General features: G+C 43.9%; 6 protein-coding genes, 1 non-coding gene and 1 pseudogene across 9 annotated transcripts; 3 read left to right on the top strand and 5 right to left on the bottom strand.

The window, feature by feature from the left end:
• Nucleotides 1-835: 835 nt before the first annotated feature.
• On the bottom strand, nucleotides 836-94,318 carry LOC132367176 (olfactory receptor 13C7-like). Of its 3 annotated transcripts, none has more exons than XM_059925064.1 (3): nucleotides 94,228-94,318; nucleotides 65,552-65,714; nucleotides 836-2,204 (listed from the first exon to the last, which is right to left on the bottom strand). In XM_059925064.1, exon 3 carries the CDS (start codon nucleotides 2,110-2,112, stop codon nucleotides 1,141-1,143), a length of 972 nt encoding a protein of 323 aa, XP_059781047.1. In that variant the 5' UTR covers nucleotides 2,113-2,204; nucleotides 65,552-65,714; nucleotides 94,228-94,318; the 3' UTR covers nucleotides 836-1,140. The 3 variants fall into 3 exon arrangements, with proteins under 3 accessions (XP_059781047.1, XP_059781048.1, XP_059781049.1); XM_059925065.1 differs by lacking the exon at nucleotides 94,228-94,318 and adding an exon at nucleotides 71,920-71,988; XM_059925066.1 differs by lacking the exons at nucleotides 65,552-65,714; nucleotides 94,228-94,318 and adding an exon at nucleotides 3,848-3,903.
• Nucleotides 7,553-7,709, bottom strand: LOC132368280 (small nucleolar RNA SNORA69). Its single transcript, XR_009504020.1, has one exon. It is a non-coding gene; the product is annotated as a small nucleolar RNA SNORA69 (small nucleolar RNA).
• Nucleotides 22,937-23,896, bottom strand: LOC132367884 (olfactory receptor 13C7-like). Its single transcript, XM_059926488.1, has one exon. It carries the CDS (start codon nucleotides 23,894-23,896, stop codon nucleotides 22,937-22,939), a length of 960 nt encoding a protein of 319 aa, XP_059782471.1.
• Nucleotides 34,253-35,270, top strand: LOC132368089 (olfactory receptor 13C7-like). The gene is given in 3 exon segments (XM_059926675.1): nucleotides 34,253-34,588; nucleotides 34,591-34,894; nucleotides 34,897-35,270. Coding segments are annotated over 3 exon segments (1,014 nt in total).
• Nucleotides 44,596-45,605, top strand: LOC132368088 (olfactory receptor 13C7-like; annotated as a pseudogene).
• LOC132367883 (olfactory receptor 2S2-like) lies at nucleotides 58,353-60,017 on the top strand. Its single transcript, XM_059926487.1, is given in 3 exon segments — nucleotides 58,353-58,377; nucleotides 58,380-59,295; nucleotides 59,999-60,017. Coding segments are annotated over 3 exon segments (960 nt in total).
• On the bottom strand, nucleotides 92,237-94,316 carry SPAAR (small regulatory polypeptide of amino acid response). The gene is made up of 2 exons (XM_059925068.1): nucleotides 94,228-94,316; nucleotides 92,237-93,724 (listed from the first exon to the last, which is right to left on the bottom strand). Exon 2 carries the CDS (start codon nucleotides 93,384-93,386, stop codon nucleotides 93,159-93,161), a length of 228 nt encoding a protein of 75 aa, XP_059781051.1. The 5' UTR covers nucleotides 93,387-93,724; nucleotides 94,228-94,316; the 3' UTR covers nucleotides 92,237-93,158.
• A 3,220-nt stretch (nucleotides 94,319-97,538) lies between the features above and the next one.
• HRCT1 (histidine rich carboxyl terminus 1) lies at nucleotides 97,539-98,557 on the bottom strand. The gene has a single exon (XM_059926485.1). It carries the CDS (start codon nucleotides 98,335-98,337, stop codon nucleotides 98,011-98,013), a length of 327 nt encoding a protein of 108 aa, XP_059782468.1. The 5' UTR covers nucleotides 98,338-98,557; the 3' UTR covers nucleotides 97,539-98,010.
• Between the last annotated feature and the right edge of the window lie 23,339 nt (nucleotides 98,558-121,896).

Below are 121,896 nucleotides of genomic sequence, written 5' to 3'. Positions count from 1 at the left end.
AGGCCGGTTTCTGGCTGCCTGGCCTGGGCTGAGAGCACCTCTAGATGGACAGGGCAGGATGGTTCAGCCCCAGTCTATGCTGACCTGGGTGGCCTGCTTATCCCCTTCCCTGTCCTCTCTCACCCAGCTGCTCTTTGAACAGCTATCTTGTTTTCTCTGGGAGTACTAGAAGCAGCTGTTGTAATAATACAATAATTTGGAATGTTAATGGGCTTTTCCCAATACTTAGGGTTCTGGACTTAACCCCCAGGGGAACAAAGCATCAGATTTAATTGGGAACAAACAGGACAAGCCATGGTCCCCAGACAGTCCCCCTGGGAATCTTGATGGTCCCTGAGTCTATGGCCAGGACCAGCTATGAGCCACTGACTCTTCAATGAACTTTCATCCCAATCTATTTAGTTTTGTTTTTTCAGTTATAAGAACAAAGAGTCAGCTTCTGGTTGCAGAGGATCTTAGATTTCATTGGCATAAAGTAGCTATGATGTGACATCACCATGGTTATGCACAAAGCCAACAACTAGCCAGCATTTCTAGAAATGTGAAGCTCTTTCCTTCTAGATTCTTAGAAGATTCCATTGCCTATGTAACAAGGGGAGGAGGGCCAGTTTACTTTTTAGTCTTACTCACATGGTCCACAACATGAATCTTGGGAGACTCCCTTCTCTACACTGGGCTCCCACTTCCCCAGGAGGACACTGAGGAGTTTGGAGATCATGTGTTCTGGCAGTGTGGAATTCCATGACAGTCACTCAGATAGGTGTTCCTTTTTTTTTTTTTTAATTTAAATTTCTTTTTTAAAAAATTAACTTTTATTGGAGTATAGTTGCTTTACACTGTTATGTTAGTTTCTACTGTACGGCAAAGTGAATCAGCTATATACATATACATATAGCCACTCTTTTTTGGGTTTCTTTCCCATTTAGGTCACCACAGAGCACTGAATAGAGTTCCCTGAGCTATACAGTAGGTTCTCATTAGTTATCTATTTTATACATGGTATCAATAGTGTATATATGTCAATCCCAATCGCCCAATTCATCCCACCTTCCCCCCTTTCCCCCTTGGTATCCATACGTTTGTTCTGTACATCTGTGTCTCTATTTCTGCTTTGCAAATAAGATCATCTATACTATTTTTCTAGATACACAATGCAACATTACTCAGGTGTTTCTGACACACAAAGTCCTTCACAGCAGCCTTTACATCTTTGTTCCTTAGGCTGTAGATGATGGGGTTGAGCATGGGAGTCACCACCCCATAGAAGAGGGAGATGAGCTTGCCTGAAAGGTCCTGTTTATCTGTCCCCAGTGGGTCCTTAGACTTGGGCTTGGCATACATAAAGACAATGGTCCCATAGAATATGACCACAACTGTGAGGTGGGCAGAGCAGGTGGAGAAGGCCTTTTCCCTCCCCTCAGCTGAGGGGATCCTCAGGATGGTAGCAATGACGAACACATAGGAGAAAAAGATGAACAGAACTGGGATGCCCAGGAAGATAATAATTGTTGTCCTCAGACTGGTCACACTGATGGAGATGTCAGCACAGGCCAACTTCAGGACAGCCAGGATCTCACAGGTGAAGTGGTTGATGATGTTGTCCCCACAGAGGGGCAGTCGTATTGCAAGGGATGTTTGGACCACAGTGTTGATGATACCAGCTGCCCAGGAGCTGGCCATGGGCAAATAGGCAGCCTTGCTCATGACCACAGAGTACCTCAGGGGGTTGCAGATGGCCACGGAGCGATCAAACGCCATCATGCTCAGGAGCACATACTCCGTGGTTCCCATGGCAAAGGAGAGGAACATCTGCCCAAAACAAGCTGAGAAGGAGATGGTTTTCCTGGGGGTCAGGAAGCTATCCAGGATGAGGGGGACTGAGGAGGCTGTGTAGCAGATGTCCAGGAAGGAGAGGTTCCTCAGGAAGAAGTACATGGGCTTGTGTAGGCGGGAGTCAAGGATGGTCACCAGGATGAGGACCCCGCTGCCCAGCAGGATCACCAGGTACATGGGCAGGATGAGCACAAAGAACATTTTCTCCAGCCTTGGGTGGGCTGAGAGGCCCAGGAGAATGAACCTCACCAGGAGGAAGGTCCAATTGGACCTGGCCATGGTGCATCTGCTCTGTCACCTGCAGGAACTCAGGTCAACCTCAGCATCCTCTGACTCTGCAGTTGCTGGCTTGCTAGTGAGGAACGCCCTCTCTGCTGAGCAAAAGGAAAACAGCTTTAACAATGGATGGTCTCTCCGTGATTCTCAGTAAAATTCAGGGGACTAGAAAAGAACCTACTTTGACATCTTAAGCCACTCTCTGTGCGAGAGACATTTGAGATGCCCCTGTGGTGATTTAATTTACCTGATCAAACATATTCATTTCTACTGGTATATGCTGGATGATGGACTTATCTTGTTAAATCTTGTTATCTTGTTAAATCTTGGTCAGAAAAGTGAGATGAGATTCACTTCATGTTTTTCTCCCTTGGTGCCCAGGGCTGGTGAAATGATCAGCCCTGAATCTACAGCTCTTGGCAGGCTTTCTTCTCTTCATGTTACCCTCACAGAAACATCTTCTGACCTTCCCCTTATCCTCCTGTAATAGACAGCCCAGGCCCCAGGCCATCTTCTCATCTGTCCGTTTACGCCATCCTGTCTTCCTCTCTCCATTCATCAGCCAACGTGACTCACTCACACATGACAGAAAATCCACAGCCTTTCAGGGAAGGATGCATTGGCTCCAGAATAGACTACAGTTCCATGGAGGGGGCACTGATAGGTCACTTTAGAAGGGCAGGATGGACAGGAAGGCCACCTGGGGAAGGTGACATCCAATCGGGTCCTTGAAGGAGGCTGAGGGCTGGGCTTGGGCAGCTGTGTTGTGGAGTATGGTTGCATTCTAAGGCGCTTATCATCCCCCTGGCTGTAGTGCTGTCCTGGCCAGTCTGCACCGATGCCCTGGGAAGCCAGGCTGCATTAACAGCCACCATCTCAGCCTCTAGAGAGCTCCAGTTCCCTGGGTAGCTTCTCATACCACTGCCACTGAAGTCAGGCTAATGCCGCATCCCTGACTTTAAAGACTTCAGCCTTGGAAAAGGGACCTCCAAACATCTAGTCTCCCTGAATTTTCCTTTTTACATCCAAGCTGCTACTATCCAGTGTTTGCTTGATCCCATCCACCAATGAAGATCTCATCACCTTTTTAGGAAGCCAATTCTAGTTTTATACATCTTTTATCATCTGAAAAATTTGTCTCTTGGGTCAAGTCTCTTTATATTTTCCTAGTTTTAGTCCTAGTCCTGCTCTCTGGGGACACACAGAGCATGTCACCCCTTTCTGCCCCATAACAGCTCATCAGAGATCTAAAGATAATGGTTCCCTTAATTCTCCTCTTTTCCTAGGTTACACGCTGGGCCAAGTAAATCCAAATGTCTGTGATGGAATCCAGGCATCAGGACTTTTTAAAGCTCCCCAGATGGTTTCAATGTCCAGCCAAGGCTGACAACACTATCCTAACTTTGTATTCCCAGGTATTCCATTCTGCTGTCACGACCTTTTGAAAACAGACAATGAACAGACAAACAAATGAAAAGCATTCTTTAGAGACTTGCGCGATTTCTTCCTGGACATTTGCCTGATCAAAAGACTTCCCCAGAATAAGCAATGTCCACTGACAGGTTTTGAGGACAAGCCATCCTCACCCTCCTTGGGTTTTTCTGAGGCCCTATTACCAGCCGTGTTACCCCCTCTGCCCCTAAATGCAAAGGTCAGGCTAGATGACTGAATGCCCATCACTCCTGACCTCTTCCCCACACAGGTGGTGTCTGCAGGAACTCTGTATGGGGCCCCATACCTCCGAGGTCAGAGTCCCTCTCCGATCCAGGGGTTGGATGTCATGAATCCCCTTGAGCAGCTCCTCTTCCACTGGAGGAAGGAAACCATTTGGTTTATTCATGACTGGAATCATGGTTCCAACCTCCCCCTCCCTAAGAATAAAGAATGCTTCCCTTTGGCATCACTTAAGCCCAATTAATTGATTTGGAAGTAATTCATGTTTGGAAAGATTTTCCAAAATATTTTCTTTCAGCAGACATGCAAAAATAGTCATAGAAACAGTCATGGGGTGGATGCCACCTGCTTATGCAGGGCTTCCTAAAACACACCTTCTTGGCCATCCTTCAGTTCTGGCTTTCATTATGCTGACAGACAACTGTAGATCCAGGCGTGGGAGAGGCCTGAGGGTCGACCCAGGCCAACCACTGCACCCCCACCCCCAAAGCATGCAGGCCCACTACTTCCTTGACCATGGTCCTCTGGCCTCAGCTGGAATACCTGAGTAAAACAGGCTCTCTGGTTGCTGAGGAGGTTTATTACATTTTAAAGTATCAATCCTATAGATAGGAAATCTGCCTCCCTGCAATTTCCACCTGGCTCTGCCTTCTGCAGTCCTCAAGCAAAGTTAGTTCTTCCCCCATGCCCTCCAGATATTCAGAAATCAGTTGGTTTTGGCAATAAGATGATAGAGAATCAACGTTGCTATTCTTATAGCATCCAAAAAAAATGTCATGTAGTTGAGAGGAACTGTGCATAATTCCTGAATAATTTTTAGATGTCTTTCAGGATATTATGTCCCACCATGAGGGGCTGTGCTGCATTCAGCACTTGCCATACCACTGAAATCACCTCTTTTCCCCCATTTTGAGCCCTATTCCACTGAACAATCAGATCTATTCTTAGAAATGAGCTTGTGCTAATGAAAATCTCAGAGTCCTTTTACCAAAACCTTCACTTGCCTTTATCAGAAACATGATGTGAAAGAGTGATCACTCTTCTAAGGGTTGGGAACAGGTCACGTATCAGAAATAGCCACACTGGGTCTAAAGCAGGAAGAGGGGGGAGATGCTCAGTCCCTGTGATGGATGAAGGTCCAGGTCTCCCCACTCCACTTGCCTTGGTGCTCCAGGAATGATCTCCAAAGAACTTGCCATTGCCTATAGAAGGTAATTTGAGTCTCAGTTTCCTTTTGGGGACCAGTTTTGTCCCTAAAGTCATTAAAGTTTGGAAAGTGAGTTGTACTCAGTTTAGAAACTGTGTATTGGGACTTCCCTGGTGGTGCAGTGGTTAAGAATCTGCCTGCCAATGCAAGGGACACAGGTTTGAGCCCTGGTCCGAGAAGATCCCACATGTCACGGAGCAACCAAGCCCATGCACCACAACTACTGAGCCTGTGCTCTAGAGCCCACGAGCCACAACTACTGAGCCGCGTGCCACAACTACTAAAGCCCGCGCACCTAGAGCCTGTGCTCCGCAAGAAGAGAAGCTACCGCAATGAGAAGCCTGCACACCGCAACAAAGAGTAGCCCCAGCTCACCACAACTAGAGAAAGTCTGTGCGCAGCAACAAAGACCCAACACAGCCAAAAATAAATAAATCAAATAAATAAATTTATTAAAAAAAAAACAACTGTGTATTGTTCTGGGATAATATCCCCAAATCCATTGATACTGAAGGCCCCGGAGGAGGTTTTCTTCTTGCTGCCTCCCTCCCTCCTTTCCATGTCCTCCTCTCCTTTCTTCAGTCAACGTATTCCTATGAAGACATCACCCAGAGCCCAGAGCCTGCTGGTCAGTCATCCTGTAGCTCACTCAGCCCCCAGGTCCTTTTCCCTCAGCTGCAGCAGCAGCTCCATCATCCCCAGGCTGGACTTTGCAGTGGTTTTGGGAGGAGAGTTAGAGTTTGATTTCAGGATGGCTACTCATCTGCAGAGTGGTTAGGCTCCTTGAAGCAACATGCTGTGTTCCTTCTGGATCCTCACTCCGCCTCTAGTAAGTTACTGTCCTTTCAGCTTCCTGTCCTCTGTGCATGCTCAATTCCTCATCTGAGTCACTGACAGGAGCACAACACAGGACAGGAATGGATACAGAGCCCTGAGGCACTCCATGAGAGACTGTCTCTGTGGACATTACTTTTTCAGGATGGAGTGGGAGGCATCCACACGTAGAGGAGTAGCACACTGGCTCAGTCTTTAGGGCACTCACCCTCTGTATTGAGAAAGGTGAGTTAAAAGTCAAGTATCGCTCTTCTTAAGTTGGAACATCAACCTCTTTACTCAGACACCACAGCTCCTTGTCCTCGGGCCTTCAGACTCTGACTGAATTATACCTTGGCTTTCCTGGTTCTCTAGCATGCAGATAGCAGACTGTGGGACTTCTCGGCCTCCGTAACTTTTATCAATACAGTACTTCCACCCAAAAGTAGCAAAATATACATTCTTTTCAGGTATACCTGGAACTTTCTCCAGAACAGATCACATCTTAGGTCACAAAACAAGTCTTAACAAATTTAAGAAGAATGAAATTATGCCAAGCATCCTTTCTGACTACAATCAAATGAAACTAGAAATCAATAGCAGAAATAAAACTGGAAAATTCAAATATGTGGAAATAAAACAACACACTCGTGAACAACCATTGGGTCAAAAAAGAAATAAAAAAGGAACTTAGAAAATACCTCAAGACAAACAAAAACAAAACACAATATACCAAAACTTATGGAATGTAGCAAAAGCAGTACTAAAAGATGTGTGGGAGGATATTGGTTGTATTGGGCAATAACTGATCTCCAACAACACTAGAAACCAAGTATTTTGGTTAACTCAAGAATAGTATAAAGGGGCTTCCCTGGTGGCGCAGTGGTTGAGAATCTGCCTGCCAATGCAGGGGACACGGGTTCGAGCCCTGGTCTGGGAGGATCCCACATGCAACGGAGCAACTGGGCCCGTGAGCCACAGCTACTGAGCCTGCGCGACTGGAGCCTGTGCTCCGCAACAAGAGAGGCCGCGATAGTGAGAGGCCCATGCACCGCGATGAAGAGTGGCCCCTGCTTGCCACAACTAGAGAAAGCCCTTGCACAGAAATGAAGACCCAACACAGCCAAAACTAAATAAATAAATAAATAAAAATTAAAAAAAAAAAGAATAGCATAAGGAACTTGGATGCTCTTCCCAGCACGTACTTCTAAAACTTCATGGTGTAAGTGATAAATTCAGACAAAGTATTAGTACGAGAGCTTACTGAATGGGAAAGACCAAAGGAAAAGATGAATGAACCTATGACTGTGATGTGAACTATGTGGATTCTGCATTGAATGTGGAACCCAGGAACAGGGATCACACCCATCGACTGTGAAGTAGAGCTGAAGAAAAGGTAGAGCTGGGACTGTGAGTGCAAACAAGACGGATGATGAATCTAGAATGATGGATGGAATATGACGGTTGGCCTTTATATAACAATGTTTATGTAACTGGAAGAAGGGGGCTGGAGTTGGCTGGGCGAAGAAAAACAGGTGACAACAATGGCTTCTCATCAGAGACATCTTATTCTGACAGCTAAAACTGATGTGCTCATGATAGTGGTCTTGTATTCTTCAACTAATCAGAGCTGGATTAAAATATCCTCAGATTACTTAGCCAAGGGTTGTACAAATGTACTGTTTCTTTTTTAAAGGGCAATATACTGAATTGTAGACTGTCTCAGGTAGTATGGGTGTTTTTTCTCAGATTTTTTAATGTCAATCTGTCATGAGTTTACCCCCATAAAGGCAAAATCAAAAACGATCAACACAGATTTTCTTTCAGCGGGATAATGTCAGTAGTATGGTTATTTTAACAATATTAATTCTTCTAATCCATGAACACAGTATATCTTTCCATCTGTTTGTGTCATCTTCAATTTCTTTCATCAGTGTCTTATAGTTTTCTGAATACAGGTCTTTTACTTCCTTAGGTAAGTTTATTCCTAGGTATTTTATTCTTTTTGATGTGATCATAAGTGGAACTGTTTCCTTAATTTCTCTTTCTGATAGTTCATTGTTAGTGTATAGAAATGCAACAGATTTCTGTACATTAATTTTATATCATGCAACTTTACTGAATTCACTGATGAGCTCTAGTAGTTTTTTGGTAGTGTCTTTAGAATTTTTTATGTATAGTATCATTCTTCCCAGTTTTATTCTTCCCTTCCAATTTGGACTCCTTTTATTTCTTTTTTTTATCTGGTTGCTGTGGCTAGGACTTCCAACACTATGTTGAATAAAAGTGGCAAGAGTGAGCATCCTTGTCTTGTTCCTGATATTACAGGAAATATTTTGAATTGAATCTACAAATTCAGTGCAATCCCTATCAAAATACCAATGGCATTCTTCACAGAACTAGAACAAATAATTTTAAAATTTGCATGGAAACACAAAAGACCCTGAATAGACAAAACAATCTTGAGAAAGAACAGAGCTGGAAGTATCACACTCCCTGACTTCAGACTATACAACAAAGCTACAGTAATTAAAACAGTACAGTACTGGAACAAAAACAGACGCAGAGATTAATGGAACAGAATTCAGAGCCTAGAAATAAACTCATGCATTTATGGTCAATTAATCTATGACAAAGGAGGCAAGAATATACAATGGAGAGAAGATAGTGTCTTCAATAGTGGTGCTGGGAAAACTGCACAGCTACATTAAAATAATGAAATTAGAACATTTTCTCACACTATATACAAAAATAAACTCAAAATGGATTAAAAACCTAAATGTAAGACTGGAAACCATAAAACTCCTAGAACAAAACACAAGCAGAACACCCTTTGACATAAATTGTAGCAATATATATTTGGATCTGTCTCCTAAGGCAAAGGAAACAAAAGCAAAACTAAACAAATGGGACCTAGTTAAACTTAAAAGCTTTTGCACAGCAAAGGAAACCACTGACAGAATGAAAAGACAACCTACTGAATGGGAGAAAATATTTGCAAATAATATGATTGATAAGGGATTAATATCCAAAAAATATAAGCAGTTCATACAACCCAACATCAAAAAAAAAAACCCCAAACAAACCAAGATTAAAAAATGAGCAGAAGACCTGAATAGTCGTTTTTCCAAAGAAGACTTTAAAATGGCCAACAGGCACATGAAAAGATGCTCAACATCACTAATCACTGGAGAATTGCAAATCAAAACCACAATGAGATATCACTTCACACTTGTCAGAATGGCTATCATCAAAAAGATCACAAATCACAAATGTCGGTGAGAATGTGAAGAAAAGGGACCCTTGTACACTGCTGGTAGGGACATAAATTGGTGCAGCCACTGTGGAAAATAGTACGGAGGTTCCCTAAAAAATTAAAAACAGAACTATCATATAATCCAGCAATTCCACTCCTGGGTATACATCTGAAGAAAATGAAAACACTAATTCGAAAAGATATATACACACCAATGTTCATAGCAGCATTATTTACAATAGCCAAGATATGGAAGCAACGTAAGTGTCCATCAACAGATGAATGTTGCTGTACAGCAGAGACTGGCACAACACTGTAAATCAACTATACTTCAAAAAACAAACAAACAAACAAATGAATGGATAAAGAAGATGTGGTATATATATACAATAGAATACTACTCAGCCATAAAAAAGAATGAAATTTTGCCATCTGCAACAACATGGATGGACTTGGAGGGTATTATGCTCAGTGAAATAAGTCAGACAGAGGAAGATAAATACTGTATGTTATATGCAGAATTTAAAAAATAAAACAAACTAGTAAATAGAGCAAAAAAGAAACAGACTCACAGATACAGAGAACAAACTAGTGGTTACCAGTGGGGAGAGTGAAGGGGAGGAGCAAGATAGAGGTAGGGGACTAAGAGGTACAACTACTATGTATAAAATAAGCTATGAAGATATATTGTACAGTACAGGGAACATGGCCAATATTTTATAATAACTATAAATGGAGTATAACCTTTAAAAATTGTGAATTACTATGTTTTACACCTGAAAATTATATAATATTATAAATCAACTGTACCTCAATTTAAAAATTCATTAAAAAATCTTTTTTAAAAAGGGCAATTTAAAATCTTTTCCTCAGTTATAATAGTGATTAATATGCATTGTGATGCCATGGGCTGTTTTTGTAGAAAGAAAATATTTGAAAGCATTTTTTCACACTGTTTCATCAGATGTGGTTGTTAAAGATTTTGTTTTGTTCATGTATTCTTTTTACAGTAGGAAGTCAAAAAACGTGGGAAATGACTGATTGGAATAAAGGTCTGTGTGAAGGAAATAACTGAGTTATGTTAGTAAACTATGGGAGAAAGCTTAAATGAGGCAGCCATAAATCAAGGCATTGTTATTAATCTTTTTCCATTCCAGTTATGTAATAAAACTTCACACAGAGACATATACATGCACACACATACATACATCATTCTTAAAAGAGATACCATTTTCAATAAGATAATTTTTTCAGATATTGTAGATAGTACAATTACATTAGTAGGTAACATGGATTCCAAACTTCTATATTTTTTTCAACTCAAATAAGTTCCAAATATGTAGACTTTATATAGTTTTCATTTCTACTATCCCTCTTTTGAAAATTAGTGTGTATGGGAAAGCAAAGTTGATTTTTCACAGAATTTAATAACAGCTGGATTCCAAAGTGCTGAAAATAAAAGATTTATTTTGTTTATTTTTTTTATACAGCAGGTTCTTATTAGCTATCCATTTTATACATATTAGTGTATATATGTCAATTTCAACCTCCCAATTCAACACACCACCACCACCCCCGCCACTTTCCCCCCTTGGTGTCCATACGTTTGTTCTCTACATCTGTATCTCTATTTCTGCCCTGCAAACCGGTTCATCTGTACCATTTTTCTAGATTCCACATATATGCGTTAGTATACGGTATTTGTTTTTCTCTTTCTGACTTACTTCACTCTGTATGACAGTCTCTAGGGCCATCCACCTCACTACAAATAACTCAATTTCGTTTCTTTTTATGGCTGAGTAATATTCCATTGTATATATGTGCCACATCTTCTTTATCCATTCATCTGTCGATGGACACTTAGGTTGCTTCCATGACCTGGCTATTGTAAATAGTGCTGCAATGAACATTGGGGTGCATGTGTCTTTTTGAACTATGGTTTTCTCTGGGTATATGACCAGTAGTGGGATTGCTGGGTCATACGGTAATTCTATTTTTAGTTTTTTAAGGAACCTCCATACTGTTCTCCATAGTGGCTGTATCAATTTACATTCCCACCAACAGTGCAAGAGGGTTCCCTTTTCTCCACACCCTCTCCAGCATTTACTGTTTGTAGATTTTCTCATGATGCCCATTCTAACTGGTGTGAGGTGATACCTCATTGTACTTTTAATTTGCATTTCTCTAATGATTAGTGATGCTGAGCAGCTTTTCATGTGCTTCTTGGCCATCTGTATTTCTTCTTTGGAGAAATGTTTATTTAGGTCTTCTGCCCATTTTTTGATTGGGTTGTTTGTTTTTTTAATATTGAGCTGCATGAGTTGTTTATATATTTTGGAGATTAATCCATTGTCTGTTGATTCATTTGCGAATATTTTCTCCCATTCTGAGGGTTGTCTTTTTGTCTTGTTTATGGTTTCCTTTGCTGTGCAAAAGCTTTTAAGTTTCATTAGGTCCCATTTATTTTTGTTTTTATTTCCATTACTCTAGGAAGTGGATCAAAAAAGATCTTCTGGTGATTTATGTGAAAGAGTGTTCTTCCTATGTTTTCCTCTAAGAGTTTTATAGTGTCCAGTCTTACATTTAGGTCTGTAATCCATTTTGAGTTTATTTTTGTGTATGGTGTTAGGGAGTATTCTAATTTCATTCTTTTACATGTAGCTGTCCAGTTTTCTCAGCACCACTTATTGAAGAGACTGTCTTCTCTCCATTGTATATCCTTGCATCCTTTGTCATAGATTAGTTGCCCATAGGTGCGTGGGTTTATCTCTGGGCTTTCTATACTGTTCCATTGATCTATATTTCTGTTTTTGTGCCAGTACCATATTGGCTTGATTACTGTAGCTTTGTAGTATAGTCTGAAGTCAGGGGGTCTGATTCCTCCAGATCCGTTTTTTTCCCTCAAGACTGCTTTAGCTACTCGGGGTCTTTTGTGTCTCCATACGAATTTTAAGATTTTTTATTCTAGCTCTGTAAAAAATGCCATTGGTAATTTGATAGGGATTGCATTGGATCTGTAGATTGCTTTGGGTAGTATAGTCATTTTCACAATATTGATTCTTCCAATCCAAGAACATGGTATATCTCTCCATCTGTTGGTATCATCTTTAATTTTTTTCATCAGTGTCTTATAGTTTTCTGCATACAGGTCTTTTGTCTCCCTAGGTAGGTTTATTCCTAGGTATTTTATTCTTTTTGTTGCAATGGTAAATGCGAGTGTTTCCTTAATTTCTCTTTCAGATTTTTCATCATTAGTGTATAGGAATGCAAGAGATTTCTGTGCATTAATTTTGGGGTTTTTTTGAATTTTTGAATTTTATTTTTTTATATATCAGGTTCTTATTAGTTATGTGCATTAATTTTGTATCCTGAAACTTTACCAAATTCATTGATTAGCTCTAGTAGTTTTCTGGTGGCATCTTTAGGATTGTCTATGTATAGTACCATGTCATCTGCAAACAGTGACAGTTTTACTTCTTCTTTTCCAATTTGTATTCCTTTTATTTCTTTTTCTTCTCTGATTGCCAAAGCTAGGACTTCCAAAACTATGTTTAGTAATAGTGGCAAGGGTGGACATCCTTGTCTTGTTCCTGATCTTAGAGGAAATGTTTTCAGTTTTTCACCATTGAGAATGATGTTTGCTGTGGGTTTGTCATATATGGCCTTTATTATGCTGAGGTAGGTTCCCTCTATGCCCACTTTCTGGAGAGTTTTTATCATAAATGGGTGTGGAATTTTGTCAAAAGCTTTTTTCTGAATCTATTGAGATGATCATACGGTTTTTATTCTTCAATTTGTTAATATGGTGTATCACATTGATTGATTTGCGTATATTGAAGAATCCTTGCGTCCCTGGGATAAATCCCACTTGATCATGGTATATGATCCTTTTAATGTGTTGTTGGATTTTGTTTGCTAGTATTTTGTTGAGGATTTTTGCATCTATATTCATCAGTGATATTGGTCTGTAATTTTCTTTTTTTGTAGTATCTTTGTCTGGTTTTGGTATCAGGGTGATGGTGGCCTCATAGAATGAGTTTGGGAGTGTTCCTTCCTCTGCAATTTTTTGGAAGAGTTTGAGAAGGATGGGTGTTAGCTCTTCTCTAAATGTTTGATAGAATTCACCTGTGAAGCCATCTGGTCCTGGACTTTTGTTTGTTGGAAGATTTTTAAGCACAGTTTCAATTTCATTACTTGTGATTTGTCTGTTCACATTTTCTAGTTCTTCCTGGTTCAGTCTTGGAACGTTACACCTTTCTAAGAATTTGTCCATTTCTTCCCAGTTGTCCATTTTATTGGCATAAAGTTGCTTGTAGTAATCTCTTAGAATACTTTGTATTTCTGCAGTGTCTGTTGTAACTTCTTTTTCATTTCTAATTTTATTGATTTGAGTCCTCTCCCTCTTTTTCTTGATGAGTCTGGCTAATGGTTTATCAATTTTGTTTATCTTCTCAAAGAACCAGCTTTTAATTTCATTGATCTTTGCTACTGTTTTGTTTCTATTTCATTTATTTCTGCTCTGATCTTTATGATTTCTTTCCTTCTACTAACTTTGGGTTTTGTTTGTTCTTCTTTCTCTAGTTCCTTTAGGTGTAAGGTTAGATTGTTTATTTGAGATTTTTCTTGTTTCTTGAGGTAGTCTTGTATTGCTATAAACTTCCCACTTAGAACTGCTTTTGCTGCATCCCATAGGTTTTGGATCGTCGTGTTTTCACTGTCATTTGTCTCTATGAATTTTTTTATTTCCTCTTTGATTTCTTCAGTGAGCTCTTGGTTATTTAGTAATGAATTGTTTAGCCTCCATGTGTTTGTGTTTTTTACGTTTTTTTCCCTGTAATTGATTTCTAATCTCATAGCATTGTGCTCAGAAAAGATGCTTGATATGATTTCAATTTTCTTAAATTTACTGAGGCTTGATTTGTGACCCAAGATGTGATCTATCCTGGAGAATGTTCCGTGCACACTTGAGAAGAAAGTGTAATCTACTGTTTTTGGATGGAATGTCCTATAAATATCAATTAAATCTATCTGGTCTATTGTGTCATTTAAAGCTTGTGTTTCCTTATTAATTTTCTGTTTGGATGGTCTGTCCATTGGTGTAAGTGAGGTGTTAAAGTCCCCCACTATTATTGTGTTACTGTCAATTTCCTCTTTTATAGCTGTTAGCAGTTGCCTTATGTATTGAGGTGCTCCTATGGTGCACCATATATATTTATAATATTATATATATTTATAATTGTTATATCTTCTTCTTGGATTGATCCCTTGATCATTATGTAGTGTCCTTCCTTGTCTCTTGTAACATTCTTTATTTTAAAGTCTATTTTATCTGATATGAGTATTGCTACTCCAGCTTACTTTTGATTTCCATTTGCATGGAGTATCTTTTTCCATCCCCTCACTTTCAGTCTATATGTGTCCCTAGGTCTGAAGTGGGTCTCTTGTAGACAGCATATAGATGGGTCTTGTTTTTGTATCCATTCAGCAAGCCTGTGTCTTTTGGTTGGAGCATTTTATCCATTCACGTTTAAGGTAATTATCGATATGTATGTTCGTATGACCATTTTCTTAATTGTTATGGGTTTGTTTTTGTAGGTCCTTTTCTTCTCTTGTGTTTCCCACTCACAGAAGCTCCTTTAGCATTTGTTGTAGAGCTGGTTTGGCGGTGCCGAATTCTCTTAGCTTTTGATTTCTCCATCGAATCTGAATGAGATCCTTGCCAGGTAGAGTAATCTTGGTTGTATGTTCTTCCCTTTCATCTCTTTAAATATATCATGCCACTCCCTTCTGGCTTGTAGAGTTTCTGCTGAGAAATCAGCTGTTAACCTTATGGGAGTTCCCTTGTATGTTATTTGTTGTTTTTCCCTTGTTGCTTTCAATAATTTTTGTCTTTAATTTTTGTCAATTTGATTACTATGTGTCTTGGCATGTTTCTCCTTGGGTTTATCCTGCCTGGAACTCTCTGTGTTTCCTGGACTTGGGTGGCTATTTCCTTTCCCATGTTAGGGAAGTTTTTGACTATAATCCCTTCAAATATTTTCTTGGGTCCTTTCTCTCTCTCTTCTCCTCCTGGGACCCCTATAATGCGAATGTTGTTGCATTTAATGTTGTCCCAGATGTCTCTTAGGCTGTCTTCATTTCTTTTCATTCTTTTTTCTGTTCCGCAGCAGTGAATTCCACCATTCTGTCTTCCAGGTCACTTATCCATTCTTCTGCTTCAGTTATTCTGCTATTGATTATTTCTAGTGTATTTTTCATTTCAGTTATTGTATTGTTCATCTCTGTTTGTTTGTTCTTCAATTCTTCTAGGTCTTTGTTAAACATTTCTTGCATCTTCTCGATCTTTGCCTCCATTCTTTTTCCGAGATCCTGGGTCATCTTCACTATCATTATTCTGAATTCTTTTTCTGGAAGGTTGCCTATCTCCACTTCATTTAGTTGTTTTTCTGGGGTTTTATCTTGTTCCTTCATCTGGTGTATAGCCCTCTGCCTTTTCATCTTGTCTATCTTTCTGTGAATGTGGTTTTTGTTCCACAGGCTGCAGGGCTGTAGTTCTTCTTGCTTCTGCTCTAAAAGATTTAAAAGGTACCTGCAAACATTTTTTGGTCAACTTCTATGGCTTTTCTTCCTGTTTCATCTGATAATCATATACTCATTTCTCTTAGGACATAAAAACAATGCTAACTATTTCTATTTATCTAAGATTGTAGTATATTTCTTATCTGTATTGAAATAGCTGTCATAGCATTAATAATAGTAAAATGTGACATTTTGGTTAGGCTCAATTTTATTTGGTGTACTTAAAAAAATACTTGTATATATTCAGAGAACCAAAAACTGAGTTTTTCTATTTTCTTGCTCTTTACTAACATTAAGTAATATAATCCATGTGATTTACTGTTTTATAATCAGTTAAAATATTGTTTTGAGTGTACCATGTATTATAAGTGAGACAGAGGGTAATAAAATAAGGCAGGCATCATGCAAACAGATTGTGTATGGGGGCGCCTCATCCTTTGACCTGATGGGTCACGCTGGGGGTTCTCACCATCCCAGGCTTACACAAGTGGACACAGAACAAGGTGCTTAATGACCCATAGACTGCTTTTGGCAGTGATTGATCTGAGGCCTTCTCATTGTCCCAGAGCCGATGAAACATCAGATGCTGATCACCCAGAGTGAGGTGGATGTTTATGAAGCACTTGCTGTGGTTCTTCGCATCCTTCAAAGTCCAGTTCAAATACTCTTTTTTTCTTTTTTAAACTTGAACAACATAAATTTATTTTCTTTCTGTTTTGGAGGCTGGAATTTTGAGATCAGGGTGCCAACATGTTCAGGTTTTGGTAAGAGCTCTCTTCTTGGCTTGCAGACATCTTCTTGCCATGTCCTCACATGGCAGAAAGAAAGAGAGCTCTCTGTTGCCTCTTCTAAGGACACTAATCTCATGCCAGCTCAAACACTCTTTCTTCCTTGAAGCCTTCCTGAGGATCAGTTTCTAGTTGCATTTTTCTCTGGTTGTACTCATGTATGTCTAAGAGGAGTTAACTTCTTTTTTGCTGCATTCTTTTTTCACTCTGCCACTTACAAGGACATCTGACAGGCTGCCTGCCGTGTGCTGGTTATTTGGGGATGTGCTTGTGTGTCTGTCCCTCTTTCCAGCCCTTTGAGGGCAGGAACTGAGATGGATTCTTCCCAGCTTTCTTTCAGCACCCTGCACTAACAGGAGCTCTACAGAAGTGGGATAGACTTGTTTAGAGTTTATTTGTGACTGGGCCATCCAAACCATTAGATCTCCAGAAGTAAACATCTTCGGGGTGAGGAGAGCCATAGAACCTCCATTTTTCTATTTACACATCCCCTGTTCCTATCCTGACCCATGTCAACCGCTCCCAAGGTTGCTCCCTCCATTTATATCATCAGCTGCCTTTATTCCCTTCTGCCTTCAAACATGCCCAGGCCTTTCTGATCTAGACTGGTTGTATAAAAGGTGCCCGTTTGTTTTTGCACAAACAGCATTGGACATTGTTTCTTTCTGAACATGCTTGAAACTAGAGTTTATGTTTTCTAGTATCAGAGTCACGGCAATATCTCCCAGTTTATAGATAAAACAAGTGAAGCCCAGATAGGAAAAGGAGCTTGCCAAGGTCATTGCACTAGTATACAGTGCTAGAGGCAGAACTAAAAGGCAGTGGTACTCTTGGCTGTGTAGTCTGGGATGGGACTTCCTCTACTGGAACAAAGAAGGGCAAATGAATCAACCTAGTCTATGGTGGCCTCTGTGGTCTGTGGTCACACAGAGGCCAAACCTGTCTCATATCTACCTTCTTTGAACAGCCACCTGCCATACTGAGAGTGTGACAGAAGAAGCTGTTGTAGTAATTTACTTGGGATGGTTAATGGACCCCCCCATTCTCTCCTCCTCCTCCTCGTAATACCTAGGATCTCCTCCTTATAATATTCAGGGTCCTCAGGGAATTCCCTGGCAGTCCAGTGATTAAGACACCATGCTTCCACTGCAGGGGGCATGGGTTCGATCCCTGGTTGGGGAACTAAGATCCTGCATGCTGCGTGGCATGGCCAAAATATAGGGGAAAAAAGTTAACTCTAAATTAACTCTCAAGGGCACACTGAACCAGCATTAATTGGGACCAAACAGGTCAGCCCTGGTTTCCCCACTGGGGTTCCCCAAGAAGCCTGCTGGTTTCTAAACTAGGGCCAGGACTGGTTGTGAGCAACTGGCTCTCAATAACTCTCATCCTGATCTAGCTTAGTTTTGCTCTTTTGGTTATAAGAAACCAAGACCCGCTCAGGCTAGCTCAGGGAAATTTTCATTGCTGCAGTGGTTCTAAATAAAGATGCATTTGGGGCAATTATGGAATCATATAAATCAAAGAAAAAGATTCTTAACAGGGAAAAGTGAAAGGATTGTAGAGATGGAGAGTATTCTTGATAGCAGGCAGCTCCAGGAAACCCAGAAACAGAATTCACAGGTTCACCTTCTGAATCTCCTCTATTAATGAGACAGACGCTTTCTTTTTTTTTAATTAATTAATTTGGCTGCGTTGGGTCTTAGTTGCAGCATGTGGGATCTTTAGTTGCATGTGAGACCTCACTCCCTGACCAGGGATCGAACCCAGGCCCCCTGCATTGGGAGCGCAGAGTCTCAACCAATGGACCACCAGGGAAGTCCTGACACTTTCTACATATGTTTCTTTTTTTCCTCTTTTCTAATGGGCTTCATCTGCTAACTCAGAGCTTTTTCTTCCCACCTCACTGCTATAACATCAACCTTACCTCATTGAATCTTTGGTGGGTCCTTTCTGATTTGAGTCTCACTAAACTGATGTAGTCTCCCTGTTTCCCAATTCCAAGTTCCCCAAAGATCAATCTAATTAGCCCAGTTTGTCCTTTTGCTTCAGATATATTACCCTCAAATTTATAGGTTACCTCCTCTTGGATCAGTTGCTCTGGTCCAGTGAACTGCAGCTGCAGGATAACTGGTAGTGTCACGGGGCTGAAGCTGGAACAGATCCCTTTAGAGGAAATGTGGACAGGGCAGGCTCTATGACATCTCTAAGATGTGACATGAGCTTGGCTCTACAGATCTATCCATAATTAGCAAATGCTACGGTATCTCACTTCCCAATCTCTCAGTCCACCTATGATTTCAGGTGGACAGTTTGTGCATGTTAGACTCACCTTGAGCTAACAGGATCCCACCTCAAACACCATCCATCTTTCTGCTTCTCTGCCCCAGGCCTTCTCCAATGCTATGGAAGCCACCTGTGTGTAGTCCAGAAGAACAGGGGTTACAACTGTGGTAGGCAGGATTCTAAGCTGCCCCCAAGTTTTCTCTCCCCCTGGTGTATACACCCTGCATAATCCCCAGGACTGTAAAAATGACGGCTTTTACTCCCATGATTGGGTTATACTACATGACATAGTTGGCCTTAACATAGGGCGATTATCCAGGTGGTCCTGACCTAATCATGAATCCTTTAAAAGCAGAGAGTTTTTCTCTAGCTAGTGACAGAAATGGAAGTCAGAGATTCAAAGCACTGAAAGGATTTGATGCACCATTACTGACATGAAGATGGAAGGAGCCACGTAGCAAGGAAATGGGGACCTCAGTACTGTAGCTGCAAAAAACTGAATTTTGCAACATAAATGAGCTTGAAAGTGGACTTTTCCTCAGAGCCTCCAGATGAGAACTTACTCCAGCTGACACTTTGATTTCAGCCATTTGATACCCTAAGAACCGAGTCATGCCATGCTGGATTTCCGACATACAGAACTGTGAGCTAATAAATGGGCATTGATTTAAGCTGCTAAATTGTGGTGATTTGCTACACATCAATAGAAAACTGACACAACCTTGGAGGAACTATCAACCAGTAGGGGAAGGTAGCTGGGGATAAAGTCACCAGCCTCCCATCCTTCACGTAGACAATTCTGAGAGGCATTGTTCATGCTCTTTGGGTCCCTCCAGCAGAACTGATCCCCTATTGCGCACAGCAGCCACCTTAATCATGCGCCCCTGTATTGGCTTTTCCTCCTTTCACATCTCACTCCTCCTGTTCCCTCATGCCAGCTTCCTGAGATCACCTCCAAAATAAACTGCCTGCTCCCAAGTCCTTGCCTCAGGCTCTGCTTTGGGGGGAACACAACTGCTACCAGGAGTAGCCCTAGAAAACATGCCCTCACCACTCAGACGGCAACAAGGACCCCATTTCTGTTGGTAAGTGAAGTGGCGATAACCCCTGGCCTGTTGTAGCATCATACTCATTAAGACATTCACCTGCAGGGGGCTGAAGTGTTTTACAGGTTGAAGGGGACGCATGAGTTATTCAGTAGCTCTAGTACTTTGATAATATGAGGTATTTTTAACGGTGGTAAAATTGACCCTCTTTTGTTAACTACCTTATAAGACTTAAAGAAAGAAAAATAGGCTCAGGTAAGCTAAGTGTAAACACAGAACGTGCTATGAAAGCCAGAAGGCATCCATGGCAATTTTTAAAGAGATTCTCATCTCCTGCACCCACAAGGCAGATTGTGCTACAAGGCAGGGCCAGGACTTGACTGTAAAAATGGCAGAGCTACAAAGGAGATTGTGCAGCCTTGCCAGGTTTCCAATGCTAAAGTTGGGGCCTTGACAGGGAAAGAGTGGGACCCTGCATCCTGGGATCAGGGTATCTGGGTGGATGCTCCTGAGAATCTAGAGCCCTCAGATTCCTCTGAACCCTCCAGACCCACAGAATCAGCCCCTGAGTCCCCTCCCTGGTGCTGCCACAGAGCAGCCTCTGCTTGCCTGGAGATCGTGCAGGGATCTCATCTGAGGCAGATACTCTTCTCAAGATAAAGCCTGGACTCCCCTCAGTACAGTTCCTGCTCTGAGAGGAAACAGCGACTCCGCAAAAGGATGCTAGGACCTGCGGAATCTGTGTGGGAGTGGACCTGGAGGGTGCTGGAGTGGAGAGCAGGGTGTGGGCACACTGGCTACATGGGGACAGTGTCTTGATGTGGACATGCTCTCCTTGACTCAGGACTGAAGACTCAGCAAGAATGCCGGAGCTGTCCTAACGTGCAGGACGATGGGTTCATGAAGCTGGGATGTGACAGTGGTCCATATTAAATGAGGTGAGGAGGCTGGCACCGCCTTGGCAGCGTGTGGAGGAAGAAATGAGAAGGTTCAGGGAGTGTGAATGTTAGAAAGGGCTTCTGAGGGGAGATCAAAGAACCCACCACCCTGGAAAAATCCAGAGGCCACCCCCCACTAAGGCAGTAAGGCAGGCACTGGTGAGGGGAGACCGACATCTTCGAAAAGCTTGGCGTTGGCTGTCCTCCGTGCGAGCATTAAGCAGCCACTCTCTCCGAGACCCCAGGACACTGCCTTAGTGTAGGGATGAGTCCCACCCAGAGTAGGATCTGCCAACCTCCACACCTCCACACCTCCCCGCCTCTAGGAATCTCTCCTCCTTCATCTCACAGATGATCTTTCCCTTCCGCTTCAGGACATCTAAATGAGTTTCTTTAATGGGCTTAGGCTTTTAAGAAAGTGAAGGGAACCGATGAATGCCAGCTCTGGCATTCTGTTTTAGTTCTCTGGACCATCCCCCATATGGTTCCACTGTACTTCCACCTACAAAAACATATCTGAGACAAGGACCTGGATCTGGTTTAAGGGACAGGAGGGAAGAGGGAGGAAAGAAAGAGAGGAAACAACGTGTTACATACTCACAAAAGTCAAAGGACCAAAATTTGGCAATCGCTGACTTTTAAAAATGTAAAGTGGATTAAAAATCGTCACTATAATACAGTAAATCTCACTTCTATTTCAATATGTTCCTTGAGCTTGGGAGAAAATCATGGACATAGAGCTCTGGGAGCAGCACTGGCCTCACAGCCCATCTTGCCTGTGCCACAGAAGGTAAGGGGTGACCATCACTGCTGCTCTCATTAGCTGTAGGGTTGAGAACATTTCTGCATTTGCTTTCCCACAGTCTTTCTGGGGTTTCATCTCAGTGTGGGCATACTCATGGAGCGTGTGCTGGGTGTAACTGGCATCCATGAGCCATGTGGGTTGCGTGGACACTAGTGTAGGAGCTGTAGGCCACCTGTCCTGCGGCACTCTACTTCTGCTGCGGCGGAGTGGCACACTTGCCTCTGACTTCCCTGCAGTGACAACAAAGAGGAGAACATGGTACATGCCAATATTCTTAGTGTCCATCAGATCAAAACAAAGCGGCAGCTCAAGATAAGCCTCACTATGTCTAGTGCTAACATACGAGAGGAATGCCTGCCATGGTGCTAATAAGCACTATTGTACATTGAGGCAGTTGTCATTTTCCAATTTATCAGATGAAGCCAAGGTCTCTGGGATGAGACCAAAGCAGAATAGGGGAAGCAACAGTTCTGAAACGGAGCAGGACCCTATGGTCCTTCCCCCATGTCCTCCACCTGCCTTTTGTCTATTAAAAAAATCTTTAGTCAAAAAATAAATTTAATCAGAGAAATGAAAAAATGCAGAAGCAAAGGACAAAATAGTAGTTTAGTCACTAAAGTCAAGGGCCTCTAGTTCCTCCTCAAGAGCTATAGATAATATTCTGAGCCATGTCCTGGGAGCTGTCTTGTAGATACTAAAACCTCCACCAGGTGGAAGAAGTTAACTACATGATGACCAGACTGTAGCCATGACATAAGCTGCCACAATTCCCTGAACTGGCCTCAAAAGAAATGGCAACAAACTGACCCTGGAACTGAAGACTAACTGCACTTAAAACAATCAAGATGACACTGATCAGACCACCGCATGACCAATTTCAAGACTACTGTCAGAGCTGACTGTGCTGTTTCAGCATGTAGCCCTTCCCTCTGCCTATAAAAGCTCTTGCCCACTGATTGTCAGTGGAGGGGGAATCGGCCTTCGAACAGGAGTCTGCCACCCACCCCCAACCCCAGTTGCCGGCCTCCAAAATAAAGCAATCTTTCCTTTCCACTAACTTTGCCTCTTTATTGGCTTTTGAGCAGCAAGTAGCTGGACCCCACTTTTGGTAACAGTTCTACACAGAGAAAAACAAAATACTCCAAAGTCTCAGTACCACCAAAATTTCTGTTTGTCTCTTTTGACTATATTTATAACTTTTTTATGGGTATTCATCAAATTCTGGTATCAGAGGATTTCAGCTTTAGGCAGCAAAATAAGCTATGATATGATACAGTATCGTTCTGGGTGAAGCCAACAAACTAATCAGCAGCACCAGAAATGAAAAGGCTCTTACCACCGACAACCTAAGGACCTCCCTGGGTTACCGTTCCCCCACGAGGATAATGAGGAGTTTGGAGTCCTTGCACTCTGGCAGTCTGAGAATCTGTGACAGTCACTCAGTTAGGCGTTTCTCATGAACCAGGTCCCTCACAGAGGCCTTCACATCCTTGTTCCTCAGGTTGTAGATGATGGGGTTGAGCATGGGGGTCACCACTCCATAGAAGAGGGAGGTGAGCTTGTCTGCAAGGTCCTGTTTGTCTGCCCCCAGGGAGTCCTTGGATTTGGGCTTCCCATACATGAAGAGGATGGTCCCATAGGAGAAAAGCACAACTGTGAGATGGGCAGAGCAGGTGGAGAAGGCCTTTTCCCTCCCCTCTGCTGAGGGGATCCTCAGGATGGTAGCAATTATGAACACATAGGAGAAAAAGATGAACAGAACTGGGACCCCCAGGAAGATCACATTGGCCACCACCATACTGATTATATTGATGGAGATGTCAGCACAGGTCAACTTCAGGATAGCCAGGATCTCACAGGTGAAGTGGTTGATGACATTGTCCCCACAGAAGGGCAGCCTCACAGCCTGGGATGTCTGAACTACAGAGTTGGTGATACCAGCTGCCCAGGAGCCAGCAGCCATGGGCACGTAGGCAGCCTTGCTCATGACCATGGGGTACCTCAGGGGGTTGCAGATGGCCACATGGCGATCAAACGCCATCATGCCCAGAAGCACACACTCTGTGGCTCCCATGGCAAAGGAGAGAAACATTTGCCCAAAACATGCTGAGTAAGAGACGGTTTTCCTGGGGGTCAGGAAGCTGTCAAGGATGAGGGGGACGGAGGAGGCTGTGTAGCAGATGTCCAGGAAGGAGAGGTTCCTCAGGAAGAAGTACATGGGCTTGTGTAGGCGGGAGTCAAGGGTGGTCACCAGGATGAGGACCCCGTTGCCCAGCAGTGTCACCAGGTACATGGACAGGATGAACACAAAGAATGTTTTCTCCAGCCTTGGGTGGGCTGAGAGGCCCAGGAGAACGAACCCCACCAGGGGGGAGGTCTGATTGGACCTGTCCATGGTGCCTCTGATCTGTCACCTGAAGGAAGTCTCTGAGGTCAATCTCAGCACTCTCTGACTCCAAAAGTACCTGGGAAGCAGGGCAAAAATCTTCACCCTGCTGAGCAACTGGAGAATAGCTCTGACAATTCTGTCATGTCTAAGGGGTTCTAGAAAAAATATAGTAGAGATCAGTATTTAACTTGTTTTCAGTAAGAATGAAGAGTTAATTTGGATTAACTCATCTGCAGGTGACAATTTTAAAAACTGGGCAAATGATTTTTTTAAATAAATAAATTAATTTATTTTTATTTATTTTTGGCTGCCTTGGGTCTTCGTTGCTGCACACAGGCTTCCTCTGGTTGCAGCGAGTGGGGGTTACTCTTTGTGGCGGTGAGTGGGCTTCTCATTGCAGTGGCTTCTCTTGTTGCAAAGCATGGGCTCTAGGTGCGCGGGCTTCAGTAGTTGTGGCACATGGGCTCAGTAGTTGTGGCTCGCAGGCTCTAGAGCACAGAAAACTGGGCAAATGATTTAAAACATCTGTGTAAAGCACTGGTGAGGTAAGTAAGACAACAAAGAATCATAGGGTCATAACTCTGGGGGAAAAAAGGAATTCAGAGAAGTAAATCTAGCATTTGAGGCTATGTTTCAACTAGGGCATTTGCAGCTTCTGGAGGTGGCCACTGAGAGGCCAAGAGGCACTACGCATAGCCTCCTGGAGGTGGGAACAGGTTTTGAAGTGCAAGGCCCACTGTGAAGGGCTCCTAACTAAACCGCCTCCCTTTGGTAGGGAACCCAAAGGGCAGCACCATAGGAATGAGTGAATCAGAAAGAAACAGGCATTTACAGGTGCTGTAGCTCAGCTTCAAATCAAGCCCTGAAATTGGATTGAGGTGGTCCCAAATTTTTGATGCTCCCAAATACCTAACAGAAGCAAACATAAATCTACCTTGAAGGAAGGCAGTACCACCCCGTCTCTAAATCATGTCTACAAGTAATTTTACAAATACAACATCCAGCACACATTGAAAAAGAATAAGGCACACAGGAGACAAGACAACATAAATGAAAACCAACAGGAAAAAAAAGAAAATCAAGCCTCTTCTCTTAGGGGGAGGTGGGAGCCTGTAGTTCCTCTGCCCTGGTGTTGCCTGTTGAGAGAATTAACCCAGACACAGTGCCAAGGTCTTAACCTCCAGTTGATCCTTTTGTACATTTGGGGTACAAGTGAGCCTCTTGTGCACTGTGGCCAAGTTGAAGGAGAGTTTGACTGAATGTCCCTCTTTTCTTCATTCTCCATCTGCCTCACCAGAGGCACTGACTTCTTCCTAAGACGGTTCACAGAGCCCTGAGTCCTGCTCAGTCAGGCCTTCTTTCTGGGAAGCTTGAATCTCTCCTCAGACTTCTAAGAGCTCCCCAAACTAGGATTTATTCTGGACCAGTGAAAAACTGTAGGTGACATTGAGGATGTTGGGCATTTGGTTTTATTTGCTCCGTATCGAAAATATTCATGAACTTCCCAGATCTCCATCTCTTCAAGTGCTCTCAGTCATCCAGCCCCTGCCTCAATTATATGGGGGCACTTCCTGCCTGGGGAGCTCTGAGACACTCCTCTGGCGGTGCTCAGCATTGTAGTTGTGACCAAGTCAGTGCCACAATAATTCAATTCAGGTTGACATATTTATTGAGCATCTGTGCTAAGCAAGGCATAATTCTAGGTGCTGGGATCACAGCAAAGACAGTCACAGCCCATAACCTCAAAGAGCTCAAAATCTAGTAGTGGAAATAGTCATGCAAATAGTCACACACACAAGTGATTATATCATCCTCATCCTTATCAACCCAAACGATCGCTCTGATGCTACTGACAACAGGCCTTGGGATCTGTTTCGCAATCTGCTCCCTTTCCAATGTGGAAAGCCCCTTGCTGCGTTCCTCACAGTCCTCTGGCCTGCATTTGGCTCCTTGAATGATGTGGGGTGCTGTACTTCCTGGCAAGGCTCACTGCACTTTGAAGTAGTTCCCCTTTGATACTGAGCCAAAATCTGCTCCTTTGCAACATTAATCCCTCTTCCACAGACAGTCCTCCAAGTGTCTAGAAATAGCTTGGCTTCAGCATGAAGATAAACAAGAGTCCATCTCCCTTTTCCTCCCAGGGCCTTAAAACAGATATATCTCTCACACGGGCAAATGTACCAGCCAGGAACTGACTACAAAGGTTGGTCAGCACTGAGAACAGCCCCCAGCTTGAGGATGGCTCACGTGCCACACTGCTAGGTGGATGTGTGTTCTGGGGTAGTAGATCAGTCCCAGGCTGGGGTTTCACTCTACGTCAGCCAGCTCTCCAACCTCTCTCCAAAACCTGGATCCTGTGAAGAAGATATTCACTCCATGTCATCATCACGAGATCCAGAATCGTGGCTCATTATTATCGCTGGACTTTGGATTCTCAACTACAAAAGAAGAAACAGCACCACCCCACACACCAGTCTCAATCAAGAAGAGACAACTGTGTGAGAAGGTTAGGACTGCGGGGTCCCAGGCAAGACCTTTCCCGTCGGCACAAAGTGGGGTGAGGGCAGAGGACCTCAGAGACATTTGCAGTTTGATGGGTCTATTTGACTCTGTGAGAATAACATCATATCAATGAAAGGGCTTCCCACCTCCCCTTTTCAACTCCATTCCATTACAATCAAGTCTGACGGCCGAAATGCAGCCGCACTAACGAAACTTTTGGTGTGATCAAATCCTGTGCTTACCTTTATCAGAGACATGGTGAGCAAGAAGGATCTGCTTCCTAAGAGTTGGGAAGAGGTCACATATCAGAAAGAGCAATACCAGCTGGGAAACATCAGGGTGAGGGTTCGGAATGTGTGACAGGTGAAGGGTCCAGCCAGTCCTCTGCCCTCCACCTGTCTCCTGTGTTCAGGGCGCAATCTCCAAAGGACTGGCCATCACCCTTAGAAGATCATTTAAATTCCAGTCTGTTCTTCGGGACCATTTTAGTCCCTGAAGTCATTTAAAGTTTGGAAAGTGAGTTGACTCAGTTTAGAAACTTTGTATCTTTCTGGGATTACATCTCCAAGATCCAATTATGTTGAAGGTACTGGAGGAAGTTTACTGCCTGCTTCCTTTCTCCCTCCCTCCTTCTTTCCCTCCCTCCCTTCCTTCTCTCTGAACATCATAATCCCATTAACAGAGTCCAGCAGCCTGCTGGTCAGAACATGACTCACTCAGACGCCAAGTCTTTTCTCCTGTGCTGTTGTTAAGCCTCATTACCCCAAGTATGTGCTTATGCAGTGGTTTTTAGGGGTCTGAGTGAATATTTTATATTCTCCTCTGGATTTTCAACTTGTTGGATTAGGGCCCTTGAAGTAACCTGCCATGTTCTTCCTGAATCCTCACTTGGCATCCATCTAAGTCACTGTCCTTTCAGTGACCTATCATCTGCATGCGTGCTCCTAGACCTTACGGTAGTCACGGACAGAATGTGACCCAGAACAGGGATGGGTCCAGAAAATGGGTACCCTCCTTTATCCAGCAAACGATTATTAAGTGTGTACTACATAGAAGGCAGAAATGTGCCGAGAACCATGGTCTAGAGACAGGAATGTGAAAAGAAAACTACCAAACAAGGAAGGAAGTGCAGGCCAGGGAGAATGCCCACGCTGATGTGGCAGCCCAGAGGAGGCAGGGGCCAGACCTCCTGGAGGAGGTGACCCAAGGTCCGTGGTGTGCTGGCGCTGGCTCGCAATTGTGCACGTCTCTTCCCAACTCCGATTCAGTGACTTTGTTGGTAGCTTGAAATGGGCCATCCTGGGAGTGTTTATATCACAGAAATCATCAAATGCTCCAGATCAGGGCTTTTTTTTGACTTGGAGATGGCAGTCGTTAAATATTCACCAGCACACCACTGGAATGGAGGAATGTCAATCTGCCCAATGAAGGGGAGTGGGTAATTATCCCAGGCAGAGGGGGCTGCATAACCAAAGACACAGAAATGAGAAAGAGCCCCAGGAGTGAGGAGTGACCAGCAGTGCAGTGTTGCTGGAGCACAAAGGGGCTGCTGATGGGGAGGAAGGCAGGGCTGGACCCAAGCTGATCTTTTGGGACATCCTAAGGAGTTAGGACTTTCTGCTGTAAGGGATGAGAAGGCACTTAGAAATTTTAAGTAAATGTCCGACATGATGAAATTTGCATCTTAGGTTGATCCTTCTGGGCACAATGTCGAGGCGAGACTGGGGGCAGGAGGACAAGGTCTAAAGAGACAGGGAAACACTTCAGGCAAACAAAGATAAGAACATTGACTGGGGAGTGATTGAGGGGTGAAGATGGGGAGATTCAAGAAAGGTTTGGTAAGTACAAAATACAATAGTAGATTTTGGTTGGATATAGCAGGTGGGAAAGAGGATAGAATCAATATTTCTAGCTGAAATGATGGGTGGATGATGGTGACACCACCAGAGTAGAGAATATCAACCGAGTTGTTGGTTTTTGGGGAGAAGATGAATTCATTTTGGAGTACAGTGTGTTTGAGGAACTTCCAGCTAGAGATGGGGGAGATGTCTGAGCTGGAGACTCATCAACTTATCCAGCACTTAGGGAGAGTGGCTGGAACCCTGGAGATGCTAGCACTGCTCTGCTGTCTGTAGATACAAGTCTAACTGTACTGCCATGCAAGATTGTTGGGGGCCCCCTGAAATGCAATTCATAATATCTACATGGTTTCCTTGACCTCTGGGCCACGAGGGACCCACCCACTCTGTCGTGAGAACCCTCTGAGCAAGTGGATTCTGAGGATAGGAACGAGGTTCGCTGCTGGTAGAGGAGAGGGTAAGGCCCCAGAGACCAGTGATCCAGAGGAGGTCAGCAGGGGTGTGGACAGTCAAGGGTCAGAAGTCAGGAGTTAGGGACAAGCAAGGACTGGAAAAGCAGTTGTCTCCAGAGCAGAGGAATTACAGGCAGCTGTTCTGATCCTGCATAAGAAACACCCTCCTTCCTCTTGGATTCCTTAAAAGGAATAACTGGGACCCCAATCCTAGGAAAAGTCTAGATAGACCAGTGCTTCTCAGACAGTAGCATGCATCAGAATCACCTAGAGGAATTGTTAAAACACAGACTGGAAACACATAGGCACACACGCACACACATATAGGTGCATGCACAGGTTGCTGGGCCCCACCCACAGAGATTGATTTAGTAGGTCCTGGGAAAGGCCCAGGAATCTGCATTAACAAGTTCCCAGGTGATGCCGACACTGCCCTCTGTTTGTCACACTGAGTAGCCCAGGGTTAGGCTTCTTACTCAGTGTGTAGGGTCTCGGGGCACTGAAGTTTGAGGTATTGCAGAAAATGCTTCTCCTCATTATTCCTCATTGTCTAGGGAAGACTTGGACAGACCAGCCAAGGGGATACTGGGTTTTAATCGGCCAAGACAAAGCTTTGTGTGTCAGAAATCTCCTTTCTACAGTGCGTTTGTGTGTATGTGTGTAAATGTGAGTTTGCCATAGATAATTGGACCAAAGGGGTAGTCTGAACTCCACCAACCCCCTCATTTCCTGGGAGGCATCTGTTGATTGTGGCTTTCTAAGGACAAATGTGGACGTGACACCCCGCAAAGTTCATAAGGTCTGTAACCAGATCCCTGCTCAAAACACTTTGAGATGCTGTTGGGAGTCATGAGTAACAGCACATTCTCTGTAAAGGTGGAAAAGAACCACCACCATTTTGAGATAATACCAGGGCTGGAATCAGGTGCTATAAAGGTCAGAGAGACAGAACTTCCCTGAAGAGAGAGAAGGGAAGAGGTGGAAGGGAGAGGGGCCAAAGCACTGCGCCTTCATGGAGGGGAGCCCACTCATGCAGCAAGCACTCAGGGGGGAAGTAAGTGTATAATTTCTCATGTCTGAACGCTGGATCGTCTAAACAATATTTGCCCGATTCGCTGCTTCATTCCAGGAAGAATCACAGTCTCCTGAGGAGGAGACTGCTCCTCAGTTTCCATTGTTTCCATGCTCTGTACCACGAGGCGCCCTGGCCACAGGACTCACCTGACTGACCAGTGGACCCCTGTCCCAGGGGCAGTCAGCATATGGGCTGTCTGGTGGCCGATACTGGATGATGACTAACCAAACCCCTTAGTTCTGTCTCTCAGGAGCTTGAACTCAAAACACCAGGACAGAGTCAGCAGCTGGTGTAAGGAAGGAAGGACAGGAAGGAGAAACCAGAGTAACACAAAGAAAGCGGGTAGTGAGGAGAGGCCTGGCCTGTGGGAGCTGAAGCTGAGTCACAGGGAGAAGGGTAGGGGGTAATTAGCCCCAGCTGGAGGAGGAGGAGCAAGGCCAGGGTGGCTGAGTCTCTAACATGGTGGACCCTGGGCAGTCGCCCCTGGAGGTGGGGGACAGAGAGTTCTGCCACAGAGGGACCAGCAGGAGCCACTCAGATCCTGACTGACAGTCCAATGCCTGTTCAACCATGAGGCCTGACTGTGCCACCGTCCCCCATGAACCCCAAGACATCCCCTAACCCTTGAGGAAGCCCAAGCGTGAAGGAGGGGGAGGCTCCTGGCATTTAGAGAGCAGAGGTCAAAGATGCTAGACATCCCGAATACGAGTCACTACAGCCCAGCGAAGGAGGGTCCTTCCACCCGCTCACATCCAAGTATCCCTCGTACCTCCTTCATGGGGCTTGGGGAGCATTAGATAAGATTAAGAAAACAGTTGTAAATTAATGGCAACCCATATTAATATTAATACCTCACCATTATCTCAAATACAACAAATCAAACTGGCCATAAACTCCCTCAATCACAGAAACTATCTCTCAGTCATATCTCTATTTCTAGTAACCAGCCTGGAGCTGGGCACAAAGATGTAGAGAAACTGTACACAGAAATGTCAGAGACAACCCTGTAGCCACCCTACCTCCACCAGCCCAGACAGGCTCTCCTTCTACCTTCCTCCAGGTCTTCCTTCCCGTTCACAAGATCTGGGAATTTAGCCATTGTTCATTTTCCTGTCTCCTGCATGTCCCACCCCAGATCTATCTCTAAATTCTATCATTTCTTCCTCCTAAACGTCTCCCAGGGTCACTCTCTCCTCCATCCCTGTTATTGTCACCCTGGGCTAGTGCTGCCCGCTCCTCCCGTGACCAGCCCCCTGGACAGCTTTGTGACATTCTCAGCCTTGCCTCAGTCTCTGGATGTTCCCACTCTGCTGGACATTTCTCTGAAGGCAAAGACTCACTTCTGCCATCGTGTCCCCCACTCACCCCTACCCTTTGGTACCTGGCACAAGGCCTAGCACACATGACATGTTTGTAGCACAGAGATTGTTCAGAGTGGAGGGCAGGCTGGTGGGGGAGAGAGAGGGTGAGGGAGGCAGGGGGAAGAGAGAGAGAGAGAGAGAGAGAGAGAGCACACACCCTGGGTCACCCAGTGGAGGGGAGGAGATGCCTACGTGGCCAGGAACCCTGCTGGTTCCACAATGCTATGAACACAGAGTGTTCCTAAATAATTTTTATCTCCCCAACTGCTATTTTCAAGAAGTTTAAGCATTTTGAAGTTCGTAGAAGTTCAAGCAGCAAATGGAAATGCTTCCCCTGATATCCTTCAGTGGCCTAAGAGTGGAAAGTTACAGCAGGAACAAAGGAAGGAGAAAAGGAAGTTTTCCTGGAGTGCTTTCAGCATAATTGGATCTTGGGAACATTGTCCCAGAAGTATAAAAATCTTCCTGACTTTGTATGATTCCATTTCCAAACCTTTAATCACTTCAGGGAACACAATAGTCCCAACTGCAGTACTGATTTCAAATTGCCTTCTACATGGACTGGTTGTTCCTTTAGAGATTTTGCCTAAAACACAGAACTAAGAGTGGGAGGAACTGGCTTTCACCCCTTCTTCAAATCAGAGGCAGACAACTCAGCCTGGGCCTGTCAAGCTAGTGTTGATATTTCTGGCCCATGTACTGTTCCCAGGCCATAGGGACCCTTTCTCAGTAGGTTCCTGAAAAAGGTAAGTGAGAGTTCTTATAAGAGTAATCCTCAACCTTTTATTGGCCCAGGGACATTTCCAGCTTCTGACTTGATTTTTCAAAGGGGTTGGCGCTTGAGAAGGGAGAAAATGAAACAATTTCAAAGATTGAGGGCCATGCAAAACCCCTTGTTCAGAAAAACCTAGATGGCAAGAAGCCTGTGAAACTTTGTCTTATTTCATGGATTCCTCTAACTTCAAAGACACCCCCAGGATGAGATGATCCCACAGTTTCAGAGCCTCTTCTTGTACAACTCCAGGGAGCAACATTCACATTGTAGCCATGGAAATGGCTGGAGTTGTACTGTTGTTATGTTACAGAGGTGCCATTTACATTGACTACAATGAAAAGAGAGTCTCCGGGAGCTGCGTATCCCTGTGGTCTGGCCTCTGGGGGGCCTCATGGGCTGAGCAGCCCAGACTTTCTGAGCCCTCCTTGACCACTTCAGCAACAGCAGCTCTGCTTTATCCTTGGGGGGCTGGGGGGAGTCTGAATTTAAGAAAACAAGAGTTCTCTTTCTTAAAGAGTTTGAATATCATTGATCTCTTCCAACCCCAACATAGAATAGGGTAACCTGAGGGTCTAAGAGAGGGAAGCAGTACTGAAGTCTACACAGCAGGTTAGAATGCGGCCCAAATCTCTGTGGTTACAGACCTGGTGTATTTGCACAAATTCAATGCAATTCTTGAAGGAAGCTGACCACCATCATATGAACAAGAAAAACTTAGAAAACTGCCTGCTGGGCTCAATACGAAAAAGAATTTTCTAATACTCTAGAGCTCTGCAAATATGGAGTAGGTTGTTTGGGAATGTAGTGGGCTCTTCATCATTAGAGGAAATCAAGCGGAAACTGAAAAGCCATGCATCACTGTGGTGTAGAAAAAGATCTACAATGGCAGACAGAGTTGGACTAGATTATTTGGGGAAGCATAATCACGATATAAGTCTGTGTAACATACCTAGAAGCTTAGCCAAAAGGTTCAAGGACTATTAATGTCCACTGATTCCTGTGCGGACATTCACCAGGAGGGAATGATAACAAAAAAATAAAATAACATAACATAAAATAGACGTTGTTTAAGGGTACAAACTTGCGACAAGTAGTAAATAACCCAGTGATCTAATCCACAGTTCAATGAATATAGACAGCAATATTGTACCATAATTATGTAATATAATAAATATCACAATAGCAATCATATTACAATATGTAAATGTATCAAAGTAACACATTGTACACCTTAAATTTACATGTTTTATGTCAAATATATTCAAGACTGAAAAAAAAAGAAAAAAGCACTGCTTTTAGTTATCTGAGAGAACTAGATTTCCAGAAGCTGTGACCCACTGTGGATTTATGGAGACAGTCCTCTGTCTATCTTCATAAAACATCAGATTCAAACTATTAGGAACATACCAGCATTTCCAGATCACAAAATTACCTTGGAGACCTCCCCAAGGTATCCCTCCATGTCCAGTGTCCTTTTGTCCTTAAAAGCCCAGCTAGATTCTACATCACTTAAGAAGCATTTCGTGACCCCTGTTCTATCAACACAGTGCATGTCATTTTGGATGTTCTGGCCTCTCCTGAATCCTTCTGCTTCCCCTCCCTGACAGGTTGTGTGCCCATTTAAGCCTGGGCCACAGGTCACCCTTGTTCCTCATAGGAATTCTCACACCCATATACTGGGTGATCAACAAGTGTTTTGATGGACGGATGGATGGATATTCAGACACAGACAAATAGATTGATGGAGGGATGGATGGATGGAGGGATGGAGGGATGGAGGGATGGAGGGATGGAGGGATGGACAAACGGACAAGACAGGTGGCTGGACAGACAGATGAATGGAAAGCCCTGGAGCTAGCATTGCTCATGAGAAAAGAGATCTTGGGAACAACAGGAGTATGTTTTCTGTGAAAATGATCTGGAGAAACAGAGTGAGTATTCACAACTAATGATTTCCCTAGTACCTAGCACAAAGTGGGAGAACACAGAGCAAACTTAAAGTCACTTTTCTGGCCAAGTTTAATGAGATGAACTGCCATATAGGACATAGAACCACTAAAATGAATATGTTATGTATCTTGTCTCTGATCGAATGCATTAAATAATCAGAATCATCACTTTAAACATTGTAAATTTGATATTCTATGACCCCAAAGTAATTTCTAATTTTATTTCTCCTTTTTCTTGGAAACAAATAGAGACTGTGGACTTTCCCAACGGTTTTTCAATCACTCAGCCAGACTGGAACTCCAGACCAGATGCCCTGGACCTACATGAGACAAAGGATGTTGAGTTTGGATCAATGAATATTTTATTCAGTTGAAAGACGAGACAGACCATGGAAAGTGCCAACCAGACAGCCTCTGTGACAGAGTTCATTCTCCTGGGCCTCTCAGCCCACCCAAAGCTGGAGAAAACATTCTTTGTGCTCATCCTGCTCATGTACCTGGTGATCCTGCTGGGCAACGGGGTCCTCATCCTGGTGACCACCCTGGACTCCCGCCTACACAAGCCCATGTACTTTTTCCTGGGGAACCTCTCCTTCCTGGACATCTGCTACACAGCCTCCTCAGTCCCCCTCATTCTTGAAAGCTTCCTGACCCCCAGGAAAACCATCCCCTTCTCAGCCTGTGCTGTGCAGATGTTCCTCTCCTTTGCCATGGGGGCCACGGAGCGTGTGTGCTTCTGGGCATGATGGCGTTTGATCGCTATATGGCCATCTGCAACCCCCTGAGGTACCCTGTGGTCATGAGCAAGGCTGTCTATGTGCCCATGGCTGCCAGCTCCTGGGCCGCTGGAAGTGCTGCCTCCATGGTTCAAACATCCCTTGCAATGAGGCTGCCCTTCTGTGGGGACAATGTCATCAACCACTTCACCTGTGAGATCCTGGCTATCCTGAAGTTGGCCTGTGCTGACATCTCCAATGATGTGATCAGTATGGGGGTGACCAATGTGATCTTCCTGGGGGTCCCAGTTCTGTTCATTTTGTCTCCTACATCTTCATCCTCACCACCATCCTGAGGATCCCCTCAGCTGAGGGGAAGAAAAAGGCCTTCTCCACCTGCTCTGCCCACCTCACAGTTGTGGTCATCTTCTATGGGACCATCCTCTTCATGTATGGGAAGCCCAAATCCAAGGACCCACTGGGGGCAGACAAACAGGACCTTGCAGACAAGCTCACTTCCCTCTTCTATGGGGTGGTGACCCCCATGTTCAACCCCATCATCTACAGCCTGAGGAACAAGGATGTGAAGGCCACCATGAGGAACCTGGTAAGTCGGCAACACTTCACCCGGTGGTGTTTGGAGGACAGATGCCCCTGGAGTTCTGTGTCTCTTGGCTGCTTTCACCCATGAATCTCAGAAGACTGTGCCTCCCAAAGAAGATACATGTAGAGTGATTACCAGAAAACTGAATTACACATATAATGGAAAATTTTAGCTGTTACTGGACTTAATTTTTAAAAACAATGAAACCTAAAACCTGATGGGAGTGTGACGTGAGGGGATGGAAGTGGAATGCTGCTGAGAGAACAATTAGTGATTTTCCCGCTTCTCTATTGGGCAAGTCTGAATTCACCTTTGTGAGCAGGTTGCTCATTCACTTTGAGAAAAACAGCTTAGTTTGCCTTGGTGCCGCAGAAAGATTCAAAATCCTGCTCTCAAAGGAGGCACTGTGGAGACAGTGTGGGGCAAAACTTCATGACACAGCAGTATAAAAGATAGTCTTCCTTGTAGATGAAATGGCACGTCTTTTTATTTTTCTTGGAAGCAAGGCTGAGGCTGGAGATAAGAATGAAGTCAGTCTTCTTCCTTTCCCTGAGACTCAGAGGAGTTGGGATTGTGTAGATTCTAGGTAGGGCATTTCCTCTGAGGGCAAGTAAGGTGGATCCTGTAACATGTGTGTGGAGGGTCTTAGCCTGGAATGTGGTTTTAAGCTTTCTTTTCCTGCCCTCGGTAAGTCTTTTTTTCTTTTTTCTTAATTAATTAATTTATTTATTGGCTGTGTTGGGTCTTCGTTGCTGTGTGCGGGCTTTCTCTAGTTGCGGCGAGTGGGGGCTACTCTTCGTTGTGGTGCACGGGCTTCTCATTGCGGTGGCTTCTCCTGTTGCAGAGCACGGGCTCTAGAGTGCAGGCTCAGTAGTTGTGGCGCATAGGCTTAGTTGCTCCGCGGCATGTGGGATCTTCCCGGACCAGGGCTCAAACCTGTGTCCCTTGCGTTGGTAGGCAGATTCTTAACCACTGCGCCACCAGGGAAGCCCCCTCGGTAAGTCTTAAGTACACAGTCTGGTCCTGTAGTTTGGAGAGTTAAAGGATGGATCTATGGGGAGAGCAGGGCAGGGGCACCACAGTGATCTGAGGGAAGCTGGAGTCAGGACGGTGAAACGTGACCGCAGAAGATGGAGCAAGGTGGCTGTGCTGTGGAGAACTGGGGTGATAAAATTGAAAGGCAGAGCCAGTTCACGTGTACCTGACAAGAGGTCCAGAGGTAAAATGTGTGAGGATCTCAGTCAGCAGTGACACAAAAGGGGGCAAAGATATCGTAAGGGAGAGAAACTGCCTCTTTTTTCTCAAGGCAGTCAGATATCCCGTTTTCCCTGAGAATCAAAACTTTCTAGTGAAAACAAATGCTCTCAGCCTGCCTTGCTTGGGTGCCCTGGGTTCCTCCTGCCTGAGACATGTCCAGCCACTCTCTTGGTCCCCACAGCGCTCTCCTGCCCATTCCTGGCAGAAACTCAGGCATGGTCACTGCCCACGTGGCTTCTTCAACAGTCTCTGGGGCTGTGCAAGAGCAGGACATGTTCCTGTCCCACCCTTTCATCCCCAGTATTATCTGTCCCACCCTGGGGGTGGATTTGCCTTTCCCTATTGAGCACAGAGCCCACTTACGCCCTTCTCAGCTCACCACAGGGAGGAGGACATCAACTCGGGATTAATTCTGACCTTTATAAATCAAGAGTTGACTTAAAAATGAAACGTACTTGTAGAGCAAAGTTCCTTTTCAACATACTTTATTTCACTAGTTTTGGCTTAGAGAACTGTGCCTAGTTCCTACCCAACTCTTTCTAAAGGACCAAAGGAGGTGTTCCCCAGTTGCTGAAAGAGCGGCTGGCAGACAGGCTTCAGCTGTCAGTCATCTTTGGGAATTAGATAAGGGGGCTCTTAGCTGAAGGGAGCTGACTCACCCAAGGTCATGCTCCTTTCCCCAAGGCAGCCCATACCCAATGACTGATTGGCGAAGGGATATAAATGCCTTGCCCCGACTAGGGACAACTCTGAAGGGCCATCCCAGTACCAGAGTCCCCCATGGGGTTGGCTGAGGCCTTTGTTGAGACTGCATCACAGCCCAACTTCCCCCTCTGCCCAATCCTCCGTCCTCATCCTCCCTTCCACCAGTACTGATCCCAAGAGTACTCCTTAATAAACCTCTTGCACTCCAATCTCTGTCTCAGAGTTTGCTTCCTGGCAAAACCAAACTGCGACACCATGCAAAGTCCAATGCTCAAGTAACACGTGCCCTCTTTTCAGAATCTTGGACATTGGTGATACTTAGCAAAAATCATGTAGAATAGTTGTGTTAGCATCAGAAGCTCTGGAACCAGACCTTGGTTAGATTCCAGCTCCTCTCTTTATCATGGTTATAACCTTGAAGTTTGTTTTATACTGTATATAACTTCTCTGACATCTTCCTACCACCACACCCTGCCTACCTCTCTAGTTCAGTGTTTTGCTATCTTTTTCTTGCTATGAAACACACAGAAAATAATGGAATTTGTATGCATCCTGGGTTAAGTGGATGAGTCTACTCATGGCTGAAGGCAATTCACCTGGGGACTTAGGTCACTACATGTTCTGCTTAGTGACACCCTGGGGACACTGAGCTTGGCATATCTGGAGCCTGTGGCATCCTAGCTAGAAAGCCCTGTTGGCAGTGAAATGTCTCCTCCTTTAGCACCTGATGAGAGGACAGTCATGCCCCTCTGGCCACAGATGACTGGACTCTTGACCAAAACTGGGCTAATAATATTTTTTCTCCAAGGAATTTGGAATTTGGATATAGAGACCCCTGTTAGTTGGCATAGGGCTCTTGACCACATAAATCCAGGTCTGATGTGGACATGTCCCTTGCAAGAAAGAGAAAGCTGATCTGCAGAGAGAGATGACAAATCAAAGACACAAACAGAACCATGAAAACAGAAATAGAGGCTGCAATACATTAGCTAAGACTTGGAGAAGTCTTTTTTTCTTTCATTTTGTGGGAAAATCTAAACCTATAGAAAAATAAAGAGAATAATAAAATGGCTAACTAACAATGATCTGTTCGTGGTCAATCTTGTTCATCCATACCCCCATGGATTATTTCTCCCTCTCCTGGATTATTTTGAAACAAATCCTAGGTGATCATAGCATTTCATCCTTTAATATTTCAGTATTTATCTGTAAAAATTAGTACTCTTGTAAAATATAAATAAATTATACTGAAACCAAGCAGGACCCTGCAAGGCCCTCCTGGGTACAAAAAAGTTTTTCCGTGTCCCCAGTTTCCTGTTTGTATAAAAAGGCTTTAGGGACTTCCCTAGTGGCGCAGTGGTTAAGAATCCACCTGCCAATGCAGGGGACACGGGTTCGATCCCTGGTCTGGGAAGACCCCACACGCCACAGAGCAACTAAGTCCGTGCACCACAACTACTGAGCCTGCGCTCTAGAGCCCGCGAGCCACAGCTACTGAGCCCGCGTGCCATAACTACTGAAGCCCACACGCCTAGAGCCCATGCTCCGCAACAAGAGAAGCCACCGCAATAAGCCCACGCACCACAACAAAGAGCAGCCCTCGCTTGTCACAACTAGAGAAAGCCCGCGGGCAGCAATGAAGACCCAACGCAGCCAAATAATAAATTAAAAAAATAAATTTTAAAAGACCTTAGCCTCATAGACCTTCCCTGAGTTCCGAAGAGCAGATTCAAACAGTTACTAACTAGGGACGTGAGGGAAGGCAGAAACAAGGAAAAGCAAGCCCAACATAATCTTTTCCATGATTGTTAGCTTAACCTTATGCCTTGATTTATGACCCCAAACTGTTGAGATAATGTCCTGTGGCTGCAACCAGCTGGCCCCAAGCGGACTTAACATTGATGACACCAGGAGGGTCAATCAAGAACTGAAACTTCTGAACCATCATGAAGGCTCTAAGTAAATAATAAAATGCCTCAACCACTGTTTTTGCTCTCTCCTAGAAAGAAGTGATCACAAGACCATGATTTACTAGTTTGCTTTGCAGGAACACATAGATCAATCACAATCACCAGTGACACACTGAGTGATGAGATGGTGCCAGGAAGTCTGCAACCTTGAACCCTGGCCAGCCAGCAAGATGGAGTTGAGACAATCTAGGTCTCCCATCTTCCAGGTTGGCATCTCCTCAACTAATATACCTTTCTCTGCTCCAAACTCCGACAGTTCAGTTTGTTTGGCCTCACTGTGTGTCAGGCACACGAACTTAGATTCGACAACACTATTATTATACCGAAAACTCAAAAGTGATTCATCGATATCATCAATTATCCAGCATTTATATTTCCCCAAATGTCTTATATATGCTTGATCTCAGTTTATTTGAACTAGAATATAAATAAGACTATATATTATAATTAGTCTTTTTTTTCCCCCCTCCTTTTTAAGTTACATTTTTGGGGAAGGAATAGTTTCCCACTAGGGAAACTGTAGAGTTTACCTAAGAGTTCTGGTACCAATTTCAATGTGTGAGTGTAGACTGGGGATTCCCCACATCCCACCAAGCAATGCCCAGACACCAGCTGAGTGTCCTACAATTTAACTCAATTCTGACACTATCTACCAGGAGATAGCATCAGATTCCACAGGTTAAGGGCTCAGTCCTGCAAGACTGCTCTCTCCCCTCACCCCTCCCCTACTCAGACATTAGTTACAAGTCCAGGCTGTCACTTGTGCTTCTGACTGACCAGCTGTAGATTAGAGATTCCAACGACCCCCAACCTGGGTTTGATTAATTTACTAGATAGGTTCACAGACCTCAGAGAAACCTTTTACTTACTAAATCACTGGTTTATTATAAGAGGATATAATTCAGGGACAGACAGATGGAGAGTGCCCAGAGCAAGGGATGGGTAAAGGGCGCGGAGCTTCCATGCCCTCCCAGAACACACCACTCCTCCACGTCTCCACATGTTCACCAACCCAGAAGCTCTCCAAACCATGTCCTTTAGGGTTTTTATGGAGACAGCGTTACAAAGGCATAATTGATTAAATCACTGGCCACCAGTGATTAATTCGACCTCCAGCCCTTCTCCCCTTCCTGGAAATCAGGGGGTGAGACTGAAAGTTCCAACTCTCTATTCAGGGTTGGTTCCCCTGGCAACTGACTCCAATCTTAGGTGCTTTCTAAAACTCACCTAGTTAACATAAACCTGGTTGTGGCTGAAATGGGCTTGTTATGAATAACAAGACACCCACTTCACCTTATGGCTCTAAAGTGTTTTTCAGGAACTGAGGATAAAAGACCAAATACTATGACGAAAGTTGCTCCCACTGCTCTTATCACTCAGGAAATTCCAAGGACTTTAAGAGCTGTGACAGGTTTGGCAGCTGTGAGCCAGGAACTGTGGACGAAGACCAAATATACATGATAAAAATATTTTGGTCATCTGAATGAACAAATATGTATTTCTTATAAATCACAGTACCATGTTACCATAGTCTGCATTTTGCTGATTACAGTCCTGTAGTATCTGTCCCTGTGTTTCCTATAAATTGGTGATTACATCTAGATACTTGAGAGGTTTTTGTTTCAGTGTAGTGATGAACTCACGGCTCCTGAGACCTTTTGACAGGATCCTAGTATCTTTGATGGCTTCTTTGCTTTCTGGTTCTATCTAGATGTTCCAGGCTCAACATGTACAGTTCCTCTCCAGACCTGGAAACAACCATTTTCTCTAAGGAGCTTTTGTTTCCTTTTGGTATTTAAAAACCACAATCTGGGTGCTATGGGTGCTATTGAGTTTGTCATAGTTTCCAGGCCTTTTCCGTGCAAAGAAAATACATATGTACAATTCAAATTAAGATCCACAGAATTTTTACTTAACCTCATTGATTTCTTCCCCCACGTACTATCTCCTCATAGTACTTTCTCCTCATAGAAAAGTAGGGAGAGGCCTTAAAGTTATGTCAAGAGCTAACATGGGCACAGCTCTTGTAAAGAGCAGAAGTGAGTCAAGTCGTCCCTGTGATATGTATCCTGATTCCCATGTTCCTGGCAGTAACTGGGGCCAGTTATAACAGCTGAGGCAACGATGTGGGCCCTTCTCTTCCATTTACCCCTGAGCTTTCCACAGGAGACCCGAACTCATGAGTAGAGTACCTGGGGGTGGGAGGCGACGGGCTGGGGAAGAGTTCAGGGAGAAACCCAAAGGAGGAAAGAAAGACTCCAAACCAGACCCTTAAGGCATCTTACAGCTCAGGGGTGACTTTCCAGAATCTTGGTGAGGGCAGTCACCTGCCCCGTTCACCACGGGTGGCGTCTGGCAAAAAAAGGCATTTGGTGCAGACAAGAAGGAAGCTGGCAGATCTCCTCTGAATGAGGCCAAAAGCCCTAAATTCTGCAGTGCTGCTCTGTTCAAGATAGAGGTTTCCAGTGTTTAACAGAGGTTTGCTGACTATTTAAAAGGATGTAGCCGCAGCCAGAAGCTAGGTACCTAGGGTCAATGGTCTCCTAGGTTTTAAAGTCATGTTTTCTTACAATTTACACTGTATGTTTGTTTATTCATTTATAAAGGTATAGATGTTATGTACAAATATGTTATGTACATTATAAAATGCTTATAAAAATAGAAATTAAAGGGCTTCCCTGGTAGTGCAGTGGTTAAGAATCTGCCTGCCAACACAGGGGACACGGGTTCAAACCCTGCTCCGGGAAGATATCACTTGCCGTGGAGCAACTAAGCCCGTGTGCCACAACTACTGAGCCTCTGCACTAGAGCTCACGAGCCACAACTACTGAGCCCATGTGCCGCATCTACTGAAGCCCGCACTCTATAGAGCCCGTGCTCCTCAACAAGAGAAGCCCGCGCACCACAATGAAGAGTAGCCCCGCTCGCCGCAACTAGAGAAAGCCTGCAGCAATGAAGACCCAACACAGCCAAAAATAATAAATAAATAAAAATAAATAAATTTATTAAAAAATAGAAATTAAAAAGATGGGATAGAGATAAAATAAAATATAAAAAAGAAGAGCTAACATGGGGCAAAGGAGAAAACAAGGGTAGGTCACAAATTTATTTATTAATTCATTCAGCAACTATTCATTGAGTGCCTACTGTGAGCCAGGTACAGTTTTTATACATAGGATACATCTGCGAACAATGCAGGAAAAAAAAAACAAAACCTCTGTCTCTGTGAAACTTATTTACATTCTATCAGGAGAGAAACAGACAAGAAACAATGACTAATATAAATAAGAAAATAATAGAGGGTGTTAGAAACTGTATGGGATCAGGACTGAGGCATAAAGGAGGACTGAACACATGCATCTGATTTTGCTCCTTCCTGAAACCCACAAAAACTACAGTAATATGATTTTGTTTTGTTTAATTTTTGTTTTTAATGACAAAATCAACAAGGTTAAGGAGAAGAAGGGAGACATCACAGTGATAACATTTTGAAGGCTGGAAAGTGAATGGACTAGTGGCCGTTTCCACAGCAGATCTGATAGAGTCAAATCCTAAGCCAGAAACTAGGAGAGCTGAGACACAACCAGACCTACAGCACAGAGGACTCGCTGTACCAGGTCCCTCTGGGACCAGGGATGAAGGGGGGTGCTGCTAAAATAAGGAGGATTAGGCAAAAAAACATATAAGAAACAGAGTTCCTATACCCCCTCCCTCATTCCATGACATTGGTCGACTGTCCCTTACCTACCCCAACAAAAAGTTTATTCTCTGGAGAGGATAAAAGACATGCACTTAAGAAAGACTTCAAGCAAAAGGACATCACTTCTGCGATCACCTGACCTTTTTTACAACTGACCTTTTACAGCAGCCCACAGCTGCGGTACCTGTGAAACTCTCATGGCAGGAGCCAGGACCAGATTCATTTATGACTCTCCCAATACCCTGTGAAAGCCTGGCTTATGGTAGGCACTCAGAATCTATTTAGTGGGACACAGACAAGAGGGAAACTTCTAGGTCACTTGCTTCTTTCCAGTCCTGAGATCCTGAATTTGAAATGCCAGGGGTGCTACAAGGATTTGTCCTGTGCAGTGGGTTTCACATTCTCCCAGATCTATTGTGGGCTCTGCTGAGAGTTCTAATTGATTGGGGGTTCATGTTAATTCTGGCACGACCAGAATGACCCTTCTTCTCTAACGCCTTCCAGTAGCTAAGCAGGATGGATACAAAGGGAGGGAGGGGGAAGAAAGTATTTCTGGAGGGACTTCAGAATAATTGGATCTTGGGGACATAATCTCAGATGTATAAAGTTTCTAAATTTTGTCACTTCAATTTCTAAACTTTAAATCACTTCAGGGACTAGAGTAATCCCAATAGCAGGGTGGGATTTAAATGGCTTCATATATGCAATGTATGGTCCTTTGTGCACTTTTCTGAAACACAGAACAAAGACAGGAAAACTTAGCTTTCATCGATTTCAGGCGCTAACTCCTCTGGCTGCTACTTTCAGACCAGATTGGCTATTTTAGGCCTCTGGACTATTCCCAGACCGAAGAAAAGTGATTTTTTTTATCGATCTATTTACAAAAAAGGTAAGAGAACACTTAAAAAAAAAAATATATATATATATATATACACACACACATATATATATGTGTGTATATATATATATAAACTTTTGAGGGCCCAGCCCCATTCCTGGCTTCATTCCTTGTGATTAAGTGGCATGTGGGGAACTTGAAGGAAAAGGACATCTTAGTGGTGTGACAGAAAGTCCAAGAACAAGAAATCTGTGAGATCACTTAGTTCCTGGGATGGAAAACCTTTAAAAATAATCCATTCCAGAGTGAGTATTAGGGAGCCAGATGTCCAAAGAGGAAAAGGGATTTAATGATTCCCAGGCATTGAGTAGTTGGCAAAGGCCAGCTCTTTGGGAAAATTCTTCCACAGAGTTTGGCAGGTGAGTGAAGGAATAAAGGAATGAATATCCCAGGGGCCTGGGGATTGTAAGAGAGAGAACTATGAAAGATGAGGAAGGTAATATCGAAAAGTGCTTGGAGAGGAATGGTCAGGAATTGAGGATGAAGAAGATCAGTTATTTCTACCAGTCCTATACCCCAAAGCGGGGGAAATCACACAAAGGGAATGTTAATACTTCTCACAAAATTGATTAAAATGATTGGCCACACATGGTATAACTTGAAGTAAATGTGTGATATCAATCTTGATTATGATTAGAAAAATTCAATCCAATCTGGTGACATGTCAAACACCTCTATGGGCAGCCAAATATCACAAAGTAGATTTTGATCAATTTCTCTCTGTTTTACTTGGAACAACACAAAGAACCCCCCAGATTGCTAGAGCTGTTGTCTAGCTGCTCAGCAGGACAAGTTTCCTCACTGATTTTCTGGCTACTTTAGGCATCAGAGAATCATGAAGTTGGCTTTTTGAGTTCCTACAGGTGACAGAGCAGAGGCATCATGGACAGGTCTAACTGGACCTCCCCCTCCCAGTGGGGTTCATTCTCCTGGGCCTCTCAGCCCACCCAAGGCTGGAGAAAACATTCTTTGTGCTCATCCTGCCCAGGTACCTGGTGATCCTGCTGGGCAATGGGGTCCTCATCCTGGTGACCACCCTGGACTCCCGCCTACACAAGCCCATGTACTTCTTCCTGAGGAACCTCTCCTTCCTGGACATCTGCTACACAGCCTCCTCAGTCCCCCTCATTCTTGACAGCTTCCTGATCCCCAGGAAAACCATCCCCTTCTCAGCCTGTGCTGTGCAGATGTTCCTCTCCTTTGCCATGGGGGCCACGGAGCGTGTGCTTCTGGGCATGATGGCGTTTGATCGCTATATGGCCACTTGAAATCCCCTGAGGTACCCTGAGGTCATGAGCAAGGCTGCCTATGTGCCCATGGCTGCCAGCTCCTGGGCAGCTGGAAGCACCACTGTCATGATGCAGACATCCCTAGCAATGCAACTACCTTTCTGCGGGGACAATGTCATCAACCACTTCACCTGTGAGATCCTGGCTATCCTGAAGTTGGCCTGTGCTGACATCTCCATCAATATAATCAGTATGGGGGTGACCAATGTGATCTTCCTGGGGGTCCCAGTTCTGTTCATCTTTGTCTCCTACATCTTCATCCTCACCACCATCCTGAGGATCCCCTCAGCTGAGGGGAAGAAAAAGGCCTTCTCCACCTGCTCTGCCCACCTCACAGTTGTGCTTATCTTCTATAGGACCATCCTCTTCATGTATGGGAAGCCTAAATCCAAGCACCCCCTGGGGGCAGACAAACAGGACCTTGCACACAAGCTCACCTCCCTCTTCTATGGAGTGGTGACCCCCATGCTCAACCCCATCATCTACAGCCTGAGGAACAAGGATGTGAAGGCCGCTGTGAGGAACCTGGTAACTCGGAAACGCTTCACCCAGCGATGCTGGAGGGGTCCTGATGGTTCCTGTTCCCTGGTTTCTCTCACCTGAGGGTCTCAGAGGATAAGATGAAGGGCTAACGTCATGCAAGTTTACGTAGGTAAGTCTAATTACACGGAATCTCATTACACCCAAGAGCTCTGTGTGAACAGAAAGCATTTAATGTGAATTTTCCCCTCATTCTATAGGCGATTCTACAAAAGTATATTCCTGTTGATCAAGCCTTACAGTTCTCTATATCTGTGATGCATACTAAACAAATTGATGTCAAGGAAAAGTAACTCTTCAAGATATATTGTTTAACTCATGAAAAGCTCTAGTCTGTAGGACCATAATTCAATTACTCCTTGGCTCGCCCTTTGAACATATTTGAAAGGGTTCTTATTTTTATGTCACCTATCAACTCTTCCTACTCCATTATTAAATAACAGTAATTTTTTTATCCTTATTCTCATTGCCTCTTTCTCCTTATTGTCATTTAAATTCTTAAAACTGTTTCTTGAATCATTATCTTCCTGTGTCTTCAAAATTAACCTCTTTCTCTTGTCCTTAACCAAGTCCCCCACCAGAAACTCATTTACATCTTTGGAGCAGAGAGGAGAGTAAGGTGTGGCGAAACTGACACAAAGGTCAAAGGTTCAGGCCTATTTTCTTTTCCCTTTTTTGAAAATGTTATTCATCCTTGGGTTCTTTCCCTAGATATCTTTGTCCTCCAAGGGTCATCAGAGTAATGTCGAAACTGAGAGGTATGGAGGAGAATCAAATGAATTCTATTAACCACCTGACCTGGCTTGACCGAGTGTGCAGCCAAGGGGTGACCATCACTTGCTTTCCTACCTAAGAAACCCCAAAGCCACACGGTAGTCAGAGGGAGAGGAGGTGGTGCTCAGAGGGAGGAGGAGACACCTAAGAATCACCTACATGACTGGTGAGGAATTCCAAGGCAGCTCCGTAGAGTAATTACTCTAGAAGTCTAGTTAAAGAATGAGCAGAATAGAAAACCTCTGACAGTTGATATCAATTTTTAATCCAATAGAGAGGAAACTAACAATCGAAACAATCAGCCTTTGCTGAAAAAGAGTTATTGCAGGAAGATGGTGAAAGCATTAAAGAAAATTCTCAGTGGTTTTCTCAGCAGAATTCAAGAGGGTAGTGAGTCAATAAAACAAGAGGTCTATAAAAAAAGAAGCTAGGACAAAAGATAACTGGGAAATAAGAACTTTTTCTTAGGGGAAAGATTCCACTTACTGGATCAAATAAAATTCAGTAGAAAGTATTTAAAAGTAGATAGCACAATTTTTTTAAATGAACTTTAAAATTAAAAATAACTTAAATTCCTCTCCTAGACTTCAGAGAGAAAAACAAAGAGATTTAAGTTATTTGAGAAAAGATGAGAGGCATGGGAGATAGACCAGGGGGATCCATCATGGAAATCATGAAGAGAAAACAGAGCAGACGAAAGACAAATAATAACTAAAGAGAAAAAAACACATTTCACTGAATAGAAGTTTTAGATATTTTGTTCATAAAATGTTCATCAATCACCAGGTAAGAATTGTAGCAAAAGACACACCTACCTAGGATAACTATTCAAGGATAAGTTTTGATTCCTATATATACCAAAATAGTTCTATAGACTTTTACACAGAAGAAAAGCATATTTCCTAAGAAGGAATGAGAATCTGATTGCCATTGGCCAGCTGTTCTGCAGCCCTAAATGTAGACATCAGTGGAACAAGGTTTACTAAGTTCTGAGGGAAATGGGCTGTGAGTCCCGAGTTCTACATACCCCTCATCATTGCACAGATACGAGGGTTAAAAAGACACTTGCTGTCATGTGTAAACACAGAAAGCACATACCCTTGCAATCCCTTCCTGAAAAAAAAATTGTTTAGAACATTCTCCCAACAAACAGTTAAAAATAAATAAATGAAAGGATGTGATGGATATGCCATAGAAGAGACAGTGGAGAATGATGAAATGCATAAGACCAATGAAGTCTAGTCAATTCTTACACCAAATTTGCAAAGACGAATATATGAAGGAATTATTAGCAATCATGTCGAGGTTAACAGTGACAACAAAGCAATGATGGAGCTCCAGTTACAATTCTAGATGACTTCATCAAGCTGGGAAATGGAGAAAGAGAAGCAAAGGCCACTGAAGGCCTCATTTTACAAAGGATATGGTGGGAAGGGGTTCTTATAAATACAACCCACTGCATTGATACTGAAATGCAACAAAAGTCTTAACATGCTTGTTGAAAATTTACGAGTAAATACCAGTAGACAAGTATTAGAATTCTTTCTTTGAAAGAATCAGAGGATTATGAAAGAACAAAGAAAGTTCATCAAATGAAAAAACTCATTTATTGAACCTGAGTAGATTTAAATCATTGTACAGTAAACAAATAATACACATTACCCAGTGGGTTTTTTTTTAGGAATTTCAAGGTTTCTAACATTAGGAACATTAGGAGATCAATTACTACAACCATTTTGTTAACAGATTAAAGAAGAAAAAGTAATCCCATCCACAAATGTTGAGAAGTCATTTGGTAAAATCTAGCATCTATTTCTGACTTTTTAAAGTAGTGGACTTGAATAGAAGAAACCATCCTTGGCAAGAAAGGAAAGTATCAGAACAACAGCAAACAGCATACTTGATGGCAGAATACCAGTGACATGCCTACAATGCATGTCTGGATTAGGACCTCTGCTCTCCATGTCTGCATCATTCTAGCTAATTAAATCAGATCAGAAAAATAAATAAGGAACAAAATATAGAAAAGAAGAAAACTATTCAGTAAGTAAACAGATGTTGTTTACTGAGGAAAAAGGTTTAATCAAGTGCAAAACTACTACAACTAGTAAGAAAGTACAGTAGGGGGGTTGTATATAATTCACACCAGTCACAACTTTAAAATACCTAGGGAAAGTACATAAAGAAGTTTGAGTACATCATATATTTACAATGGTCATGCATTAACAGAAGATATTTTAAAAAGATGTTTTCATTTTGGAGGGAGGAAAAGCCCTGAATGTAAACTTCAGGGCAGTCTAGAGTATCCTCCAAGTGCCCTCATTCGAAGCCTTTTTCCCCCTTTCTAACAGATTGGGATGACCCATGCTCCATCCATTCTCCCATCCCTACAGCAGGTCCATCCTATTTGTTGGGAAAAGGTCCAAGCCCCGGGCTTGGAGGCAAACACAAAGGCTCACTCATCAAAGGTTCTCAGAAGCAAAGAAAACCAGTCTTTACTCCAGCCCTTGGTTTTGAAGATAACCAGAGTTTAAACCAGACCACTGACAAATGGAGTCTTTCAGAGCTCTGCGTACGTGCAAATTAATTTCTACCTGATTACTTCTGGTGACCGTTTCTCTCAATTTAGGATGATCCCTAAAATCTTCAAGAGAGTATAGTATCTAATGAAGGTTATCACAAAATATGACCTAATCAAACATCACAGATGATCACAGACAATGTGTCTAGAATGTAATCACCCAAACTGCATTTAAGGAATCAGAGCATTTAAGGAATCAGAGCATTTCAGATGCCGGACAGGGAACGTGTCCCCTGTGGACACAACCAGGTGGGAAAGGACCAGGACCAGGTCCTGGTGAAAGGACCAGGTGGGAAAGCAGGAGCTAACTGCCTCTCCCTCCTCAGGTCCAGCCAGCTGCTGCCAGGCAGGAATGCAGGAAGGGGGCGGGGAGGGAATGCAAAGAGCTGCTCCCTCTGCTGCAGGCGCCACATTTACCTCTGGTGTTTGCAGAGTTGAGTGCTTCCCATAATTCTTCAACAGTATAAGTATTATGAGGACCAAACAAAATTTGTTCCTCAGCCATTTTTGGCTATGGGTTGCAATTTACGACCTCTGCTAGAAGCACATGTAAGTCACAGTATTGTTGGAGTTCCTAAGGATGCCGTCACAGAGGTCACTTACATCTTCACTGTGCATCTATTGTTTGGGGAGGAAACTGCCCTCTCACTCTTATCATGTGATTCTAGTGGGGCTGCCAATTGTACTACACCAACGCTTGGCCACAGCAGTCAGTCTAAGGGAAAGCATGTGACCTAGGTCAAACTAATCAGAACCATTCCCCAGCATATTTCAACTGGAGCAAGAAGAAAGGGGTCCTGTATTAGCTTTCTATGCTGCATAGCAGATCACCACTTAGTGGCTTCAGGCAATACACATTTATAATCCTGCCATTTCTGTGAGTTAGGAATTCAAGCAAGTCCTCTGCAAGGCTGCAGTCTAAGGTGTTGGCCAAGGCTCAGTTCTTATCTGGAGACTCAAATAGAAAAATGTGGATTAGGCTGCTGACAGCTCTCTTCCCTAGCACGTGAGAAAGTCTGCTTAAAATGAAGCCAGGAAAAGACAAGTAGAGATAAGAACCAGATGAAGGGACAGAGAGTCCTAATGACATTGGTGAGTCCCTAATTCCAGCTGTGCCTGAGACTGAATCCATCCTTAAACTTCTCAGTTGTATGAGCATTAAAGTTTGTATTGGGATTATGCTGGTTGGAGTAAGTTTTCTATCTAGAAACTTACAAAGTCCTGACAATTACAAAGCCCAAAGTAAAAGCATCTTTACAAAGTCACCCTCTCTTGCTGACCACTGCATACTCCAGCTGCAATCCTATATTTATATTACATGGTAGATAATTCCCAATTGAGATACAAAAAACTGCAAACTAGTCTTGATCAAATTCCAGGCTCTTTTTCAAATAAAACAGAAGGAATAAACTCTTTTCAGGCCTGCACTCTCCCTGAACATTGATGCCAAAATGCTAAATTACAATAAAACAAATATAGTAATACACTTAGAAGATAATACACTGTGAGCAAGTTGCATTCATCCCAAAAAAGCACGGATAGGGTGAATATTAAAAATTTACCACATTAATAAATTAAAGAAGAAAAACCAAATGATCATCTCAATAGATGTAGAAAGTGTTTGATAAAACTCAATGTCCTGGGACTTCCCTGGTGGCTCAGTGGTTAAGAATCCGCCTGCCAATGCAGGGGACATGGGTTCGAGCCCTGGTCCGGGAAGATCCCACATGCCTCAGAGCAACTAAGCCCATGCACCATAACTACTGAGCCCATGCACCACAACTACTGAAGCCCTCGTGCCTAGAACCTGTGCACCGCAACGAAGAGTAGCCCCCACTTGCCGCTCGCCACAACTAGAGAAAGCCCACACGCAGCAACAAAGACCTAACACAGCCAAAAATAAATAAATTAATTAATTTTTAAAAATTCAATGTCTTGACAATAACCACTCTACTCCAGCCAGACAGCTCAGGAAAAAAAAAAAAAAAAAACAGCACCCTCACCCCACCAGCAAAGGCTGAGCAGACAGCCTAGACTTCCATTCTAACCAGGCTATGACAAGGCAACCCAACCACTACCCTGTCAATGTGGTATCAGAGGAGGCTGGATAGGGAGGTGGGATGTTTATATCTGCTGGGCAGTAACAAGTCCCCACGCCAACCCACAGTGTCAGTGGAGACCACGTGGGAAGCTCCTCTCCTTCTCACTTGGGTGGTATCAGAGGGGGCCTAAAGGAGGGTCAGGACTTGTGCCTGTGCTAATGAGGCCACCCCTTCCCACAGTGTCAGTGGAGGCCGTGGGAGTAGTACTAGGCACTCCTGCCTCTGCCAGGCAGAAGGGAATCAGCAGAGCCCTAGTAGGGAGCTGAAATTCCCACTCCCCACCCAGCAGTAAGGAGAATCCCCTCCTCCCAGGAATACAAGGCTGGTTCAATATTCAAAGATCAGTCAATGCATCTACCATATTGACAGGCTAAATAGGAAAAAAATCACATGATTATATCAAGTGAAACAGAAGAAGCTTTTGAAAAAACAACACTCATTCATGATAAAAACTTTCAGCACTGAACTGGAAGCCCCAGCCAGTGAGGCAGGCCAAGAAAAAAAGACTACAAATCTAACATTTTTGAAGGAAGAAAAAGAAACTGTCATCATTCACAGATATTATTATTACCTACTACATAGGAAATCTAAAATAATTTAGAGATATAAGTATTTAAAAGAGAGTTGAGCAAGATTCCTAGACAAAATCAATGTTTTAAAAAACCCAATTGCATTTCTATATTCCAGCAGCAGATTATGAAATATTTTTAAAGATATTGAGAAATATAAATATAGATATTTATATATTAAGATATAAATACCACCATACAGGGGTAAACCTAGTAAAACAGCTCCAAGACTTTTATGCATACAATTATAAATTATAAAATGTTTTGAATGATATTAAAGAGAGAAATACTTCTCATTCATGGGTAGGAAAATTCAGTATTATAGAGATGTTAATTCTCCCAAAATTGATCTCTATATATTCAGTGTAATCCCAAATTTTTAATCCCCAGAGTTTAAGAAGCTGGTTCAATAATTTATATGAAAGAACAAAAGACCAAGAACAGGCATGACGTATTAGAAGTACTGGAGGGGGGGAATAAAGGGGTTTACCCTACAAGAAATCAAAACACACAATAAAGCAGTATTTATTAGGGCAGTATAGCATTGACACAGGAATAGATGAACCAATGGAAAAGAATAGAGATCCCAGAAGCAGATCCATTTATGTTGGGAGACTTGATATATGACAGAGATGGTACTGCAGACTGGTGGAGAAAGGATGGGCTATAAACACAACTAGGACAATTGGGAAGACATGTGTGTACCAGGAGAAAAGTATAAAATATTTATAGCAGCATTCAGTTGGGAAGCAACCCAATTATCCATCAAAATAGAACGTATAAATAAGCTGTGCTACGGTCATATAATGGAATATAGCAATACAAACTAATGAGTTTAGCTACACTTATAAATATGAATGAATCTCGCAAACATAATATTGAATGAAGAAACAAGTCAAAAAGAACACCTACAAGTGATTTGATTTTTAGAGTTCAGAAAGCGGAAAACCTAAACTACATTGTTTAAAGATGCATCCATAGGTGATAAAATTCAAGAAAAGCAAGGAAATGATTATAACAAAAGTAGGGAGTGTGATTATCTCTGGGAGGAGAGAGAGAGAGAGCTGGGAGTGGGAAGGAATACCCAGGAAGATTTCAAGGTGCTGACAATGTGGCAATGTTCTACTCCTTAAATTAGGTGGCAATTGCTTTATTATTCTTTAAATTAAAAATATATGTTTTATATACTTTCATATGCATTTACATATACGTGCTATATTTCACATTTTTAATCATTTTAAATACCAAAAGTTTTAAATACTGCAATGAGATGTCACTTCTCAACTATCAGTTTGGCAAAGACCAAAAAGTCTCAAGACCAACATAGTATGTTGACAGAGTATGTGAAAACAGACATTCTCATATACTGATAAGACCTTGTAAATTTGGCAATATCCATAAAAATTACAAATGTACATAAAACATATATTTTTACCACATGTGCTAAATTATAAATATGCAAGGATGTTTGTTGTAGCACTGATTGTAATAGCATAAGATTGGAAAGGACTGAAAAATCTAAATGTCCTTCAATATCAGACTGGTTAATTAAATGATTATCTATATTTACAATGGAATATATGCAGACATTTAAAAGAATGAAGCAGTACTACATATGTTTTCTTCAAGGTATAGATCTCCAAGGTATATTGCTAAGTGAGGAAAAGCAAGACAGTAAGATAGTGTGTATCTGTGCTAACTTTATTTTGGAGACAAATTTAGCACAAATACACAATGTCTTACTATCTTGCCTTTCTTACTTAACTATGCATAGAACACCACTGGAGAAAAAGCATACAAGAAATTGCTAATATTGTTTGCCTCGAGGGAGAAGAACTGGGTGACTGGAGACAGAGGCTTAATTTTATTATACCTTCTATACCTTATAAATTTTGTTCCAAGTACAAGTAATACCTACTAAATAACAGTGATGATAATCACGATGATTATGATGATGATGATGATGGTGATATCAATAATGACAAAGAGAATTAGATGTATTGAGATTGAAATCCCAGCTCTGCTGTTTACAAGATGTGGTCTTTGGTAAATCACTTAACTTTTTAAAGTCTGTTCCCTCAAATAAAAAAATAGGGGGATAATAAATACAACCTCCCAGGGAAGACTGGAAGTAGATACTTAACATACATGCATTGCTGGATTTTACTGAACTTACATAATGTGTGTAAAGTGTTTGTCACAGTGACGGGAACATGGGGGAGCTCAATGAATGTAGTTAATTCTGCAGCAGCTGCTGCTGTTAGATATCTGTCTGCCTCCCCATTCTGGGTGTCTAGGCCTTCACCTTGGGGACAAGGTGCTTGGCCCCTAAAGCGAGCACTGGCTTCTCTGAGACCCTGGGGAAGGCTCAGGAGGAAGGCAGCATCTGCTCTGCCCACCTCTCCATCTCCAGTTGGCCATGTCCCAGTCACTGCCTCTAACTGCAACGGACGGCGGGGATGTGGAGCCCCCAAGTATGCTAAGCCCCAGCACTCTGTGCACAATCGACATTCCAAAGTTTAAATTGCTTCTGGGACTAGCAGGGTCCCTGTAGGAGTCCACGGCTGCAGCTTCAGGACTCCCTTCACTGCTGGGGAAAATGGACCCTTGGGATTCCTCAGCCTCAGACAAGGATGACAGGTCCTGTACAGGAAGAGTCTGTAACTGAGATACCCAGGGCTCAGCCAACACAGCTGGGAGGAAGGACGTGAGAGAAACAACCACCAGAGCCTAAAGTTCCCATAAGGATTCAGGGGGAAAAAGAAGAAAGAGGGTCTCAGAGGTAAAGGAAGTCAGGCAGGGGAGTGTCTGGGTCTTTCCCTGGCATCTAGGGTCTGGTCCTGGGGTGCAGTGAGGAGTTGAGAATTGTGTCTGGGATCAGGAGACTCAGAGAGGCGGTCACAAGCAGGCCACAGGTGGGGAGAGCTGGGCTGTGACGCGGACAGAGGTAGTTGGCCATGCCTTCTGCAGAGCATTTCCCAAAGATGTACTTTCCCCTCCCCTGCCTCTGCTCTGAGAAACCTTCCCGCAGCTGATGCTGGAGCAGGGAGGAGCAGCTGAGAGGAAGCGCTAGGCAGTCCATCACGCTCTCCAGGGCTCACCACTTTCCAAGCCCCTGCCCTGCCCTTGCTGCTCCCTCCTCACAGGAACCCAGGGAGGGAGGCAGATGGGATTCCTGTCATCCCCCTCCTGCAGAGATTTCTCAGAAGAATGGTCTTCCTCAGGGTCAGAGGGTCAGCAGACCCGAGCCTGGTCCATCTGGTTTCCAGTCTATGGCTAGTTCTTTCTGTTTTTCTCACTTTCCTTTCATAATTACTAAGATTTTTTCCCTCTGAATACCAAGTAACTTGTGCCCATTGTATTAATAGAAAATGGGGTAATACTGAAGAGGTACAAAGAGGAATCCCTCCCTTACTGATTTTGCTATAATTTCCTTCCGGTAACTTTAATCCACACATATCGTTTACCTAATTGAGATCATAACAGTGTGTAAAATTTTGTATTCTCCCTTTTCGTTTACCATTATAGTGGAATAATATTATGGTGTAAAAAATCACAAATATAACTTTAATTATATATTAAATATATAGATATAATTTATGTTCCATTATAGGAAGTGGCATAATTTACTTAGGCATTTCTTGGTGGACAGTTATTTTGTTTCCTATTTTCACTTGCTAGTATTGCTATGTAAAAGCCTTTACTGTGAGACACTGGCCCTCTACTCTCATTGATTCTGTAGAATTATTTCCCAGAGGTGGAATTGCTAAGGTGATGGGTATGCAGGTTTTTCAGGTTTTTACTTTTTCTAGGCAAAGAGCTCCTCAGAAAGGCTGTATGAACATGTAAGGGGCTTTTTGACTACCCTGAGCTGCCTCCACTCCTCAGCTACCTGCTGGCTCCAGAGACAGGTAGTGGTGGAACCACTAGCCAGGCCAGGTCCTCGGGACAAGCCAAGGAGCCACACCTGCACGTACAGCCCCACAAAGGTGAAAGCTTCCGTTCCTCTCCCTGCTCTCCCGGCTGGCCTCCTCTCCCTCCTCTCACTGGGCTGTATGAGTCAGAGCTCTTTGTTTTCTTCCATCCTGAGTCCCCTCCAAAGCCTGACACAGCCCTACTTTATCTCCCCTACACACACACACACACACACACACACACACACGCATACGCACACGCATACGCACCCGCGCGCGCGCGCGCACACACACACACACGCATACGCACACATGCACACACACCACACCCGAAGGAGTGGGCAGCCACCTTTATCAAAGACTGCTCCCAGCACGGGATAGTCCACAACAGAGCTGGGATGCCCAGGGAAGCACCTGATTCAGCCTTCTCAGGATGCACGTGGGGAAACTGAGACCTCAGGAGGAGAAGGGACTCGCTCAAGCCACAGAGCAGACCCATGTCATGGGCAGGGGCGGGTCCCACAGCTCCGGTCTCGGTGTGCAAGGTCTTCCTAGCTGTTCAGTTCATCCTGATCGAACCAACTTTTATTCAGCATCTCCCACGTGACAGGCACTAAGATTTCCATGGATGCAGCTCTCACGGAGGTCAAATCCTGTGTATCACTCACGCCCACACCGTATTGTTCATGGGCAGGACTTTCTGTGTGCACAGATTTTGTCTGCTGGGAGTGGACACGACGGCTTCTCTAACAGAAGCCACTTTCCTTGGCTTCTGCCAGCACAGCATGTCCTTGTCACTATCAAATTTTGTTTGTGACACTGACCATAATGTTTACTTTTCATTTCCTGGAAGAGCTGGGAGAGACACTGGGAGGAATGTGAGATAAGTTGGGGCAGAAGTTCATGGCGGGGCACACAGCGTGGACCTGCCTCGAGAAAACAGAAACATCCTCATGTGCTGAGGGACTGGGGGGAGGGTAATAGGCTTGCACAGGAAATACAATGAAACCCGTGATTGCATAATGGGGGAGCCGTCTCCTGGGTTAGGTCAATGGCTCTCTGCTGGGTGCAACTCTGCACACCCCTCTCCTCCCAGAAACATTTAGCAATGTCTGGAGACATTTTTAGCTTTTACAACTCAGGGAGTAGGTGCTACTAGCAACTGGTGGGTGGAGGCCAGGGATGTTGCTGCTAAACATCCTACAATGCACAGGACAGCCCCTCACAACAAAGAATTATCCAGCCCCAAATGCCAATAGTGCTGAGGTTGAGAAACACTGGATTCAATTCAGGGCAGGAGCTGAACTGCCTGACAACACATCTGACATAAACTCTTCCACCATGAGTGAAGCAAAGGCATGCTGAACAAAGAGATGGATCAGAGAATATATAGAGCTGGTATTGGAGAGACAGGAGCTTTCAAAAATCTGTGCACCAAGACATCAAGGCAACTATTTGGTGGAAAGAACTCAGAATTGGAGCCTGCAATCCAACCCCAGAGAGAAAATCATTCAACCCCAATCTGTCATTCAACCCCAGAGAGAAAATCTTCCACTCCTCCGAGCTTTGGTTACTTCATCTATAAACCTTGAATGACAGTATCTTCTTCTTGGGGCGTTTCAAAGAATGTGGCACAGAGTAGATGCTCCTTAATATTTACCACTCATCTTCCACCATGCCCCCACTCCTACACACACACCCATTGCAATTAAGAAGGAGCTAGAGAAATATTATCAATGAGGATTCTGAATTTAGAGTCTGAGCAATTGCAGCTAAGAGACTAGAAATCCTCTACACAAAGGCATATAGGTCTCCCTATAAGCTAGTTGCTTGTACGGAACCCAAGGATGGGGTCAGAAAGCCAGAATATTACACAAGGATAAAATATAGCATAAAAGGACAAAGGAAAAACATTTCTTAGTTACCTCTGGCTAAGAAGTTCACCAATATTCCAGGGAGATGAGGTTAGAAGTTAATGCTGTACAGCCTACTATCTGGTATGTGTAGTTCATATGGTTATTGATCACTGAGTTAACTGGTTAGTAAGCTGCACAGTTGTCAGCCCATAGTGTGTGTTCAATCACTCCAATCAATCCTGTGTTGACTTCATAAAGTTCCTCCCCATATAGGAAGCTCCCCATATATTGCTATCAATCTGTATTAAAACAGGCAGATTCCAATGCTGACAACATCAAGTCTGTGTCATTTATGGTAGGCAGACTGGAGAAGTCATCCTCAGTATGCTTGAGTCTTTACCTGGGCTTGTCTCTGTCTGGAAGTGGATTGACATTTTATACAAGTTTTGTAGTCAAAATTTAAAGAGGCTTTAAAATTTACTGGTTCTAAGAATTGGATCAGCTTGGGGATTTTCCTCCCTGAGAATCTAAGAAAACTCAGATTAAATGAAATGTCTACACATTTACTTTAAAGAGAAATCATTCATAGGATTTTCCAGCCGCTAGTCATAATGTGGAGGAAAATCTCTCCTTGACTGGGGATCAGGTCCGCTGGGGTCAAGTCCCGTCTCTGTCACCAACGTAGAAGACTCGGACAGGTCACTTCCTTCTCGAGGTCTCAGTTGCTTTTACGGGCAATGAGAGGATGTAGCAACTCCGGAAAAACCCCTCACACACCTAGACTACTTGAGGCCCTCGCCCAATGCTGGCCCGTTGTAAGCTCTGCTCCAACTCTGACCTTCTCTCGTGTAAGAGCTGAGGACACCCTGCTGTCTCTTTCAGTTGTTTTTCTCTAACACACATATGCTCTCCTATTACGCAGCAGAAGTGACCGCATACCAGATGCCTGGGACTCTTTTCAAGAAAGCCTAATGTGCTACTTTTGTAATTTGCTGAGGACAGAGGGGATATCACATGGAAAAAGCTAATCAGACCTCCCCCCAGTGGGGTTCATTCTCCTGGGCCTCTCAGCCCACCCAAGGCTGGAGAAAACATTCTTTGTGCTCATCCTGCCCATGTACCTGGTGACCCTGCTGGGCAACGGGGTCCTCATCCTGGTGACCATCCTTGACTCCCGCCTACACAAGCCCATGTACTTCTTCCTGAGGAACCTCTCCTTGCTGGACATCTGCTACACAGCCTCCTCAGTCCCTCTGGTCCTGGATGGCTTCCTGGCCCCCCAGGAAACCATCTCTTTCTCCACCTGTGCCGTGCAGATGTTCCTCTCCTTTGCCATGGCAGGGACAGAGTGTGTGCTCCTGAGCATGATGGCGTTTGACCACTACATGGCCACTTGCAACCCCCTTAGATACCCTGCGGTCATGAGCAAGGCTGCCTATGTGCCCATGGCTGCCGGCTCCCGGGCTATTGGTGGTGCTGCTTCTCTGGTACACACATCCTTGGCAATTCTGCTGCCCCTCTGTGGGGACAACATCATCAACCACTTCACCTGTGAGATCCTGGCTGTCCTGAAGTTGGCCTGTGCTGGCATCTCCATCAATGTGATCAGCATGGGCGTGACCAATGTGATCTTCCTGGGGGTCCCAGTTCTGTTCATCTCTGCCTCTTATGTCTTCATCATTGCTACCATCCTGAGGATCCCCTCAGCTGAGAGGAGGAAAAAGGCCTTCTCCACCTGCTCTGCCCACCTCACTGTGGTGATAATATTCTATGGGACCTTATTTTTCATGTATGGGAAGCCCAAGTCTAAGCACCCCCTGGGGGTAGACAAAGAGGATCTTTCAGACAAGCTCATCCCCCTCTTCTATGGGGTGGTGACCCCCATGCTCAACCCCATCATCTACAGCCTGAGGAACAAGGATGTGAAGGCCGCTGTGAGGAAACTGGTGAGTCAGAAATCCTTCAGTCAGTGTTGTAGGAGGAGCCTTCTGTGGTTCTCACCCCCATGGAAGAAAGGACTTCAATCATTACAGCTGCCATTCTAAAGCCAAGTCAACTTAACTGGAATAATCTCTTCCCCTTAAGTCCATTTTCAGGGAATGTTTAACTTTCCAGAGTGTATTTCCTGAGTTTTGGCCACATGTCTGACATTCAACAGATGCCAGACAATAAATCCTCTAATTGAAGGATGAAGACATTCTGAAAACATGCTAAAACCAAGGAGACAGGGACCATTAGAGCAAGCCTAATGGCCCGTGTTGTGCCTAAACTGCAGAGTTAGTTCAGAGAGGTAAGACGGCTCTCACAGCAGCTTTGCCACCCCTGTTGGAATCACAGGGAGAGTCAGAGGAACAAGGAGGAAGTGGACATTTTCATCTTGGACTTCTGTATATTAGATTGAGTTTGCCTGAAATGCTCAGAAGAGACAAAATTTGCCACATAGAAAGACTTTGGGTGAGAATAACCTATTTTGATTAAATAAATTTCTTTTTTATCTATGAGAAAATTGAAGCTATATTTTTCTTGATGCACTGCACATTTTGAAACACTGCTAGTCAATCAAATTAAATTGAAGAAGGAGTATAGGGTTTGAATTCAATATTCATCACTTACAGCAATTCCCAATAGAAAAGCTAGTAGTCTGTTACATAATAACTCACATTCTGGAAAAAAAAATAGATGACAGGTAGATAGATAAAGAAAGAAACAGATAGTGGCTACATATGTTTGAAGACTTTGGGGTGGGGGGTTAAAGTTGCCAGGAATTCTCAGAGACTTTAATATACTAATGTACACTGCAAATGTCCAAGAGACATAAAGTCTGTAGCATTTCCTGAGCCTCCATAGTTTAGCACAATAAAACTGGGAAGTATTTTCTTACTTATGACCTTGGGCAGGTTGCTTAACATCTCTCAGCTTATTTCTTCATATTTTAAAAACCTAACCACTTTATTTTTTTTACGTGGATTAGATAAGACACTATAAATAAGTCCTCTGTAAATAGTAAGCAGCATAGAAATGTACGATATTGCTAGAAGTATTATTATGAGTGCCGCAGAGTGCTAATGTGCCATGTGGAAGAGAGCAAGATATAGTTCCTATCTAGAACAATAGACACAAAAGATGGATGAGACATTCGAGATGGCAGTGGATGAACAGAAGCGGTTTTATGGCAAGTTATATTAAATTCTGAGAATATTGGAAAACTAAAAGAGAATTTAGAAAAGGAATCCAATTTTGAGAATATAGTAGATCTTGGAAATTTTTGCTTCAAGTGATATTTAAGTTTTCTTATATTTATTAAAAACGAATTGTATAAGACAGAGATGCACATTTTGTTAATAAAGTTTCACTGTCTTATGTTAATCAGTCATGTTCCTGATTTCTACTTTGCACCAGCAAAAAAAAAAAAAAAAAAGGACTTCCCTGGTGGCGCAGTGGTTAAGAATCTGCCTGCCAATGCAGGGGACACGGGTTCAAGCCCTGGTCCGGGAAGATCTCACATGCCATGGAGCAACTAAGCCTGTGCTCCACAACTACTGAGCCTGCGCTCCAGAGCCCGTAAGCCACAACTACTGAGCCCGCGTGCCACAACTACTGAAGCCAGTGCACCTAGAGCCTATGCTTGCAACAAGAGAAGCCACGGCAATGAGAAGCCCGCACACTGCAACAAAGAGTAACCCCAGCTCGCCGCAACTAGAGAAAGCCTGCAGCTTTGAAGACCCAATGCAGCAATGAAGAGCAGCAATGAAGACCCAATGCAGCCAAAAATAAATAAATAAAAAATAAACCTATTTAAAAAAAAAATCTTGCTATTGCAAACATACAAGAGTGACATCTAGTGGCAATTTAAGCAAACTTCAGACACTTGTGGAGCCGTGCAACATCATCCTTAGATGAGGCTTCAGAGGTCTTCTTGTTCAACCAGAGCTACATGATGCATGGAGTTCCTCTCCAGTATCCCTGACGCCAGTCACCCAGCATCTGCTTGGATACCTCCAGTGACGAAGAATTCAATACTTCCAGATTCTAGCTGTTTCATTCAGCCCTACTAGCAAATTCTTCCTTGAATTATACGAAAATATATCCTCCTGTAGCCTCTACCTTCCCGTCCTAATTCAGCTTTGTGCCTCTATATGAAATGCACCTAATCCCTTTCCCTCTGACATATAAAGATAGTTCTTCCCGAGGCTATTCCCCTCCAGCCCAAACAGCCCCAGCCCTTCCTCCTGTGCCAAAATCACCCAACATTACCCAACTGGAGGTACCAAACTGTGTCTAAAGCATCATCTCGTTCATTCCAGCAATAGAAAGGATGTGATATTTCTGAAAATACCTTGGGAATAATAACACTACTAAGCTAACTCTATTTCCCCAGGGTAACTGAGATCAGACTGACGTTGAGAAACACCGAGAACAAGTCTACCTTCTTAGTAGGCTGTCCTCTACTTTCTTTTCCTCTAATGGCAGCTGTATCCTTTTATATTACAAACTACATGATCGTGATGTAACTGTTAAATTAGAAATCACATAAATTGTTTTCTCTAGGAACAATGTCTAACCCTACTCCAGCTTCACATTTCTTGCCTTTCAATGTCAGTCACCTTTCTTCTAGCCGACGCTTTCAAAAAGAACAAGATGCATTAACAGGAACAAGAAGAGACAACCAGACTGAGGATATTTTTCACTGACTTAGGTCATCAGTCTTTCTGAGAAAGTATTGATATGACATCATACAATATAGGAACTCATTCCTAAAATCCCCCAAATGAAAATGACTAGAATGGATAAATTCTTTGGGGGGACAGGAATACTATCATGTTATTATACTTATTCAAACAAATGTATTATTTCAACTTTACAGTTCTGGATCTGTGCTTTTTCAGGCTTTTATTTTACTGACCAAATCCCCAATGAAATCTTTCAGCTGAAACTTCAAATATAAAGTGGATCTGCTTTGGCGGAAGCAGGGCAGGGTTGGGGGCAGAATGGAGGTGGGAGACAGTGGCGGGAGGCGGGTTCCACTTGCTCAGCCTGCCCTTTATCTCCACCCCCCAGGGGTCCCCAATCCGGATGGACCACCCAACTCAATTATGATGCATGCCACTGTAGCCAAGAAAATTAAACATTGTAAAAGCATATTTTTGCTCTACTCTCAGAAATAAATGTGAGAATCTGGGGAAAAATTATATTCTAAGAAAAAATAAAGGACCCAATTAACCATTTAAGATTTAGACAATCTTAAAACACCAACTACCTAAGAAGAAATTGAGAAATTGTCAAAGATTGACCACCTGAAGATGTTCTAGATCCAGGGAGTTTCACAGGTGAATGCTATTAAATAAAAGGTTTTAATACTGTTTAAATTATTTCAGAGCATACAGTGAGAAAGATATCTTCCAGATTCCTTTAACCAAGCCAGCATAACAATGATACTGAAACATGAAAAACATGACAAAGAAGGTACAACTGAGAAAACCAGAGACCCATCTCACAAATGTATGTGTCTGTGTATATACATATATTATAGGTATTATACATATATAATAGAATTCAGCAATACATTAAAATAATGTCCAAGTGGATTTACTTTTAAAATGTAAAGGTGGAAAATTTTAAGGATACCTACTGGGATAATTCATCACATTCACAGGTCAAAGGAGGAAAAAATAACCATTTCAATAGCTCCCCCAAAGTCATTTTTTAAAGTTTAACAAATCAAATTCTGAGTTTTATAAAACTTCTAATAAAATCGGAACAGGTGTGTTCTTTAACAAAATTAAAATGTCTCTAATTTTAAAAGTCTGCAACATGCTTAATGATGAATCAGTAGATCAAACCCATTACAATTTAACACTGTTCTGGAAATACCAACCATTTAATTAGAGAACAGAAAGAAATATAGAGTGAAAATAGAAGAAAGTGGGGAATAATTTTATTATTATTGATAACATATACTAATAATTTTATACCTCGATGAAACAGGAAAATTGATTGAAAAGCAATTTTTCTAAAATAGGAGAATTCGGGACTTCCCTGGTGGCGCAATGGTTAAGAATCTGTCTGCCAATGCAGGGGACACGGGTTAGAGCCCTGGTCCGGGAAGATCCCACATGCCGCAGAGCAACTAAGTCGGTGCGCCACAACTGCTGAGCCTGAGCTCTACAGCCCACGAGCCACGACTAGTGAAGCCTGTGCACCTTGAGCCTGTGCTCTGCAACAAGAGAAGCCACCGTAATGAGAAGCCCATGCACCGCAACGAAGAGTAGCCCCCGCTCATCGCAACTAGAGAAAACCCGTGCACAGCAACGAAGACCCAATGCAGCCAAAAAATTTTTTAATGTAAACAAATAAATTTTTTTTAAAAATAGGAGAATTCAACGAAGAAGTTGGTTATGAAATTAACAAGCAAAAATCAAGTTTTTCATACAAACAGTATCCAGGAGGAAATATTATGGGGGAAAAAGAATTCGTCTATACTAGCAATGAATTGGAGGGGGGAATACCTAAGAATAAAGTTAAGAATCCACAATACTTACATGAATAAATGCATCATACTCTATTGAAAGAATTCAAAGGAATATTGAATAAATTGAAAAATATAACTCAGATAAGAAATCTTGCTAGTGTAAACTTCTCAAGTTCCCGAAATTAATACAGAAATTCAATGCAATCCCAGTCACTAACAAGCTAACTCTAATTCACACAGAAATAAATTATATATTATATATAATATAATACATATAGAAAAACATGTCAGAACAGCCAGAAATATTTGGAAAAAGACCAACAATGGGAAATTAGTCCTACTAGATATCAAAATGTATGCAAAAGTACAGTAATTTTTCTTTTAAGTTTGGTACTAGTGAAGAAATAAATAGATCATTGGAACAGAATAGAGTCTAGAAATAGACCCAAATATATATGGTCATTTAATACGTGCTAATTATTAAGCTACTGCCTCTCAGCTCCAAAGCTATCCTTCTATACTATTCAGTTTTATGTTGCTGGGCTGGGATCCCAAACCACATTTCTGCTTTGCCAGCTGGCTCCCTATAGGTGCTGCCCACAGGGGGCGCTAGAGGGAGAGTGGAAGGCTGGAGGAGGAAAAAGGGACTTCCTCCTGGTTTGCTCCATATTCCCGTCCTTGTTGCCCCACAATGCCTTTGAGCAGCAGCAGTTGCTTCTTACATCAGTTGGTTCCAATGTCCTGCTTCTTTCCACATTCTCAGGGCTCATTATTCTGGGTCTCAGTTCCATAAGACCCCTCCCCAAATACCAAGATAAATTCCAGAGGAGTCAAAGATTAAAATATAAAAAAATAAAATCTTAAAAGATTCTACTAGAGAATCCTCTGAGGATTCTGGGAAAACAGCAGTTTGTTCTGTAGAATCCATGATGCGTCACAACCCAACCCCAATCCAGCTACTCTACTTTCCTAGAACAGGCAGCTGCTGAGATTCAGAGCCGTGGGCAATGCCGAGGCTATGTGAGAGTCCTAAAAGATGGAAGTGGTGCAGGAATTTTACTCCTCTGTACGAGATCCTGGAGACAAGCATCACGTGTTGGGGCAAGAAAGAGGAAACGCTGTGGTATCTAAGAGAGTCTGGTTGGGCAATTTCTGGACCACAGAGGGGCACGGCTGTTGCTTCCATGTCAGGGTCGCTGGAAGAGCCCAGGGGTCTGTCTCTCTGGCCCAGAGTAGAGAATTATGCAGGTTTTACTCGTCTTGGCAGCTTGGGGCCTATTAAAGGACTCACAAGCGGCTAGTGTCTCACACCCTAACGCACAGGGGCAGACTACAGTGCCTGGCCCACTCCCAGGATGCGGCTGCCTAAAGAGCGCCAGCAGCAGAGCACCCAGCAGCCAGACAGAGGAGTAAACAGAACCTAGAGAAACAAGTCTCCTGATGCGAGCGAACCGCCAGAGGAACAAAAACATGCCAAGAGCACTCCAGGAGAGTCGAGTCCAGCACAAGAAGTCTTTCTGATAAGATGGCAGATTGAACACGTGTAACACAGTGAAGTTAGAGAAGAAAAAACTTGATACGATGCAACTTGAGGAGAATGCAAGGTCAGAGGAAGGTCTGGGGGGATAAGAGGGAGGAGGTGAATAAGAAAGACTTAAAAGTGTTCAGAGAAGGAAATGCCAGGATTTGAATCCAACTTCGTCTGACTCCAAAGCCCATGCCTTTTGGCTCCAGCAGCACTTACCGAGGTTTCCGGTGGGGCTCAGAGCCGGAAAAGAGCGAGCATAGACCCAGCCGGCGTTCAAGAGATTTCAGGAAAATGGGGAGGCGAGCAAACAGGTACAGGTGAACTATCCCGTTCTTTCTCCCAGACGGGTGAACACACACCCTGCATCCCTCAAGTCTGGCTGAAAGAAAACACAGGAGCGATTTTAGGCCTAGGGCCCTGGCAAAAAGGCTAGATGTGGCAGTTTTGCCTGCAGTTTGGCATTCTTACCACACCTCATAAGGACTTAGCTCACTATTACCAAGTGTAAGACCCCTGTAAAGAGATTTGAGTTGCTGCCTCTTCCTGACCCCTCCTCCCCAGCCATACATGTACCCCACATAATGACCAGTCAGTAATGACTTGCTGCCATTACGGCTTTGAAGGTTATTCCACTTTTCAGACAGTGACTCCTTTAATTTTTTAAAGGAGTCACTGTCTGAAAAGTGGAATAATTTAAATTTAAAAAAATTTAAAATAATTTAAATTAAAAAAATTTTTTTTCAGAATAACAATGTTCTCACCCAATGTCATATACTACAAGATTTTTGACTTTTGGTTTCAAGCAAAGACATACTCACCAACTTATTACTCAGCACAGCAGTTTCTAGCTGGAAAATATCATATGGAACAAACAGGAGATGTTTGCCACATAGGGATGAACACAAATGTATTGCCAAGCGAGACGAATGAAGAGGCAGTACCTCCTGTGACTCTTCAGTGCGCTGTGCACATGCACTATTTTTTACATGTTTTGAAGCATTCGTGTATTTATTTTTATTTTGCCCTAGAAATATTTTCTGTGATATGATTTTATTTATAGTGCAGTTTGAATGCAAGATTACCACGAACCCCCAAAATGCTGAAATATTGTTGAAGAAAATAGGGCAGAAAGAAGACTCCATTTTCCAAAGAATCCCTTCTCCCCCCAGCCCCACCCACTATCAAGTCCTTCTTCTTCCCTTGGAAAGTACTGTAAACTTCATTATATTACATTTTACATATAAACTCTATTTATTTACTTTCTAACTGCTGTTTATTACATAAACTTGTTTTCATTGTTCAAATAATACATTCTTCTATCTGTGAATACTATTTAGGGTATCTTGGGTCACGATGAAACATATCCTAATTTTTCGTATTAAAATCATTAGAAAATTTTTTCCATCTATTGACTTTTTTCCCTTAGCAGCAAGGTTTTCAGGAATGAATTGACATCCTTAGGCAAAGGATAGGTATACTTTTTGCATTAGCAATGCTCTCCAAAGAGTAAAAATGTAGTCACATTGCCTCATAGAGCTCGTGGCTATTATCTTCAGAACCAACTGAAGCAGCTGGAAAATTTAAGTCCTTAAGATTCATTGGACCTGTCCCTATTCTTAACATGTTGAGTTTGTTATCCTAAGAACCAAGGTTTGGCCTCTTACCGCTGAGGGGAAATGGCTAGAGACCCATTGACTAAGGCCCATGAAGAATCAAGTAAACATAAAGATAAGGCTTTGTATCAGTGAGGATTAGGTTTAATCAAATATAGCAGAGCCTCACATTAGTAATGCTTACACAAGATAGCAGCTCATTTCTCTGTGCAGGGTAGGTAATCCAGGGATATTGTGGAATCTCTGTTCCTCAAAGACTCTACCTCCTTCTAGTTTACTGCTTTCTTATTACAATGGTGTAGTCCTTATCCTCATAGTCCAAGAAGGCAGCTAGAGCTCCAGCTCTCATGCCACATTACAAGTGGTAGGATGGAAAGAATGACAAAGAAGAAGGGGAGGGTGCTCGTTAATTTTATGTGTCAACTTGACTGACCATGGAATGCTCAAATTAAACAGTTTCTAGATGTGTCTGTGAGAGTGTTTCCCAATGAGATTGGCACTTGAATTTGTGAACTTGATAAAGTTTACTGCCCTTCCCAATGAGGGTGGGCATCATTCAATATGTTGAGGGCCTAAATAGAACAGAAGGTGGAGGAAGGAGGAATTCAGTGGGATATCCCATCTCATCCTGCCTCAGACTGGGATTTACACCATCAGCTCCCCTGGTTCTCAGGGCTTTGGACTCAGACTGAGTCTCCAGGATCTGCAAACAGCAGACTGTGGGACTTCCCAGGCTCCATAATTTGTGAGCCAATTCCTCATAATAAACAAATAAATATCTCCTGTTGGTTCTGTTTCTCTGGAGAATCCTGAATAATACAGGGAGCAAAGGGCATATGCCAGCTGTCCTATAAGATAGGTTTCTAGAAGCTGTCATGCTACAATTCTATTTGCAATCCATTCGCCTTAGTCACGTGGCTGTAGTTAATTGCAGGAGATGCTGACAAATACAGCCTTAATTCTGTGCAAACATGTGACCTAGTTAAAAATTGGGGATTCTTTGATTCTGAAAGAAGAGATGACCAGATATTGTGGAACAATAAACAGTTTCTACCACAAAATCCTCCATAATTCTAATTCTGCATTATATTGTTTTTAATGTAAGAGCTGCCACTCACTCCCAGAAAGCCCCTTGTCTATAGAAACTTACTCAGCTACACTGGGAAAAAAATAAAAGAGTTGACAAAATAGTTTCTTAGAAATTTTATCTCCATACGTATCTGTTTCCCAGCCGGTCGCACAATTGCCAGGACGGTGTTAGCTCATGATAAAATAGCTATCATAAGACTTTGAACTATGGGCAATACACATCAAGTTTAGCTAATGTGGCATTACGAATTTCTTCATCAAGTGATCAACACATTCTTCACCTTTAATTCTCATTCAGGTTCATCAGAGATGCAGCTGGGCAGCATAATTGTGATTTGGATTATGGATACTGGTTTGTCGTGTACATCTAAAATAATAAGTAATATGTTTGGATGTGGAATCAGGTTCTTTGACTGGATCCAAATAATTAAAATGTCTTTCATCTTTTGGGACATGTTCCCAGCAAGTATGACAGTAAAGCTTCACTTTGTGCTTCTCAGAGAAGATGAAATGTATTAATAATAGTTATCACAATTCCCTATCCTATTATCTAGGCTGCCTAAGATCTCATCACGTGTTGTACTACATCAAACACACAGCCAGATGATCCACACAGTCCTATAACAAAGGCAGTATGCTCGCTTCATGCCCCCTTCTGTAAGCTAGGGATCAACAGCCATGACATACATGTATATGTTTATGTTTCAGCTTGGGTCCAAAAGCACCATCATGAAATTCCCATATTATTAATTCCCCAAGGAAATTCCAATGAGAAAAATCATGCAGGTACCAATGGAAGGACACCGGCTGCTAGGATACAGAGAGGGACACACGACGAACGTACTACAGCTGAAATCATAAGGCTTCTCAGAAAAACCCACATACAACTAAGAATTGTCTTTCCTCATAACTCTGTCAGCCCTTTTCAAGCACAAACTGCCTTCCTTGGAGCCAATGAACTTACCCAAAAACAAAGATCATCTGCAGATTTTGTTTTTATAAACCTCACCTTCATCTCTGTCCAAGGAGACAATCTATGCAAAGTTTGTCTTCTCCATATACTGTGCTCTAACTAAATGTCTCTGAGTACCCTCTGATTCTCTAATAATGTTCCTAGTGTAAGAGCATAAAGATGACTTTGGAGCAGAATTGATTCCCCCACTAATGAAACACTTCACTGTTCAACTTCACCAACTCTTGTAAACAGTCCTCAAAGTGCACAACTGAATGTTCTGGCAGGAAATCCTGTCTCAAGAGGCAGCTGGGCCTAATGATATAATTAAACCAATTTCACCAAACTCAAGGGCATACAAGGAGGCGGCAGGAACCACAAAGAGGTGTCTGAAGCTGGTTCACCATCCATTTGAAAATATTGAGAATTGATAACATCTTGACTCATCCACAGATGTTAAATGTCTATAGGTATGACCCATAGGTCTTGCTAAAGGCTTCTACTCTACCCAGATTTAGTTTTAATAGTCCATAACTCTAAAGTATCTCATTGGTCTCTCACCAATGCTCACCTCTAAGGGAACACAAGGACTTCTCACCAGAAGTCTTAGGTGACTTCACCTTCCTAGACTGCAAGAGGGGTACTTGGGGGCCAACTTCTTTTTCTGCTGGTTAATCACAGGCTTCAGCATCTGAGTGACAAGGACTTGGAAAGTACTGAGCCCTTCAAAACCCCTCTGTGGTTGGCCACACCTTGAGATCTGACCTGTGGGACAGAAGGACACCGCATCATGACTGTAGGTGTTAGGAAACAGCCCTTGGCCTACATGCATCTGGACTGGATGACCATGAGACTTCACTGACACTTCTGTCATGCTGCTCTACAAGGTGATCCAGGGACCCACTTCTTTCTTTTTGCTCCACTCTCCCCTATGTTGTTGTCCTCATCCAACTGATCAAAGCTGGTTTACCACTTTAATTCAAACATTCCAGCCGAAAGAAAGGGGGACAGAGAAGGCGTGGACAGTTTTTTTCTCAAGGACTTGACCTGGAAGTTGAAAACATCATTTCCACTCAATCCCATTGGCCAGATTTAGTCACGTGGACATGCCCAGATGCAAAGGATGGTGGGAAATATAGTGTCTAGCCAGGAAGCCGGATGCTTAAAATTTAGAGGTTTCCATTAGTGAAAGGGTTAATGAAAAATGGATATTGAAAGATTATCAGTCCCTGCCACAATGACATTTATTTAATGGATGATTGCTAGATCATGGCTAGTGGTTGACTAGATGATTGGGAATGCTTGGGGGAAGGGATTTGATCACTTTGAGAGGAACTGATTATTTTGGGGGGATTAATTAGCTTTAGGTCTGAGTAGGCTTAAGGAAAGGAAGACCACTGAGTATGTCTGGATTGACAGTGATTGTATTTGGTGAGCCTGAATTAGTTGATTAGATAAGAATTTTGATAAGCTATATAACTCCCAGCTTAATATCAAAATGCAAAGAAAGGGTTCAGTTATGTTTGGTCATTTTGAGAAGTAACCTTTTTGGTTTGCCAAATGTTAAAACTTTGAAGTGAAAGTTGGTTATACTTAGCTATTCAAAAAATAAAAGTATTCAATTCTTTCTTCTGCTTCTCCTTGTGCATTGTACACTAGTGTCAATATTCATTCCATTCGAGGTCCATTTGGTCTCTTAAAAGCTAGCCACAAGTAGCTCTCAATAGCTCCTCTGGGCAGACACCAAAGAAGTAAATCTGATCCTAAGTAAAATCTAGTAGCTTGCCAATATTTTCACCAGTTAGGAATTATAGGAATTTAGCCATAGAATTTGAAAATAAATTGAAGTCTCTTTTTAGCCATTTTTTGTTTTTAGTAGAGACCAAGATCCCATTCATTGCAAAATGTTTTCCTAGACATGAATGCTTGTGTTTGATCCAGGAATAATAAATGATTGACTTTTACCCAGCAGCAGGGTGGGGTGAGATTCCTGGCACTTTTTTTTTTTTTTTTTTTTTAAGCAAAGGGAAAAACAACTGAGCAGAATTTGTTCTTTCAAGAGCTTTTTGTGGAAATGTAGACTAAAGAGACTACGGGACTTTTTAAATCACTTATGGCAATAATTACAAATATGGTTACACAAAGCTAGTGGGAATGCTGTTTTAAATCACTATAACTTATCTGACCTAGATGTTGCCATTAGTGGCATTAAATAACAAGGCATCTTCAGCTTGTTAACTTTTTTATCTTAACGAGTTCTAAGTTCAAATGTTTTCTTTTTAAATATAAATATTTGATTTTGCTAAAGCTAATTTGAAATTCTTGAGTGTTGCCTTGAGTATGCACAGAAAAGATCAGTTTTGTTGGAAGCAGCTGGAAAATCCACTGTTGGAATTTAAAAACAGCTAACTTGTTGTAAGTCATTACATTCCATTGTAAAATTCTTTACAATATAGAATAAAATTTAAAATTCTTTTTAACCAAAACCTTGATACTAGGCGTCACAAAAGAAAAGTTCGTCTCATTTAAGAAGTGCTCTAAACCAGCAATTCTCAAACATTTGTCCGGAAAATTAGCAGAAATTAAAAGACTAACAATAGCTTTAGATGTTGATGAGGATAGAGAGAAATAAGTACTCATATTCTGTTGGTGCTAATGTAAACTACGTCAATTTTTTTAATAAAAAGCTATGATATTAGGTAGAACATGCAGGACAAGGAGACTGAATAAAGAAACGAAAATTCAACCATCAACCATCCTCTAAGAAAACTAAGGGGCCTAAAGCTCAAAAGCCCTGTTTCACAGGTGGAGTCCCTACGCATTGACGGCCAAGTTACCAGATTTAGCAAATAAAAATACAGAATAGCCAATTCAATTTGAATTTCAAATAAGCAACGAATACTTTTTTTAGTATAAAGATGTCAACGTACCCAGGACCGTGTCAGGTATTTTCGCCAGAAGCATCTTTGGCGGCGGCATCTTTGCCGCAAGCGTTTTCCCGCATCACTAATTGGCCGTAAGGCAATTTTGCCGTAAAAGATAAGAACGAAAAATAAAAGGGGAACGAACATTAAAAAGCACACAATGAAGCATGAGAAATGAATAACAAAATTAAACAGACTTTATTGCAAAATACAAAACATTTGAATACATTTAAAATGTGTATAGATTCATGGCAATAATGCACAATAACTGACTTTATTTGTGCATTGTACCGAAGCACTTCTCTTCTGAGTCTCTCGTTCATAGTATTTTGTACGCCCTCCCCCCGCCCTTTTTTTTTTTTTTTTTTTTTTTTGCTTTGTTGATTCCTGTCCTTGTTCAGCATCACACTTTTTCTTTTTTGCTAAAATTTGTTCCCTTGTTAAGAGAGCTGTCGGGAATTCCCCGGCGGTCCAGCAGTTAGGACTGCATGCTCTCACTGCCGAGGGCCGGGCGTTCAATCCCTGGTCAGGGAACTAGGATCCCACAAGCGGTGCAGCAGGCCAAAAAGAGAGGTGTCAGTTCCCAGGAACAGACTCACAGATAGAGAACAGACTTGTGGTTGCCAAGAGGATGGGTTGCGGGGAGGGTTGGATTGGGAGTTTGGGGTTAGCAGATGCAAACTATTATATACAGAATGGATAAATAACAAGGTTCTACTGTATAGCCCAGGGATCTATATTCAATATTCTGTAATAAACCATAATGGAAAAGAAAAAAAAAATATATATATATATATACATTTACATATATATCTGAATCACTTTGCTGTACACCAGAAACTAACACAACATTGTAAATCAACTGTACTTCAATAAAAATAAAAATAAACTTAAAAGAGTGGTGTTAGTTCCCAATAACTAGAGTGCACGTTTGTGACCGAGGTTTGTATTGCATAATGAAAGCTTCTACACAGTTGTTTGTTCTTGGCACATTGTCACATGTCTATTGATAGACGTTCCAAAGTTCTGTGGGAAGTGTGGGTTCAACGGTATGCCTTCAAGACACTCCGAGGTCTCTTTCTCTTCCACCCTAGTGTGTTTCAAAATTGGAAGCCAACTCTGGGGGGCAGATCATCCCATCCTCATCTGTCAGCTCGATAAAGCCATCAATAATGTCGCCAACTGGAAGAAATGCTAACACATTTCAACCAGTTAACCAACCTGTCAAACCCAAAACTGTCAACTCGTTATTTTCTCTTTCACGGCAAAATTGCCTTACGGCCAATTAGTGATGCAGCAAAAATATTGCGGTGAAAATGCCTGCGGCAAAGATATCTACAGCAAAAATGCTTACGGCAAAAGTACCCAGGACACTTCGGGACATACTTATAATACTTTAGAAAGTATTCACTGTTTATCTGAAATTGAAGCTTTACCGGCAACCTATGTTTTATCTGGCAGCCCTAATTTAATATAAAACAATAAGAAGAAGGAGAAGAAGAAGAAAGTTGTACCTTGGATTGTTGCTAAAAATCCTGCCTTGAGTCTCCTCTTTTATGTTGTCCCTTCCCCCAGGGAATACTACTGCCAACCATTTATAACAGGAATTGCTCAGCTAGTCCCTTTATTTTACCCTTATCCTTGAGTCTGTCTTACAATATCCTCCAATATCCGTCATTCATTTCCTTTTTCTTTTTCATTCATAAGCCTTTTCAATTTCAAGTTGCAGTTAACAGCACCAGGTATATTCCAGAGTCCATCCTCTTACCTATCTCAAAACTAGAAACTACTAAGTTTCCCTAGGGAAGGGCATAAGAGGACAAATCCAAATGAGAGAGCACAAATAATTAAAAGGCTAAATCTCTGTGGGTGCTCAACTGCAAAGACACAATTGCTTCACTACTCTTGGAGCTTTTAGAAGAAAGCAAACATCCTTTGGAACAGACAAGCCAGGAAAAGATTCTTTCAAGTACCTGTACGTGAAGTTTACCTGAAGCCTGATTAGTTCAAATCTCATTTACCTTGATTTAGAACTAACCCCCTTCTACTACCACCAGATCTTTAGAGGCTTGAAATGGCCAGTTACAAATATAAGAAAATATAATCAACTAAAACATTTTAAATTATATAGAAATTTGGATAATGACTTGATATTTGATGATATTAGGGAATCATTGTTCAGTGTTTCAGGGTGTTGTGATAATGGTATTGTGGTTACATTTTTAATTAAAGTTCTTATCTTTTAAATACATCCTGGACTGTTTGCAGATTAAGTGATAGTTCTGGGATTAGCTTCCAAAGGTAGGATGTGGACTGGGTGGAAGTATAAATGGAATAAACAATCTTCCATTGGGATAATGGGTACCTAGGAGCACAATATACTATTCTTTGTGCTTTTATGTATGTTTGAAGTTTGCCATACTAGAATTTTTAAAATAAAAATTATCCATTCAACAGAATATTATTGTTAAAAAGGAAGAAAATTCTGACACATGCTACAATATGGATGACACCTGAAGACATTCTAAGTGAAATAAGCCAGTCAAAAAAGGCAAATAGTGTATGATTCCACTTATGTGAGGTACTTAGAGTATTAAAATTCATAGAGACAGAAAGTAGAATGGTGCGCTGAGGATGGGAGGAATGGGAAGATAGCGTTTAACTGGTACAGAGTTACAGTTTGGGAGGAGGCAAACAGTTCTGGAGATGGATGGTGGTGATGGTTGCCCAACAGTGTGAAGGTACTTAATGCTACTGAACTGTACACTTTAAAATCATAAATATTATGTTGTGTATACTTTACCCCTGTAAAAAATGATATCAATTTAGTTTCGTAAGTAAAGAGTGCGACTTTCATAATGCATAGCAAAAATAAAAACGGAAAATAGCAATAAAATATAAGTAAGGGAATTAGAAACTAACTTTTATTCTTGAAGAATAAACACATGTTCTTTTCAAGATGGAAAAAAAATCTATCCTCTTAGTCTCCCCAGATAGCAAATTTAAATTTCCTTTTATCTTTGAATGTACAAAATAAAAAGAAATACAAATAATAAATAAAAATTATCATAGAAAGCAAGCCTTGCCATGAGATGGCTTTTACCCAGACAGTAAGTATGACAATTCCTGTAAGGCCCTATGTCCTCACTTTCCCTAAGAACCAGACCACAAACGTCAGGTGAGAGCCGTTCCATATGGCTGAAATCCCTGTGCTGAGCACCCACCACCCATACCCAGCTGCTCTTCCATAGTCATCTTGAATACTAGGGGTCATTACCTGTAATTCCAATCCCTTTGGCCAAATACCAGGAGCTTTACCACAAAAAACAAAAGCAGAAAACAGATAAAATGATAAAGCAGCAATTCTAAGAAAATCCCATTACTATCTAGGATCCACATGGCAAGTTTCCTTGCAAGATTAAACATCTCCTGCTTTTGCAGTCACTGTTTTTCATTTTCTCTTGCCCTGAAAGATAACTGACAATATTCGGTTACCTCTAAAATGTCAAAGCCCATGGAAATAATCTAATTCTTGCAGTGTTCCCTAAGTACCCATCCCACCACATGTGTCTCTAATCCAACGCAAGCACCACGGGCTTAGGGCTGAGGACTCTATGGGTCCTCTGACTGGGGCCTTCCAGGATGCCAACCCTCCAGGGAACTCATCCTCATGTAGTGACCTGGCCGTGCCTAGGGTCCACCTCCTCCACATCAGGCAAACAGCCCGAGTGACAAGCAACACAGCAGTGTATGTAGCAAGGAAGACCCTGCTTCCATGGAGCTAGAGCCAAGAGGAGAAAATGAACGTTGAAGGAGTTCTAAGTGCGGAGAGTGCCATTGTTACCGAACCCAGGTCTGGCTGCTCGCTGCTCAAAAGCCAATTCTCGAGAGACAAGTGTTGGTAGGAAAGGACAGGTTGCTTTATTTTTGAGACCGGCCACCGGAGGGGAGGGCGGACGCCTGTCCAAAGGCCGACTCCCCCCTTGACAATCAGGGGGCAAGAGCTTTTATAGATAGGGGAGGGGGCTACATGCAGAAACAATACAGTCAGCTCTCACAGTCATCTTGAAGTTGGTCATCGGTGATCTGACCAGCGTCATCTCGATTGTTTTAGGTACAGTTAATCTTCAGTTCTACTGTCGGTTTGTTTCCATTTCTCTGAGGCCGATTCTTAGAATTGTGGCAGCTTATGTCATGGCTACAGCCTGGTCATCATATAGTTAACTTCTTCCTCCTGATGGGGGCTTCAGTATCTATAAGACAGCTCCCAGGATATGGTTCAGAATATTATCTATAGCCCTTAAGGAGGAACTAGAAGTCCTTGACTATGCTTAATGACTAAACTATTATTATTTGGTCTCCTTTGACTGTTTTCCTCTGTTTCTGCATTATCTCACTTCTCTGATTAAACTTATTCTTTGGCTAAATTTTCTCCACAGACAAAAGGCAGGCTGAGGACATGGCGGGCGGGTGGGGGGAGTATCATAGGGTCCTGCTCCGTTTCACCATGAAGGAGTACAGAACACTTTGGAAACCCAGGATGGGCTTCCTAACCTAGCCTAGTGTGGCAGTGGTCAGGGAAGGCTCCTCTGGCATGAGACAGGAAGAGGGGATCGAAGTTACTGCTCATCCTGGAAAAAAACCTTCCAATGGGATGCCCTGACTCAGGAGGTATCCAGAGGGCAGAGCTTGAGTAGAGGATGCTGGGGAGAACAGCTTCCGCCCTGGATGGGCTAGAAACAGGCGAAGTAGCACAGTCATAAAGAGCACAGGCTGTAGAGACAAACAGTCCTGGGTTCCGTTCCCAGCTCCATCACTTAATAACCGCGGAAATGTAGGCAAGGTTCTTGACTACCATATAAGTTGATATACCCTTAATATATCGTGTATGTATTATTATGCCACAAAAGTCTCTGTCTCTTTCTGTGCTTCGACTTGTGCTAAAAAAAGGTGAACTCTTGTTATCCCACCTTGGTGTGGTGTGTCTCACTCATGCCAAAAGGGAGACGGTGTGTGACGGGCCCTAATAAAGGGGTAAGGAGTGGGGAAATCCTGCCACATAAAAATGGAGTTAACACAAACTGCACAGGCAGGACACATAGAATGTGCACAGTAAATATTTGTTGGGTAGAACTGATGAACAAAATTAGTAAAAGGCACCAAGCACAGTGCCTGACACACTGGGAATTTTCAATAACTACAACTATAAAATTAGTATTATTATCAGATGCTTGCCGAGATCTCTCCCATTTAACCACCAAATCTCTAAGGCATGAATGAGTTAGGATCAGGCTCACATCCAGTGGACACTGAAGACCTTCTTCCCTGGGGCCCAGAACAGGGTACCCAGAGGAGCCACTGTGTTTGTGAACCTTTTCCCCCCTTCAGTTACCTTCTCCCACTAACTCTGCACTCATGGGAAGGCAGGACATCGTCCCTAGAGCCTTGGAGAGCACACCTCACATTCCAGACTTTGAATTACCTCTGGGATCAGCGCCTTTGCTGGCATCATTGCTAGATCTTCACATCTACTCCAAGAGAGAGACAGGCTGGATTCCTATCCACATTCTGCAGGTGAGAAACCTGAGGCTCAGAGAAAGAAGGGAGTCTGCCCTGCTCAGAGGGTGAGCCAGGACTCTGGACCCAAATCCTTAGCTCCTGATCCCCAGGCCAAAGCTAGTTCTTTCCATTTTCCCATTTCTTTTTCATTATTTTCAATCCAAATGATGATTTTTTTTTCAGAGCACAAAATAACACATGCCCATTGTAGAAAGTTTGGACAAAACCAAAGCAGTATAAGAGGGAATTTGATCTCCTAGAGTTAACTGCTCTAAAAAGTTTGAAATAAGTTCCCTCTGTTAATTTTTTAAAAAATTTTTTGTAGTTTTATTGTGGTATAATTAATGTATTACAATTTTTTAATTGTTCATTTTTATACACATTTTTATGTGATTGAGAATATTATTGTATGTGCACATTTATATCTTATGATTCACCTAATTTTATATCATAACCAGCCCTACTATGTTACTAAAAACCCTTTGTTAACATCTTTTGATGTGTGAATAATTTTCCATTTCCATTACTACACCACAGTTACTGAGTATGCCACTTATTGGTGGACACTTTGTTTACAATGTTTCTCTTGTAAATGATGATGAGATGAACATTTTTGTTGAGAAGACTTGATTCATTTTTTTTAATGCTTTCCTTAGGACTGAGTTCTAGAAGGGGATTGCTGGTTCAACAGGTATCATCTGATCCCTGATGCTCTCACCAGCAGGAGGTGCTCAAAGGAAAGCCCTCTCCAGTTGATACACTGTCATTCAGAAGCAAAGTAACTTCTAAATTAGTTAAGTAAATTTAATAGAAAAGTGTAATCTTTAACTTTTCAAAATATGCTTTGTATTTCTTTTTTTTTTTTTTGGCTGTGTTGTGTCTTCGTTGCTGCGCATGGGCTTTTCTCTAGTAGCGGCAAGCGGGGGCTGCTCTTTGTTGCAGCGCGCGGGCTTCTCATTGCGGTGGTTTCTCTCGTTTCGGAGCACGGGCTTCAGCAGTTGTGGCACGCAGGCTCAGCAGTTGTGACTCGCGGGCTCTAGAGCGCAGGCTCAGTAGTTGTGGTGCACGGGCTTAGTTGCTCCGCGGCATGTGGGATCTTCCCGGACCAGAGCTCGAACCCGTGTCCCCTGCATTGGCAGGAGGATTCTTAACCACTGTGCCACCAGGGAAGCCCACTTTGTATGTTTTGAAACATATTGGTCTTATGTCTGACAGCTTCAGTAGGTGTAAAACTTACTAAATATTCCAGTTGAAATTCAGTGAAGATATTATGGGATCATGCTAAATTCCCAGGTGCCATTAGAATAAGTTAAATAGCTCCTATTGTACCCAAGTTGCCCAGGTAGCAGAGGTCCACAAGAATGGATCTCAGAGCAACTTTGCCAGCCCCAACCCATCCTCCAAAGTCCAGACTAGAATAACACCTGCCTGCTCAACATCTCTACTTGGATGTACAGTAGAATCCTCAAATTTAATAAGTCCAAAATAGAACTCTCAGTTTCTCAATGCCCCTCTTCCAACTTGCTCCTTCCCCAATTTTTCCCATATAAGTAAATGGGGCATCACCACCCACCTGGTTGCTCAGGCTGAAAACCTATGGGTCTTCCTGACTCTTCTTTCCCTCACCCTCTCCATCCAGTGTATCAGGGAGTCCTGTCTGCCTCCTTCAAAATATATACAAATTGAGCCTACTCAGCAGGTGCACGTGCTTCCCATTCTTCATGTTTCAGAGCATGTTCCTCCCCAGCTCAAAACCCACCCATGGCATCCTGTCGCACTGGGAAAATAAATCCCAATTCCCACACAATCCATGTCCTGTCCACCTCTGCAGCCTCATCTCCCACCACTCGCCCCTCCTTCCCTTCCCTCCAGCCACACTGACGTCCTCCCAAGCTCCTTACTTGACACCAAACTCCCAAGCTCCTTTCTGCCACAAAATCTGGAATGTGCTTTGTCCAGATTGCCAAACTTCGCTCTCTGTCACATCACTCAGGCCTCTGCATGAAGCACAGCTTCTCATCTACCTAAGATGGACACCCTGCCATTGCTTTCCCTCCCCCTACTACTTTATTCTTCCCCATAACACTCATTACCACCTGACAAGTAATCTCTTAATTTGTTTACTGACTGTCTCCCCATGTGAATGTCCACTCCATGGGGGAAGGGGCTTCATCTGCTGTGTTTATTACTAACACATGGTGCCCAGCACAGGGCACAGTATAGTGCTTAACACATAGCAGTGCTCAATAAATGTTTGTTGAATGAATGAATGAGGGAGGGAGGAAGAAAGCTTTCATTGTGAAGAATGTGCATTAGATTCACTTTGGCTTATAACAAAGAAGAACAAAGAAAAGGTCATTCTCTGCAACTTGAACTGCCATTGAGAGGGAATAAACTATAAGGGCTTCGTAAAGTGTAAACCACCAGACAAATGGAGATTATTATCATTACATTAATATGACATCGTGCTAGATGCTGTGTGCTCTGTAAAATGGACAGGACATAGACCCTGCTCTCGTGAATAAAGTCATCAGCCAGTTGAGATGCTCACAGAAGGCTTTTGATCAAGGGAAACAGTTTATTGTAGGTACACTAAATTTCTGAGACTATTGGACACTTTTATTCAAAGAAAGCATTTAAGAAAGTAATCATTTCAATTTTAAGAATTGAACTTTGAAAATTAATTTTGTTTTCAAACACTAATAAAAAATCAGTGTTTATTAAAAAGTAGCTATATATGGAAAAAATGAATACTTTGTTAATAAAGTTTAATTTACTGTAAAGCAAGTGGATCCCATTTCTGGCTTCTCTAGTTGCCCCATGAAATTATCTAGCAGCTGTAACTAAACAAGAGTGGCATCTAGTGGCCACTAGCATAAACTACAGCTCCTTGAAAGGTCAAGTCCGAGAGAGCCTGGGTGTCGTTTCATCCACCTTGCGGTTTACCAGATTTCCAGATTTCACAGAGATATAATTTATTTTTAATGGAGACTTACATGGAGTTGTCGAGATTTTATTTTGTTGAGTTAGGATGTTAAACAACAACAATAACAAATACCACCTACTATCTAACAATAAATAGAACATAATCTCAGAACAAAGGAAATGTACTTCAAATATCAAATATTTAGCTTTATAAAAAATGTTCCAGGGGGCTTCCCTGGTGGCGCAGTGGTTGAGAATCTGCCTGCCAATGGAGGGGACACGGGTTCGAGCCCTGGTCTGGGAAGATCCCACATGCCGCGGAGCAACTAGGCCCGTGAGCCACAATTACTGAGCCTGCGCGTCTGGAGCCTGTGCTCCGCAACAGGAGAGGCCGCGATAGTGAGAGGCCCGCGCACCGTGATGAAGAGTGGCCCCCACTTGCTGCAACTAGAGAAAGCCCTCGCACAGAAACGAAGACCTAACACAGCCATAAATAAATAAATAAATAAATTTTTTAAAAAAGCATTGAGATTCATGATTATTAAAAAAAACAAATGTTCCACATTGTCTTTTCTTTCTTCAATAGGAAAATGAGACCTGGAAATCTTTATGGACAGGTACGAATGTATAGCCTGGTAATTGGGAACTGGTGCTTAATTGATAAATTCTTTCTACAATAGAGTGTCCTCGGCTTAAGTGCTCCCAGCAGTGGAGAGGTACCCCCCTCCACTACCTCCTTCCAGCTCTGCTAGATAGGTTTCTCTTTAAGTAAGGGTAAAATTGGCCGCGTCTATGCATGGGTCCTGATTTTGGCCTGGGGAGTCTCCATGAAGAAGCCTAAATTCTTTTTTATTTTGACGTATGAAAGTGGCTCTCAGATCCCCAGCGCTCACCTCTCATGATCTCTTCCCTAGGCTGAATCCCCTTGTTCCTTCAACCAGTACTTATACTCTCAGCTGGCGGAGCAATAAAGTACATTCTATGCCTTCCAGGAGTCTGGTTGCTACAAAGTTAAGATTACAGACATTCCTGAAAAGATCCCGTGAAGGATTAGAAATCTGAAAACTTCTTTCCCCAGGCTAACCAACTCAGAGCAGTAAATAGTTGGCTGGTAGGAAGCAGCAGCATAGCACAGGAAGATCAGCTCCGTGCTTTGAGATGACCTAGAGGGGTGGGATAGGGAGGGTGGGAGGGAGGCTCAAGAAGGAGGGGACATGTGTATGCTTACAGCTGATTCGCTTTGTTGTGCAACAGTAAATAACACAGTATTGTGAAGCAATTATACTCCAGTAAAGATCTATTAAAAAAAATTTTACTTACTCGTCAACCTTGGCAGACAGGCAGGAGGCACCCAGGGGGCTACAGTCTCCTACATTACAAATTATATCATTTGCACGTCTAGGTCAAATCTCCTCCCCCAGGCCTCCCGAGTCACTGAATAATGCTGAGTTCTTTCATCGATCATACTCCGTTACTGACCTTTCTAAGTTTCTTCCTAGTGGTCTGTGCTTTCCATAGGAACACATGGATTAGTCTGCCGTTTAATTCATTTTAGCTGTGAGTGATTAAAAGAAAAGAATAGTACGCCCTCCCTATTTAAGGACATTTCCCAGACGTTGCACCCCACTTTGTTGGCCACTCCTAGCTCCAAGGGAGGCTGTGTTGTTTTTGTGCTAAGAATAAGTATGAAGGGGGGGGACTTCCCTGGTGGTCCAGTGGCTAAGACTCCACGCTCCCAACGCAGGCGGCCCGATTCTATTCCTGGTCAGGGAACTAGATCCCACATGACTCAACTAAGAGTCCGCATGCCACAACTAAAAAAGGGTCCCGTATGCCGCAGCAAAGATCCTGCAAGCCACAGCGAAGATCTCCTGCATGCCGCAACAAAGACCGAGCGCAGCCAAATTAATGAATAAATATTAAAAAAAAAAAAAAAAGAATGAAGAAGAAAACAGGTTGGAGACAACCAGCTATGTTGACAACTAACTTGTGCCACGTGTACAAGATCAGACAGAGGTCAAGTGATTACTAATCAATCCTGGTGGTCAGCCTCTCTGGAAAATCACTAAACTTAACACCAAACTGTATAGGACTCCACACCTAAAATGCCCTAAAATAAGATGAATGACAATGACCAGTGGGCAAAATTGGGACCAATGAAAACATAGCCAGTAGAATCATGATCATTCAAACAAATGGGATGTGTTAACTCAGATTTTCTGGATTAGTGTTTCTCTGCAGGAATTCCTTCCCAGCATTTCTCAGAAATGTTATGTTTTTCCAAAGCCCAAATCCTAATAAAAATAAGTTGAGGAATCTAGAAACCTGAGAAAACTATTCCCCTGTGAGAATTAAAACTTAATGATCAACATAGAGATCTCACTAGTTCAAAGGAATCCACTAATACCAAATCGAAAGCGAGAGTAGAAAACGCAAAAGCATGTATTGGAAAATTAAGGTCGACAGTTCCAGAATGGAATGGGAGCAGGAAGGAGAGATGTGGTCACAATCTAATCGGTCTTGCCTGTGGTGTGGTAGAGCTGGCTCACAAAGGAGAGAGAGAGAGCAGCCAGTTACGAGCATCCCTTTCTGACTCTCGGTGACATCACGTCAGTAGCTTGAAATTGACCCTAGTGGGAATATTTACATCTCCCCTCAGAAATTGACAAAAGCTACATATTATGACTTCCCCCCCGCCCCCAGGGAGTCAGTTTACCAGCACACACTGGTTATAAGTGTGTGCTTGTGGCCTGGTCTGTTTCTAACAGCAAGTCATTTCTACAAATAAAATAAATATTAGTAAGTTCATACACATAGGATATTTATACAAATCCTATGAGTGGTGTCAGAAAAAAATAACAAACTTTGGAAGCAAAATAAGTCCTTATATTGGCAATTTCAACAAGTGATTCTGTGTAGTGCTATTAACGTTGCTAGCAGGTCTGAACATTAATACTATATGAAAACTTTCCAATAATGTAGTTGGCATTTCCAAATATTTGAGTATTCACCATAGGCTACAGTTCTTTGTAAATACTTAACAGAAGAGATGCAAAAGAAAAAGATGTGATTGTTGTTGTAGAACACTCCAACATGAAATCAGAAACTGCTCTAAAATCTGAATTGGCAAGAGCAATTTTTTTTTTTTTTAAACCCAAGAGCTGGATTTATTTGCTCACTATTCATTTTCACATCCCACCATCTCCACAACTTTCAGTAAAGTAAGGACTACCAAACAGGGGTCTCCAATCAGGTCCAGGCAGTAGCCACCAGCAAGGGCAATATTAAATTCAATGGCAAAATCAAGACCGAGGCAAGCAGACCAAAAAAAAAAAAAAATTATAATAAAAAAAGGAAATGAGCTTCTATGAAGCAACATGCACCCTAACACTCAACTTGAAGATGTTTGGGATGCACTCTTAATTCAACCAACATCAATGCAAAATGAAAGTTTTCTATGTCTGGAATATCTGTCACAAAGCAAAGATCAAGATTATCTTTAATTCTTGTCTTTTTAAAGTTGGAGCAATTAATTCTTTGTCTTTTTAAAGTTCATTTATCAAAGTATAACTTTTAAATATCAAATATTTGTGGTATTCTCTTTCAATTTTAAGTGATTTTGTTTGGAATTTATTTGGGGTTAATGTTTCCTTCCTTTTAACGTTTTCTATATCCAATGTTTGTATTAGGTTGAGATCATTTTTCCATGTTATTGAAATAATCTTGGCATAATATATTGATTCATAATAATAACAAACTATAAAACTATGTTATTTACTGAAAACTTCTGAAACTTTAAGCATCATTCTATCACAGAACATTATTCACTGTTTATTATTACGGTCACTCATTATTTAAAAGCATGTAAATAAGTGTTATGAATAGTGCATAATAATTTATGATTTCAGAAATTCTCAAGAATTCCTGGAAATTGCAATTTGTCGTTCCTGGCTGCTGAACATTAGTATCAGCTGGGAATTTGGAAACATCATTCTGGATCATTGACTTTCAAACTTTCTGAAGCAGCAGACCTTTTTTTAATCAAACAAAATCTACCTTGGAAATAGAAGATATAAAGGAGATAAAAATGAAACTCTGGCTGAAGGAGATGGGAGAATAAGGAGATGTGACCCTGTCCTAAACTTTGCGACCAAATCGCTGAATGGCTTGGGGTTCATCACTTTAGTGTCTCGAGGTCTTAGTTTTCTCATCTGTAAACTACGGTCGATACCGCTCCACTGGGTCCCCGTGCATATCGCAGGAGACAGTTGCGATGATGCTGCAGAAGAGCTTTGCAAACCTGGGACACCTTGTAGAGCTTCAAGTGCTGGACAGACAGAGAACTTCCACACACCTGATCCAGCCCTTGTGCTGTGAGCCTGATGGAAGAGCAAGGACCCCAGACTCCACGCCCCACCCTGGCTACTTTCCTAGGACTCTCTCTCTGCCAGTGTCCCTTCCTTTTAAGAGCTGGGGTTTCAAGACGTAAACAAGACCTCAGATTTAAAGTGGGATCAGGCAGCAAAACACAGACATTTTTATTCCTCACATGAAAATTATGAATTGTGAAAAGGGGGTTTGAATTTTGAGGAAGTTCCAAGTTCACTGAAATGGGGACCAGAAAGTTGTATTTCAGTCTGGAACTGCCATACAGTCTAGAGAAATGTCAGGTCCCTCACAGAACATCAGGTCACACATCTGTAAAAGGCCAGGCGGGCTAGGATGACTCCGTTTTTCCACTCACAGGATTCATGTTGCCTCGTTCCCCAGCTAAGCTCACACAGGAAAAGGAATCAATTTTGTTCATCTGTGTCCAGAGTGTTCCTGCTAAGTGGAGCTCTGGCATTCCTCCGGCCAGAGAGCTCTTTTTGCAAATAACAACAGTAATAGTAAAGTTTGCTCTTTTTAACCTTTGTACCATCTTATTAAAAAATAATGTTACATGGAAAAAAAAGCAACAAATTCTTATTAAAATATATTCAAACGATGCAGAAGAATATAAAGAAAACAGTGTTTCCTTCTCCCTCCGAGCCTATCCCTAGTGGTAATCATATCCTTCCAGACTTTTCTCTATGTTTATACAAACACATACACATAAGTGTAATTTAGGAGTTTTTTGGTTCTTTTTTTTCCTTAGGAAGAAAGGATATTTATTTGCTCCCCCTTTCTTCTTATAAGACCATTCTGTAACTTACTTTTCTTTCTCTATTTTTAGTAGGCAGTTTCCAAGTCAGTACATTTTTGTAATGACTATTATTCCATTTTGTGGCTGTACCACAATTTGTTTATATATTTCTCTGTTGGTGGTACTTGGATCTTTATAATACTTTGCTATCAAAAATAAAACTGCAAGAACACCCTTGCGTGCTTGTATGGCTGTTTCCACAGGACAGGGCTGGGATTGTTGGAGATACACATCGCATAACACCTAGCACAGCCTGACGGTCACCGTGTTGTTACTCTCACCCTACTCATCTGACAAGTATGATTCCTATCTTCCCATCCTTTTCTCTAAAGTAGTCCAGCCCATCTATCCCCCGAGCCCAACCGCCTTCTTCAGCTCTAATACTTGCATCCCCTCAGATGCCACCTTATTTGTTCCTTGACAGCCAGGAATGGGATTCCTGATGGGCAAATTCCGACCTTGGTGAACACTAATGGCGGAGCCAAGGATACTCTGCTGCTGTAACAAGTTACCACAAACTTAGTGGCTTAAAACAATACAGGGGTACTATCTTACAGTTCTGGAGCCAGAGTCCAAGATGGGACTCACTGGGACTCGTGTCAGAGGGCTGAGTTCCTATCTGGAGACGCTAGGTCTGTTTCCTTGTCTTTTCCTTTCCAACTTCTAGAGGCTGCCCTCATTTCTTAGCTGGTGGCCTTCACATCACTCTGACCTGACTTTCATGCTTCCCTCTTTCACATTTAAGGACCCTTTTGATTACATTGGACTCATCTGGATAATCCAGAATAATCTTTTTATTGATTGATTGAATGATTGATTGAATTTTGGCTGCGTTGGGTCTTTACTTGCTGTGCGTGGGCTTTCTCTAGTTGCAGCGAGCAGGGGCTACTCTTCGTTGTGGCGCGCGGGCTTCTCACTGCGGTGGCTTCTCTTGTTGCAGAACATGGGCTCTCAGCATGCGGGCTTCAGTAGTTGTGGCACGTGGGCTCAGTAGTTGTGGCTCACGGGCTCTAGAGTGCAAGCTCAGTAGCTGTGGCGCACGGGCTTAGTTGCTCCGCGGCATGTGGGATCTTCCCGGACCAGGGCTCAAACCCGTGTCCCCTGCATTGGCAGGCGGATTCTTAACCACTGCGCCACCAGGGAAGTCCCAATCCAGAATAATCTTATTTTAAGGTCAATTGATGAGCCAGTGGAATTCCATCAGCAACTGTAATTCCCTTTGCCATGTAATATGAGCGGCGGCAGGGCAGCCCCTGACAGCAGTGGGCCCTGCTATCTCCCTCCACAACAGTGTGGGGCGGAGGCAGGAGGGGCCAGAGGCGGGAGAGGCCCTGGCAGGTTTCTCAGCCTTCCCTGAACTGGGGACCGGGGATAAGAATCCATGCGCCCTCTCAGGAGGCAGAAGGTAGGTGCGTGTCTAGCTAAGCCTCTCCCGCAGGCTAGGCTGAGTCCCAGGACACTCCTTCTACCCTCCCCAAGCCACCCAAACACACCCCCCAGGCCCTGAAGTCCCCGCAGTCACCCTCACATCCAGATCCCAGCGTTTCCTAGAAACTTAGCAACCATCCCCCCACTCCTCAGCCCTTTCTACCTCAACCCTGTGAATTACGCAGAATATGTGTGTGTCTGTCTGTTGGTCCTGAGAATTTGTCACCATTTCTACGTCTGTGTTTGACTGGGTTTTTATATCTCTTCCTCAGATTGGAGTTGGTTCATTTTATAACTTAGAAAAATTAATTTTGTTCTTTTCCTTTGTTAGTTTCTTGCTGTCTCTTATCCAAAAGCAAACCATTTATTACAGGAAATACAGATAAACAAAAAGGGAAAACATGAAACACACAAACATCCCGCCCACCTGGAGACAATCACTACTTAACACCTGGGCATGTAGCTCTCCACACCCTCTTCTATGCATCTAAGTGTATTTTAACAGAAATAGAATTTTACCACAGGGCACGTTTATAGTTCTCCAATTCCCTCTACTTTTTACTTACTGATATATGATAAATGCCCTTTTATGGTAATGAGTTTAAATTTACCTCATTGTTTCTACACCTGCCTAGTGTCATGTTGTGTCTCTGCTAGGATTTGCCCGGCCCCCCTCTGATTGGTGTTTAGTCTGCTCCTAACTTTCACTCTTACAAATGCACTGGATGGATGCATCTGTGTGTGTGTGTGCGCGCGTATAGCAGTGTGTGTCTTTTCAAGTGTCGTGTCCTGAGGGGAGCGGGGACTGGCAGAGCACAATGGCCCTTTTCAACTCCTTGGAACAAGTGGTTTCCTTTAAGGAAGGTACTTTTCCGGAAAACATGTTATTTCAGGGTCTCCTGATTCCAGAATCCAGCCTGTCCCAGAGAGAAACACCAAGCTGCTTGCAGGGTCAGGAGTGTGGAGGAAGGGCAGGCGGAGGGGCAGGGGCTCCTGACAGCTGGGTTTCCAGGCTCTTCCCTCCCTCACATGGCCTCTAGACAAGGGGGCAGGATTCTCACCCCCTCTGCACCAGGCTGAGGCCCAGCCAGTGAGTGGCGTGGGCAGCGCTGGGACAGAGCTGGGCAGGGTTCTCCCTCCCCTTTGTCCGGGGGCGGACCTGGGCGTGGAGAGGCACAGTCTATACCTCTGCAGGGAGGCCTTGGCTGGGCAGCCCGGGGCTGAGGCCTGTTAACCCAGAAGTCCAACCCTTGGCAGAGTTATCTGGGGTGAGGTTTCCTGGGCTGCCTGTTCAAACTGTATATGGCAAAGACCTCTTCCTTCTTCAAAGGCAGATCCAGGTGGGTCACGTGTGAGCAAGGCTCTTGTACAGGGAAACCCAGGGCAAATCAGATCCCTGGTGCTCCAGCCTTTCCTTCATCCTGAAGATATGAAATGGGTTGGCTGAGACTTGCAGCCCCCATTTACAGAGGAAAAAGGGCAGGTTCATTTTGTGTCTGCAGGTTCTAGCAGCGCTGGGACGCACTGGCCCAGAGCGACACACAGCGGGGGCTCAGGTCCCTCGGCTGTAAAATGGAGATGAGGGGGTCGCTGTGAACAAAGAAGACAAGATGAAACGCAGAAAGCATAGTGCCTGGCACACAGTAGGAGTCCAGTAAATAAGAACTAGTATTAGCAGAATGAACAGAGAGAATGCTGCCTTTGGAGACTGAGAGATTGGGGGTTCAAGTGCGGCTCCACCCAGACTTCCAGGTGACCTTGAGCAGCCTCTTCCCTCACCGCCACCAAGTAAACACTCCCGGCTTTGCCAGCCTCCTGGGGCCAGCCTTAGCCTCTGTCCTTACACTGCCACCTCCTCCCTTGAGGATAGAGGGGCTCCGTGCTGGCCTGTTAGAGAACCCCTCCCTCTTCTTACACAATGGGCTGCACTGGGAGGAACGGCAGGAGCACTTCAGGCCAACACACAGCACGGCATACTCACACACACGCCTGACATACTCACACACATGCCTGACAACACACACACACGCACAACATACACACTCACACCATACAGCGTGCACACACAGATGCCACACGCACACACCACACCCAAACCACACACATTCTCGCATCCACACACATAAGAAAAGCAGGACTGTGGGAGCTGCTCCTCCCTTCTCCGGGGCATCATTCCAGGCTCTCCTTGACCCCAGTTCCCCTAGACCCATCTCTGAGCAGATGCTCCGGCTTCACCAAGGAAACAGACTATCTGGCATGATGCCCTCATCTCCCTCCTTCCCCACGTGCCCCCCACACAACATGAGCATCTACCCATATCCTCAAGCATCTTTCCCAGCAGCATTGCCCTGCCCCCCATCTGCCATCCAGACCTGACCCCTCGGAGCCCCTCTGCGTGCTCCAGCTCCCAGCCACACCCTTCTGTGGGTCCCTGCCTTGCTGGCGACTGTCAGTGTCTCGCTCTGCAATCCTTCTCCTTCGGGCCTTCCATATGCTCAACCTCCCTCCCCTTCTTAAAAAGACCAATAGTAAACTCTCCCTCTGGCCACAATACATCGCCCTTCTTCCCTTCAAATTATCTTCAGCTGTGATCTCCTGCTGACTCAGCTCCCGCTGACTCCACCGCCCCTGTGCACGCACGTGCCCACGCACACGCACACCACTGTAGGGCTGCTCCCTTCACTCCTCTCAAACTGTTCTCGTCAAGGTCATTGTCAACTGTCACGTTGCATAACCCAAGGCCTCTTCTGGGTGCTCACCTTCGCTGGCCCCCCTGATGCTTTCAACCCACTGACCCGCCCTCTCTGAGAACCACTCTTCCTCGTAGGGTTGTCCGATAAAATACCAGACACCCAGTTCAATCTGAACCTCAGATAGACAACGAGTAATGTTTTAGTATAAGTGTGTCCCAAATACTGCATGGGACCTATGTATACTAAAAATTATTTGTTGTCTACCTGAAATTACAATTAACTGATGTCCTGTATTTTTTTTACTAAATCGGGTAACCCTACTCCCCACTTCTCTGCCCCCTTCGCTCCCCACCTTCCTGCCCCTTCTCTAGCTGCTCCTCCTTGGTGCCTCCTTTCTGCCAGCCTGCTCCAGGGTGCTGGCCTTGACTGCCTGCCCTTCTCAAACTCCCTGCTTTCCTGGAACAGCCTCTCCCTCACCCTTGGCTCCACTGCCACTGTGGGCCGGCCACCCTCTGAGTCTCCAAGAACCTTCTCTCAGCTCCTGCTGCAGGAGCCACCTCTCCCCTGTAGCAACAGCAGGTTGCAACGCTGGTGTGTGTGTGTGTGTGTGTGTGTGTGCGCGCGCGCGCGTGTGTGTGCGCGCTAGGAAAGACTGCTCCTGCCCAGCCTGACAAGGAAGGCTGCCTCTTTGTTGCCTTCATCTTCTGTTGCCCGGAAACATGCTGGCCAGATGTGGCAAGAAGTGGTTCCCTCAGGAGCTGGCTGTGGCCCAGCCTCGTCTCCTCACGCCCGCTCAGGCTGAACTGCTTACTCCCTGCCCGCACGTTCTCTGAACCTCCATTCATGCCGCCATTCCCTCTGTCTGGACACCCTCCCCCAAACTCTGCTTGCTGAAGTGCCAACTTTTCTTCAAGTCCAACTCAAGAGCCACCTCCTCCCAGGTTTCCCTGGGTCTCCCAGCTCTCCCTCCCTTGAGCACCTGTGTTATTTGCACCCTTGTCCAGGTGACTATATTGGGAGTTCATCGAATGCTGGGACCAGGTCTGGTTGACTCCCACATTCCCTGGGCGGGGCCTGGTACACAGTTGGTGCTCAGCCAGTGTTTACTGAATGGAGGAGTGAATGACAATGAGTGAATGAGTGATGAGATGAATGAATGAATGAATGCATGAGTAGACGAGGAAGTAAGGCTAAGCGAGTAGATGGAGTGGGTGGATGGATGGGTGGATGGGTGGATGGATGGGTGGATGGGTGGGTGGATGGGTGGGTGGATGGATGGGTGGGTGGATGGGTGGATGGATGAGTGAGTAGATGAGCGAATGAGCAAATAAGGAGACCTCAGGGCTTGACAGACTGCCCGCCTGCAGAGTTAGGCTGCCCCCCACATTGCTTGTTTTCAGAGCTGTGTGAGTCCAGCCTAGAGACCTTCCTTCCATGGACCCAGGGAAGGATGTGAACACACGATACAGAGGCAAAGCCCTGGGCCTGGGGTCCTGATACTTGGGTCCAGCTGAAGATGCCTGACCTAGAACAGAGCTAACTCTGCTTGAGATGAGAGAGAGGCTGAGGCCCACTCTTCTCTCCCCTCCCAGATCTCGCACTGCCATCTCTGCCCACCTGGGGCTCCTGTGCCCGTTATTTCTTTGTCCCTGGACACCCTCACCCACCTCTGACTGGTCTGCGCACCTCTGAGAACAGGCCGCTGCTGAGCTCCTGTGGAGATGCACCACCCAGGACCCCTTCAAGGAAGGACTTCAGGGCCAGCCTCAGCTGCAGAGCTGCTTCGCCTGAGGTCAAACTTGGGGGGCTGGGGGGAGCACTCAGAGTCAGCAAAGGTGGGGGGATATTAAGGGCCTGCATCATTATTTGTCTCTTTCCTCTATCTAATCCTGCTTCCTCCTCCTTCCCCTCACAGATGTTGACCCCTATAAACATCTTGTACCCCAAACTCTGTCTGGGCTTCACTTTCAGAGAACATGACCTGAACAGTTCACTCCACTCAACTGAGGGCCTCCAGGTCCTCCCTGCAGCCGGTACCCTCCACATGCTCTATGAAGGCCCCGCTTGCGGGCTCTAGGGTCCAGAGTGACCAAGACGCAGTCCCCAGGAGCTCCTGTCCCTGGGCTGTGCCTCTTCCCTCCCCATGTTCACCCCACTCCACCCCACTCCACCCCTCTCCACCAGCCTGACTCTCTCCCTGTCCCCTTACCCTTCTGCACCTCTGCAGCCCTAAGCCTCTCTCTCTGAGAGTCCTTCCTATGGCAGCCACGTGGCCGGAGTGGCCCATCCGGGCACCCTCAGGGGCCAGACCTCCTCTCAAGGTCAGTCCTGCCCCCTTCAACAGGCAGGTCCTGGGAGAGTCATTCCTTCAGGGCTGGCTGGAGACATGAGTCAGGAGACTCAGAATTCTGCACCCTTCAAACCATATGCTAAATATGGTCCGGCATTTATTTCATGGGTACAGAGAAAACAGATTTTCTATAAATAAAAACTGAACATCTATTTATTTGTGATGCAAACAAGAGCTTTGTTACATACTGTCAATATAACATAACATTTTAACTTATTCGAAATTAACTTTCAGTTCTGTCATTTGGAGTTCTATCATTTTTCTATCATTCCTGAGTGACACAAGTCACTTACAGTCTCTAAGAATAGAAGTGACCTATAAGAATATAGTAATAAAGTCTCATTCAAAATATGTTTCAAAGTCTTCTTTCTGGCTTTCCTGTTAATAAAACATCTTGTACTTTCTGTGACTCTATTTTTCTCTTCTGTTTCCTTTTGTGATTCCCCAACCCTGATTCTTGGGAGACCCATAAAAGGATATGCATTTTCAATTAAAAAATAAATCGCCAGTTCCCAGGAAGCAGCCCTTTGGTTTCAGAATTTCAGGGCTGATTTCAGGTAAAGGGTAGGAGGCAGATCTCAGGGGTGGGCTCTGCAGGATATGCACAGGCAAGTAGCAAAATGACTCAATTAGAGGAACAGATAAGAAGTGGTTTGTAAAACTGTCCACTGAGGGCGCTGCTTCCTCTGGTGGCAATAGAACCAGTTTCATAGGCATCCTGGGATAACTTGAGTTAACCAACACTCTGTTCACAATAAAGTCCAGTGATATTTCAGTTCACCGTGAAGCTCAGAAGAGCTGGCCCACCATGCCATCCAACACTGCCCGTTCACTCAAGCTCCGGACCTCTCCTAAGCCCCATCCTGTGGGTTGGGTCCAGCTGAGCTCTCAGGGGTCAGAGCTGACTCCCACCTGGTTCCATCACCATGGATCTCCCAGACTGGAGGGCATGGCGAACTGGGATGGGATGGGACAGGGAGTTTTCTGGATATAGGCAGGGAAGGACAGGAATGCCGGGCTTGGAGGAGTGGGTCATCAGAGAAGGCTTGCTGGGGGGTAGATGAGTCTGACCACCAGCAGAGCAAATCCTGGGGGCTGGTAGGTCTCACATGAAGGTCCAGAAGTCCCGGACACCCGCCACTGGCTGGGCATGATGACCTGGCCCCGTGGAGAGAGAAGCCTCCTGGCGAAACGTGGCCACCGTGAAGCTAGGGCGTGGGCTCCCCTGAGAATCCTGGGTCCTTGAGTCACAGCTGAAACAGCAAAGGATGCAGGTGATGGCCACGGTGACCACGAATAGTACGGCCACCATTCCAATCACTGCCGTTTCCATGGCCCCGTTTGGCCACTGACCCACTGAGCAACCCGGGATGCGTCTCGGACCTTAGCTCCCCATCCGAAGCGAGGGGCTCTTGGTGATGGCAGGTACCCTTGCTCCTCCAGCTGCTCTCCCTGTGGTCTTCTAAGAAGATACCGGTCTGAGGCCCTGGCTGGTGCCCCCTCTGGGCCGTTGGGTGCCCCACATGGCTCTACTCCGACCTCAGTGGGTCTCTGTCACTGTTTTCTAAGCCTCGGGCCAGGTTTCTAAGAGCCATGGGCAACTCCCCTGGCAGCTCTGGAAGAAGCGCTGTCCTGAAAGATGTGAGCTCAAGACTCCCTGGATGCAGGGGGCTGGAAGGAGAAGGCAGAAGACTTTGCTCAGAGGGAGCCTCACTAACCCGGCCCTCTGATGACGCATATGGATTTCACGAGTGTTTGTACACTCAGACAAAAGACAAAATACTCCCCATCCTGTGGATCCGAGATGAGCCCAGGCTCCTCCCCTGGATGAACCTTGGGCCAGTCCTTGAATCAGCCTATCTGCTGCCTCTCGAACCCCTGGCCCTGTGCTGGGGGCAGGGACGAAAGTGGGGAGGAGGCAATGGCAGCTCTGGGCCAGATGCAGGGAGTGCTGCTAGGAAACAAGTGCCCTTTCACTCGGCCTCCTTTTCTGCACGGGCTGGGAGAGTGCTGTTTAGATAAGGCAGGTCATGCTCCGGGCGGGATATCTGAGCCTTCAGTAACTACTGTGGGCTCCTTAGTCCCTCTCTCCATCTCCTGCTCCAGCCTCCCCGCAGCCCTCCTCGCTGCCTGCTCGTGCCAGCTGCTCACACTCAGCTGCCGTGAAAACTTACCCTGGGCTCCGCGAGGGACAGCTCTGGCTGTACGCAGTGCCGTGGGCTCCTGAGCCGGTGGCCACCCCAGGGGCCAGGCCATGGCACATGCATTCCCAGGGTACCGCAGCTTTGGTCCTGCCGGGGACGAGGCTCTGAGATGTCTGAGCGGCTGTGAGCACTTCCTGCATTCCTTCCTCCAATTGTGAGTGAGGGCCCAGGACCCGCACAGCTGCCGGCCCCCTTGGTGACTGCACTCACCCCACCTCACCCCCGTGCACACCCATGCCGCTCCAGCCCTGCTCCCTGCCAGGGTCTCCACTCCACCGGCTCGGGGGAGGGGGTGAGCCAGGCCCAGGCCACGAGTAAGTCTGCCAGAAGGGGCTCCATCCTGACTGTCACTCGGTCACAGCCCTTCCACAGCCAACACCTCCTGAGACCACCACCACTTCCGGAAAGTAGACTGGGTTATTAGCCCCACTTTACCCAACCTTGGAGAAAAGGTATTGTGAGAAACAAGAATTCCAGGTACTAGACACAGTCAGGCACTATCTAGTATCATGGTTCCAGCAACATTGCGAAGTGATATTATCTCCATTTCAGAGATAACAGTGCCCATAGTCACAGAGGTTAAATGACCTGCCCACGGCCTACTGCTAGTTAGTAGTGATAACTAGAGTACCAAATAGTCTAGGAGGGGCTTCCTCCCTTTCCTCTTAGTTCGATGCTCTCTCTAGGTACCACCGGTCCACAGAGCAATTGCCTCCTTCTACAGTTTTACTGATCAGAGTGCAAAGGCCCAGAGAGGGCCAAGGCCTAGCCCAGGGTCACACAGCCTGGGTCCTTTTCAATTTCTCCAAGGCCCAGTGAACTTTCTTTGGTACTAGTTGTAGGAAACTGCCTACACACAGAATGGGAGAGTGACTGTTCGGAGTAAATGATACCCTGCTAAATTCTCTCTCTTCCCTTTTCTAAGATGACCGGACACCCACACAGAGGAGGAGCCCGGAGCCAGCGGGGGCTGTGACAGGAAGCTGGACACTTCGAATTATTTGTATTAACTGGGGCGACCAGAAGAAGGAGACAGGAAACATGATGAGCCAATCTGTGGGGCCTGTGGTTTCAGACTGAATTACCAAAATCAATTAGTCAGTTAGGGAGATGGAGGGCACCAGGGGAACTGCTTGTCCTAAGGGTTTATTCCAGGTATTTTCTCTTCTTGCGACTTCTGTAATCCTATGATAGACAGTCCCTGCCCATGAGCCCCAGATGCAATGGGGCTCCCAAAGATGTCTACCACTTAGACACACATCTGTCATCCCAGCATCCATCACTGTCTACTGGTCAGAAGAAAGACCACGCCCCATACATTCCATATATATATATATATATATATATATATATATATATATATGTATATAGTGGGGTTTTTTGTTTTTTGTTTTTGGCCTTACCACATGGCATGTGGGGTATTAATTCCCCCACTAGTGATCGAACCTGCACCCCTTACTGTGGAAGCTCAGAGTCTTAACCACTGGACCACCAGGGAAGTCCCCCATACATCCCACTTATATTAACAAGGGAAAAGGTGATGGCAGGCATCCTGGTTCTCCCAGAGGATGCTTGAAGCCACACTTAGGAAAGACAGGCCAGCCAAGGCTGACATGGGGCTCTGCAGAGGGATGGGGGGCATGGTCCAAGCCAGCAGGCTACAGACCTCCACACACCTCCAACACTGGGGAGATAGGGTAGGAACACAAGCTCCCTCAGCAAGGCCCCGGGAGCTCAACGGCCTAATCCTTGCAGGGTCCTACTGCTATACCTGGTGTCCCTGAAGCCCCAAGCTTCTGGCAGTGGTTATTCCAAGCACATTTACTTTTCTAGAGAGCATGAGGCTCTGGGAATCCTTCCTGAGCATCTGTTGTGTGGACTGCTTCCACCCTGGGTGGTGGGGAGCCTTCAAAGAGTTCTCAGACCTATGAGGGCAGGGGCCTTTGAATCTTGCCGTAAATCTCTAGGGAAAGAGAGTGTGTTCAGTGTGCCAACAGAAGTAGCGATAACAACAACAACAATAATAATAAATTGGAAACCCATAGGAGTGAGTAACGAATTCGTCTTGGGCAAAGACACAGAGTAGGGAAGGTGCAGGGTGTTTTCTGAGCCTGAGGACTGGAGCAGTGCGGATAGGACAAAAGGAACACGGGTAGGCACGAAACAGACCAGGGGGCCTTGAATGGCCAACCAAGGGGCAGAGACTTTGTTCCAAGGGCAGTGAGGAGGCTACAGTGTGGGGACGCTTCACAAAGGGACAGGGCTGGAGGTAGGCAGACCCGGAAGGCCTGTGGCAGGAGTCCAGGCTGGGGATGAGCTAAGGGCAGCCGTAGCGGGAGGGGAGGGGAGGTGGGTTCAAAAGGCACCGTAGACCCCGATCCACTTTCCCAAGCCTGAAGTCTAGTCCAGCCCTCAGTGTGAATTTGCCTCCCTCTCCCCCTCCCACCCCTTCCCATCCCAGCCCTCACAGAGAATCCACCAGGAAATAGAAAAGAAACAGGACATTCTGTTCCAGTGAGTCAGTCACCAGGCCCCGGACTTTCTGGCCTGTTCTCCAGCCCCTCCCCACCACCTGGCCTGGCCCCCAAGCCTCTCCCCCTCCACTTCCCACCCTGGCTCATGGGACTTCCTTCCTCAGGGAAGGCCTCAGAACAAGATTTCCGTGCTCACTTTGGAATTCCGTCAGCTGTTCTGGGGTATTTGGGAAAAGGCCTCCAGGCTTTGGCAAGAAGTTTCTGTCATCTATCCCATTTCAGGGAAGAGGAAACTGAGACTCCGAGGAGGCGAGCTCTCTCCCAAGGCCACCCAGCACCACACCCTCCCTCCCAGACACAGTGCCAGCCACGCACCGGTGGGTCAGGCTGGCCGGAGACTCAAGGCCTGGATAGGAAACCCTGACCCAGTTACCAAAGAAACATTCATTCAGCACAGCCCATGGAAGGGGGATTCTGCAATTCCAGAGCGCAGTCTGTCCTAGAGATGGACTGAAAAGAGCCCTGGAGGTAGAGCCCAGGGGCCAGCGTGGAGGGCCTCGCTCCTCCTCTCTATGAGCCCTCTCTGGGCAGGGCTGCCTGCAAACCCTAACCTCCCCCTCATCAGAGCTCAGGCCCCAGGCCTTCTCACCTACTGTCCACGAGCCCTGCAGAGCCGCCCAATCTCCCCCACTGCAGGGCCCGCACCAGGCACTCGTTCCCACCGGAGAGGAAGGTCCAGGGCAAGGCAGACACAGGGCTGGCCGCTCCCTCCCTCCCACTTGAGTTACAGTCAAGAGCCTCTTCACAAAAGCTTCTTAGCGGTTTTTATTTTCTTGTACTAAGGCACCATTGACTTGACTGTGCAGCCTCAAACTGCCTTCTGCAAATGAAAGGGCGTTACCAGGGCGCCTCCCAGCCACGCCCGGCCAGAGGCCTGGCTGTTCGGAGAGAGCAGGATACACCTTCTGCGCATCCCCGCACCCCTGTGCACCTGCACCAGACTGGCCGTCACTTCTGGTGCCCGCTGGGACTTACAGTCACAAGGTGGCGTCCGCCCCCAAAGGACCACCGCCACCCCTGCTCTCAGCCCCGTCACCCTCCGGTGTGCGCAGGGCCACCCCTGGTGCTCCTCAGTTCTCCGCCTCCGTAGCACACAGGGCACAGTAGGCGAATGAAGCCCAAGCAGGTCCTGACGTTCACCACCGAGAGGTGCCCTTCTGCACGGGAACCTCGGGGTCCCCGCATCCTGGTGATGGTGGGGCAGGCTGCCATTCAGGCATCAGCGGCGGCCTCGCTGGGCCTGGTGGGCGTGGTGGGCGTGGTGGTGGGCGAGGTGATGGTGGTGATGGAGGGCCGTGTGGGGCATGTGAGGCACACGGCCAGAATAACGGAAATGGTGCAAGCGTCCCAGGTGGCCCCGGCCTGAGGAGATCGGAGGCTGGGCCCACCGGACTCGGTTTCTCCTTGCAGCGGGGTGGTTCCTCTCCACGTCAGGCTCCTCCTGCCTGCAGTACAAGCAGGCGGCCAGCAGCAGCAGCAGCAGAATAGCCACAGCAGCGCCTATGATCAAGCCCACGAGGGTCGTGCTCCCCAGGAGGCCCAGCATCTGGGAGTTGACAGCGGCCTCCGCTCGGCGGCTCCTCGCTGCTTCCTCCCCTTCGGCAGCCTCTGCTCAGCCCTCACAGTCACTGGACTTTGTTTTCTCAGCTCCTGTGGGCTGGAGAGCAGCCAGGGAATGTGGGTGCAGCCTCTTTGGGCTGGAGCTGCCAGCCAAGGGGAGGCCTGGCCACTGTTAGCTCTGGGGAGGCCCACAGCGAGGCTTGGTCGGGACAGAGGAGCTGAAAGGAGGGGCTGCGGGGCGGGGAGAGGCCGGAGGCTGGAGATAAGAGTCTACGCCCCCAATCCTGCCGTTTGGCCAAGTGACTGGGCCAGCTCTGTCCCCTCCCTGGGCCTCTGCTCCCTCCTCTCTTAGAGCACAGCACATGGGTTCTCGAACCACATGACTCACTAGCCCTGTGATTGTGCACAAGTTTCCTAAACTCTCTGCGCCTCAGTTTCTTCATCTGTAAAATGGCTCATTAGAGTACATTTCCTCATAGGGTTTTCTGAGGATTCAAGGAGTTAAGATTTATAAGGCACTTAAACCAGGTCCTGACACGTTTGCCACTGATATTAAGGCAGTGGAGTTTGCACCAGTCGACTTGGGAGACCTCGTGCCATCTGAGAGTCTGCGGCTCCCTGTCCTGCAGCCCACAGAGGCCTCCTGGACTAGTCAGGTTCTATCGTGCAATTGTCCCACACTTCCGGACCTCAGGCAGGCCCCGCAGGCAGGGTTTTATCATCCAGGGAAGCTGAACAACTGTCTCTGCGTCCTCGGTCTTGCTGGATCTGGGAGCTAAGAGGGTCTGGGTGTTAGCCCAGGGCTGCAGGAGGCAGGAAGGAGGCCGCTGAGGTCAGAGAGGGCCCAGTGCCAGCCTCCTGGCTTCCAACCAACAGGCCCAACTGGCCATAAACGGCAGGCCCTCGCTCCACCCCAGCCTCCCTGCCCAGCAGTTGTGACACGCCATTCCTGCCTGGGGGAGAATTTACAGAGGGGGCAGGACCTGAGCAGTTTCGGATCCCTCTCCCCGTCCTGGTCCTGAATCCTCTGTTCATCTAGACAAGCGCTTACCCGTCCCACCCACATGTCCAGGGATGGGCGCCCACTATCTCCCCGGGCAGCCCCTTCTGCTGTGGGCTTGTCGGACTGTTCTCACAGCTCTTGCTCACATGCTGCAGGGCCTCCCTGAAGCCCCCAGCTCTGCATCTCCATCCTGAGACCACGGACGCCCGGGGGCCCTCCACAGTGAGCCCACCTCTGTGGGACCTTGGACAAGCCCCTCCCCTGCAGCCTGTTTCCTCCTCTGGAAAAGTGCCAGGGTAAGAGGTGACCTCTGGGGACCTTCCCTCTCTGACCTCAATCTGAGACGAGCTCTCTCAGGGAAGCCCCAAACCCTTAGGGCAAACCTCCTCTGGATGGAAAAGCCAAGCATTCCCTTCAACCAAATTGGGCTCTGGAGGCAGCGGGTCTAATGAGTCCTGGGGCTTTCACCCTGGGGCGGGGGGGTGGGGGGTGGGGTGAGTGTGGAGGGAGGAAGCCACTTGAACTTTTAATGATGCTCAAGTGAGAACTCCCCCCTGTGGCTTCTAGAGGCCTGCGAGCCCAGCTGCCTTCCCTGGGGGCCTGTTAGGAGGGAAGTGTGCTGGAAGGAGGAGGAGGAAGCCAAACAGAACTTTCTCCTTCTTGGGAGCTTCTGCAAGGAGACTCCCACTCCATGCCAGCCACGGGAGCGGGGCAGGGCCCTGCCACTGGCAGAACTCCAGTCAGCACTAAGGGCCTCTTGGAATCATGCAGACCCAACCCTCACTGAGAGCCAGAGAAACTGAGGGAGGGGACTTGCCTAAGGTACCCCAGCTTTGTGGGCTATTCTAGACAGCAAATAATCAAGACAGCACGATTCCTGGAGTGAGGGGGTGCTCCAGAGTGAGAGCTGAGATCAGCTGAGGACCGTCCACAGAGATAACAGGGAAAGGGTGTGTGGATTTGGATGACTTTGTGGGGAGCAGGGAATTAGGGGAGCTCCCCATCCTACACACACATACACACACATTTATTTTCTTAAGTGCAGGGTCACTCCCCATCTGGACAGAAGATACAACCCCAAGGTGGGCATTTGATTTGAAGCTTTGGGCACTCGGGAAGGTGTTGAGACCATGGTCCTCCAGGATGTCACAAGTGACTGAGACCTCCTTGGAGGGCTTGCAGGACTGATGACCTTAGAGGATGTGTGGCTGTGTCTAGGGATTCCCTGCCTCAGAAAAGCTGTCCCGTGGCGTTGTCGCTGTATTTCTCCCTTAGGGTCGGGGCTTCTGCACGCTCCACAAGCAGCCTTCCAAGATGAGGGGCCAGAGTTCCAGACAATACATACGGCTGATGGGTCAAGACTTTTGGAGTTCATATCATTAGCTTCACGCCCATGCTCTCCAGAGTGCACAGGCCTCTGCATGGACTTGCACACATGTGTACACTTGTAAACCAACATTGCACGGAAAGCAAACTCATGCGCCAAGAGTTGTGTGTGCACACATTTATACGCAAGTGCACAAGTGCACACAAGTTCCCTACAAGCTCACAAACTTGTGCTTGTACTGGCTGCAAGTGGTTTTCGGTTGTCCCATGACAGCAACCATTGTTTTCACTAATTGGTGTGGCACCACCTAGCGGTGACACTGTAAATAAATCAGTTTTGTATTCGGACCTGTCAAGTTATAGTTCCCTGATCTTTGCTTATAGATCTTAATTTGAACCCATCCTCTTAACTCCTCTCTGTCCCAAATTCTGGTCCAGAAACTGTAAGGAATTTCTACAAGATCTAGTGCAGATGGAACCAGACCGATGGATGTATTGACTAAGGAAGGGCATCACCAGGGAGCCCGACTGAGGGGCTGCCCCAGCAGAGCCACCCTAAGCCCCATGATAGACAGCCAGGACTATGCATTAGGGTGAGGTTGGCACAGGCAGGAGACATTTTGGGTGATGCTGGGAACTGCAAAAGTGTCTGCTCGCAAGGTAGTTGGCCAAGACTTAGCCCATCTTTTGGTTTGCACATAAAAGCAGAGACATTGGCCAGAAGGTTCCTAACCTGTGTGCTTATGCCAGTTAGAGAAAGGAGACATTCCTCCAGCAAACCTTGAGCTGCCTCTATAAATACTGAAAAGAAGTTGCCCAGCGCAGTGGCAAACTTCTCTCAAGAGCCCTCCCTGCACTAATCATGGCCAACTGGATGCCCCTACCTAGAAAACTACACCATAAACAAGTGGGCTTTTTTTTCCCTTTCTCCATTGCCTGGAACCAACATGCTTGAAAATAATCTGCATAATCTTTTCTAGAACCACTTCAAATTCTAATCCCAAACAAACATAGATCTAGGTAGGTCCTTCTGTAAAGGGGATAAATAAAGAAAAATTACTAGACACATGAAAAAAGATATAAGGTATTGTATCCTTACTACCAGAATTGCTAGAATCTTGAAAACAGACACTTAGTAAAATTCTCAGATTTATATTCTAAATAATATTCAAAAGGTCGGTCCATACGTGAGTTTGGGAAATATGTAAAACAAGAAATTTACTTTTAAATTAAAAACCACTCAAGAAAGACTGCTTTGAAAACCTTCCCCATAACTCTGAAAAAGAATAAAGAAAGAGGGAGAGAAGAAATGCCCAGGAAATCAAACACAGTTGGCCCTTAAACAACATGGGGGGTCAGGGGCACCAACCCATCCACAGTCGAAAATCACCTATAACTTTATAGGTGGCCCTCCATATCAGAGGTTCTGCATCCACCATTCAACCAACCATGGATCGTGCAGTACTGTAGTATTTAGTACTGGAAACAAAACCCACGTGTAAGGGGACCCATGCAGTTCAAACACATGTTGTTGGAGGGTCAACTGCATACTTGCATAATAGACATTCCAGAAGTAGAGAACAGAGCCCATGGAGAAACAATTGTTAAAGAAATAAAGAAAATTTCCTACCTGAAGAATTGTCTTTAGATCAAAAGTTGCACCGAGTACTAGGCAAACTATCTGAAGAGGCCAGGACAGGCCAGGCCAGACCAGACCATCTAGGTATATCCAGGTGAAATTTCAATAGTAAAAATGTCATGTGAAAAACAGGTTTAAAGGAAAGCAAAATGGTAGACCACTATGGAAACAGTTTAGCAAGTTTCTTACAAAACTTAACATACTCTATCTACTGTATGATCCAGCAATCACACTCCTTGGTATTTACCCAAAGTTACAACTTATGTCCACACAAAAACCTGCACACGGATGTTTGTAGCAGCTTTATTCATAATTGCCAAAACTTGAAGGCAACCAAGATGTCCTTCAGTAGGTGAATGGATAAACTAAGATATATCCAGACAATGGAATATTATTCAGCACTAAAAAGAAATGAGCTGTTGTTGCCAAAATCTTGGCTCTCTGTGCATCAATGTCAAAAAGAAATACAGAGATAGAGTTCTGGAGGAACGAGAAAAATGGCTTTTTTTTTTAAATGTTTACTCTTTTTTTATTAACATCTTTGTTGGAGTATAATTGCTTTACAGTGTTGTGTTAGTTTCTGCTGTACAACAAAGTGAATCAGCTATATGCATACGTATATCCCCATATCCCCTCCCTCTTGTGTCTCCCTCTCACCCTCCTTATCCCACTCCTCTAGGTGGTCGCAAAGCACCGAGCTGATCTCCCTGTGCTATGAAGTTGCTTCCCACTAGCTAGCTATTTTACATTTGGTAGTGTATATATGTCAATGCTACTCTCTCACTTTGTCCCAGCTTACCCTTCCCCCTCCCCATGTCCTCAAGTTCATTCTCTACATCTGTGTCTCTATTCCTGTCCTGCCCCTAAGTTCATCAGAACCATTTTCTTTTTAGATTCCATATATATGTGCTAGCATACAGTATTTGTTTTTCTCTTTCTGACTTACTTCACTCTGTATGACAGACTCTAGGTCCATCCACCTCACTACAAATTACTCAGTTTCGTTTCTTTTTATGGCTGAGTAATATTCCATTGTATATATGTGCCACATCTTCTTTATCCATTCATCTGTCATGGGCATTTACGTTGCTACCATGTCCTGGCTATTGTAAATAGTGCTGCAATGAATATTGTGGTACATGACTCTTTTTGAATTATGGTTTTCTCAGGGTATATGCCCAGTAGTGGGATTGCTGGGTCACATGGTAGTTCTATTTTTAGTTTTTTAAGGAACCTCCATACTGTTCTGCATAGTGGCTGTATAAATTTACATTCCCACCAACAGTGCAAGAGGGTTCCCTTTTCTCGACAACCTCTCCAGCATCTATTGTTTGTAGATCTTTTGATGATGGCCATTCTGACCGTGTGAGGTGATACCTCATTGTAGTTTTGATTTTCATTTCTCTAATGATTAGTGATGTTGAGCATCTTTTCATGTATTTGTTGGCCATCTGTATATCTTCTTTGGAGAAATGTCTATTTAGGTCTTCGTTTGCAAATACTTTCTCCCATTCTGAGGGTTGTCTTTTAGTCTTGTTTATGGTTTCCTTTGCTGTGCAAAAGCTTTTAAGTTTCAATAGGTCCCATTTGTTTATTTTCGTTTTTATTTCCCTTACTCTATGAGGTGGGTCAAAAAGGATCTTGCTGTGATTTATGTCATAGAGGGTTCTGCCTATGTTTTCCTCTAAGAGTTTTATAGTGTATGGCCTTACATTTAGGTCTTTAATCCATTTTGAGTTTATTTTTTGTATGGTGTTAGGAAGTGTTCTAATTTCATTCTTTTACATGTAGCTGTCCAGTTTTCCCAGCACCACTTACTGAAGAGGCTGTCTTTTCTCCATTGTATATTCTTGCCTCCTTTATCAAATATAAGGTGACCATATTTGCATGGGTTTATCTCTGGGCTTTCTATCCTGTTCCATTGATCTATATTTCTGTTTTTATGCCAATACCATACTGTCTTGATTACTGCAGCTTTGTAGTATAGTCTGAAGTCCAGGAGCCTGATTCCTCGAGTTCCATTTTTGTTTCTCAAGATTGCATTGGCTATTCAGGATCTTTTGTGTTTCCATACAAATTGTGTGATTTATTGTTCCAGTTCTGTGGAAAATGGCATTGGTAGTTTGATAGGGATTGCATTGAATCTGTAGATTGCTTTGGGTAGTACAGTCATTTTCACAATGTTGATTCTTCCAATCCAAGAACATAGTATATCTCTCCATCTGTTTGTATCATCTTTAATTTCTTTCATCAGTGTTTTATAGTTTTCTGCATACAGGTATTTTGTCTCCTTAGATAGGTTTATTCCTAGGTATTTTATTCTTTTTTGTTGCAATGGTAAATGGGAGTGTTTCCCTAAATTCTCTTTCAGATTTTTCATCATTAGTGTATAGGAATGCAAGAGATTTCTGTGCATTAATTTTGTATCCTGCTACTTTACCAAATTCATTAATTAGCTCTAGTTGTTTTCTGGTAACATCTTTAGGATTCTCTATGTATAGTATCATGTCATCTGCAAACAGTGACAACTTTACTTCTTCTTTTACAATTTGGATTCCTTTTATTTCTTTTTCTTCTCTGATTGCTGTGGCTAAAACTTCCAAAACTATGTTGAATAATAGTGGTGAGAGTGGGCAACCTTGTCTTGTTCCTGATCTTAGAGGAAATGGTTTCTGTTTTTCACCATTAAGAACGATGTTGGCTGTGGGTTTGTCATATATGGTCTTTATTATGTTGAGGTAGTTTCCCTCTAAGCCTACTTTTTGGAGAGTTCTTATCATAAATAGGTGTTGAATTGTCAAAGGGTTTTTCTGCATCTATGGAGATTATCATATGGTTTTTATCCTTCAATTTGTTAATATGGTGTATCACATTGATTGATTCCCGTATATTGAAGAATCCTTACATTCCTGGGATAAACCCCACTTGATCGTAGTGTATGATCCTTTTAATGTGCTGTTGCATTCTGTTTGCTAGTATTTTGTTGAGGATTTTTGTGTCTATGTTCATCAGTGATATTGGCCCGTATTTTTCTTTTTTTGTGACATCTTTGTCTGGTTTTGATGGTGGCCTTGTAGAATGAGTTTGGGATTGTTCCTCCCTCTGCTATATTTTGGAAGAGTTTGAGAAGGATAGGTGTTAGCTCTTCTCTAAATGTTTAATAGAATTAGCCTGTGAAGCCATCTGGTCCTGGGTTTTTGTTTGTTGGAAGATTTTTAATCACAGTTTCAATTTCAGTGCTTGTGATTGGTCTGTTAATATTTTCTATTTCTTCCTGGTTCAGTCTCGGAAGATTGCACTTTTCTAAGAATTTGTCCATTTTCTTGCAGGTTGTCCATTTTATTGGCATATAGTTGCTTGTAATAATCTCTCATGATCCTTTGTATTTCTGCAGGGTCAGTTGTTACTTCTCCTTTTTCATTTCTATTTCTGTTGATCTGAGTCTTCTCCCTTTTTTTCTTGATGAGTCTGGCTAATGGTTTATCAATTTTGTTTATCTTCTCAAAGAACCAGTTTTTAGTTTTATTGATCTTTGCTATCATTTCCTTCATTTCTTATTCATTTATTTCTGATCTGATCTTTATGATTTCTTTCCTTCTGCTAACTTTGGGTTTGTTTTTTTTGTTCTTCTTTCTCTAATTGCTTTAGGTGTAAGGTTAGGTTGTTTATTGGAGATTTTTCTTATTTCTTGAGGTAGGATTGTATTGCTATAAACTTCCCTCTTAGAACTGCTTTTCCTACATCCCATAGGTTTTGGGTCATCGTGTTTTCATTGTCTTTTGTTTCTAGGTATTTTTTGATTTCCTCTTTGATTTCTTCAGTGATCTCTTAGTTATTTAGTAGCGTATTTTTTAGCTTCCATGTGTTTGTATTTTTTAGTTTTTTTCCTGTAATTGATATCTAGTCTCTTAGCGTTGTGGTAGGAAAAGATACTTGATACAATTTCAATTTTCTTAAATTTACCAAGGCTTGATTTGTGACCCAAGATATGGTCTATCCTGGAGAATGTTCCATGAGCACTTGAGAAGAAAGTGTAATCTGTTGTTTTTGGATGGAATGTCCTATAAATATCAATTAAGTCCATCTTGTTTAATGTGTCATTTAAAGCTTGTGTTTCCTTATGTTTTTTCATTTTGGATGATCTGTCCATTGGTGAAAGTGGGGTGTTGAAGTCCCCTACTATTATTGTGTTACTGTCGATTTCCCCTTATATGGCTGTTAGCATTTGCCTTATGTATTGAGGTGCTCCTATGTTGGGTGCATAAGTATTTACAATTTTTATATCTTCTTCTTGGATTGATCCCTTGATCATTATGGAGTGTCCTTCTTTGTCTCTTGTAATAGTCTTTATTTTAAAGTCTATTTTGTCTGGTATGAGAATTCCTACTCCAGCTTTCTTTTGATTTCCATTTGCTTGGAATATCTTTTTCCATCCCCTCACTTTCAGTCTGTATGTGTCCCTAGGTCTAAAATGGGTCTCTTATAGACAGCATATATATGGGTCTTGTTTTTGTATCCATTCAGCCAGTCTATGTCTTTTGGTTGGAGCATTTAATCCATTTACATTTAAGGTAATTATCAATATGTTTGTTCCTATTACCATTTTCTTAATTGTTTTGGGTTTGTTTTTTTTGTTTGTTTGTTTGTTTATAAATTTATTTATTTTATTTATTTTTATTTTTGGCTGCATTGGGTCTTCGTTGTTGCGTGCGGGCTTTCTCTAGTTGTGGCGAGCGGGGGCTACTCTTGGTTGCCATGCAAGGGCTTCTCATTGCGGTGGCTTCTCTTGTTGCAGAGCACGGGCTCTAAGCGTGCGGGCTTCAGTAGTTGTGGCCCATGGGCTTAGTTGCTCCGCGGCATGTGGGATCTTCCCGGACCAGGGCTCAAACCTGTGTCCCCTGCGTTAGCAGGCAGGTTCTTAACCACTGTGCCACCAGGGAAGCCCAGGGTTTGTTTTTGTAGGTCTCTTCCTTCTCTTGTGTTTCCTGTCTAGAGAAGTTCCTTTAGCATTTGTTGTAAAGTTGGTTTGGTGGTGCTGAATTCTCTTAACTTTTGCTTATCTGTAAAGGTTTTAATTTCTCCATCGAATCTCATTGAGATCCTTGCTGGGTAGAGTAACCTTGGTTGTAGGTTTTTCTCTCTCATCACTTTAAATACGTCCTGCCACTCCCTTCTGGCTTGCAGAGTTTCTGCTGAAAGATCAGCTGTTAACCTTATGGGGATTCCCTTGTATGTTATTTGTTGCTTTTCCCTTGCTGCTTTTAATATTTTTTCTTTGTATTTAATTTTTGATAGTTTGATTAATATGTGTCTCGGCATGTTTCTCTTTGGGTTTACCCTGTATGGTACTCTCTGCGCTTCCTGGACTTGACTATTTCCTTTCCCATGTTAGGGAAGTTTTCAACTATAAGCTCTTCAAATATTTTCTCAGCCCCTTTATTTTTCTCTTCTGCTTCTGGGACCCCTATAATTCGAATGTTGGTGCGTTTAATGTTGTCCCAGGTGTCTCTGAAACTGTCCTCAATTCTTTTCATTCTTTTTTCTTTATTCTGCTCCCCAGCAGTTATTTCCACCATTTTATCTTCCATCTCACTTACCCATTCTTCTGCCTCAGTTATTCTGTTATTGATTCCTTCTAGAGTGTTTTTAATTTCAGTAATTGTGTTGTTCATCACTGTTTGTTTGCTCTTCAGTTCTTCTAGATCCTTGTTAAATGTTTCTTGTATTTTCTCCACTCTGTTTCCAAGATTTTGGATCATCTTTATTATCATTACTCTGAATTCTTTTTCAGGTAGGTTGCCTATTTTGTCTTCATTTATTTTGGTCTTGTAGGTTTTTACCTTGCTCCTTCGTCTGTAACATTTTTTTTTTGTCATTTCTTTTTTTTTTTATGGGTGGTGCTGTATTCCTGTCTTACTGGTTGTTTGGCCTGAGACGTCCAGCACTGGAGTTCGCAGGCAGTTGGATAGAGCTGGGTCTTGGTGCTGAGATGAGGACCTCTGGGAGGCCTCACTCCGATGGATATTCCCTGGGGTCTGAGGTTCTCTGTTAGTCCGGCAGTTTGGACTCAGAGCTCCCACCACAGGAGCTCAGGCCTGACCTCTGGCCTGGGAACAAACATACCGCAAGCTTCATGGCGTAGTAAAAAAAAAAGAGGGGGGGGAAGAAAGAAAAAAAGGAGCTGTACAATATCAAAGAATAAAAAACAAATAAAATTAGAAAGATAAAATATATATTAGGAAAAATAAACTATAACTGAAACAACTGCAACAAAGTAAAATAAAACCACAACAGAAAAAAGAAAAAAAAAGGGGGTAGGGGGGAGCCAGAAAGAAAGAACAATAACAAAGTATAAAGAATAAAATAAATTTAGAAAAATAGAAGATTTATTAGGAAAAATAAAAATATAAAAGAATCAAGAACAATGAATCAAGAAGGTAAAACAGAACCCCAATCTAAAAGAGGAAAAAACAAACAAACAAAAAAAACAGTCTTGGCTATGGGGGTGGAGTTTAGGCGGGTGTGGAACTTAGGCAGGGGCAGGGTTTAGGGTGGGGCAGGACCTAGGTGGGTGGGGCAGGGTGACGTTCAAGCATCGGGCAGGGCCTCTGCTTAGGACCTGTGTGGAAGGGGAGAGGCAGCGCATGGAAAGGAGGCCCTCCGGAGTGTGGAGTTCCGGAGTTTGGAGGTAGGGCCCTGAGTGAGGGTGTGTGGGTGGGGTTTAGGCCCAGCTCGTTGGAGGGGGTCTCTGAGTGTAGAAGTAGGGCCCTGGGTGGGGGTGTAGGGGTGGGTCTTGGGTTCTTCGTGGCAGGAGGGAGGCTCCGAGGACAGAGGATTAGGCCCAGGAGCCCAACAGGCCTCCCGGTGACTAAGTGGACAGGGAAAGCACTGGCCCCATTCCCTTCTGTTCCTTTGCTCCCCTCCCCCACCGTCTCCCCCAGGGTCTCCCTATTGCTGCTGGACCCCAACTGTGGGTGGGCCCCACTTGATGTAGGAACTCCTCCCCTCTCCCAGTCACACCTCAGGGGTGCTGGTCCTGGAGGTCCGGCCTTTACTTTTGCTCCCCCTTCCCTCCCTCCCATTCCCTCAGGACCCGCAGCTGGAGGGGGCCTCGGTGGGCAGACAATCAGACCCAGGATCTCAGCAGGTTTCTGGGGGCCTAAGTGGGCAGGGGAAACCTGGCCACGCTCCCTTTTGATCCTCTGTCCTCCCAATGGTTCCCCAACTTCTCCCTTCGGGCATGGGGTCCCTTCCCCTCCCACAGCCACCCCTCAGGGGTGCCAGTCCCATCCCGCCTCCACTTCTCCTCCCCCTTCATTCCCCCCATGTCCCACATCCTAACCGGTCACTGGGGGTTCCTCCCATCCCCTCAGGTGTCCACAGTCCCCCACAGTGCCTGGTAGGTGTCCTAGTTGTGAGGAGACGCAAATTCTGCATCCTCCTAGTACGCCATCTTGACTCCGCCCCTTAATGTTTACTCTCTTTTAAAATTTATTTATTTGGCTGCATTGGGTCTTAGTTGTGGCATGCGTGATCTTCGTTGCGGCATGCAGGATCTTTCGTTGCGGTGCGTGGGCTCTTCGTTCTGGTACGCAGGCTTCTCTCTAGTTGTGGCGCACAGGCTCCAGAGCACTGGCTCAGTAGTTGCAGCACGCAGGTTCCAGAGAGCATGGGCTCAGTAGTTGCAGCACACAGACTTAGTTGCCCCACAGCGTGTGGGATCTTAGTTCGCCGACTAGGGATTGAACCCAGTCCCCTGCGTTGGAAGGCAGATTCTTAACCACTGGACCACCAGGGAAGTCCCAAGAAAAATGGCTTTAATGTTTACCTGGCAAAGGGGAAAACACAGCAGGCTAGCGCCTCAAGAACTGTGTCCCCATTCCCTGCGGAATAGGAAAAAGTTATATAGCCTGGGGCTCATGGTCTGGGGTAGGTGATAAAGCTCAAAGTAATTAAGGTCTTGCATTTCTTTTCTTCTGCAAATTCACGGCCAAAGCTGGTGTCAAGTGGCTGAGCAACCGGGTCTGGTGCCCCTGAAGTTATTGGCCCGTGACCTTCTTTCTGAAATGAAGAGTGCTACAAGGGAGTGTAGGGGGAGAAGAAATGCCAGGTGCAAAGGGTAATTCATATGGAGTCAGAGAGCAATCAGCTTTGTGAAGGACAAGTCTAGCTACAAGTGTTTGTTAGTAGTAACATCTAAAGAATAACCAAGATTGCTTAACTCTTTAAGGCCTGTTTACGTTATTTCCCTAGCCTGTTTATTGTTTCCTTATTTTCCTTGTTTATCAGAAAAGAAAAGTCTCATTTCTATTTTTGCTGCGACAAAATCCCCACTGCTACTTCATTCCCTCCATATCAATGGAGGAAGGGAAACGGGTGTTGTCCTTGTCTGGCTGAGGACAAAACTTCAGTTTTGCTCCATTTGACAAACACCAGCTCTCTGGCCCAGGAGCCCACCTATCTCCTACTTCACTATCAAGTCATGAGAAGACATGGAGGAATCTTAAATGTGTGTTACTAAGTGAAAGAAGCCAATCTGAAAAAGCTACATACTATGTGATTCCAACTATACGACATTCTGACATTCCGGAAAAGGCATAACTATGGAGACAAAAGGATCAGTGGTTGCCAGGGGGGAGGGAGGAGGGAAGGATGAATAGGTGGAGCACAGAGGATTTTTAGGGCAGTGAAACTATTGTATGCGACACTATAATGGTGGATACATTATACCCTTAGAATATGTATCACCAACAGTGAACCCCAAAGTAAACTATGGACTTTGGGTGACTATGATGTGTCAATGTAGGTTCATCAATTGTAACAAATGTAACAAATGGGGATGTTAATAGTGGGGAAGACTGCCTGTGTGTGGGGACAGGAAGTATATGGAAACTCTCTGTACCTTCAATTCAATTTTGCTGTGAACTTAAACTGCTCTAAAAAATAAAGTCTATTTTAAAAAAGAATAAAGAAAATAATCTTATAAATAGCTGGAGCTGTTTAAACTGTTTCAAAGAATAGAGAAAGAAAGAAACCTTTAAAGATTTTTTTAAATTTATATAATTTACTTTATACAACTAGCATAACCCTGACACCCCTCACAATGACAGTACAAAAACACTGCAGACAAACCTCAAAATTCTAAAACACAAATAACATATTTATATTCCTAGCGGAATATTGAGAGACTAACACTCCATAAACAAGTAAAGTTTATTCTAGGAATGTCAGGTGGTTTGATGTTTTTAGAAATCTATTGTTGTAATTACTTATATAAAGAGATGAAAAAAGTAAAACCATATAATCATCTCAACGGATGGCAAAAAGGCATTTGATAAAATTCACTATGCATTCCTGATAAATTTTGCAAATGAACAGAAAAATAGAAGGATACTCTCTTAACATGATTAAAAAGAAAAAAAAAAAATATCTCAAACCAATAGCCAACATCATGATTAATGGTGAAAAAACATAGGTATTCCCATTAAAATCAGGAACAAGCAAGCATGCTTATTCTCACCACTTCAGCTTAGTACAATTAAATAAGAGCATAAAATAAAAGGTAGAAATATTGGATTAGGTACAGGGTTAGCCAAAAAGTTCCTTTGGTTTTTAAGTAAAAATAAAAGACACATTTTTCATTTTCACCAAGAACTTCATTGAACAACATATTCACCCTTTTGTTCCACTACCTTCTGCCATTTTTCAGGCAACTTCATAATTGCATCTTCCCAAAACTTTTATCTTTTTGAACAAAGAACTGTCCCAGGTGCCTTTTACAGTCTTCCATGGAATGGAAAATTTTTCCATTAAGAGAATTTTGTAAAGTAAAAAAATGGAAATCTGGAGGTGCAATGTCTGGTGAATATGGTGGATGAATCAGAACTTCCCAGCCAAGCTGTAACAGTTTTTGCTTTGTCATCAAAGAAACATGCAGTCTTGCGTTATCCTCATGGAAGATTATGCATTTTCTGTTGACTAATTCCAGACGCTTTTCATCAAGTGCTGCTTTCAGTTGGTCTAACTGGGAGCAGTACTTGTTGGAATTAATCGTTTGGTTTCCCGAGAAGGAGTTCCTAATAGAGGACCCCGTTCCAATCCCACCATATACACAACATCACCTTCTTTGGATGAAGACCGGCCTTTGGTGTGGTTAGTGGTGGTTCATTTCACTTGCCCTATGATCTCTTCCATTCTACATTATTGTACAGTACCCAGTTTTCATCGCCCATCACAATATGTTTTAAAAACGGAAAATTTTTGTTATGTTTAAGTAGAGAATCGCATGCAGAAATACAATCAAGGAGGTTTTTTCGTGGGGGGGCGGAGTCAAGATGGCGGGCTAGGAGGACTTGGAATTCGCGTCTCCTCACAACTAGGGCACCTACCAGGCACTGGTGGGGGACCACTGACACCTAAGGGAATGGGAGGAACCCCCAACGACCGAGTAGGACTTGGGCATTGGGGGGAGTGAGGGGGGAGGAGAAGTGGAGGCAGGATGGGACCGGGGCCCCTGAGGGGCGGCTGGGGGAGGGAAAGGGATCCCACGCCCAGAGAGGGAAAGGGAGGGACCATTGGGAGGGCAGAGGATCAAAAGGGAGCATGGCCAGCATTTCCCGTGCCCACTTGGGCCCCTGGGAGCCTGCTGAGATCCCGGGCCTGATCCTCTGCCCACCGAGGCCCCCTCCAGCCACACAGGTCCTGAGGGAGTGGGAGGGAGAGAAGGCAGAGCAAAAGTAAAGGCCGGACCTATGGGACCGGCACCCCTGAGGGGCGGCTGGCGGAGGGGAGGAGTTCCTACACCCAGCGGGACCCACCCACGGTTAGGGGTCCAGTGGGGACAGGGGAGACACTGGGTGGGGGGCAGAGGAACGGAAGGGAACACGGCCAGCACTTTGCCTGTCCACTTAGGCACCGGGAAGCCTGTTGGGCTCCCAGGCCTAATCCTCTGCCCTCGGAGCCTCCCTCCTGCCGCACCCCTACACGCCCACCCAGGGCCCTACCTCTACACTCAGAGGTAGCCCCTCTGAGACCCCCTCCAACCACGCTGGGCCTAAAGCCCACCCACACACCCTCACCCAGGGCCTTACCTCCAACTCCAGAAATCCACACTCCAGAAGCCCCCTGTTGGATGTGCTACCTCTTCCATTCTGGGCAGGTCCTAAGCAGAGGCCCCGCCCATGCTTGAAACTCACCACCCCCCATGCCCCCCAGGCCCCACCCACCCTAAACCCTGCCCCTACCTAAGTTCCACCCCACCCCCTCACCAAAACGCCACCACCCATAGCCAAGCAAGGCTTTTTTTTTTTCTTCTTTCAGGTTGGGGTTCTGTTTTACCTTGTTGTTGTTGTTGTTTATATTTTTATTTTTTCTAATAAATCTTTTATTTTTCTAATTTTATTTTATTCTTTATAGTTTGTTATTGTTCTGCTCCTTTTGGCTTGTTCCCCCTTTTTTTTTTCCTTTTTCTGTTGTGGTTTTATTTTACCTTGTTGAAGTTGTTTCAATTATATTTTTATTTTTCCTAATATATTTTTTATCTTTCTAATTTTACTTTTTTTAAATTTTTTGTTATTGTACTGCTCCTTTTTTCCTTTTTCTTTTCCTTTTTTTTTTTTGCCACACCATACAGCTTGCGGGATCTTGGTTCTCAGGCCAGAGGTCAGGCCTGAACTCCTGTGGTGGGAAAGCCAAGCCCAAACCGCTGGACTAACAGAGAACCTCAGACCCCAGGGAATATCTATCGGAGTGAGGCCTCCTGGAGGTCCTCGTCTCGGCACCAAAACCCAGCTCTACTCAACGGCTTGCAAAGTCCAGTGCTGGACAGCTCAGGCCAAACAATCAGTAAGACAGAAATACAGCCCAACCATCAAAAAAAAAAAAAAGTGAAACGACAAAAAAGTATGTTACAGACGAAGGAGCAATGTAAAAACCTACAAGACCAAATAAATGAGGACAAAATAGGCAACCTACCTGAAAAAGAATTCAGAGTAATGATAGTAAAGCTGATCCAAAATCTCGGAAACAGAATGGAGAAACTACAAGAAACGTTTAACAAGGATCTAGAAGAACTAAAGAACAAACAAACAGTGATGAACAACACAATTACTGAAATTAAAAATACTCTAGAAAGAATCAATAGCAGAATAACTGAGGCAGAAGAATGGATAAGCGAGCTGGAAGATAAAATGGTGGAAATAACTGCTGGGGAGCAGAATAAAGAAAAAAGAATGAAAAGAATTAAGAACAGTCTCAGAGACCTCTGGGACAACATTAAATGCACCAGCATTCGAATTATAGGGGTCCCAGAAGCAGAAGAGAAAAATAAAGGGGCTGAGAAAATATTTGAAGAGATTATAGTCAAAAACTTCCCTAACATGGGAAAGGAAATAGTCAAGCAAGTCCAGGAAGTGCAGAGACCCATACAGGATAAATCCAAGGAGAAACATGCCAAGACACATATTAATCAAACTATCAAAAAATAATACAAAGAAAGAATATTAAAAGCAGCAAGGGAAAAGCAACAAATAACATACAAGGGAATCCCCATAAGGTTAACAGCTGATCTTTCAGCAGAAACTCTGCAAGCCAGAAGGGAGTGGCAGGACATATTTAAAGTGATGAAAGGGAAAAACCTACAACCAAGATTACTCTACCTATCAAGGATCTCATTCAGATTTGACAGAGAAATCAAAAACTTTACAGACAAGCAAAAGTTAAGAGAATTCAGCACCACAAAACCAGCTCTACAACACATGCAAAAGGAACTTCTCTAAGCAAGAAACACAAGAGAAGAAAAAGACCCACAAAAACAAAACCAAATCAATTAAGAAAATATTAATAGGAACATACATATCGAAAATCACCTTGAATGTAAATGGATTAAATGCTCCAACCAAAAGACACAGACTGACTGAATGGATACAAAAACAAGACCCTATATATGCTCTCTACAAGAAACCCATTTCAGACCTAGGGACACATACAGACTGAAAGTGAGGGGATGGAAAAAGATACTCTATGAAAAGGAATCACAGGAAAGCTGGAGTAGCAATACTCATATCAGATAAAACAGACTTTAAAATAAAGAGTGTTACAAGAGATAAGGAAGGACACTACATAATGATCAAGGGATCAATCCAAAGAGAAAACATAACAATTATAAATATTTATGCACCCAACATAGGAGCACCTCAATACATAAGGCAAATGCTAACAGCCATAAAAGGAGAAATTGACAGTAACACAGTAATAGTGGGGGACTTTAACCCCCCACTTACATCAATACACAGGTAATCCAGACAGAAAATAAATAAGGAAACACAAGCTTTAAATGACACAATAGACCAGACAGACTTAATTGATATTTTTAGGACATTCCACCCAAAGGCAGAAGAATACACTTTCTTCTCAAGTGCACATGGAATGTTCTCCAGAATAGATCACATCTTGGGTCACAAATCAAGCCTCGGTAAATTTAAGAAAATTGAAATTGTATCGAGCATCTTTTCCAAACACAACACTATGAGATTAGAAATCAGTTACAGGAAAAAAATTGTAAAAAACACAAATACGTGAAAGCTAAACAGTGCACTGCTAAATAACCAAGAGATCACTGAAGAAATCAAAGAGGAAATAAAAAAATACCTAGAAACAAATGACAACAAAAACATGACAACCAAAACCTATGGGACGCAGCAAAAGCATTTCTAAGAGGGAAGTTCATAGCAATTCAAGTTCACCTGAAGAAACAAGAAAAATCTCAAATAAACAATCTAATCTTACACCTACAGGAACTAGAGAAAGAAGAACAAACAAAACCCAAAGTTAGTAGAAGGAAAAAAACATAAAGATCAGAGCAGAAATAAATGAAATAGAAACAAAGGAAACAATAGCAAAGATCAATAAAACTAAAAGTTGGTTCTTTGAGAATATCAACAAAATTGATAAACCTTTAGCCAGACTCATCAAGAAAAAGAGGGAGAGGACTCAAATCAATAAAATTAGAAATGAAAAAGGAGAGATTATAACTGACACTGCAGAAATACAAAAGATCATAAGAGACTACTACAAGCAACTATATGCCAATAAAATGGACAACCTGGAAAAAATGGACAAATTCTTGGAAAGGTACAACTTTCCCAGATTGAACCAGGAAGAATTAGAAAATATAAACAGACCAATCACAGGTAATTAAATTGAAACTGTAATTTAAAATCTTCCAACAAACAGAAGTCCAGGACCAGATGGCTTCACAGGCGAATTCTATCAAACATTTAGAGAAGGGTTAACACCTATCCTTCTCAAATTCTTCCAAAAAATTGCAGAGGGAAACAGATATCACAAAAAAAGAAAATTATAGACCAATATCACCGATGAACATAGACGCAAAAATCCTCAACAAAATACTAGCAAACAGAATCCAACAACACATTAAAAAGATCATACACCATGATCAAGCGGGAGTTATCCCAGGGATGCAAGGATCCTTCAATATATGTAAAACAATCAATGTGATACACCATATTAACAAATTAAAGGATAAAAACCATATGATCATCTCAGTAGATGCAGAAAAAGCTTTTGACAAAATTCAACACCCATTTACGATAAAAACTCTCCAGAAACTGGCATAGAGGGAACCTACCTCAACATAATAAAAGCTATATATGACAAACTCACAGCAAACATCATTCTCAATGGTGAAAAACTGAAAGCATTTCCTCTAAGATCAGGAACAAAACAAGGTTGTCCACTCTCATCACTATTATTCAACATAGTATTGGAAGTCCTAGCCATGGCAATCTGAGAAGAAAAAGAAATAAAAGGAATACAAATTGGAAAAGAAGAAGTAAAACTGTCACTGCTGATGACATGATACTATACATGGAAAATCCTAAAGATGCCACCAGAAAACTGCTAGAACTAATCAATGAATTTGGTAAGGTTGCAGGATACAAAATTAATGCAGTACAGTACAGTCCTATATAGCTGATTGTACTAGCTAACTAGGCTAACTCTGTTGGACTTACAAAAAATTGGACTTACGAATGTGCTCTCGGAACGGAACTCGTTCGTGCGTAGGGGACTTACTACTGAATGGAGAACCAAGCTGAGGACGCAGCTGTGGAGTTCCCTCATAATGCAGAAAGCCACTCCATCCCACAGGTGACAGCTGAGTAGCAGAGGTTTGAAGCTCTCAGGAAGATAAAGGCCATGATATCCAGGGCCAGGGGAAGCCTGGTCTCTTCTGGCCCCACGTGATGATGGAAAGGAGAAAGGAGAGAGAAGAAAGAGGAACGAAGTATGAAATTTGTGAGGCAGCCCCTGGGGAACTCCCAAAACAAATGAATAGACTGCAGAAGGATGGGTTAGAGATGGATAAACTGAGACACTGATGTTATTTGGATGGGAAATATGCGCTATAAAATCTGGGAATTCATGAAAATGTGACCCCATTTGTGCATTCGGGGCAGTTAGTGCTGGGACTGTTCATGTTACAACTGTAAACACACAGGCAAAGGGCTGAGTTGCTCACAGTGTCATAACAGTGTTCCCCTCTGATAGGGTTATAGGGGATCAACTTTTATTTTTGGCAACCTATATTTTTAAAATTTCAACCATAAACATGTTACTTGTAGAATAATGAATGCAACAAAAGTTATAGCTTTTGAAAAATATTCAGAAACCGAGCCACCCAAACAGAATAGTTCTGAATCCTGGCCAAGTGACCCACCTCATTCACCAAAGATGAGGGCAGCCAGACTCCAGAATCATAAACTCGACTGGTGTCAGCTTAAAGATGCCCAAAAGTGGAAGTGTACCAGATTGGCTATCCTCAGGGGTGTGTGGGAGCTCATTAATACAAAGGGAGCTTTTCCCCACCCCACCCCCCGAATAGCGTGCCCATGGGCTTTTAGATGTGCATATGCAAGTTAACGTAGTAAATTTTCTTGTGTCTCAGTTTCCCCTATGCATAATGAGGGAAAGATTGGAGACACTGAATCTCAGGTTCTTTCCTCTCTGCCTTTCCAAAGCTCTAACTTTCTGAAATGTCTATCTAAAGATACAGTAGTGGGACTTCCTTGGTGGTCCAGTGGGTAAGATTCCGTGTTCCCAGTGCAGGGAGCCTGGGTTCGATCCCTAGTTGGGGAACTAGATCCTGCATGCATGCCACAACTAAGAAGTCCGCATGCTGCAACGAAGATCCTGCGTGCCGTAACTAAGACCCGGCACAGCCTAAATAAGTAAATAATAAATTAATAAATAAATATTTTTTAAAAAGAGGTGGTTCAATTCTTTAAAAAAAAATAAAGATACAGTACTAACGTTTAAAAATTGTGAATCACTATGTTGTACACCTGGAACATATAATATTGTACAAGTATACCTCAACAAAAAATTAAAATTAAAAAAAATTTTTAATAAAATATAAGAAATTTTTAAAAATGGCCCTGGATAAATTGTATTCTGAGAAGCAGTTCAGTGTTCAGCCTCTCAAGGCCAGGCCAGGATGCACAAGATACATCACTGACAACGTCAAGAAGGGTTTATTTGGCATGTATCGGCATGTGGTACTAGGTTTGGTTCAGATCAAACAGAACAGTCTAGACCAGCGCTCCCCAACCTTTTTGGCACCAGGGATCGGTTTTGTAGAAGACAAGTTTTCCGCGGACGGGGTGGGGGGGTGGATGGTTCAGGTGGTGATGCCCACAATGGGGAGCATGGGGAGCGGCACATGAAGCTTCACTCGCTTGCCTGCCCGCCACTCACCTCCTGCTGTGAGGCCTGGTTCCTAACAGGCCGTGGACCGGTACCGGTCTGCAGCCCGGGGGTTGGGGCTCTCTGGTCTAGACACAGCCCTTTCCCAACTGTATCTTGCAACACACACAGGATGATTATGACCCCAGTCAGTGCTATGGGCCTTTTTGGTTTATAAAGAGCTTTCAGCAACACAGTAAAGTAGATAAAGCAGGTATGAAAATTATTTCCACTTTAGAGGTGAAGAAACCATGGCTCAGAGAGGTTAAGCGTCTTACCCAAGATCACACAGCCTGTAAGGGTCAGAGCAAAGATCCACTTCAGAGCATACACAAAAGGGTAATTGAAGAAGTTTCAATGAAAAGATACTTTGAAGAGCTAGGGGCAGGGCTAAGGGAACTGACAGAGGACTAGGAAGCAACCCTGAGTGTTATGGGTTGAACTGTGTCCCTCAAAGATGATATGTTGGAGTCCTAACCCCCAGTACCTCAGAATGAGACCTTATTTGGAAACAGGATAAGGAATTCCCTGGCGGTCCAGTGGTCAGGACTTCTCACTCTCACTGCCGAAGGCCTGGGTTCGATCCCTGGTCAGGGAACTAAAATCCCGTAAGCTGAGTGGCACAGCCAAAAAATAAAAATAAAGTAGTGCTTCCTCACTCATATTTTTTTAAAAAAGAAAGAAACAGGGTCATGGCAGATATAATTAGCAAAGATCAGATTATCCTGGAGTAGGGTGGGCCGTTAACCCAATATGACTGGTGTCTCTATACGAGCAAAAGAGACACAGAGATGAACGCCCCGTGACCAGGGAGGCAGAGACTAACGTGCTACACTGTGAGCCGAGGAACACCACGGATCACCAACCAGCCGCCAGAAGCGGAAGAGGGAAGACGGATTCTCCTCTACAGGTTTCAGAGGGAGCTCAGCCGTGCTGTCACTTTAATTTTGAACTCCCAGCCTTCAGAACTGTGAGAGAATACATTTCTATTCTTAAAAAACAAAAAAACAATAGTATTACCGAACCAGGTTTGGTTTGCCCAACGTGCAGCAAGTGAAAATGCTGAGATGCCGAGATTTGCAGCAAAGAGAGGTTTGTTTACAAGGCAGCCAAGCAAGGAGACCGGAGAACAAGTCTCAGATGTGCCTCCCAGAAGGCAAAGGGCTCGGGGTATTAATGGGATAAAGAATAAAGCAGCAGGGTGGTCTGAGGCTGAGGGGGAGTGGGGAGCATGGCGAGCGCGGGGAAAGGTGATTGGGAAAAGGTGTGGTCATCATCATTCTGCTCAGGCATAACTAAGCTACAGGTTCTGCACAGTCAAAAATGGAGATGCTTAGCACGATCTAAGGGTGGGGTTTTCAGCCCTCTGACGTCAAAGGGTCACTGAACAGACACGCAGTTGGAGGGTCAGTGGTCCTACCCAGTCTTAACTGGCTCAGCTTGAACTAGACACAGCTGACTTCAAATTCCTGGAAAACAACTCGGGCAAACATCTTGTTTAGGCAATTTGCTGCCTGGAGGACGTGCAAGTCTTTAAATGACCTTGCTTAGTGAAGGCAGGTGAAATGGATTTGACTGATAAGTATCCATGCTTTCAGTAGTCCCTCCCCGACCATCCACGAGGAGGATATGTTCTAAGACCCCCAGCAGATGCCTGAATCCATGGATAGTACTGAACCCTATATAGACTATGTTTTCTCCTATACATTTATACCTATGATAAAGTTTAATTCATAAATTAGGCACAGTAAGGGATTAACAATAGCTAATAATAAAAGAGAACAACTATAACGATATACTGTAATAAAAGTTATGTGAATGTGCTCCCTTTCTCTCCCTCTCTCTCTCTCTCAAAATGTCTTATTGTTCTGTACTCACCCATCTTCTTGTGATGATGGGAGATGACACAATGCCTACATGATGAGATGAAGTGAGATGAATGACGCAGGTATCGTGATGTAGCGTAAGGCTACCACTGACCTGACAATACGTCAGAGGGAGGATCATCTGCTCCAGGTGATTTCTTTTTCTTTCTTCACAATTTCACAGATAGAAAATTCATCCATGTCATAGATCTCAGCAACCTCAGCATACGATTTTTTTCTTTCTTTATTAAGAAGAACTTCCACCTTTTCACTTAAAGGAAGCACTTTATGGCTTCTCTTTGGTACATCTGAATTGCCAGCATCACTACTCTTGCACTTTGGGGTCATTATTAAGTAAAATAAGGGTTACTTAATCACAAGCACTGCCGTCCCCTAACATTCAATCTGATAGCCTAGACAGCCACTAAGTGTCTAATGGTCCTGGGCAGGACGGAGCTGGATAGCACAAGATTTCATCGTCTTACTCAGAACAGCATGCAATTTAAAACATATGAATTGTTTATTTCTGGAACTCGCCATTTAATATTTTTGGACCTCGGTTGACCACAGGTAACTGAAACTGCAGAAAGCAACACCACAGACTGGGGCAGGGGGGAACTACTGTAATTGTGACACGTAGAATTATATTCATCTATTTAACTAACATCTTTTTTCAAAAATATTTATTTAGTTATTGGCTGCAACGGGTCTTAGTTGTGGCAAGAGGGATCTTTCATTGCGGCATGTAGGCTTCTCTCTAGTTGTGGCGCAGGGCCTTAGTTGCGCCGTGGATGTGGATCTTAGTTCCCCAACCAGGGATCAAACCAGCGTCCCCTGCATTGCAAGATGGATTCTTAACCACTGGACCACCAGGGAATTCCCTAACTAACATCTATTTAACCAGACCCTGTGTTTGGTGCCAAGGCTAGGGAGAAGAAAGACACAGTCCTT

This window comes from Balaenoptera ricei, chromosome 6, assembly GCF_028023285.1.
Source record: "Balaenoptera ricei isolate mBalRic1 chromosome 6, mBalRic1.hap2, whole genome shotgun sequence".
Lineage (NCBI taxonomy): Eukaryota > Metazoa > Chordata > Mammalia > Artiodactyla > Balaenopteridae > Balaenoptera > Balaenoptera ricei.
This window is presented reverse-complemented; position numbering and strand designations above follow the sequence as displayed.

Excerpts from the sequence above, each read along its gene's own strand:
- LOC132367176 (XM_059925064.1), bottom strand. The coding sequence starts at position 2,112 with ATGGCCAGGTCCAATTGGACCTTCCTCCTGGTGAGGTTCATTCTCCTG.
- LOC132367884 (XM_059926488.1), bottom strand. The coding sequence starts at position 23,896 with ATGGACAGGTCCAATCAGACCTCCCCCCTGGTGGGGTTCGTTCTCCTG.
- SPAAR (XM_059925068.1), bottom strand. The coding sequence starts at position 93,386 with ATGGAAACGGCAGTGATTGGAATGGTGGCCGTACTATTCGTGGTCACC.
- HRCT1 (XM_059926485.1), bottom strand. The coding sequence starts at position 98,337 with ATGCTGGGCCTCCTGGGGAGCACGACCCTCGTGGGCTTGATCATAGGC.